Source organism: Culex quinquefasciatus, chromosome 1, assembly GCF_015732765.1.
Source record: "Culex quinquefasciatus strain JHB chromosome 1, VPISU_Cqui_1.0_pri_paternal, whole genome shotgun sequence".
In the NCBI taxonomy this organism is placed as follows: domain Eukaryota; kingdom Metazoa; phylum Arthropoda; class Insecta; order Diptera; family Culicidae; genus Culex; species Culex quinquefasciatus.
Genome location: NC_051861.1, coordinates 355871 through 500049, shown reverse-complemented (window position 1 = coordinate 500049; position 144179 = coordinate 355871). Strand labels below are relative to the sequence as shown.

At 39.3% G+C, this 144179-nt stretch overlaps 1 protein-coding gene across 2 annotated transcripts; it reads left to right on the top strand.

Annotated features, from left to right (window-relative positions):
• Positions 1-28051: 28051 nt before the first annotated feature.
• On the top strand, positions 28052-118850 carry LOC6032015 (homeotic protein ultrabithorax). Of its 2 annotated transcripts, XM_038266651.1 has the most exons (3): positions 28052-29434; positions 54244-54294; positions 116960-118850. In XM_038266651.1, exons 1-3 carry the CDS (start codon positions 28798-28800, stop codon positions 117247-117249), a joined length of 978 nt encoding a protein of 325 aa, XP_038122579.1. In that variant the 5' UTR covers positions 28052-28797; the 3' UTR covers positions 117250-118850. The 2 variants fall into 2 exon arrangements, with proteins under 2 accessions (XP_038122579.1, XP_038122580.1); XM_038266652.1 differs by lacking the exon at positions 54244-54294.
• Positions 118851-144179: the final 25329 nt, after the last annotated feature.

Genomic DNA, 144179 nt, shown 5'->3' with positions numbered 1-144179 from the left:
TGCTGCCGCTTCTGCGGCTCCACCGGTGACTTTAAGTAATTTATGCAACCCCGTTAGTGGCGTTAAATTGAAATGAGGTGCGTTATGATGGAGAAAAGCTTGCGCGACAAATTGCGACCTGGACTATTGTTTTCATTTGGGTGGCCGACCCGTCGACCTACAGCATGTTCGCGAGCAATCGAAGAGCCCTTTAATTAACCATGCTTTAATAAATGGGTTTCTCTGGGGTTGTAATTCGAACGCGGGCCATTTATGAAAACGCATAAATTGTGCTCCGTGTTCCACAGCCAGCGCCATTTTCCCAAAATGGTCCACTGAAATATCTGTGTCAGTATTTCATCCCCGGACAGCAAGACAAATTGCGTCACAACTCTTGTCCGGAAACTGCCCTTCTGCAACCACGGCTCGTTGTAGGAGTAAGGATCACCCTCCCGGACCGATTACTATCAAATTTGGGTTAGTCATACGGCGAGCATAAATTAATATGCAAACATCGTTACTCATATCCATATTGCTTGGAGCAGCAGAAGCAGCAGCTCCGTGCGAAATTCTCGGAACCCCGACCCCCACGAGACGTGCCCGGGGGCAATCCCTCGAAAGACCGAGTTTTGCAGCTCCCTGGTGGAATATGCTTCCGTAACAGGAGGCGACGGCACTTTTGCAGGCGAAAAGTTTGCTGAATTTTAAACAAGTTGGACGTACGTTGAGTTTTGCTGCTTGGAATGTTGTTTTTTCAACTTGTTTTAAAATTTATTTTTGCTCAATGTTTCTTTTTGAACACTTTTTTGATTCATTCAAAATGGAGTCCCAAAATGAAGTCTCCGCACGATGTCGTGTTGATTAATTAATGGCTTGTAACACGTATCGAGCTTATTAAGTTGATGGGTCCCCTGGCGCGTTTTTCGATTGGGCCGCCCAGCCGGTACGATCCACCAACAGAATTTCAATCGAAGTTTAAAATTATCATACATATTGTGAAAAAGTAGCTTCAGCAGCAGCAGCAGCAGCAGCCACCACACTTGGAATACTTGAAACATCGCCATGAATTATTCATCGCAGGGCCCACTTTTGTTCTTGTGAGAATACACTTATGAAAGTGAAACAAGCCACTCTCAAGAGTCCTCCTGCACACTTGAACATCGAGCCCATAAACTGCTTGGGAAGATGGTTTCGACACCACAAAAGTGCGTTTTCAAAAACACTGACATTCGCCGGATGCGCACCAAGTGAGAGGCGTGTTGAATTTTGAAAAATTCCCCTTTCCACTCCTTTGAGGACACTCACATGGCAGCTTGAAACGTGAGAGCAAGGCCATCAATGCGGACAGTTATTGGCAATTATTTGGAGTGAAGTGGCACAAAAGTCAACGCAAACACCTGTCGATTCCAAGCTGATATCCGGCGACCAATTAGAGACCGAGCCCGGCATACTAATCCACAACAACTCAAGTCGTCGTCGTCGTCGTCATTCGTGTCTATAAAAAGCAACTCCAAATTAAGGCGACCCCCTTCAGACGGGACGGATTTTGTTTTCGTTTGATAGAGACATGCCAAGGGGGGTGATGATCATCATCATGACACGACGACCAAGTCGTCGACGACAGTTTGGCCAAGGCCGATGTCAAGGTTTCCATCGATGAGCAAAACCTCAACCGCCACTGCATCAGCCTTCGTCGTCGTCGTGGTTCCGTTTATACACACGGACTGTGTGTTATTTTTACTGTTATATTTATTTTCATTATTATGAAGACGATAATTGTTATTGGGCCCGACTCTCGCTCACTCCCTGCCTTCAAAAGAGTGCAAAGTGCAGACGGCAGACCTCGGCGGTCTTTGCTCCCAGTAGTGTCGGCTGATCTCCCCCCGGATGACCGGTTTCAGTGCGCGGCAGAAGCCAAAATCAATATTGTGTAATCGAACCAAAACTTGTGTAATTGCTCTTGTCCATCACGAGTGGCGGCGGCAATCTGTATTCGGAATCTCCCTTCGCCGAGAGATAAACCAAGCGAATTACAGGGGAAAATCGTGTTTTCCGAACCAAGTGGACCGAACAACCATTTGAACAACTTTGTTGCGCGCTGCACTCACATCTCAATGAAGTAACATTTCATATTTTATGTAGCAACGGCCTCTGACAGACTGGCCCGGAGCACGCCGGTTTATAATTTATCGATCGATATATGAATTCCACTCTAGTGGCAGTGCAATGTGCAGCACGAACCACTCGTAAAGTGCAGCGAAAATATGTGCGTTTCTACGCCAAAAAGTTGGTCTCACCGGGTAGGGCTGCTGCAGTTTGTCCACCAGCGTCCCTTAAATAATGCATGATATCATCCCATAAATAATAACAGAAATGGGCTAAAATTTATTCAAAACACAATGTAGCACAAACATGGCGGCCAAGCGACCCAACGGAAGTCGCGTTTGCAGGAAAACGTGTGTGCGATGCGTGCGTGGACGGACATACAAAGTTGTTTACACGTGTCGGACGTGGACAACTCGTTTGTCGAAAGAGACCAGCGCGAGATTTTTCTGAGTAGATGAGTTTTGATCAACTATAAAAAGAAAAAAAGCTGTTATTTGTGTGCTGATCAAAAATGTAACATTCTCTGAAGAAGCATAAAAAAAATTCAAGCAAATTCAACTCAAATAAAATGTTGACATTTTCAGCACATGTAATGGAAAGTATTACTTTTCATCACTGTTTTGAGCTTAAGCTGAAAAAATACACAACCAATTTTGATGGAAACGTAGGATGATTCTTATTTCAGTTTTTTGGTCGATTGCTTTGATCACGATCTGCTATTTCTGGTTTGAAAACCTATCCAACATCGTCATGATATTTTTTCAATATAGAAAATTTCTCTTTAAAAAACATTTTTAACTCGCATAACTATTGTATGACCAAAATGACTAAAATAACCAAAATGACTAAAATGACCAAAATGACTAAAATGACTAAAATGACCAAAATGACCAAAATGACCAAAATGACCAAAATGACCAAAATGACCAAAATAACCAAAATGAAGAAAATGACCAAAAATACCAAAATGACTAAAATGACCAAAATGACCAAAATGACCAAAATGACCAAAATGACCAAAATGACCAAAATGACCAAAATGACCAAAATGATCAAAATGGCCAAAATAACCAAAATAACCAAAATAACCAAAATAACCAAAATGACCAAAATGACCAAAATGACCAAAATGAAGAAAATGACCAAAAATACCAAAATGACTAAAATGACCAAAATGACCAAAATGACCAAAATCACCAAAATGACCAAAATGACCAAAATGACCAAAATGACCAAAATGACCAAAATGACCAAAATGACCAAAATGACCAAAATGACCAAAATGACCAAAATGACCAAAATGACCAAAATGACCAAAATGACCAAAATGACCAAAATGGCCAAAATGACCAAAATAACCAAAATGACCAAAATGACCAAAATGACCAAAATGACCAAAATAACCAAAATAACCAAAATGAAGAAAATGACCAAAAATACCAAAATGACTAAAATGACCAAAATGACCAAAATGACCAAAATGACCAAAATGACCAAAATGACCAAAATGACCAAAATGACCAAAATGACCAAAATGACCAAAATGACCAAAATGACCAAAATGACCAAAATGGCCAAAATGACCAAAATAACCAAAATGACCAAAATGACCAAAATAACCAAAATAACCAAAATGAAGAAAATGACCAAAAATACCAAAATGACTAAAATGACCAAAATGACCAAAATGACCAAAATGACCAAAATGACCAAAATGACCAAAATGACCAAAATGACCAAAATGACCAAAATGACCAAAATGACCAAATTGACCAAAATGACTAAAATGACCAAAATGACTAAAATGACTAAAATGACCAAAATGACCAAAATGACCAAAATGACCAAAATGACCAAAATGACCAAAATGACCAAAATGACCAAAATGGCCAAAATAACCAAAATAACCAAAATGGCCAAAATAACCAAAATAACCAAAATGACCAAAATGAAGAAAATGACCAAAAATACCAAAATGACTAAAATGACCAAAATGACCAAAATGACCAAAATCACCAAAATGACCAAAATGACCAAAATGACCAAAATGACCAAAATGACCAAAATGACCAAAATGACCAAAATGACCAAAATGACCAAAATGACCAAAATGACCAAAATGACCAAAATGACCAAAATGACCAAAATGACCAAAATGACCAAAATGACCACAATGACCAAAATAACCAAAATGACCAAAATGACCAAAATGACCAAAATGACCAAAATGACCAAAATAATCAAAATAACCAAAATGAAGAAAATGACCAAAAATACCAAAATGACTAAAATGACCAAAATGACCAAAATGACCAAAATGACCAAAATGACCAAAATGACCAAAATGACCAAAATGACCAAAATGACCAAAATGACCAAAATGACCAAAATGACCAAAATGACCAAAATGGCCAAAATAACCAAAATAACCAAAATGGCCAAAATAACCAAAATAACCAAAATGACCAAAATGACCAAAATGAAAAAAATGACCAAAAATACCAAAATGACTAAAATGACCAAAATGACCAAAATGACCAAAATCACCAAAATGACCAAAATGACCAAAATGACCAAAATGACCAAAATGACCAAAATGACCAAAATGATCAAAATGACCAAAATGACCAAAATGACCAAAATGACCAAAATGACCAAAATGAAAATGACCAAAATGACCAAAATGACCAAAATGACCAAAATGACCAAAATGACTAAAATGACCAAAATGACTAAATGACTAAATGATGAAAAAATAAATGACATGAATAAAATGACAAAATGACAAAATGACCAAATGGTAAAATAACCAAAATAACCAAATGGCCAAAATAATAAAATAAAAATGAAAATGACCAAATGAAAAATGACTAAAATGACCAAAATGATCAAAATGACCAAAATCACCAAAATGACCAAAATGACCAAAATGGCCAAAATGACCAAAATAACCAAAATAACCAAAATGACCAAAATGACCAAACTGACCAAAATGACCAAAATGACTAAAATGACTAAAATGACTAAAATGACCAAAATGACTAAAATGACCAAAAATAATTAAAATGACCAAAATGACTAAAATGACCAAAAATACCAAAAATACCAAAATGACCAAAATGACCAAAATGACCAATATGACCAATATGACCAAAAAGGTCAAGTGACCAAAATTACCAAAATGACCAAAATGACCAAAATTACCAAAATTACCAAAATGACCAAAATGACCAAAATGACCAAAAAGACCAAAATAACCAAAATAACCAAAATGACCAAAATGACCAAAAATACCAAAATGACCAAAATGACCAAAATGACCACGAACCAAACGAACCGGTTATTTTGGTCATTTTGGTCATTTTGGTCATTTTGGTCATTTTGGTGATTTTGGTCATTTTGGTCATTTTGGTCATTTTAGTCATTTTGGTATTTTTGGTAATTTTCTTCATTTTGGTCATTTTGGTAATTTTGGTAATTTTGGGTAATTTTGGTAATTTTGGTAATTTTGGTAATTTTGGTAATTTTGGTAATTTTGGTAATTTTGGTAATTTTGGTATTTTTTGGTAATTTTGGTATTTTTGGTAATTTTGGTATTTTTGGTAATTTTGGTAATTTTGGTAATTTTGGTAATTTTGGTAATTTTGGTAATTTTGGTAATTTTGGTAATTTTGGTAATTTTGGTAGTTTTGGTAATTTTGGTAATTTTGGTCTTTTTGGTCTTTTTGGTAATATTTTGGTCATTTTGATCATTTTGGTCATTTTGGCCATTTTGGTCATTTTGGTCATTATGATCATTTTGATCATTTTGGTCATTTTGGTCATTTTCGTTATTTTGGTCATTTTGGTCATTTTGGTCATTTTGGTTATTTTGGTCATTTTGGTCATTTTGATCATTTTGGTCATTTTGGTCATTTTGGTCATTTTGGTCATTTTGGTCATTTTGGTCATTTTGGTCATTTTGGTCATTTTGGTAATTTTGGTCATTTTGGTCATTTTGGTCATTTTGTTCATTTTGGTCATTTTGCTCATTTTGGTCACTTTGGTCATTTTGGTCATGTTGGTCACTTTGGTCATTTTGGTCATGTTGGTCGTTTTAGTCTTTTTAGGTCATTTCGTTTTTTTGAGCATTCGGGTCAATTTGGTCATTTTGATCATTTTGGTAATTTTGGTCACTTGATTTTTTAAGTTATTTTGGGCATTGTGGTCATTTTGACCATTTTAATTATTTTTATTATTTTGATTTTTTGAGCAATTTGGCTATTTTGGTCGTGGTTCGTTTGTCAGATGCAATCAATTGTAATTAAATTTGCATGGCAGTTTTAAAATCATGATTTGAAAACGCTGCAAACTCATGTTGCTGATGTTTTATAATTAACCTAAAAAATTAACAAGATCAGTTAATTAAAATTACTACAAATAACCAACATTAGTTGCGTCTATCGCTAATACTAACACGCAATAATTACTAGCGGTTCAGCAAAATCTCAACAAACTGCCATCAACAGGTCACCTTGAAGATCCGTTACCACCAAAGAGAGGCTGGTCACTTCGCAATTTGATGACAGAAAAAAAAGGTTCATCAACCAGCACAGGGCCATAAATTTAACCCAGGACCAACGATGCAATGAATTGAAAATTGATTTTCCGTTCGAGCATTTTTGCTTCAGATTTTTTCTTCTTCTCAAGCCACTTGCACAAAAACTGGCCTTTTGGTTGACTTTTCTTGTCGCTGTCTGTCCTGTGCCGGATAGGAAGGGGGGGGGGATATAAATTATTTGCCAGCAATTTAAAAGCAATTTGCCGCGAAACGCGCCTCGATGAGGTATTGAAAGTCGTCGACGAGAAGCCCTTGTGAGCGGGAAGTCGCCAATGGACACAGGTTATTACTTTTCCACTTATTAAGTGGCGTTGATTGCTGGTCAGTGCACTTTTTTTTACCAAATCTGGACGTGCTGGCGTTGCAGTTTGTTGGGTTCAACTTGTGTTTTAAATAACCATCAACATCCAAATATTTTTTAAACAACAAAACAATATTTTGACCTAAAACGGTGGCATTTGAGAGGAAAAAACTACCTATTTTGCCATTCTCGAAATGTATCATTAATAAAACATTCCACAGAACATCCCATCCAGGCAAGCAGCAATGCTTCATGGCTGAGAACATGGCCGTCTTTTCGTTTTTGGGGCGGTTGGGCCGTCATGACCGAGCTTTCAATCATCGTGACTCCTGGTGGCAAGAAGAAGCTCACTTTCAAACGCGGCACCGGCTGAAATAACGTCGTAACTCAAGGCAGGGCTTCGCTCACCGCACACCGTCGTTTGACGTCGTCATCGTTCTGTGTGAACATCAACAGAGGGAAGAAAGATCGAAAGCCAAAACAGCTGCAATTTCAAACAATTTTCCTTGGCTGACTTGGCTTACAAGAGGCTGCTCGTTTGGTTTGATTTTTGACTCGAGGCGGTTTTTCAAAGGTGATGATACGGAGTGGAGAAGCAAAAAAAAATCTTAAACGGCATAAATTGTACAGCGCTACTTCTAAATCAAGAGCAGCCAGGAGAGGAATCTTGAGAGTCTGCCAAGAGATTGAGGTGTCTGTTTTATTTTCAAACCATTGGGGAGAACCACGTTATTTATATCAGGCTACTTGAATTAGTTTTTTTGTTCCTTTCCAAAGTTCTTAAAACGATCCATTTCATGTGTCAATAATTACGGTTTTGATTTCCGTTCGTGATCTATGTCTAAGACTTGCACTTTTCTCAAAACCCCCCAAAATTCGTTGACCCCGATTGATCCCAAATGACCAAAACAACTTTCGATTCCAAGCCCCGCCTCAGGGCAAAACGCAAAACCCCTCCGAAAATCCCACTTCTTTCGCGCGCTCTGCTCTTTTAATTAAATCAATAAATAAACGCTAACGAAAATAAGAGTCCCATCGTCAAGATGGTGGCACTGCTCGTCCGACCAACATCACCCAGATGAAAACGAGATTCGAGCTCCGCGCAACTGAAATCGTAGGTCAGAATTTTTATTTCGTCAGAGTGCGAGCGAGATCCCCAAATAAAAGAGCGAAACGCGGAGGTGCCTCGAAGCATAATTTGTAGTGCTATAAAAAGCATAAAATCTCATTAGATTGCAATTTCGATAACGAAACAAAACCCAAGTGCGTACCGAAAAAAAAGCAGCACAACACGTTGATAAACACACAGGACACACTCCGTGCATGTTGTGGCCGTTGGCAAGGCGTTGTTGAGGGTCGGAAAAGCGTGCTTCTTCGGTCGAGTTATAATAAATTCCGCCTCTGAGAAATGAGTTCACGGTTAAGTTTTAAGAGGAATAGGGTTCTTCGATATTTTGTAAAAAAAAACAAATTCCATCTTTTAAGATTCAACATTTGGAAATGGTTTGTTCACGGTCTACACTTTTTTAAAATTTAGGGAAAGGTGGGGCAAGACGACCATATGGGGCAAGAGGAACAATTGCTCGTAAGGCCATAATTTCTACAATTTTGATTATTTCCAGTATGAGGAGTAGTTGCCAGCAATGCAATTAGCTGATTCTACTACCACATAACCGCCAAAATGACGTAAATGCCACGGGCATAAGATTAGATGAAGTTTTCTTCAAAATCTTTGTTTTCTTATAATATTTGGAAAGTACAAAATAAGGCTTGGGGTTCGTTTTAAGGCTCATATTATCAAAATGCTATTTTTCCTAGATCAGTAGTGTCACTACCAATGACTTGCACCTATTACAAAGTATGATTTAACTTTTGGTTATTTTTGTTGAGAGCTTTTAAAAAATCTTTTTCAGGTGGGGCAAGTGTGCCATATGTATTTTTAGTATGGAAAAAATTACGAATTTCTGCAACAAAATATTGGGAAATAAATACATAAAAATATTTAAAAACTGATAAACAATTGTTAAAAAAAAATGTGCATGCAAAATATAGTGATGTTATGAAAATTTATTATTTATCATCTAGGTAATATTTTTTTTTTCTTAAGAACGATGAAATTTTTAGTGAATATTATTTAACCTAAAAATGAAAGAAACTTTCCAAAACATTCTAATCTGATGTATTTAAGAGATAACAGTTTAATTGTTAGCAAATTAACATGTTTTTCATGCATTGTTCCTCTTGCTCCAACGGGTTGTTCGTCTTGTCCTACTAATTGAGTAAAACGCACAGAAAATAAAAAAAATCATTTTTTTTACATTAAAAACAGGATTTTTAAAAAACTTGTTCTATATAAGTCTTAGTTAAGACCTGGAACAAGCTGATTATAATAAAATCCGACAGATTTCTTTAACTTTTTGAATGGGTTATAACGAGCATTTCCTTAGCTTGTTATGCTTGCCCCACTTTCCCCTATATCTCTTGACATGAAAAACGAAAACTAAACCTCTAAAAGAGGGTGCATCAGATCTAAATTATACTTTTAACAATTTTGTTGTTCCTCAACTTAATTGCTAACTTGAATGAACCTCGCTGATTACAAAAAAAAAAACTGTATTTAAAAATCTTTTATCTGTAGAAATAGATTTTCTTATGTGTAAATTCCATATTTTTAAGCTGAAATCTCCAAAAACTATCAAAAATCTAACTGAATTTATGGAAACTTTTGTGTGTTTTCTTAACAACTCAAAATAAGAGTATGGGAGCGAATGAACTATAAGGTTATAGTTCCCCCAATAAATTCAACAACAACAATATCATCCATTAAGAGTGTTCTTACATTTTGCCTTAGTGCCCTGCATGCCTAAATCTTCAGTTTTAATAGAATCTGATAGAAAAAGTTCTTTCCTCAATTAATATTTTCAAATTCATCTGGAATATTCATTTTATATTCTTGTTTATCCAAACCAATCAATTAGTTTTGTTGCAATTAGCAAAAAAACATATTTTCTCCAAATCTCTGGAAAGTTATTTCAATTAAAACGTTCAGAATTTTTCAAATTTCATATAAACAGCTACCCTAATCTCTAAATCTTTGAAACCAAGACTTGAAAGTTGTTTTTTTTCAAGTTGGTTTAAACTAAGTATAGATTTTAATTCATTATTTTCAAAAGCGAAATATTTCATTAAAAATCCTGTGTTTCTTGTTTGTTTAAAATATGCCTATTTTGGTCCCTATACAAAAAATAACGAAAATATAAAAAAATGGATCATGGAAATTCTACACTCAGTAATAAATATTCAGTTAACATAATGGGTAAATTTTAAAGAGTATAACTATTTTTTTCTGAATAGGCCAATCCAATACAAACTAACTAACTGGTTTAAACCAAGTATAGATTTTAATTCATTATTTTCAAAAGCGAAATATTTCATTAAAAAATCCCGTGTTTCTTGTTTATTTAAAATATGCCTATTTTGGTCCCTATACAAAAAATAACGAAAATATAAAAATATGGATCTTGGAAATTCTACACTCAGTAATAAATATTAAACCAAGTATAGATTTTAATTCATTATTTTCAAAAGCGAAATATTTCATTAAAAAATCCCGTGTTTCTTGTTTGTTTAAAATATGCCTATTTTGGTCCCTATACAAAAAATAACGAAAATATAAAAATATGGATCTTGGAAATTCTACACTCAGTAATAAATATTCAGTTAACATAATGGGTAAATTTTAAAGAGTATAACTATTTTTTTCTGAATAGCCCAATCCAATACAAACTAATTTTCCTAAGACACCAAATCGATCAGAAAATTCATCCCAAACTACAGTTTTTTTTTTTGGATATTGACATTTCTGTACAAGGCGATTTCACGTCGAACCTGCAGGGTTCAAACCAAAAGTGCTGTTATTTTGTATGATATTTTAAAATGCTTAACGTAACATACTGAAAACTTGTGAATATCCATTAACGCAGCGATTCTCAACGGGGGTACCGGGCCTACTTGATTTACATGGCAGGGGGTACCAGCGTAGAAGAAGGTTGAGAATGGCTGCATTAACGGGTTTTGAAGAGTTTTTTTTTGTTAAAGAAAAATTATCGAATTTTGTTACAGTATTCGCACATAAAGCACCATGCGTCTCCAGCAAAGTGTACTGGGAACTAATTTCAAAGGAGAAGCATGGTACATTTAGATCAATTTGAATATCAAACAATCTATTATTAAAACTTCAACAAACAACCCTATTCCTCTCTGTCCTACACCAGAAAATCCTCCCCAACTACTCGCAATTGAGCGCTTTAATTTTTGTTTATTTTAATCACTGAAACACGTGCCGCCCCCAGCCCTGCCCTTCCCGGTCCATAGCAACAGCAGCTCTCCTCCGCGTGCGCGCCAAGAAGTGCTCTTTGCTGAGCTGATAACAATCTCGTTACTTACGGCCGGGGACGTAGACTCCTCCCGGACCACGGGGATTGCAAGAAAAGCGAGATCGACCGTAAAGGATCACCGGCGAGCAGCTTTTGGGACCTTGCATAAATAATGTACTTAGCTGCGGCCCTTCGTTGACCGGACCGGGGTGTGGCTGGGATGTTGTTCTTGAGGGTTTTTTTTTTGGTTCGTTGTTGTTTGTGAAATTAAACATTAATGGAAGCTCACACTTCACTTAAGGTTGGGGCGTTCGCAACGATGGGAAGATTGAAAACGACTTTTCTCCAATCCATTTGCACCCGAGCGCGAGAATTTAAACTGCTCTCAGGGGGATTGAAAAGGGGTGCCGGTTGAGGGTGGTGAGCCTTTGTGAGATGCGTAATTTATTAAATTGAATAAATCGAGTTCAAGTGAGCGTGCTTTGGGTTTGGGTTCTGCTCCGTACATGAGTAATGGACGGCGAAGGTTGTGACCATGCTGGGCAATGGCGTCGCGTTTCGCGTAAGAAATTGGAAGAAATAAATGCTTTATCAAGATTTATGGCCTCTCTTTGGCTCTCTCTCTCTCGGTGTGTCGTGGTGACTTCGTAATGGACACTCGTAAATTTGACATTTTGCATGACCCGGTTGGAGGCTGCCTCGTGTTTATGACTTGAATTAAATCATTTCGAGTTTTATTACGTGAGCGGCAGCTTTGTTCTAAACGTTCCAAATTTGTGTGTGGCCGGTAGCAATGGAGCGAAATTAAAAGTCGATGATGAGCCATTGACCTCCTGATGCTTCTATTGACTGCGTTCTCAATCAGCAATAACTCAAAGTTATGGCCGGCGCAAGAAAAACACCACGTCCCTTAATGGCTCTCGCTGGATGCTACACGGACCGAGAGAGTTGGTTCTTTGTCTTGGTCGGAACGACCGTGGGACGGTCCGGTCGACATCGTTTCGCTTATCGGACACACAGCACCGGGATTACACACAAAGACCAGCCAGCAGTAGTTCTGGACTGGTGTAAATCTCCGGCTATCGAAAAGACGATCTTCTTGTGTTCTCGATCGAGCAGGAAACTGTTTCTTCTTAATACACACAGGGTTGAGTCGAAGTCCTCCAAAAAGGACAGCAGGACGTAACGTTTCTAATTTAATGTCTCAATTGTTCGCCGAAAACGAAGAAAGGATGAGCCGGGGACTAAGAGGAGAAGAAAAAAGATCAACACAAAGGTTATCGTTGAACGTTCATTTCTCCTCGCTGTTGTTGCACCACGAGAAAGCAACTTCTCTACCCTCTTCATTTCCAAGGGGTTAATAAATCATGTCCCATGTCTCTCTCTCTTCGGGAGGAAAGCGGGTCAGCCATGTTGGTTTTGGCTTCTTCCCTATCTCCCCTTCATCAGTCTGCAGTGTGGTGTCTCCGGATAAAAGAACAACCATTCCCGGGCTTACCCTACCCTTCAAGCTGCACACGAGATGAAGTCTCAAGAATTTCGGCGAGGGGTGAAAAAAGCCATTCGTTTGATTTATTCGGTATTGCATTACCCCGTGTCCCTCGAACTTTCTTTCCACGTATCCCAAACTTGGGCCCGTCCCAAATCTTAGGCCGAAGGGATCCCGTAAATCTTTTGTCACAAAGGGAATTCTCACACAAAATTGCACAAATAATTACTTCAACTAAATCTAATGGCATTGTTAGTTTTCGTTCCACGCTTGAAAGAAATTATTTATGCTGGTCTCCGGACTCCAGAATCCACTCACGGGACTGGCGGAACGATCCCAACTCGAGGGAAATCGATACAATAATTTGTGAAAATGTGAGTTTAATCCTTCAACCACGAATACCGGCACAGTTGAGGCTTCCAGGCGATTTATTAATCCGCAAAATTTTACCCCGAATCCTGGAGTGACTCAAAAAAACCCATTCTGACACGCACATTTTCGTACTTTTTTCGAATAACTCACCGCGACTTAACGTCGCGCTTCTTCGCCAGTTTGCCACATGTAATAAACAAGGTTGTAAATTAGCATAAAATCGCTCTCGCGTTGCTCTAGCATTGTGTCATATCTTCTCCGTCCAAAAAGGTATTTGTTATTCAAATCAATTTAAATTATGTCATTTCTTCGTGAAGATCGCGCGTCCGCAACATGGCCGGTGGCTGAACTACCTGGGGCTTATTATAGATTCAGAACTTCACAGCTCGTAGCCATTTCGGGGGTTTTGAAAATGGATTCTTATACCGTTTGCTCGAAACGAGGCAATTCAACCGATTAGATAAATTAAATGTGAACAAAAGAGCCCCCTGGAAGATGATGGCACGCCACCAGCGCAGTTTGTTCCGCCGTTTAGACATTGTTGTGGGCTTTCAGCCGGTAGTTTGGAGGAATTAAGCAGATATGAAACGGAGTATAAACTTCCTGGTTTGTAATGCAGTGTTCATCATGGACTTTTAGCTTTAAGTTGACCGTTTCATGTTCTATTTATGTTGGAATGGTAGTTTTATAGTTTTGCTTTGAAAGCAAACAAACACAGTCAAGACTCTATTATCTGAAGTTTCGATTATCCGATGTTCGATTATCCGAAGGTTTATATGGGACTTCAGATAATCGAATCATGTTTTTTTCATTCTTGCTTTTAACACCAAGTTCGAGTTACCTGTTAGCAAACACGGAGATAAAATCGTTTCCAAAACCTTGAACAAGCGTTCATGAAATCGAGAACCTTGAAAAAGTTTTCAAATTTCAGGGTAGGTATCATGAATTACCATGAAATTTGAACACTTTGTTTATGTTCCCAATTTAAAAAGAAACACTTGTTCACAATTTTGGGAATTAATTTTTCTCCGTGTACCAAATGCATTTTTTTCAATAAATCTGGAGTTTTTTTTAAAAGGTCCAATAAACCAACTTTTCAGTTTTTTGCTTTTTGGGTGTTTATGGAACCGCCTTAAGTCAGGGGTATTGAAAAACACCCAAAAAGCAAAAAACTGAAAAATTGGTTTATTGGACCTTTTCAAAAAAAAACTCCAGATATCATCACTTCCATTTTGGCCGCCATCTTGGATTTGAAAATTCTAAATCAGTCAAGTTGATTTTTTCAAGATCTGAAGAAAGATGAGTGAGTCCGAAACAGATTCTGACTGTACAATGGACATTCCGGAAAAATCAATGGCGCTGTATGAAGCTTTCTACAAGAATTTTCAAGATCGGCAAGCCAAGACAAACCACGGACGAAAAGTGCTTGCTTGCATGCATGATTGTTGGTTGGTTGGCTATCGCCCGAAAAAGTCAAAAATCCGAACTAAAGAACAGATTTTCAAGTTCTTGAAGGAAGCCGATAACTGCATTCATTTGGCTACAATGGTAAATTTAATGAGAGTAAAAATGTGTTAAAATAACAGGAAAGCACATAAAACCACATGAATCCAAACAATGCTGAAAATTTCTAATTTTCAGCACTAATTTATTGGTATGCAAAAATTACCCTTAAATTTCTCTCAAATTACAGGAAAAGTTGATAGTTTTACAATGGGACTGCTGAAAATATTGCAAATTGATTCAAACATATTGTTCAAATGACCTTTCGCCATCAAATCTGAATCCGATTTCCGATTTGTGTTCCATAAATTGAATGTTTTTAAAAGCATAAAAGAGACATTTTTTTTTTCAATACAAAATATAAACGTTATAACATGTTTCCAGAATAGTTTATTGTCTATTGTGCACATTTTTCATTGTAAAATTCGATTTTCAGCAATATTCTTTTCCTCAGATTTTTTTGGAAAAAAGACTGAAAAATTTGATTTGCTTTACAAAGAACCATTGTCAATTACAGAATAAACATTTCATTTGTTCTTTTCAACTGAGAAAACTTTGGAACTGTTGTTCATCTGTCAAATTAGAATAACATTTTCTTAGTGGGAGAAGTTATTTGGAGAACGAGTCATCTCTGCTATAAAACCATAACATGACTTCTTCAAAATTATTCACCAGAAAGAACTATGCTGTTGTTAAGCTTCGATAAATGAATGATAACGTTGTAATAGCAAACTAAAATAAATATTCTATATTTAATGTATAAATTGAGCTTCATTTCATTATATTATTTCAAAGTTTTTGCACTCAAAAACATAAAATTACAAACCATTTCCCAACAAGTCCTAACATAAAATTCCACCAAAAAATTCCACCACCCCGCGCACGCTGGTATTGGTGACGCAACAGCACATTATGGAAGCAGCTTCCACCGTTCGAAATGCAGATGTCGTCTCTGTAGCAACGCCCGTCGTTCTTCCCGTTCGTGGTGAGCAACGCAATCCCGGTTAGAACATGCCAGCAGAGCATAAGAACACACCATCCAAAGGCGCAGCATAATAACGTGAAGCAAGGTGTGGTGAGTTTCAGGCTCACACACTGCTCTCTGCTGAAGGCATGGTTAGAGAGCGTGGTTATGTAATGATTTGGTGTGTTCGTGCTCTCTTGTCACAAATGTCATTTGACCAATTTTTTTGTAGCTTTCTTAAGAAATTTCCTTCAGCTTTTCAACTATTATTATTAAATTTGTATTAAAATGGATTTTTGCAAAAAATGTTGCGACGAGCATCCATCACATCGACGAATCCAGTTCAAGTTAGCCAGCAAAGACGACGACAAAGCAGAATCTGCTCTCTCTGGTGGAGGTGAAACGCACACCACGAAACGGCGTATGCGCACTCCCGCGTCGGAGCACGGGGGTTTGTGTCAACACTCAAACTTCTGTTTTATGGTACAATTAAAAAGCCATAAAATGGTCGTAAAAAGTGTGTGAGGTACTTTGGCCGCATTTTTTTTATTTGTCAGCCGTATTCTCTCTAGGAGTACCTCCAACCCGACCCAACTCATCCGTCCACCGTGCTTATGTTTACTGCTTGTTAATTTACAACGCCTCAACCAAAACAAATAATTAAATGAAACGATAATGATGATCGTAAATGCGAGTTGTAAGATATAATTTTACGAGCCCTCCCGTGATTTACGAACTGATCCTAGCGCCTCCTCACGTCACTCATCAGCTAGGGGGAACGGAACCAGATCGCTCCGGTGTGCCCCGAGTTCATTGATCCTAATCCATTCCTAATCACTAATAGGCCACCGAGTAGCGCGCACTTAACCACGCCCGGTACTTCGGTAATTGAGCCAATAATGACCCGATGTGACCGGGTTCCCAGAGTTCGCCCAAAGGGGACTCCGGAGCGCTGGTTCCCACATAAAATTGAGCGCTCGCTAGTCGTAAAACTAAAGTTGCCATAAAAAGTCGTAAAAATGAAATAAAAATCACAGTAAATTGTGTTCACTCGCTCGTTGCTCATATGAATTGGCCGTTCGGATCCTCGGGACGAGAGAGACAGCACACATCGCAAGTGGATTATGATGGATGAAGGCTTGTCGCCACCGTTGACTGACTGGCCAAAAAGAGGTGCCACCCTGAGTGACGGGAGGAGGTGCCTTGATGTTTGATTTATAGCCCAATCCACGCTCCCTGGATGTGTCGACCCGTAAAACGGCATTAAATGAGACAGATTAGGATTCTTGGCGTGGCGCACAAGTGTTAACTGCTGCCATAAAAATGCTATTAAAAGTTAAGGAAGATGCCACTGGCTGGTGACTGGTTGACTTTGTTTGTTTGTTTACACTTTTGTGGTGTGGTTTTAAGCTCAGTAAAATTTTACGACTTTTCAGGCCAACCAGATGGGCCGGCTTTGATGTGTGTTGCGTCTGTCTAGCCGTTTTGGATGGTGATTTCCGTAATTGAATCGAAATCGGAACGAGATTTGCACTTGTGCACGGATTTATGCGAAACTGGGTGGTATTTCGAGTGGTTGCTTTTTTGAGATATCGGGATGCATTTTAAATGCATCTGACTTGCATGCGATTACTGAAGTAGTACATTTGCCATTTTCTTTGAATTAAACTTTGCACTGTAATAAATGCCTTTATTTAATGTGAATTTCATTCTATTTTCAGGTTGCTGTCACGAGGTAAGAAACTGTTATAACCGAAATTGGAATTCAAAGGGCTGGAGTAATTATTTTCTTAGTCAAATCAAACAATACCAAAAGACCACTGATTCCCCAACTATTTTGGCCCTGACCTCACCTTTCTTACTTCAATGCACAGTGGTCCAGAACGCAAAATTAAGTGGAAAATGGATTTTTCCGAAAAATAGTTATGTTTTGAAGCTTTAGTGTCTTCAGAAGAGTTGTTGCAAATGAAAAACTAACTTAATCCACCTATGTGGTTGATGCCTTCCTCAATTTTTACCAAAATAGGTAATATGAGTGGTTTAGACACACATTTCAGCTATTTTTTTAGGTCCCGAAAAATAAGTACACAGATATAACTTAAGTGGTCAGAACACGAGACAGAGTTGTCAGATCATCAATTTTGTGGACTCGTTAGAAAGGATTTTCGATTACCTAACCAACAATGGGTTGGATGATGGATCCGGACATCGTTTACATGCATTTAAGTGAGACCCGGTTTCAAAAAAGTACATAAATATCACTTAAGTGGTCATAACTCGAGACAAGGTTGCCAGATCTTCAATGATGTGGACTCATTAGAAAGGTCTCTCGATTACCTAACCAACGATGGGTCGGATGATGGATCCGGACATCGTTTACATGCATTCAGCTGAGATCCAGCTTCAAAATAGTACATAAATATCACTTAAGTGGTCATAACTCGAGATAGGGTTGCCAGATCTTCAATGTTGTGGACTCGTTGGAAAGGTCTTTCAATTACCTAACCAACGATGGGTTGGACGATGGATCCGGACATCGTTTACATGCATATAAATGAGATCAGGCTTCAAAAAAGTACATAAATATCACTTAAGTGGTCATAACTCGAGACAGGGTTGCCAGATCTTCAATGATGTGGATTCGTTGGAAAGGTCTCTCGATTACCTAACCAATGATTGGTCGGATGATGGATCCGGACATCGTTTACATGCATTTAGGTGAGATCCGGCTTTAAAAAAGTACATAAATATCACTTAAGTGGTCATAACTCGAGACAGGGTTGCCAGATCTTCAATGATGTGGACTCGTTAGAAAGGTCTCTCGATAACCTAACCAACTATGGGTCGGATGATGGATCCGGACATCGTTTACATGCATTTAAGTGAGATCCGGCTTCAAAAAGTACATAAATATCACTTAAGTGGTCATAACTCGAGACAGGGTTGCCAGATCTTCAATGATGTGGACTCGTTAGAAAGGTCTTTCAATTACCTAACCAGCGATGGGTTGGATGATGGATCTGGACATAGTTTAAATGCATTTAAGTGAGATCCGGCATCAAAATTCCAGCACCCGATTCGCAACTATGACACTTTTTTATACGTAACTTTTGAACTACTTATCGGATCTTCAAACAATTCAATAGTGCAGTATGGGGCACCAAACCGGACCGAATGCAACTTGTTTGACTCAAATCGGATCAGCCAGTGCCGAGAAAACTTGGCAAGAATTTTGAGCACCAAGGGGAATACGCACACACATACACACACACACACACACACACAGACATTTGTTCAGTTTTTGATTCTGAGTCGATAGGTATACATGAGTATAGGTCTACGAGCTGTTTTCAAAAGTTACTTTTTCGAGCAGGATTATAGCTTTACCTCAGTGAGGAAGGCAAAAGGGCAACATTTGATTTGGTTGAAAATTAGGGTTGTTCACGATTAGGGTGATTTTAAAAATCTTACTTTTTAGGAATATTTTTGAGATTTTTTTCGTTTTCTAGAAAGTCGTTAAGTTCATCAATTCATGCAACTTTGTAGAAGACACCTAAATTTTATCTCGTAATCTACGGTTTCCATTTAGTTTAATCCCAAAATATGACCAAAAATCGATTTGTTGACAATTTGGCTCAATTCTGAGGGGCAGATTCAGATTCAGTGGGCAAAATTACATGGAAAAACATATATTTGGAAAATTTTCGAATTTCGTTAGGGTGGTCCCATATGGTTTTCCCTTGAAAATTAGACTTTTTCAAATGAAGATATCTCGAGTTTAAAGAAAACACCCCTGAGTTTTTTTCAGCGTTTTTAGTGCTGAATCTCCTCTTTGGAATGCAACCTGGTGCTTAAAATTTGGCTTGCGCCTTTTCGAGATATTTAAGTTTTAAATTTGCATCTTTTTTACCTTAAAATGGCTGTATCTTTTGACCCTTAAGTCCAAATTGACTTGTCAAATAAGAAAAATGTTTTTTTAGAGTCCTAAAATTGCTTCGAACATAACTTTTTTCTAAAACTTAACCCTGAATTGCCACATTAAAAAACTAAGGTTTGTTCAGATGCTTTCTATAAATTGGTCGACAACCCTAAATTCAACCAAATTAAATGTTGCCCTTTTCCATTTGCAACAACTCTTCTGAAGACACTAAAGCTTCAAAACATCACTATTTTTCGAAAAATCCATTTTCCACTTAATTTTGCGTTCTGGACCACTGTGTTATGGTTGGGTCCAGTTCTCACTTTGGGAAATAGTGGTTTAAGCTATCCGAAAAAAATACAATTGTTAAAATTTGACAATCAAATAAAGTTCAAACTGCCCCATTCTCTGCGAAATCGACTTTAATATTTTGCTTAAACTTTGGGACTTTCTCCACTTTTTAGCCCTTTTAGGCCTGATGGACCATATATGACCCAAAAATGAAAATTTTCAAAACCATCCTGAAATTTTCGTACGGTCATAACAATCATTCTCCCAACATTACCTAAAAAATGTGTTGAAATCATCTGGAAATAAAGGGTTAAGGCAATTGCATATTTTATTTCAAATTTTTGTCATTCTTCCTTCAAAAATTCTTCAAAAAATCAGGGAGCAAAAAAAAATTTCATTGAAAATGCTTGTATGATTTTTGGTGAACTCTTCAGAATACATTGTATGACGCTCAATTTTTATCAAACTTTTACACTTTTTACAAATTTTGAATTTTGGTACCACAAATCGGAACAAGACTTCAAGATTTTTTTTGTAAGCATAACAGCACTGACTACACTGAAATAAAAAATAAGTACAACATTTTTATATTCTAGGAATTTTGGCTGCTTTCCTCATATAGTAATCCGAAAAACCCAATTATTAAATAAGAAAATGAGGCAAAATTTCTAGAATTAAAGACTTTTGTAATCTCTTCTTTGATTTTTTGATTTGAAAAAATTGGATGTATTGAAATTTGGATTGTGTTGTGTAATTTTTGTGCAATTTTTGTGATGGTGCACGGAGAAAAATTAGTTCTCAAATTCGAGAAAAAAAGTTCATAAAATTAAGAATTACGAACAAAGGGTTTAAATTTCATGGTACGTTTGAATTACGAACAAAGGGTTTAAATTTCATGGTACGTTTGTTCACGATTATGGGAACTAATTTTCTCCGTGTGGCATTTAAAATTAGAGACCAAAATGCTTATAAAAACCTTTAACGGAGCACATCAACCAGAGCTTGTGCACCAAGATTTTTGTTTTTCAATATTCATTTTAGCATTTTCTAAATTCCTGGTACACAGCAAAAAATGAATTTGAATTTCTGAATGTTGAAAATTTGGTAGGTTGAACATTACCTCTTTTTTGAGTAATATTATCTAAAAAATGTGAAAAAATTAAAATGAATATTCACCAGATACTGATGAAAATTCATAATTTTCTGATGTAATATTACACATTTTTTTGACACAAAATCTGTCACCATTTCCTGATGAATATTACCATCGTTTTTTCTGTGTACTATCAGTATAATTTTTAATTCTTCCCCTAAAGTACAGTATACAAATTAGTTTACAACTAAGTTTGATTATTTATACAATCAGATTGTTGTAGCATAGGTTTGTCAATTTCTGAACATGAAGACAACAACTTCTTTGTTTGCTGTGTACCCTTAAAACAAGTACCAGGGTTTTAAGAACCCTATTTTTAATAAATGTGTTAATATCTTAAATCATTTTTCAATTAATTTCAGAGTTTAGGTATCGAACCATAAGGTATGTATGTCTTTACTGTAGTAATGGAAATGTGGGAAGGTGAATTTTATTTGAAAAATCTAGGAAGTATTAAATATAGGTTTGCTGCAGAATCTAATCATTTGTCTCGTTTTAAATTCAATTCAGTGGATTTGATATCCTCAAGCGTATCTTTCCCAATCCTTCTACAACATTTGTGAGCATTTCGAGTCTAACACCAAAACAACAAACTCAGCCTGCAAAACACAGACATCAGAAGGCGTCACTTTCCAAAAAGAGCACAGGACATATCACTTATCGCCATTGACGAAGAAACATACTGAAAACTGCACTTTATGTTCTGTGCAATAAAACATTCATGTTCTGGTGTGGTTAAGAGCCTCGATGACAATCTTGTTCCTGGGCCGGCTCTTGGGCCTCTTATTTTTGTCCTGTGGCAGAATAAACTTTCTACTCTTGTGTAGCTCTTACGTAACCGGGGACAATCGTCCTTGTGTTGCCGTCAGGCCTACAGGACAACGAAAAAGATTTTTTGATTTATTACCCAAAACAAGCCAAAAACGAAGATGGAAAAAGCACAACTTTCTCCTGTTATCTTGGGTCGCCCCGAAGTAGTCGCTCGATTTTGAGGGAAAATTATTAGGTGAAAAATCGAAACAATCGGCTGCTTATGATTTATGAATTGCTTTCGGTTGAAGTTTTGTGCCTCTTTTTCTTTGGGAGACTGGGCAGATTTAACAGTGGTGGTTTGTTCCTTTTGCGATTGAGTCCAGGGCGAAAGGAGATTTTTGTTTTGGCTGTAGTCCTGATAGGCGTGAAATATTTATTGCTCTTTCAATTTGGGCCAGCGGATTTTTTTTCTCATCATTAGAGCAGGAATTTATGGCTTGTTGAAGTGTCAAAACAAAACTCCGTCCAAAAAGCAAACGTTCCGTAGTGAATCGAGCTCGGCTAAGTTATTCAACTTCCTGCTCGAAAGCTCGCAAGAGACGAAAAAACACCGCGCTCGAGCAAGTCGGGAGCCTCATAAAGTGGTAAATTTATGTACAGAAAATCAAAATAGACAAAAGCTAATGGGCAATAAGCAAGTAGTAAAAATCATTACGAACTCATTTTATATCTGTGGAAGGCTGGAGGGAGTCGGATTGAGAGTGGCTGAGGGCAAAAAAGAGCCAAGACAGCAAACAGAGTGTGGCCAAGGATGCTCCGGCTGTCCGGTTCAAATCTCTTGGGTTTCATCGACATGTGACATCGTTCTAGTGGAAGTCAGAAGCCGGGTCTAAAGGATGTAACACCAGCAGGGGAAAGCCAGCACACTGTAGCCATAGGGGAAAACAAAGAAACAAAACAGTTTTTCTTCGAATCTTACGAGCTGGCCTGCCCGATGGCTATCACAGGATACATCTTTTATATTTTCATATCAGGGTTGCCTCCTACCACGCTGGGGGAAACTCGACAAGTGCTGTGTCGAGACTTGGCTTCCAATCAAGATGATTATTTATGGCGACTGGTGGGCCAACAAAAAAGAGCTGAGAGCGACACTTGTGAAAGCTCTTTGTACGCCCTCTGGAGATTTTTGTCTATTGGCGATCCCAAACTGTGACATGTTCATTCCGTCATTTTTACGAGCTGGTGTCTGTGTCTATATTGCTCAATTTTTTATTCAGTTTGTTTTGTTTGGTATATAAACTGTGGCCTGATTGCCTCACTCGGTTGAAGCATTTGGCAGCGTATAAGTTAGAGTAACTTTTAAGTAAGTAACAATATCTACAGGGGAAGGGAAAAAATCGCCCAAGCATGAACTGGAACTCAATTCGACACTACTATTATTCTAGGCGAATAGGGTTGTCAACCACCTCGTGGCGATCTTCGTGTTTAGGTTTACTATTAGCTGGCAACTCTGTGCTGTACATTCCCAGAACGAACTTTGCTCTATTTCCAGCGACTTCTGGTGATGTGTAGTACATGTTTTAGCAATGGAATGTGTGACCGTTGAAGGCAAAAATGACTTAAACATCATTTTGTTATATTCTTGCTTATAATAAAAAATAGTTTCCCGAGAAACGTCCCAAAATTGACAAAAAAAATATTATGAAAAATGTACTTTTAAGCCACTCTTTCGAACATCACAACTCAATGGCAACATCAGGCACCAAACTGACGACAAAACGCCAAACTCTGACGGTTCTCCTGCCATTGCTGCTGCATCGAATGAGGAGCGAATCGAGCGCAACGAATGTGAATGCACCATGGCCAAGCTGAAAGGAGCCAAGAGAGCTCCGCACCCAGATCCCACCACACCCACGACGTTACAAGCCATTGCCAGAAGCACATGTCAACCCAGGAAAAGGTTTTCCGAATGAGGTAAAAAGGCTTCACACACAGCATGTGTGTGGGGTTGTGTGTGTGAAATTCTACTAAAAGACCGACGAGGGACGCTTGCATACACACACACAACACATAAAATAACTTCAATTTCAAATTGACTTTGCTTAAGTTTTTATGGTGTGATGGTTTGATTGTCGTTTTTATCGTTTTATAGCGATATTGTTTCGTTTGTTTGTGTATTATTCCGTGTGTGTTCATATTTATTTTCACATCGTGGTTTAGTTTATGAATCTTACCTTTTCTCCATGAGTTTCCTGAAAAACGAGTACATGCAAATTAAATTAGACTTAATTTTATCTGCAATAATCGCTTCAGCCAATCAACTTCTTTTTTTTCTCACAATAGCAAAAAAAAAACAACCTCACAGAACCAGTACCTCTCCTGCAAAACAAATAAATAATAATGATGCACGTTGTGATAATAAAGCAATTAACTCCTGGCTCAAGTCTATGACCACTTTTCCCGTCGTCAGAAGGATGGCGGGGCGCGTGTGTGTAACCTCTACGATGGGGTGGGGTTGGTCCAGCCTGGAAAAGCCGAGGGTTAAAATTTTAAACTCACCTCCTGTTCGCTGTTTTCAATGAAGTCCAGTTTGGACCCTTTCGACAAACGTTTCCTCCTCGTGTGGGAATGCTTTATGTAAATAGCGATCGAGAGAGAGAGATAGAGAGAGCAAAAGGAGTGATAATAATTTTATGATTCATAATAATTACAACGGTCGAGGTAATAACAATAATATAACAATTATGAATATCTCGGCTAGGCGCTCCTTGAAATTAGTGGTAAGATGGATAAGGGATAAATGGGGCTGCTGTTTTGGGCAAATTTCACATGTGGAGTAGGGTGCCCAGAAAAAATGACCCCCTGCTCCACAAGCGGAAAACGGTTTTTTGGGTTATTTTAAGCATCTGTTTAAATTTTGAACGAAATTGGATGAAATTAACCCATTGATACCCGAGCCGAAAGTTGGTGTAAAAAAATGTTTTTCATACAAAAATGACTATTTTAAATCGCTAATAACTTTTCGGGATCGAGTTTTACAGCTTTGGTATGTTCTACAAAGTTGTAGAGCATTAAATTTTCATTAAGAATCTCACTTTTGGGAATATTAGGATGGAAGTAGCGCACCGTGCAGACCAAACCGTAAGAAACTTGGAGTTTCCATACATTTTTTTCGATTTTTCCCATACAAACTTCACCTCCGAGTGTCAATGGGTAAATAATGACCGATTTTGCTCATATTTGGTCCAGAGTGCTAGAATAGATCAAGGAACAATATTCAGCTTGTGGAGCGAGGTTTTGAGAAAAAGTCCCATATTCTGGGCACCCTAATGTGGAGTGATAGACAAGGTTTGATTTAATTAAAGTTACATTAGAATGTTAAAGATTGCTGTGTATTTCGTATATTAAACAGGAATATCTAAAGCAGAATCCTTATTTTTTTATTCGAAATGTGATATGATTTGAAAAAAAAACTCTGTGTTGACTCTACTTTTTATTTCTTTTCTTTATAAATTTATCAACACTTACCTGAATTTATATTCATTATCAACACTTACCTGAATTTATATTCATATGATCTATGAAAAATAGAAAAATAATACTTTTCTCAAGCGTGACTTAGACATAAAAACCTGAATCAATTTAGTTATGAATATTTTAACATCTTAAATGATAAAAAAGGCTTTAATCGATTTTTTTAAGCAGCCTTAAAAATATTGCTTGATTTTTGTTGCTTGTTTAAAGTTTTTGATAGCTTGATAATTTGATTCTTGAAAAGTTACAAGGGGGGATATCATTATTTGTAGAACTGTTTTTTCATGGTGAATTTTGTCATTTTTTGCTTCTTTTTAAAAGCAACCACAATTGTTTTAAAAATACTGATTTTTACTAATTCTTAGTCTTAAGCAGATACAAAAAAATAAACATAAAATTCCGTTAATTTTATAAACACCTTTTTTTCCTATGTTATAAACTAATGGAGGCACATGGTCCTTAAATATGCCACTAGAGGGTGACGGGTAGGAACTCCCGGGACAAATTTCTCGAAAAATCAGCCATTTTTGAATCTCTCGATTCTAGGGAAATTTTGTGAGTAAAATTGACCCAATATTCATATTTCTTAGAACAGTCAGGCAACTGTATGTAAACCGGTGTTTAAATCACGACTGAAAGTTCAATTAAAATATTGAATGATTGAATCGCAAAGAAAAATTGAAGATTTATGTTCGAAAAGTTTCAATTAATTTGCAAATCTCTAACTTGCTTTTTTATGAAAACATAAATTTGTTTACGGGTGACACGATATTGCCAATATCAATATCAATCAAGTTGCAATATATCTTTCACGTTTAGTTTAAATTTTATCAAATGTATGTTTTAGACGTGTTTCATTTATGCCTTCTGTATAGTTTTTAAAAACACATTTTGACTCTAAATTGTGGCATTTCATTTTATGCCAGAAACGAGCAACATCAATTCCGGAGAGTCCAATTTGTATAGAGTATTACAAACAATCGTAAATTTTCCAATTTTCCAACGTTCTCACTTGAAAATTTTGCGAAGCGTCTCTTGAAAAACTTTTAAGAAATCCACATTTGTTTCCTCAAACATGGAATCCAAACATTTTATAACAAACCAAATCAATTTTGTTTGGTCCCTTTAGTTTATTTAATCACTTGAGCACATTTTACGTTTCGGTAAAAAATATTTTCATTAGATTATAGATTAAAATTGGCAATAAAAATAAAAAAGAAATGATTAAACTTTTGTTCACTAATTCAACTGTTTAAATTATAGTTTGATTTTGAAGGGTTCTCCTGTAACAAAAACTTATTATTATAAGCAAAATTACTAAATGTGCCTTTATTCCACATTTAAGCAGAAACTCTTGTGGTTTGGTTGAGCGTTTTAGCAGAATGCATTACTGTGAATACAAAGAGACGAGCTGTTCCTTTTAATTCCGCTATATATATATATATATATATATATATATATATATATATATATATATATATATATATATAATATATATAGCGGGAACAACTCGTCTCTTTGTATTCACAGAAACTCTTAGTACACTAACAAATCGTTCATTCGAGGATCATTTTTCGGCTTTTTTGTGGTCAACATAATCTCTTGAAATTTCATAACCGTAACTTATGAAAGCAACGTTCTTATAAAACAATCCTTTATTTTTTTTTCGTTAAAATTATTCACAAAAATGTAACACCTTCAAACAATTTTTACCAAATTCAATCTTCCACAATTTATCCGAACCGAGAACAACGTTATTCCTTCACCTCTCGCACGAAGATCACCCAGAAGCCAGGACCACTTCTTCCGACCTGTACGACGATCCTCGTGTCACATCTCGCGCGTCCGTTCCCCGTGTCCCTCACATGGCGTTCCCGTGTGCAAGTGAAACGGCTTTTTGACCAGCGTAGAGCCTCATAAAAATGAGTTATCTCTGGTGGCTGCTGCTCGAAAAGCCCACCACAAAAGTCGGTGTGTGTGCGTTTTTTGGGTTTTGACTGTATGTGTGGGAAAAGGATGGAAGCAGGACCCCGGGGTGGGAGGGGATGAAAGAGGTGCCAGAGAAAAGATGAGATCGGAGACACAGTAGGCTATTGATGAGGACGATGATGGCACACCATAAAGCCATAAAAACGGAGAATAGCAGCGCGAAACCGAAGCGAATGTGTGTGGGGGAGAGAGCGAGAGAGGGGTTGCTGGAAATGTGCAACACGCTCCGGTAGGGTGAAAGGGATGCAGAGCCCTGCTGATCGCGCTGCGAGCAAAGTCGGGCAGAAGTCGAGCAATCCGTCGGAACGAGAGGCAGCGATCACGTGTACGGAGAGCGAGCGAAACAACGCTATTGCGCGCAAGCTACAACACGAAGAGAGGAGATTATATTTTATTTTAATGTATTTTATATGCTCATAATAATGATGTATTTTGTCGGATTTTATGTGAGCGTGAATGTGTGGTGCGCGCTCAACAGTGTGTGCGAGAGATTCGAGCAGCCTCGCGTGCGCTCTCTCCGGTGGTGACGGATTCGAGCGGTTCACCACCTCACCGCCGCCACCCCTCGGGCAGGCGCGCGACTCGAGTTGAGTTTGAGCACGTTGTGTTTTCGGATGAGTGTGTTGGTGTGGCTGCCCAACACTCACTCACTCACTCATTCAGAAACACGGACCGCGCGCCAGCCAGCCAGAAAGCACTCGGGAATCTGTTGTGTTGCTGAGAATCGGTTCGAGTTCGAGTTCGAGCGGTACACACTTTGGGTTTGCTCCGCGCTCTTGACTCTGCTGCTCTGCTTGCGCGCTCTGGGTCTGGCCGAGATATTGATAGTTTCGGCATTGTCGTATCAAAATAAAGTGAACATTCGTTTGAAGGCAACCGTTTAGACAAGGCGCGTTTTATTTTTATTGTTATTAATATTATTATTGCGCGCTCCTCTCGAATATAGACCAATAACATCTTCAACTTTTATTAGTAATATTTCGGAAGTGTTTGCAAGTGAAAGCACGGAAAAGTCGGAAAATTTTGCACTGGATGCAATTTTTTTTTCGGAAAATTTGGAAAATTTTCGCGAGTGACCGGTGACCAAGTCCCGTCTGAGGAAAAATGAAAATTTGCGGCCAAGTCCACGGTGAACAGTTTGAGGACTAGCACGAGGAAGATTGTGACAAAAGTGACATCGACAATTCCTGTTGAACGTCAGGTTCTGAATTTTGGGAAGGAGATTCAGTTGTACTCCGGATGAAGCTTATGCAATATGTGTTTCGAGTGTGTGGTAGCAGTGATATGAAGTAGTTTGAATCGTGCTAAGCTGTGAATTGTCGTTCAGCAGTAGCAAGTGTAGACTAGAAAACAAAAATCATCACAACATAAAAAAACTCAATCTCGCACGAACGAGGGGCGAGACAGTGAGTGGTGTTAAATCCTTCCAAATAGTTGCGACAAACGTTCCTTCAAAATTTTGGCCAACATGAATTCATACTTTGAGCAGACCGGTTTCTACGGGCACCCGCACCAAGCGGCCGGGATGATGAGTTCGACCGGAACCCATCACGATCAGACCACGGCCGCTGCGGCTGCCGCGTACAGAGGCTTCCCGCTGTCCCTCGGCATGTCCCCCTACACGAACCATCATCTGCACCAGAGCCGATCCTCGCAAGACTCGCCGTACGACGCTAGCTTACAGGCCGCGTGCAAGCAGATCTACGAGGGTTCCTACAGCACCAAGGACTGCGGGAAAACGGGCAGTGGAAACGGAACCACAGACACCACCAACGGCTACAAGGATGTGTGGAACTCGACGAACGCGAGCGCCAACAACAGCAACACCAACACAGTGACTGCCGGAAACGTACCTGCCCAGCAAAACAGCTCAGTTCCTGTCCGACCCTCGGCATGCACACCGGATTCCCGCGTCGGAGGCTACATCGATGCATCGGGCGGTAGTCCGGTCAGTCGGACAGGTTCCACCGCTGCCACCGGCGTCACCGGAACGTGGAACACGAACCAATGCTCAATAACCGGTGCTACGACCGGTGGCCAACCCGCACCCACCACCGGTCTTCACCAGTCGAACCACACGTTCTATCCCTGGATGGCTATAGCAGGTATGTCGGTCACTCTATTAGTGCTAATTAATTGCTAAACAAGCTCGCGAAATTCGCCTGGCGCAGGAATCGAACCCAGGTCCTTGTATGACCTGAAATTCCAATCGCCGAGCCTTTCTCTGTGTGTGCATCTTCACCGTGCACAGTCCATAATTTGAATGAAAATTTATGAGGGTTTGTTGTTCCGTTCGCTGTGTGTCCGCGTCTCTTTTTTTCGGGGGGAACTCAGTGCGTTTGGTCACTTGTCTGAACCCCGAAAAAAAAACTCGTCCACACTCGTACGCCAGAGCTCGCACAAGTGTGAGGGGGAGATTATTAAAAAACGATTTCAGAAATATTCCCGCCGGTGTATTTAGTGTTCAGTGCATCGTTTTTTTTTTTTTGTTCCTCGTGGTTCTACCTGAGCGAGACCGGGGTCTCTTTCCTTCAGATTTTTTAATATATTCACAATGTGGAAGCAGGGCACGGGAGGCTTGCCGTTCCGCGATCCCAAGATCAATACTTTGTTGTATCATTCGCGCTTCCATCCGCGGAGTCCGGTTTTGTTAGTGCCGTCCTTGTCTCCTCTCTGCCTTGTTGTTCCGTGCAGAACCAGATCCAGAAACACGCCAGGGGGTGCACTCGTAAATTTCGTTAAGCATCTTTCAGCCTCTAATTGATTTAAAAGCTGTTTTCTATAATTATATTTGGACATTTTTGCCGATGCTTCCACGTGATTTTGACGTATGTGGGGAGAGCGTCGCGGTGCAGCTGATGCTGATTTTTTTCTCGTTTTTTTTTTTCGTGAAAAAGTTCCAAGACAATGTTTTACACGGTGCGGAGATCGCACAAGGAAAAATATCTCCCCTGACTGGAGCCCTCTGAACTCGGGAACTTTGGCGTTTCCTTCACGTACCGTGTGGCGTATTTTTTTCTCTGTTGCCATTATCAGCATCAAAAGAAAAACAAAAACTGAATTAAAGGAAACGCTCGTATACGTCTTACTCCTCGCGCCATACGGACTTTGTATTTTGCGCAACAAATTCTTCTCCGTGGTGTTCTGGAAGGGTCCTCCGGTCGTCGTGGATTATCTGTTGACGTCACGATAATTTCTGTTGGCATGAATTTGAGAAATTTGTTTCCCTTCCTCCAAGAGTGTTTCTGGGAAAACTATCCACGGAAGAAAATTGAGCTGTTTGCCAGAGTCCGTATAGTCACTCCCCTTGTTTTTATGCTTTATGCTTTCAAGTCGGATTTCGTCCGATCTCCCTAAGTCGGATGCGGTGCGCAGTAATGGTTGACAATGTTATTTTTAAATCTCCTCCGCTCGGTCTCGAAGGGCTGAGCGGTTCGAACATGTGTAACTACACGCACAGATTGATCTCGACAAGGCGGGTGAAATTTGAGCGAAGAAAAAGATCTCCGGCCTAGAATTGAAACGTTCAACGCAGAATTCTAACAAGACGCCATTTATCTGGCTACACGCATCAAATTTGAGAGGCTTTTTCCCCCTCAAGAACGACAGGCCGTGACTCTTGACCAGCGCGGTAATAATCGACCAGAGAACACATGTCCAGTAATTTGTCCCGCGAAATTATGGTCCTCGCGCCTCTTCAGCGGTCACCCCCTCGTAGTACGTCAACCACTACCTCCGTCCGTCCGTCCTTGAGGTCTTGTTCGAAAATATGTCGATTGCGTTCTCGTGATCATCGCGCTTGACGATCGCTTAAAATGCAATAAAAAGCACTTCTCCCGAGCGAGCCTCTTTTCCCTTTCAACTTAATTTCCCCCTCCGCCGCAACGCCGTGGAGTCCGCCGTGGATCGATAGCGGCGCAGGGAAATCGATACTGGCTGCGTACGTGCTCGAGCCCTCGCCTGACTTGCCCCAAGTGCGCTGGCGGTTCTTATAAGAGCCCGCAGATTCTGGTAGCGTTTCGCTCGCTTCGTATAAGAACTCTCCGTGAACTCCCCGGTAGAACGAAGATGAAAGCGAACCTGCCAAAAATTATTAGGTACGAAAAAACCACCCAAAAAATCGTTAAACTTAGTCTCGGGACCCCGGCGAGAAGATGGAAAAAGTTTCTTCGCTGCAAACTTCAGCGACGAGCGGAGCAGAATCTTACTCCGCGAGAAGCTCCGGTCGTTGGACGGCTGAAAAATGAAGTGTCGGATTCAGGGAATCCAAACTGAAGCTGCAAAAAGCTAATTTATGATTTACAAGATGAATTTCGATGTAATTGAAAGACGCACAGATCCTTGGGTGGGTGGGGTGGGGTTGGGGTTTCGGGGGAATGTCCAAGTCAGACGGCCGCAGGGAAAACGGACTGGAAAATAATGATAACGAGCCGAGAAAGAGAAAGAAGGAGGAAAGTTCGCTTTTTCGCTGCTGCTCGTTTTGTCCGTGAAGTTGGAGCCCTCGGAAGGGCCAACGACGTCGACGTGCCTAAAATGCGTGCCACGGTTTCCCGGTTCCCGGCCCAAGGTGGGAAGGGACGCGTCAATTTTTATCATTTATTGAACTTTGTTTTATCTTGATTGGATTTCTCGGGGTGCGAGGCTCGAGTTCTCGCGGTGGTGGTGGCTTTTTAATGAATTTGATGTCTTGTTTTTGCTTTAAATGGTAATTTTTGGCGTTCTCATTGGCAGAAAATTGATTTTGGAGGGGGCCGTGAAGGAAAAATAACTGGGTTAATGGTGTTCTAATATGATTACCCTCTGTGAGGTAAAGTGATTCTTATTAGTAAGCAGGTGAGAAAATAGGAATTAAAGAGGCATTCTTTTTGCATCTTTTATGACAGTTATGAACTTTCTTGTTGGATCTACAGATGTGATTTTTTGACTGATTGGAATTAAATCCTGGAGATGAAATATTTCACACTTCAAGTCTTTTCATTAGTTTCGTGTTGTTGAGTGCATATTTTAATAATAAATAAGAATATTTCACTTCAAAGTTATAAATATAAAAAAATAGAACTTTCTTATAATGTTTTGATGAAAATGTGTTGCAGAAAAAATAAAAATTAAAACTCTAAATTTCATATGTCAAGCCTGATTTACGAAATATTGAAGCAAAAGTATTACAAAATGCTAAGACACTAAATTAACCAGTACGAATTCAAAGTAAAACGTAATGAAAATGTTGATTTTTACAATTATGTTAATTGTCATTCTTTTTAGTTTAAACCTTATAATTTCTTAAGATTGTCGGCATAAAAAAACACCAATTAACATAAAAATGTATGATACTAGTAAATTTTTTTTCAACTTATAAAATGTCAGAAATAAAATGTATTAGATACAATGATCAAAAAACCTATATGATTTTCAATGAGTGGCTTTAATATCAATCAGGATCCATCGGTTATAAACTGATTTTTTTTATTTATACATTATTCAACGTCTCTTTAAAAATATCTCTTTTCTATTTGTGTGCATATTAAATCTATTGAACGTTGCTATGAAATAATTCCAAATTTACATGATTTATCAAATTTTTAACGTTAATACCTTTCCTGGAATAATGTGAAAATCGTTGTTGAAAAAAATACAGATAACGTAAATTTACAATAGTGTTAAACTTTTTGTGAATCATCAGTTTCTGTTAAGTTGGACAAAAAGGTTTTATTTACGATTTTTTGTTAGGATCTGCATGAATATTAGGGTGTTTCATCCAAACATAAAAGTTCTCAGAATCAGCCAAACCGAGGTTCCCCTAGTAGAGGATACCCATAGGGACACTCATGCCAAATATCAGCCCATTTGGTTGAGAATTGGCCTGTCCCCAGCGGTTTAAAGTTTACATGTACAGTATGTAAAAAAAGTATTTACACCCCTTGGGCACTATGCACATATTGTGATGAAACATCTAAACAATTTAATGTTGACAGAAACCTAGTACTACGTTTTGTTCAGAAACTCATGCCAGACATTTTGCTACAAAAAGCTCATGAAAAGATGATTTCTATAAAAGTTATATAACAAATACTATTACGAAACTAAAAAGGTGCAAAAAGTTTGTACACCTTTCGAAAAATTAACATAAATAATGTTATTTGTTGACAAATCACCATAAATCCAGTCTCCCAACTTCAAATAGGCATCCTTGACTGATTTATAAAATAATTTGATTGAATATAAAGTTTACTAACAACTTAGTATAAAAGTTTATATAACTCTGGAAATTCTATATAAAACTTATCTAAACTTAATTTTGCAAACTTTTAATTCAACTAAATGTCAATATATTACCATATAATTGCTTAATAAACATTTTGGAGTGGGTATAACACCGTTTTGGGGGTATTTGTATCGATAGAATAGATTTTTCGTTGGAATTTCGTACCAACCCGGAATTACGTCGTCGGAAAATCCGCCGGCATCCGAACCGGTCCACAATTCTTAAGTCAACCTATGTGGCATCGGAAAGGGCATAAAATTTCCGATCTTTTGATACCCATACATCTAGGTTTTCTATAAAACCCACGATTTTAAATATCTAGGTAAAAACGTTGTTATGGTTTTGTTTGAGCAATCTGCCAAAAATGTATGGAATTTCGTAATTTTTGTTCTCGTGGATCAAACTTACTTTTTGCCCAGGTATTTAAAAACGTGAGTTTTATAGAAAACCTAGATGTATGGGTATCAAAAGATCGGAAATTTTATGCCCTTTTCGATGCCTCATAGGTTGACTTAAGAATTATGGACCGGTTCGAATGCCGGCGGATTTTCCGACGACGTAATTCCGGGTTGGTACGAAATTCAACGAAAATCTATTTTATCGATACAAATACCCCAAAACGGTGTTATACCCACTCCAAAATGTTTATTTAGCAATTCTATGGTAATATATTGACATTTAGTTGAATTAAAAGTTTGCAAAATTAAGTTTAGATAAGTTTTATATAGAATTTCCAGAGTTATATAAACTTTTATACTAAGTAGTTAGTAAACTTTATATTCAATCCAAATCATTTTTAATCAGTCAAGGATGCCTATTTGGAGTTGGGAGACTGGATTTATGGTGATTTGTCAACAAATAACATTATTTATGTTAATTTTTCGAAAGGTGTACAAACTTTTTTGCACCTTTTTATTTTCGTAATAGTATTTGTTATATAACTTTTATAGAAATCATCTTTTCATGAGCTTTTGTAGCAAAATGTTTGGCATGAGTTTCTGAACAAAACGTAGTACTAGGTTCCTGCCAAACTTTAAATTTTTACATGTTTCATCACAAAATGTGCATAGTGCCCAAGGGGTGTAAATACTTTTTTTACATACTGTAAATTACTATGGGATTTTTATGCTTTTCGTTCAATCGTTGCTACAGGTCTGGGGACAACATGGATTCACTCGGAATAAAGACAGGTGTGTAGGGAATGGTCCAATGAACAAATTCCAGAAGGAATAAGGGTTGTCCATTCTGTCCCCAAGGTGCGCATTGGATCGACGTCCGGTGTCTCCAGAATCAACGATTCACCCTTCAAATGTACGCATAGTCCTTAGTATGCTATGACGGCTAGCTGAAAATTACGACGCCCCATGTCAGACGGTGAACACGTGGCAGAGCATTCACTCAAGTTTTGGCTCAGAAACATACTTTAAAGTAATAAAATTATAATTTTTGATATTCCTGTAACGATTTCAACTATTCCAAATAACGAAACATGATGATTTTGTAATAATAATGCAATCGATGCTTCCCCACGTGTTCACCGTCTGACATGGGGCGTCGTAATTTTCAGCTAGCCGTCATAGCATACTAAGGACTATGCGTACATTTGAAGGGTGAATCGTTGATTCTGGTGACACCGGACGTCGATCCAATGCGCACCTTGGGGACAGAATGGACAACCCTAATTCCTTCTGGAATTTGTTCATTGGACCATTCCCTACACACCTGTCTTTATTCCGAGTGAATCCATGTTGTCCCCAGACCTGTAGGAACGATTGAACGAAAAGCATAAAAATCCCATAGTAATTTACATGTAAACTTTATACCGCTGGGGACAGGCCAATTCTCAACCAAATGGGCTGATATTTGGCATGAGAGTCCCTATGGGTATCCTCTACTAGGGGAACCTCGGTTTGGCTGATTCTGAGAACTTTTTTGTTTGGATGAAACACCCTAATGAATATATTTAGTCAATTACATGTCTTTCATGTGACAATTAATAAATAAAAATATTTGTATTTACAAATTATAAAAACATTAAACCAATTTCAGTGTTCTGTCAAATCGTAAAACCTTGCGCATGATTTCAACTTTAAAAAAAAGTTTTCAAAATCTAGAAAAATCAGCAAACAGGGTTTTTGGTTAGGATACGACAAATAGTTTAATAGTAGAGACTGTTTTATTTGATTAAGTTTTATCCAATCGAGATAATATATCTATAACAAAGACTTTCTACTAATCAAAATTGTAACTCAGTTTTGAACAACTTTCACTGAAAAAATTCTCCTTTTCTCCTATTTGATATCACATGGATATACTGATCATGCGATTATCTTAAGAAGTAACATCTTTAAAATGTAACAATATCGATAATTTATGCTCGATAAATCATCTCAAAACATAATCATATTATTTTATTATTGACGATCATTCGCACACACTGAGAAAGTGTCGTTAATCTTAACGATCTCCGATACTGTCCAGCCTCAAACACAAATCAGGGTCAATTTTCCAACCAAGCATCATTACAAACAATTTTCGTACGAAATCGCTCACCAGCGGTGAAGCTCGGCTTTGCCATGTTTCAATTTTCGCTTAATGGCACTTTTAATGGTGATAATTATCAGGTGTATGGGGAAAAAAAAACCAAACCACCAACGTAAGCTACTTTTAATCTCCCCTCATATTTTATTAACGGACACTTTTGAAAAGTACTCCACGGCGGCGGGAGTTTGAGCTCCCATCACTCCCGGGACATGCCGCCAATTACAGGCGAAATTTATGCAGCGTGGAAACTGTAGCAGAGTCAGTTCTGCAGTGGGTCGCCCGATCGCTGCTTCTGGATCGCGCAGAAATCTCGCCGGAACATGGGCGAAAACCAGCACCAGAAGGAGATAGTAGCGAGCGAATGATTTATGTGCGGTATAATTACTTGTTCTCTCTCTGGGGTAATCATAATGATAATTTGCATGCAAATCAATCGGCGCACAGTTGGAGGTTAATCCGGCTTGCGCATCTTCGCCAGTGTTTGTTTCACGATTCTTGCGACCGATCCGTTCTGGGTGCTTGGGCCGGGGTCAGGCAATTGCGCAGATTAGCGCGAGCGCCCCAGAGTTCAGAGGTAGATAAACGAAGCCCACTTTGGAGTGGTTTGATGGAGGGTTCGAGGCGAAACGATGATCACGGAACGGCAGTTTGCGGCCACAATGTTGCACTAAATGGTTTCACACTCTGCCTTTATGGCGAGGACAACAACAGGAAACTACAACTTTGGAAGTAATTAGGCAAGCTGATCGAATCACAAACATCAGGAATGCGATCGACGTAGCAGATTTTTTTAAAGTATTCGTCAATCGATTCGCGAAACTATTAATTCAAAATATAAACATGACATCATAAAGCATCACACATCGTTTTGCACGTCGTAATCCTCAGAACCGAATTGACGAACGTGAGTGGAATTCATGCACGGTGGTGGCCTCACCAACCTTGGCGTTGGCTCTTGCGCCAAGGTGTGATCCAGTGAAGGTGCCAACATCGCCTATTGTGGCTGCACCAAAATAATAACAATATCCAAGTGTGTAGGAAACGCACTTTTTGCTTGTTCTTGAATAAAGTAGCCAATTAATATGCGCAAAAAAAATTGCAACATTTAATTCGCCTCGACAAAACCCAGCGAGCCCCCAACCGCCGAGTTCAGGGCACCACACTTTTTTTTTGTTCCTTTGTCCACCTCCATATGACGACTACCGTATTACGGAACTCCCGGACAACCCCACTCACGTCGGAGGGCTATCCTTTTTGGCTGTTTGTTCTACCTCACACCTCACTCACATCACAACGCCGGGGCGTTTTATTATGTATGACTGACATGAAAATATTCAATTTTTCGAATGAATATTCATTGGAAACTTTAACTTTCGTAATTGTTTTCAATATCAAAATTGTTGCTGCTGCCGCTGTGCTACTCATTTGGGTACAATTTGGCCTCGCATCCAGCACAAGTTGTGTGCCCAATTTGTAGTTGCAGTTCGGTAATGCTTCCCTCGGTGCACATCCGAGCCGAGCCAGGCTGGCAAACAAGTTCCATCTGACCTTCGGCTCTAATGGTCGAAAAATTTGTAACGGTAATTTCGAACAGTTTTTTTTTCGCCTTTCTTCCATGAAGCGTCTTCTAATATAGCAATAAAAAAGCAGTGCCGAGGTGAACAGCCGAGATTTTTAAATTGTACTGTCACGTAAGAAAACCATAAAAATGAGGGATTCTCGTCACTGGGTCACAGCTCCTTCCTCTCTCTCCCGGGTTTGTGTGTCGTAATAAGTATGATTAATTCTGGCCGGGGGTTTTATTACTTTCTTCTCGCCTCTCTCTCTCAGTATCTCTTCCACACTGCTGGCAGGTCAACCGAAAATCAAGGACACCCCGAAAAGAATCGTTTCGTGATCTTTTAAAATCGCATTTCCTGCAAAAGGCACACGCACATACACACACACTCGAGAGCCCCTTTCTCGCACGTAATTACTGTCAAAATAATGTCAGTTTAGGTGAACGGCGAGATGCATTCTGCTGGTGGTGGTTTTGGTCGTCGTGGGTTGACGATGCGGTGGGGATCCATGTTGGTGGGGAGGATTTTTCGTAAGGCATGCAAACATGTTGGGTAGCATACCTGGGTGGGTGTTAGGGTGGATCACATTTTAGTTTAAAAATTTAAATAGATCTGTTTAAAATTTATTTTGAAATTTAAGCTCAAATCATTAGAAAAAAAAAATTGGCTAGGAAAAAATATCAAAAATATGAAACAATATTTTTAAATTGGCAAAATTAGGAATGCCCAAGTCCACATTGCAACTTGAATTTTGTTTCGATTTTGAATAGATTTTCAGTGAACAAGTGATGGAATTGATGATTTTGACATTTTTTGCTCAGCACAAATGTTATTTTTATAAATTATTTATTGCATCAAAACAATTTATGAAAATTTATTGAAATTTTTGTTTTAGTCCTTCAATTTGATACACAAAATCTTCAAATGCATTTTTAACATTTTTAATTCTTGATCTACAACAATAGTTCAAAACCATTTGTTTGCGAAATTTGAAATCAACCCAAAAAAATTTTGAATAAAATAAACATAAATTAAAAAAAAAATCAATTACAACAACAAAAATATTTTTCTTGAATTCGATTCATTCATGTTTTGACCAAAATATGAAATAATTGCAATATACTTATTTTTTTACTAGAAATCTAGTTGGTTTTTATGTTCAATTCAGCATATTAAAAAAGGCATTATAAATATACAAAACATGTATTTTCTGATATAATTTCGATATTTGACCACTTCAATTCAATTCGTTTTTATTAGTGAATAATAAAGATAAAATAGGTTCATTTGAAATACTTTACAGAGCTTTGAGTTGCTTTCTGCTGTTTTCACAAACAATTCTAGAGTTTTTTTTAACACTATAAACATATGAAAGACAAAAGTTTATTGATCCTTTTCAAGGAAACTCTGGAATTGTGTTTTGCGTGTGTTTTTTTTTCTAAATTCATAAATAATTTTGCGGTTTTCCGGATTAGTAGTATCTTCAGAAAAGTTTAAAGCTGCCAAAAATAAATGAATTTACAACTACAGCAACTTTATATTCTGATAGTTATGGACATAATATAAATATCATTTCATATCTAGTACATATTGATCACAAAATTTGATTGTTACTTTTTTTAAAACTAATGGAGACGCATGGTATTTGCTTCTGCAAAAACACGGCTACTAAGTTTTTAAAAATTCAAATACCACGCGTCTCCACTAGTTTAAAAACAGATATTTTCTAAAAACTTCGATTTCCACTGATTATTTTATTTTTATGTTCGGCTTCTCATCCACATTAGTTTTAAGTAAACATTTGCCACGAGGTCCAACAATTCAAAGATTAGTCGATTGTTGTGGTCAGATATTTTTTTTATATTTTGTAAAAATATTTTTTTTTATTTGAGAAGGATTACAAAAGGTTAATTTTTTTAAACCACCTAACTAGTCCACACATGCAATGTGTGAGCCTTCAAGCTCTTCCCTCGGAGCTGGAGCTCGCGCGCGAAAAAGGCACCATAAATTATATTTTTGAAGGAAATCAGCATAACAAATCGTTTCTGAATAATAAATAATAACAATGATAACAACAACAACACTCACACACCAGAACCCTTCACTGCTGCTAAGAAGGAACACCGTGAGCGTGATTATGCCTCCTTGTGTGTGAGTGTTTGCTAAAGTTTGAGGATTTTAACAATAAGAAAAGGTCCCAGAACTAATAATGGGGGCCTGGCTGCTTTCGGGGACGGAAACAGTTTCAATATTAAAAGCCAAATTTATGCGTCATTCATCCATGTGACGAATCGCGGCGCGACAGGGTTGAAGTGCTGCTTTGCGGGCGATGATCTATGCGGGGAAGTGCGCCTATTTTAGAGATCTTCGCGCGGGAGTTAACGATAGGCCCAGGCGACTGTACTCGATCATGTAAAAGATGATTATCCGGTAGGTAATTTGCGAGTGAACAGCAGTTAGTTGAGGATTTATTGCGCGAGATCAGCTTAATCGGTTGAGACAATTGATTTATACGAACGTACACGCATATGGAAGCTGGCAACACTGGGGCTATAATTAGGGTCTCCCCCCTCGAGAACGTTTTGTATCCGAAGCCGGAGAAAATCGGCCAACCAGTCCAAGCCAAGTGCAGTGTGTATGTTTTGCTTATCAATTTTCATTCCGATCCTCGCTGGCCGTGGTCTGACCGCAACCAAAGGCGCGCAAGAAATAAGAAGAATTACCTTGCAAATGGATTTTTCTTGATTTATTTGTTGTGTTTTGGGTGCGGATCTTTTTCTTCGCCGATTCATATTATTATACGCCACATCTTGATGCCCCATTCCTGGCGGCCGTCGTCCGGTTGGCCACCTTCGCGAAACACAACACAACACGAGCGCAACATGAGGAAAAAATTAGTTAAAAATCGATTCGTACAAGGGGAAACGGAGATCCTCTGAGTGTTCAAGAGATCAACTTTTTTGAATTTGTATTCTCGCTCACACACGTGCCAAAATATTCCTCCAAACTCGGTAGATTTCCACTTCCTTATGGGTGCTCTACCTGAAACAAATGGCCAGGGTTGCAAAAATTTACATCAAATTTAGATGAAAACTTTCGTTTTGAAGTGCTTTTGCCACCCCTGGCGACGACCGTCGCGCAAATAAGCCCTGCCAATCCGATCCGGAATCCACGGCCAAGTGTCGTGAAATAAGCGCGCGAAAAATACGCCATGAGTCAGACGCGACGACGATCCAGTGTCGGGTTCCTCGTTCTCATGCAGCAGACTCACCACACCAACTGGAGCAACAGCGCAAACATGGTTGTTTTTTTTTGGGGGTTAAATTTATTGGATCGAAGCTTTATTAATGTGAGAATTTCGCAGTCGATCGATGGCTTCGATGGGCTCTCGTGAATGAGCATAGGAAATTTGAAGTTGCAGGTGTGCTGGTCGCCATGTGACTTTACCGTTTTCTGTCAAGTTTGATCCATCAATCGTGAAAGCTGGAGGACGTCACAAGTGGCATCAAAAATATGTTGTTATAACGTTTTATTGCCCTCCCAGACAATTATGTGCGCCTCCGCAGCAGCGGAGTCACGGGGAAGAGCCATCGGCAGACAAAACATCGCAAAACTGTTGAGCAACAGGTATATTTATGAAAAATGGGAACGAAGGAATACAAGATCGAAACCGATAGATAAACCCTTCCTTCCCGTTTCGGTCTTCGCGCGGGGTTCGCGGTACTTGATCCGCAGGAACTTTTTTTATAATAAACAAAATTATTATTATTTATACATGAAGACAGCGTTTCGTCTGCTGAGGCCTAGACGGCGGCCGGGTTCATCCGAGACCCCAAAACCGCGCACGCGGAAAGCAGCCGAGTCAATCGAAATTATGCTTTCAAGAGATGCACTTAACCTCGCCTATTTTGTGGTTTGATCGATGCAGAAACGAGTACTGGAGTCGGCAAACCCTGGCTTTGGAAGAAGTCCCGGAAGGGAGGTAGAGTGCAATAATAATAGTAAATAATCGGAAAATTGCACAATTCAGGCCCCCTCCTAACCTCAAAACGAATTAAACCATATGTTACCCTTCGGAGGTTTTCGCGACCTGGACTAGACTCGGCTGGCGAGCATCGATGATTATGATAATGACGTTTTTCCTGGCAGAACACTTTTTCCCCCGGTGCAATCATTTCCCTTTTGGAATTGTTTGGCGATGTTGTGCATTTTAAATGAAGATAACCGCTTTTCTTCCCACACTGATTATAGTTTTCAGCAACTCCGGAGGGCGCTCCGTTGAAAAATTTGACACATCTCCGCGCCAAACACGGTGCTCCGATTCTGGGTCAGTGCACCACTTCTTCCGACCATCGGCGACGACGGCATTGGCGGCATTGATTTCTATGATTTATGTGGCACACAATGCCTAATAAAGCATTCCACCGAGCAAGCCACCTCATCGATCCCTTCACTCACCATAAATTACGACGACCAAATCGAACCCGTCACAGCGCGCTCAGCGCCGCCGCCGCACGGGAGGTTACATAATTTCCAAAACGACGCCGCTTAGAGCTCGTGGAAAGGCATAGAGGAAAGTAAAACAAAAAAACCAAAACACCAAATTAAAAATCGAACTTTTCTATTGATCGATTCAGAAAAATTATTAATTTATGGCCGTGCTCGATCTCGCAGTTTCTCGCGTTCTCTCTGTTTCACTATCAGCCATGTTACAGTGACGGCCAAAAGTGTTGGGACACCCCCTTAGAACACACACCACCTCCTCCTCGAAGAAGGTTCTTAGCGTTTTCTCTCGAGAAAGCAGCAGGGGCGAGCACATTAAGGCACCACTTACGCGGACGAGAAAATTTGTACATAATAACATGCAAATATTTAATGAAAACAAACCATAAATCATATCGAGGGATATCACACAAACACCACACTCCCCCCGGTAGAGGAGGTCCTCGCTGTTGCTTTTGGTTTTGGCTTGGATTTTCGTACTTGTGTGTCTGTGCTCGCATGCCGGTTTTCCTTGGCTCGCATTCTGCATAATCACAGGGCACACACAGAGCGCGGTCGTCGGAGTCGGAGTCATGCCATCAAATCGCGTCCAAGAAACGCCGAGCTCGCGCATACTCCGCTGGGGTTTTTTGTTAAGGTGGAAACATAGTGAGGTTGCGAAACTTTGGATTTAAGGAATCGTTTTATTAGTTTGTAAAAAAATAAAAATTATGATAAACGTGTCACAATTTCATAGATTTTTAGGACATTTCAAAAAAAAAAAAATAGATTTGAACTTATGTTAATTTTCTGAACTTTTCCTGTGTTCAGGCGCTCAGGTAGCAGGTTCTAGCTACTATTATTTAACCACTGAAGTCAGACAACGGTTTTAAGAACTGCTGGTCAACTTGTCTGCGAAAACCTTCCCTTATTGTGGGTTTTCTTTATAAAATATTGATATATAGATTGAGATTCATTCGTTTAGTGATAGTACAATGATCAAGACAACTTTTTAAACAACTTTTTAAAGATCTGCTGATCAATACCGGCGCCGGCTACGACCAGTGGTAGTAGTGTTAGTCCGATACTTGAGTGATAGAGACCGCCGCCTAGTAGTAGTACATTGATCAAGACAATGATTCAGTTTTTTTTTTTTTTTTTTCAAAAGGTCATCTTAATACCGTCAATTAAATTTTAGTTTATCTAATCGATTCACAAATTTTGAAATAAAATAAAAAATAAAATAAAATATTGGCATTTGCATTCCGTAACGCATTCCACATTGTAATCCATCCTTAACCTCCACCACGACTTTGCTGCCGGGCCAGAAACACGTGCGTGTGTTGCTACCATCCAGGGACGTACCCAGTGGATCTGCCCATGCTGATCATCCCTCCCAACCTCAGCAGACTTCAACCCTCGCAATCAAGGAATGTTGTTGTCGGTTGCACTTTATGCTGCATCATCGCGCGCCAAGTTTTATGAAGTGTTGTTATCTCTTGTACCAGCACCGCGGCCACCCTCCCCAGGGTGGTGGCGGCCACCCTCCCAGGGTGGTGGCGGCCAGGTTGTCGATTTGACTGTCTCCCCGGTGTTATAGATTCATCATTTGGAACAAGTGGCTCTATTGGCCGACGAATCCTTGCTTGGGATTTTCCGTCCGTTATCTTTTTGTGAAGAGGGGGGGGGCACCCCCCGAGGGGCTCTTTTTCTTCGGTTAAGGACGAATCGCACTCTCACCGGAAGGTAAATGTAGTTCAGTGTGTTGTTTCGCTGCGGTAATGATTTCCTACGGCGCTCTGTGGTATGATTTATGGCCGGACCGGCCGGTTGGAGTTGGGTTGGGTTGGCTGTGTGGCGTGAATTTTGAGTTTTGAGGGCCTCCGGTACGTTTTGTGAGTGTTGGTGTGGTACTTGGATCATAAACTGCGGCATAAAAATTAATCAAGCAGAACTAGCAACTAGCGGTTCTTGCAAAAGTTTCACCAATTAAAGCAACTGATTTTCTTCAGGCAAAGTTACAACACCAAACAAGCGTTATCTACGTTCACCGCGCACTTGTCACTCGTGTTGCCACTGGAATTGGCCCCCGGGGACCTCCCGCCGTGTCCATCAACCAATTTTATAGCCAACTTTACACCGCAATAAACACTTCATTTGTTGTAGTCCAACGGAACGATTTGCACCCGTTTCATTATGGTCAGCCAGCCGGCAGTGTTCGGCTGTTGGGGGGATAAAAAATACCTAAGGTATTTCCCACCAACGACACACACGGAGGAACTGGTCACTGGTCGGTGAGCGCTGCTAATCCGATAAAGCTTATTTATGAATAATTACGTTGACCGTAATGGCAGCGCAAACTCGGAGACGATTGTACCGTCGGCACCTTGCAGCTTAATTCGGGGTTCGAGCAAACGAGCTCGAAACTGTCGGGGAAGAATTTCTGTGAATAAAAAAAAAGAATTTTTAGAAACTTTTGACATTGATTAAGCACTTAATTTTGCTCGCGTTGAGATGTTTTTTTTCCCGAGTTTGCTCAAATATGGTTGGAATCGTGCCAGGAACGCCGGCCAAACTTCAAGTGACGAGCAGACTAAATTCTAACAAAAAAGAACACACATTTTTCGGCAAAGGTGTGTGAATGGCGTGATAAAATGGTTGTTGTACCTTATCGTTCTGTGGTGTGGTGTGGTGTGTTGAGTCCAAACTGCTCACTCTGTTGCATAATCCGCCTCGTGCCAGCCCGCTCGCACTCACACCTCTCACACTCATTCATGTGCCGTGTGTATTTGTTATTCATATTTCTGCTTTATTCACATTTTTGCCCTGGTGTACGTTGTTGGCAAGCCTCAGGTATGCGTCCGCTGCTTTGTTTGTATGCTCTCCTTCCATTGATGTGTTCGAGATATGCTATCGCTCATTTGCACTTGGCCATCCCTTTCCCGCTCAAGACGGTCAGGTTGCGATTTTTTGGAGGTTCCCCGAAGCCCTTAAGACGACAGGTAAGCACGGCGAAGTTTGACTTATGGACCACGGGCCAAGTTATTAATAACCTTTATCAGCGAGTGCCGCTAGGAGCATCTTCACTAGCTCCGCTAGTATCAGAGGCATGTATAATTTAGCAGCTTCGGTAAACATTTGTGGAGACAAAATTATGTTTACTCGCCAGGGAACTCCTCTGGAAGCACCGTCTGGCAGTGATCGCTCATAGCTCCCACACGGCGAGGCGAGATTCTGCAACAAATTTTCAACACTTAATAAGTTAGTGGAAATTTATGAACCACCGCTTACATCGGGAGAAACCTCGCAGATTTCCTTTTCTCAAAGCGAAATTATGACCACTACTTTGCCCACTGTGTGCGCGCGCTGCTCCCGATGACACCGTGGAAGCAGAAAACTGCACAAAAAACTACACCACACCAGCGGAGCCGAAAATTATACACGTGTTCTATCAGGCGATATTAAATCATTCTTCATTTGTTTAATGGTGTTAGCATTTTTAGCTTTTCCCGGTGAAGGCGGAAAAGTTATTGCCCCGCGACGAACCTCGTCTCCCCCCACCACGTGTGCAAACTAATTTTTATCCGGTTGCGAAATTTGAAAGAACCGACCGAAAGGATTCCAGCACAACCCAACCCAAGTTGGCGTAGGTCATGGTTTGGACCCTCGTTCCGAATTTCATCGATGTGTCCCAACCGCATTTTTACCCAGCACATTGAGAGGGAAAATCACACACTCTACTCCAAGTCGTCGTCTCCGAGAGGAGGGAAAAAGAAGGAAAAGTCCTTTTCCACTCTTTTTTTTGTTCGCCACCCAGGACGACGACGTCGCCGACCAGGATGAAAGCGAGTGTCCAACAGATTGCATGTGTGAAATAAATTTTCCCATGTGAAAATATTTACTCTTTATTACTTGCAACACCGAGGTTTTTCCTGGCTGCTGCTGCAGCAGCAGCAGTGAGTCGTGAATCGTGAGACGTGAACCGTCTAGCCGCGTCGACGACGCTCGCTCGCCCGACTTTGGGAAGTGTGAGCAAGAAATTATTTATGGTGTCTGTCTGTGCGAGGAGAAGAAAATAAATTAAACTTTACATGCTGACTGGACGGGACCACGCTGCCGTTGCTGCTGGAACTCTCTTGAACACGCGGGACAGACGGTTGCTGCCGAACCTGATTGACCGATACGGCGCGGAAGCTGGTCACTTTGACCAAGGTGTGCCAATCTGGGGGGGTTTTCGCGCGCGCGTTTTCTCACGTGGTACTGTTTCAAATCAATTACCTAGAAGAAATCACTCCGTTGAGTGGAGGGACTGGAGTTAGATATGGTCAAGACGTGATGACTGGAGCCTTCTGTTTTGTACGCAAATTTGTTTGGAATCACGTTTTAGATGTTGATTGCGTCTATTGTTGTTACAGGTTGATTTTTCCATAATTTGATGCGGAAATTTCATGGTTTTTATTTGCGATCTTGCTTTAATGAAAAAGGTTACAATTTTGAAAAGATTCACAGAAAAAAAATCATTTTAAAGAAAGTTTCTAAAATTTTGGGCTCAATTATTTTTAGAATTTAATAAAACTATATTCTAAACCTTAGAATTGATTTTTCGAAGACGTCTGTGTCAGAGTCAAGTCATTTCAAATTCTGATTTTTTTTCATTCAAATTTCTCGAAAACTTTGAAAAATATTTGGTTTCAATTAAATAAAATGCATTTAAAATTATTTCGTTTTTTTATTAACAAATTAATGTTAAATCGATAAGTAAAATGGACTTATTTGATAAATTCGAGTGAAACACACCAGGAACAATGTTCAAAAATGACAATGTTTTTTGAGTAAACATTTGAACCATTTAACAGATTTAGGGGAAATTCTAATATGTTTGGCAGGTTAATGATTTGATCCTTTTCCATCCTATTGACATTTTCAGAAATGTGTTTGACAAACTCTGGCAAAATTCTTTTACATAACTTTGAAAGAAACTTGCAAAGTTGCTTGCTCATATTCTACTGAGTTATTTATTACTGGATTTAAGCTGAAAACGCTTTTTTAGAATCCCTTATTGATCGCTTAATTGTCCCAATTCCCAATGTAAATATTTGCTTGCCCCTTAATCAATTTTTTACAGTGAGGAATAAAAGTCTTGAATATCTTGAATTTTAATTATATTTATTAATTTTAATAAAGCATATTTATATGTTGGTTAAGTCAACTATTGAATTTTATTTGATCTTTGTTGTTCCAAGGCAAATTGGCTAAAAAACATTTGCATACCGTGTAGTCATTGGAGCAAAAAAATAATTAAAATTAAAGAGGCTCCTCCAAATCGCTCACCTACGTAACAAATAATAAGCAATAATCCTTGGCTCAATATTTACTACATTAGCGCATGCAAAATCGATGGAGCTGCATACGAAAAGGGCCGCCAGTTTGCAAAAAAAAGTGGAGTCCATTATAAATAGCCATAATTATCCCTCATCCGCCCATAGTAAGTAGTAGTGCCAAAGTACAAACCGAGCTAATTTCGTACTGTTTCACCTGAGGAAAACACAGCAACTACAAACTCACGATCACGGGGGCCCACCCGGGCTCTGAGTTGGGTGGCAAAAGTGGGTATGTGCAATAATCGATGTAATTAACAGCACGATACAACTATTTCCCCCCCTCTGCCGGAGAGTCCGGAGTTTGAGTCGGAAAGGTCGTCAACTCTTTTTCTTTTTTTAATGTTTTCCTCGTTTTCCACATCACAAGAAAAGAGCGAGGGGTAGGGGGGGAGGCCTTGCCGTGCGCGCCTTTAAAACAAACACCTCGTTAATCGAAATGAGTTATGAGACGAGAGAACCAACGAACCACCAGACGAAATCGAAACGATTTGCGGTGATGATGAAGCGTCCAGAGTTATTATTTCGCCGGGCAACCACTTCTTGTGAAGTGAAATAATATTTAATAATTTTTACACTCTTTGAGCTCAGGTCGTAGGAACGCGCGCGCTGAAGCGCGGCGCGACTTGGAGGACATCGTCGCCGGGGGGAGCCGGTTGACAGTGCAGTGGCCAACATGTCGAGCTGTCATGTCGCTCAATTCGATCGCGTTGACTTTGTGAATGTGCATCTGATTATGATTAACTTATTACTGCTCTGTACGGCTGAAGCGGCTGACGTTCTGCCAGAGAGTTTGAGCGACTTGTCGTGTGGCATGTGATTGAAGGCGGTGGGCGGCAGAACATTACTGCACTGTTTAGTATTCACGCCCTCTCGTTTATTATTATTACTGTTATTACTCCGTGTGTGCGAACCGAACCGAGTCTCACTCGTTTTCGCGAATCACCTCTATGAACGAGTCTTCTTCACGATGCAACTCCATGACGTAGTAGCAAAAGCAGCTGTTTTGAACTCCGCACACCTGGCTGAGCCAGATCACGAACTCGGCCGGATATGAAACAACTCTTCGACGTCCGCGTCGACGAAGCAGCAGTGGAAGTGGGTCAACCCGGCGATGCTTATGAAACTTCCGAGCCGATCTTCTCGCTGGCGTCGGGACGGAACAGACGTCGGCCCAAACTGGCGGGAAAAACTCGCCGCGCGGCGCCTCCCGATGCAGTGTGTGTAAAACATTAACCAAGCGCGGCGCGCGCGCTAAGTATCTCTTCAGCTCCAGTCCAAGCCGCGTTGAGTAACACCAGTAGTGTGGCGCCGCTCGACGACGACGACATCGTCCAATCAAGCAATATCGGGTATGAAGTGACCACGCGGTGGCCTCGACCGTCGCCGCCGGCGGCGTATGCACACGGCGTGAAATTAATTTGTATTTTGCATAAAATATACAAACACACACTGACCGATGTTGAACGCGATAAACGCGTAAGAACGTTTGAGAGCGCAGTAACTGTGGTGAATTTTATGAAAAATAAAACTCAAAATAAGTATCAATAAAAGCGCCATCAAAATGATAATCTCGCGCACCGCACCGCAGAGAGTCCGATTTCCAAGTCCGTGTTGGCCACGCGACGACCCCGCCGGTGCCAAGCCGTTGAGTGACTGGTCATCTTTATAGCTCCATTCAAGCCATCGATATAATCAGCAGTGTCATAAAATTCTCATATAAATATCACGGCGCTTCTTTCACGACCGACTTCTTCGCCGAACTCCGCGGCAGCGTCGGTAATTCGGAGTCTAGCAGCAGCACCGCGTGCTGCAGTTCTACGTAAACAATGCGCTCACCGGACTGGTTCTCGGACTGGCATGTGCTTGGTCGAGTTCTGCTCGATGGTCTTTTGCATATACACAACCATATCCATAACCGCCGCGCATACCACCGCACAGACCACGTTCCATGTGTAAACATATACATATTTTCTCATATTCCGCTTTATGCTGGACGGAACTCAGCGTTGGGTGGTGGTAACTCAGCCCCGGCTCAGCTGTTCGCCGCTGGTGAGCAACTCCCTCTCAAGCTGAGTGGTCACGTGACGTCACGCGCTCGGTTGTGTTGATGTTACTTGTGCTGCTACCAAAACTTCTTCGGGTCGAAGAAGTTTTGGGCGCTGGAAGTGGAAGTGTGTGCGCACAGGATAAAATGTGCAATTTATGGGACTGGCTGGCTTTTTCGTGTTTTTTTCGTTTCTCGTTTTTCTGCAATCAATTTTTATGGTCTTAATGCAGGTACAGACTTACGATAAGAAGGTTAATTAAGACATCACCGTATGCCGATTGGTCGGGGACGGTCGCGCTTTGCATTTGTGTGTGGAGTCGGTAGTCAAATTAGCTCATTGCATTCGACGGGGATGGATCAGGACCATTGCGAGATCTTAGGTTCGAAGAATATCTTTATCAGCTGTATGAGATAAGAGAGCTACACGGAACTTTACTCTTCGACATTTACGTCCTTCTACGTTTCTATCGTGGATCTGGAACTCTTCCAGAAGCTTTGACAACCAAAGTCAGAAGACGACGTTCTGACTTCCAGTGTACCGCATGTTACGAACACACAAAAATGTATATTTCTATGGAGATTTGAACCTCTTTGTCACTGTTGTCAAACTTAATTTAAGAAAAAAGAGCGATAAGGATTCCACAGAAATTTCTTAACTTTATGATGAATACCCGAATAAAGAACTACCACAAAAATACCATTCAATAAATGGTTAACTAAAAAGTAAATAGTTTACATATGGTAGTTGTCTTTGCGTGTAGTCTCATCAAAACGCTTGAAGTTAGCAGATATTCAGAACACAACTATGGTATTAAATGTCAGTACACGGAGAAAAATGAGTTCTGAAAATCGTCAAAAAGAGTTAATGAAAAAGGGAACCATGAAATTTGAACACTTTGTTCATGGCTTGTTCATTTGAAACGCATTTTCATGATTTTGAGAACTCATTTTTCTCCGTGTACAACTGATATTCAGTGACGACATTGCAGCCCCACTGGAAGACACTTAATTTGGGTGTAACAAAGTTTTAAGAAAATCCTCAACTATTCCAGCAAAATGTGATTTACAACCATCCTCAATTAATTTATGCCCTCAGCTGTCCAATTTATTAACCACCAGGGCAGGCAGAAAATGCAGCGCCGATTGTGCCAAGTTTTTCTTCGCCCAGCCGGACTTGATTCCGGCGTCGCCACAACAGACCTACCGGGTTTGCTCGCAGCAGCAGCAAGAAAAAAAAGAGAAATGCTTCCTTTCGTCCGATTCAAACCGCCTAGGAAAAAGCCCATTGTACGACGACTCCCGTGTGATAAGTGCAACCGCGTGGCACTAGTTTAATTTAATATTTATGACCGCAATCTGACAGCTTGGGTCCCCCTCTCAAGTCTCGGCGGCGTTTGCCGCTGACGGAACAGGTTCATCGAATTTTCGGCCTTTGCGAACGCTCAGAGTACTGAGTAGTACTCACAGGGGTATGCAAATACGCGTTTCCCTCCTCCGACTCCGTCGGTCACCGTTGGCTTTCCCCGAGCAGGCAGGTTGTGAATATATTTGCGATGTTTGCTTTACATGCTAGCTGTCACACATGTCGTTGTCACAGCATAATAAAAACTTGAAATGTGGCGAGCGGTTCCGAAGGGGTCGACTTGCGTTTTGTTCCATCGAATTTGCGTCGAATACGACCTTTTGAGAAGTTGGCTCAGCAAACATGTGCGCGCGTCGAGACGAAACCTTGAATAGAGATGACAGACCACAAGGCGATCGCGCGTAACGTCCAAGAAATGAACTCGATACTCTGGCGGAGCTTTTTTTCGGGACGCGAGATTAAACGAATAAATTATAAGTTTTGTTCGCAACCGGAGCAGCGAAGATCGCGCGAAATAATGCAGCCCGAAGGGAAGATCACACTCTCCCGTGGAGAACTCTCAGGCGTGTGCAGGGAGAGTGGAAAATGACGATCAAATTCAAAAAGTCGTAAATCTTACTTACATGACATATTTCGCGGTAAGGACTCTCGCGAAGAGGTTGGTGGGACAGCTGAAACCCCAACTGAGAGGCTGATTTCTGTGCCAGGTCGAGACTCGCACTAACTAGGGGGACAGGAGGATCAGCATCTCCCGGACATGTGTCATGGGCTCACCTTCTTTTTTTTTGTTGGCCTGCCTGGCTGGAACGCGAGATAAGCTGGAGGTTGTATATTTCATACCGGAATGCCGATTCCGGGGTCTCTCAAACAGAGTTGTTTGCTTGCTTCGAGAAGGTGTCATAACTCATTCCCCGTTGGTCACAATGCCACTTGAGGGTTGGGAGGGTTAGAATCCGAATTCCGCTTTGACTTGCAAGTTGCAACGCAGTTTTGAATGGAAAAGAGAGTGATAAAAACAGTTAATTAATTCTTTTCAATTAAAGTTTAATTCGGAATGGCCACTTGTTCCCCTTCTTTAATTCTAATTGTGACAAACGTGAAGAAAGCTAATTAATTCAGTTCCACAGGGAGATAGTGAACGCCTCGTTACGATTGGCAGTGTCAAGTCCCAAAATGAGGTGCCTAAAAGCGAAATTACCCAACCGATAAGTCCCAAATCCCTATCGCAGCCCAGCAGATAACCTCCCCAGATAAGCGCGACACTATCAATTCCCACCGCGGGTCGCGTTCCATTTCGAATGCCCCGACCACGCCGACTCCGGGTAGTTGTTGTTCTACATTTTGCTCCGTTCTTCAGGGCTTCAAACAACTTCAAATGCCTCCAATGGAACCGGTTATCTTCGCTGTCGAGACTGGAATACAAAAATTAAAACGTATAAATAAAAATTCATTCCTCCTCACTTCACACACATACAACTCAAGGAACCTCTCCCTCCCCCCCTCCCACCTCCCACCACATTCGATTCACATCAACCAAAAATAAAAATTTCGTATTCGTTGTCGTAGGAGCCGCGCGCGACATACTCCGAAAAGAAGTTTCATTTTTTATATATGTAAATTTCGCCTTCCCCTCTCGCGAGAAGGCACTTTCTTCCTCGAGCCCCCTCGGGAGAATCTCGCTCGCTGTCTTTTCAGCGGAAAATTTATGGTTCCACATCCAACCATTTTTATTGCTTCATTTTATCAAACATGATTTAGAGTCACAAGGTCCCACAGGCCCACCACCACACCCTCTCTCCTTCAGCGTTGAGATTACGCGGTGTATTAGCCGGCGATGGCTGCGTCCTGATCGCGCTTAGAAGTTCGGGGGGCTCGCCGATCGCGTTTGAACTGTGAACTTTGCTGCCGAGGGAACGAGGACCATTTTTCATCGTCTTATCCATTAGGAAGCGGGTTTGTGTTGTTTTCGGTTCAAATCTTGAGAGCTACATCGCATCGTGGGACTTGCGAAATTTTGCTAAAAATATTTCCAACCCAGACGTGCGTGAGCAGCATATTGAGATATCACGCTGTCACGACTCGGTTGAAAGCTTGCTGGCACTGTTTTGAAACTTAATTTAAGAAAAACAAGTCGAATGGGGATTCCACAGAAATCTTTTAATTTTATTATGAATACCCGGATAAACAAGTAGCACAAAATACTATTGATTAAATGGTTAACTAAACAGTAAACAGTAAACTCGATTTTATGGATTGGCTGCGTACTTCGTTCAAGGTTTTGAAATGTTTCCTATCAGAAAATCGTTCTTACAAGAACTAGGACCCTAATGGAATCCATTTTCTTTCAAGGACTGTGCTGTTTTTGCCGCCATCCCAAGAGATTAAAAAGATTTATCTGAGAAGGGTTATCCATTGCTTCTCCTTCGTCTCGCTGAGTCACTTCCTCATTTCTTTGTTTCGCTTTAAAAAAAAGTAGCGAGTCGTTCGAATAAATTAATTACAAAAGTAGGGTTGACTATTTTAATTATCTTAGCGGTCAGCCTTCTGGATTAGTGCTCGCACTGTGATTACGCTTTATGCAGATTTGACCGAAACTGATTACCATGCGTCTGAACCGCGGTGGGACGGACTTTTCCTAGTCGAAATATCTTGCAACGGTCCGTAAAATTAATGGTTTTGCTACCCCGAAACTAGCCAGTTTTCAAGGGGTTGAACGTTACAGTTAAGTAGCGTTTTTCGGGGAAAACCCCTCTTGCGGTCGTAAATATGGCCTGCGCAACACGATGAAATACACATTTTGTTTAAAAATTAATATTTCATGTAAATTACCTGCAATTATGTTGGTACACCTGTGCGCACACGTCCAACTCCCCCACCGCAGAGACCTGTCCGGGGCTGAAGCCAAGTCGGAGCCAGCGTCGGGTCTAGGATTTACGGCTTGTTTGAGCATCCGAGGAGATCTTCGAAGACGACGACGACGACGCTTCTCGAAGACGACTTCCTCCGCAAACGTGATTTTTCCGGGTTGTGTGTTTCTCAGCCGGCGAAGGGAAAGGCCTCACGGGAATTTATGAGCGACGTGCCACGGGGCCGAGATTGAAAGTTTTGCTACTGGTTTCTGCTGCTGCTGGCCGGGAAGTTGGCTGGAAAACATGCGCCTGCCATTTTCGGTGGCCGTGAGTCGAGAGAAATGAAGATTAATTGTAATTCATACATGATTATGCGCCGTAAACTAATGGATGGTTTTTTTTTTTCTTTCTTTTTCTTCGTTTACAGGTAAGAGATATTCAGAATCTCTTGCGGGCACACTTCTTCCAGACTGGATAGGTAAGTCGCTTCTCTTTTTTTCTGTTTATTTAAGTTTAAGTTTAGCGTATAAGTTTATTGTCAAAATTATATTATATTTAGTTGCGATTTGACATTTTTGATATTTTCTCTAGTTTCCTAATACATACGACATTAGTTGGTCAAAATTTTACTAATTTGCCTATTTTAGTTGTGTTACGTTGGAATAAATTTAGTTATCTTGGTTTTGATTGAATCTCTTTTGGATTACTTACTTAAACCTTTTGTTAGTTCTTTTGATTTCCTTTATGCTTCCTCGTTTAACCTTACTAATCCACTGCTGCAAAGTGTGTTGCCCGTTGGAGGGAGTGATATCACATAGAACCCAGTACCCCTTAGTCACTACTAAACATTCGGTTGCGTGTAAGTAAGTAACGTATTTTTGTGTAACTTAATAAATAGGTCCATGGAAGTATGTGGAAAGGTAATTCAACTAGACAATAGCACTTAGACCTATTAATTCAAGCTCGATGGGTTGGGATCGGCGTGGTTTTTCAGCGTGCGTGAGCTAATCCGAGAACCTTTGTACATAAAATTGGTGAAGAAGCATGAGAATGGTTTAAAAACTAGTTCTTCCGTTTGCTAACCCAAATTCATGACATTGAACCTACTTGTTGGTTGGTTTATAAATAATTCCCCCCGCCTGGCACAAACACCTCACCACCAAGCCACCAATAATTTGAAAAAAAAGAGAAAACACACATTCCGTGCCCGGCTCCTCAAGCAAAACAATCAACTTCAATCGATTTTCCCAACATTAAAAAAAAAACTTCATCCAAAATCAAAGCGCGCCTTAGCGGCGCGTGGGCCCGGGGAAAATTGTTTATTTAAACTCCAAAAGAACACCAAAACACCCACGGAAAAAAGTGACGTGCTGTTGCACTCGTCGGAGTCGTCGTCGTCGTGGCTGCAAAGCAAGAAGGCGCCACTTAAACACTTTTTCGGAGTAAACAAACACTTGAATGGCCCGCTCGAGGGGGGTTATATAACTGTTTACGTTACACGGTCGTCTTGCTTTTATGCTCGGCTCGGAAGTTGGTCGAGCTGTGATGCTGGAGAGCGGCTCTTTGGAGATTTTTTTTTTACTTTGACCAATTGGTTTTTTATTAGATTTGGAACATGTGTTGGGAGAGACAAGAAATTTATAGATGCTTTTTTATTTTCAATCATCACAATTTACGAAGAGAAAATTATCGAAATTTCGGAGACTGCATTATTTGTACAATTTTCAAAGATATGTCTCAGTACATTTATACATTACACATACATTTTAAAAATCTGTTTCAAAATTTTTCAAGCAAGACGTGTTTCCTAGAATAAATTTGTCAGGAAAATAGTCTTCGCTACTTTAAAAAGGGTCTTAAAGGAAATTTTCCCATCTTTCAAAGAGTGAAATGTTTCAACGAGAATCTATTTTTTTGTTTTTTTACTTTAAATATCTTTATTTTGTTTTGGAAACTTCAGCAAACTGGTCAATTTATGTGTTTGTTTTGTGTCAATAACTCATCAAAGTATTTCAAAATAAGACAAGAAACAACTTTGTTGGACGTTACAAACCACTAAACATTTTGAAAATTTAGTTTTGTTTTTGAATATGTGGTTTTAGTTTAAAATGAATATCATAATACCTTATTAAAACATAATTTCAACAAAAACATCCATTCCAAACTATTTGAACAACAAAATAATCAAGGTAAAAATCAATTTTTTAGATAAGCCTGACTGGGAGAAACTAAAAATATATAATTTCGATCAAATACTGATATTGCATCTAGATCCACGAAAAATGCCTTTCATTTAATGTAAATATCAAAGATTTTTTGTATTGATTTCTGCTAGATTTCGAAAATTTACTCAGAATGTGACTTTTTGCAGTAAATAAAAAGGATGCGCAACAAAAGTATTTTATTATTTTTTCTTGTCCTAAAATTCATTGTTTCTGTCATCATAATCTATCATTTGAGAAGTAATAATGAAGATGAAAAACCCGATAGTAGTATACATTGTCAACGAAAGCAATAAAATCAAAATTTAAAAATAAATATAAATTTTCAATCGTCATATATTTATACTCCAAGCCTTTTTGTAGAAATCTAAAAAAATCAATGAAAATGTAATTTTTTCAACAACTATTTTCTTTTTTGGAAATTTTGAAGTGTCAAAAACAAAAAAAAAGTGCATTGATCTGAGTGCTGTAAACATTTAAACCCATAAAGATGTTTAACTCAAATCTTAAAAATCAGTTCAGTCTTTTTTATTCGAAGTCTTCGCCAAAATTCGACTCTGGAATCGATTTTTTTTTTCTTTTTTTTTTTTGAGTCGTTAACTTCAAAAATGATCTGAAGTGTTCTGGGGTTTTGTAATTCAGTTTGACTGATTTGGCATAGCTGAACTCAATTTTGACTTCGAAAAATTAGTTAATCAAAAGTAAGAAAAAAAAATCTAATTTATTGTTACAGCTCAAATTCCTCACCTCATAACAACACTCCCTGTCGTCAAACGCAGCCATAAACTATCGGGGCACGTTCCACACACCACTAAGTGGACCTGATTATTACTACTGGTTCCCGCCGTTATTTACCAATAATCACAGAGTAGGAAACTGCCGGTCACTGTCGACACCCTTTTCCCGATGGCCGCCATCGTTGCTCTTGCTCCACGCGAAAATCCTTTTTCCTTGCCTCCTCAATCGCGCTCGACGATCGGGAATAGAAGGAGAGCAAGCGCGATGGCGAGGTGTTTGCTTTATCGATGTTTATAAGAATGATTTGTAAACATCGAAAGCACCTCCGGGCAGCTGGTGCGAAAACCCGACGTCCGACGTTGGTTTCGTTAAGGACTTCATCCCCGGTCATAATTGGCGGCTAGGAGAACCCACCCCCTTGCGGGTGGGTGTGAAACATAAAAGAGAATCCATTTCTTGATTTTGATGTGGCCGTTTGATGTTTATTGCTGCGCACGGATTGGAGGGTTTCGATAAATTATCACTGATTTATACGCGCCGTCGGCGCTGCCAGATCAATCACGACCGTGTTTACGTTTCGCATCGCTCAGCGCAAGCGGGTATTAATCTTTTTTCCTCTCAACTGCGTGCCGAGTACATTACCTGGCTGGGATGAACTTCCTCAAACGAATGCCGCGCGCGTTTTTTTTTTGCCTCTTTTTTTCGTGAATGAACCGTTACACAATCGGCCCCGGCGACAGGTTGGAGGGCCCCGAAGTGGCGGCCGTCTGACGATCGATTCGATTTTCTGTTTGTTTGCTTTTCTCGTGGTTGGTTGGTTGGAGCATTCCCATGCTACTGCCGCTGCTGCTGGCGGAGTTTTTGATCTTGGTGAACCCCACGGTGGTACGGAGGAGGAAGTACTTCCTGGCCAGCTTCCACATCTGTGACGAAAAGTGGGAGGGGGAAGGGGGCTTTTATTGATCTACAAACTTTGTCTAGACGATGGCCCTTTTTTCCCTAAGCGTATTATCATGGTGTCGATTTCTGGAAAAGTCAGGGAAAACCTGGAAATGTCAGGGAATTTTATTTGACCTGGAAAAGTCAGGGAAAGTCAGGGAATTTTAAGCTGGGTCATGGAATTTCGATGATCTTAAAAACATTTCTACAAAATTTCATTTCTTTTTGAAAATTCGCCCTTGATGATGTATTTGAATGTCTTCCAGGCCAAACTTTGCAACATTGATACTATTTGAATTTTTATATTGGCAACGGATAGTTGCATTTGGCATTTCTTCGCGCGTTGCTTGTTTGCAATATGTTTAGGTTTAAAAATCAAATAATTTGGATTTGCTTGGGATTTGCGTTTAACTGAAAATTACAAATTTTTAGCGCACACAGGGTGGGACAATATGAGGCAGTTGCCCCAGAGATTTGTTCTAAAATTAGTTGTTTGCTCAGCATATAGGGACCATACATAAAATCATACATTTTTTAGAAATATTGAATAATTAAAAAAATCAAGAGTTAAAAATTCGAATTTTTCACCGATGTGAAACAGGTCGTATCGAGGTGCTCCGATTTGGATGAAACTTTCAGCGTTTGTTTGTCTATGCATGAGATGAACTCATGCCAAATATGAGCCCTCTACGACAAAGGGAAGTGGGGTAAAACGGGCATTGAAGTTTGAGGTCCAAAACACATAAAATTCTTAAAATTGCTCGCATTTCCGTAAAACTTCATCAATTCCAACTCTCTTAGATGCATTCGAAAGGTCTTTTGAAGCCCTTCAAAATGTGCTATAGACATCCAGGATTGGTTTGACTTTTTCTCATAGCTTTTGCAAATTACTGTTAAAAATTGATTTTTTCAAAACCTTAATAACTTTTGGCAACAGCCTCCAACACCCATACTCCCGTAGGTCAAAAGTTAGGGAATTTCATGGATTATAAGCCTTCGGTATTAACTTTTTGGCCAATCGCAGTTTTTCTCATAGTTTTTCGATTTTTCTAGAACAAACATTTTACAACGTTAGTTTTTGCTCTGTAGGCCTCCATAGCGGCACTTTTTGGTCTCAATTTTGACATATTCGGAATCCTCAGAAAATTTTACATTAGATTGAGGTGTTGGAATTTTGAATTTGATTGGAAAAATGCCATTTAGAATTAATTAAAATATTATTTAGAATTTTGTCGGATTAGGGGTAAACAAGTTTTCGCCTACTTGATACAGCATTTGACGTATTGATCATAGGGTAAATAAGATCTATTTCTTTTTCAAAAACATTTTGAAGTGCTTCAAAAGACCTTGCGAATGCATCTAAGAGAGTTGGAATTGAAGAAGTTTTACGGAAATGCGAGCAATTTTAAGATTTTTAATGTTTTTCGACCTCAAACTTCAAAGCTCGTTTTACCCCACTTCCCTTTGTCGTAGAGGGCTCATATTTGGCATGAGCTCATCTCATGCATAGACAAACAAACGCTGAAAGTTTCATCCAAATCGGAGCAACTCGATACGACCTCTAGAACAAACCGAGCAGAATCTACAAATACTGCCTCTTAAAGATTCTAAATTTTGAAAATTCTAAAATTCTGATATTTTGGAATTGTTGATTTCTTAATTTTTAAATTCTTATTCTAAAATTCAAAAAACGTAAGGTTAGAAAATTTTCCAAAATTTCACTTTAGTATTCGTTATCAAAATTTTTATTTTCTCAAAATTAAACTGAACTATGATTTAAAAATGATCCAAAGTAATCTAATTTTGTGTAATCTAAAATGTAAACAAAATAGTCATGGTGAAATTAAATTAAAAATTAAAGAATTATTTTCAAGAATTATAGAAATAAAACAAAAAATTATGAAATAAACAGGGTTGTTACGGACGGCGTGAATTTGGCTCGGATTTCGCACGGTAGCAATTTTGATTAGAACATTATTGAGAGAGATAAAATTACTTTCAAATTATTAAGAAAAATATCATCAAGAATCAGGATAATTTGTTATTTTTTTCGTTGAGTGCAAAAACTTCGATTTCTTGTCAATAGAATTTTCTTCCGAAATTTTTGTTTGTTTTTTCTCAATAAGAAACGTCGAAAGATGAAGATGAAGCAATATTTGTTTTTAAATGTTGTTGAAGATTTCCTAAATAAATGTATTACTACACTCAAATCATTTTGAAACATACTGACTCTGAATATTTAATTTCTTTTAAGTTTTAAGTAATGTTTTTACCCTTATTTGGTGTTCTTTTATACTGGAAACATTCCATTTTAATCTTGTGAATCTTAATCATATTTTAAACTTTTCCTGAAGATACAGACATTAGGATGTAACAATCCATTTCACCAAATTATTGTTGGGGCATGTTCCAGTGGGTGTACTGTGCTTATATCCCAATTCCCAAATGATTGGACGCAACAGAAGCTGGCCTCCGCCTTTGAATTTTAGATGGGAATCAACCAGTAGAAATATTTTTTTTATATTTAAACATTCTTGAAGAAAAATTAAAAAAAAGTCAAAACATTAAAAAATTACAGCTCCACCATTCAAAATTGAATTATTCAGAAATTAGGAAATAAAATTAGGAAAAAAGTATCAAAAACCCCAAAAAAAAACCATATTAAAAAATTAAAAGATCTGAAATTTTTAAATTTAAAATTAAAAAAAAACTAAAAGAAATTTAAAAAATATCAATATTCAAAAATAAAAAAAAATAATCAAGAGAACAAAAATTTTTTTCTTAAATTCCTCAATTCTTAAATTCTTAAATACTTAAATTCCTCAATTCTTAAATTCTTATTTTTTTAAATTCTTAAATTCTTAAACTCTTAAATACTTAAATTCCTCAATTCTTAAATTCTTAATTTTTTAAATTCTTAAATTCTTAAATTTTTAAATTCTTAAATTCTTCAATTCTTCAATTCTTAAATTCTTAAATTCTTAAATTCTTAAATTCTTAAATTCCTAGGTTCTTGATGGCCATTTTTGTTACCATTTTAGATTACAGAAAACCTGATAAAATTTAAAGTATTTTTGAAGTTATTTTTTTCGGTTAGAGAAATTTTGAAAAGAAGATGTAGGAAACTTTGCTTCGATTTTTTTAAAGTGACGCTTTGGTAGGATCATCGAGAATGAACTGTATCTTAAATTTAAAATCTCTAGATCGAGAATTTATTACAATTTTTAAATTTTATTATTTTTCTTTATTTAGATTTGATTCAGTTTCTAGATCTAAATTTCTAAATGTTGAAATTTTTTATTTTTTTGCCGAAATGTAGGTTTTGGCTTTTCCCTCTAGTTTACCTAAATCCGAGCAAAAATACATTATTATAAGAATGTAACAGAAAAATCAGGCATTGGGTCCAGACTGTCAAGATCCAGCATCCCAGATTTCTTAGGGACTGTACAACTGCATTTTATATATTTCTTGAACAACATTCAAGGGCTTACAAGGAGGAGTTCCCGTGGTCAGATCGAGCTTAAATTTGAAATCTATTCCAAAACACCCAAATATCTAAGTTTGATAAATAATGACTTTTGAAAAGCTACAACCTGCTCTGTATTTTGTTTTTATTTTTATAATATGTATTGATCGTTTGAATGACCGTCTGTAGGCTCTGGTCAAGGTACATTTTTTTAAATTTTATAGCAAGAATATTTTTTGTAAAATTATTTAATAAGATGTTTTCTTCAAATATCCAGAAAACCGTTAACATTAAATACAAACATTGTTGAAAAAGATTTCGAAATTTTTAAAGCAGTAAACATGTACTTGAAAAATTCTCATTTAATTGTATATTTTTCTGAGTTTTTCAGTTTTTTTAACTTTCTTAAGGTTCTTATTTTTCAAGTTTTTGTCTTCAAAACCTTTAGTTTTTTCTATAAAAACACAATCAAAAATTGCATCTGCCTAATTCGTTTGAAAATTCGGCAAAAGAAAACAATTTTAAAATGAAACATGACTTTTTACTTTAATTCAATTTTTCAATTGCTTTTGTTTTGGAAAACTTTTAATTTTAAATTTTCTTTAGGAAATGAAGTGAAATTAACTAATCGCAATTTGAAATTTGCAACAATTTAATTATTAATTATTATTGGATGTTCGATAAGAAAAAAAGATTGACAAAATAAGAAAAAGTTTTTAAGTTTTTGCAGAATCCATCGTTACAAAATCAAATAAAAAAGTCATTGAAGTTTTTTAATAACCATAAAAACGCTCCCTACAATATGTTAGTAAAAATAGAAAATACAATAAAATTGGTGGTCTGGAGAGGTCAGGGAAAAGTCAGGGAATTTTATTTTGGGATTTGGATCGACACCATCATTATGTAACAATTTGTAGGACCACACTCGACGCTTGATCTCGTTGTGACGCCACGGCCTGAGAACATCTGTAATCTGGAAATGTATTTTTCATATTTAATAATTTTATTCAGCTACTTAAACATTCAGTGCGCTCGCGGCAGTAGCGGGACGCGTCAAGAGGGCAAGCTTTCGCGCCACGAATTATGATGGCTGACGGCGATTCATAAAATACAAAACATCCATTTCATTACGGTTTGTTTAACTTTTGGCCACTGCCGGGGCTGAATGTTGTAGCGATTTGAGATTAAGACCCGTGATAGCACCTTTTTATGGCTTGTTTTCACAAAATCAACGGGCTCACCAGCTCGGCTCTGTCTCTCTCTCGCTCGTTTGGAATTATGATTAATCGGAACAAGCCCGGAGGGAACAACACGCGCGATTCGAGATAAATTGTGAAGTGTGTTGAATATCATTGAAATTCGTCACACACAAAGTGTGCATGCCAAACCAAGTGGCCGGTGTAAGGGCCTCCGAGATGATAATTGCCGGTCATAAATCGCCCGCTGGAAAAACGAAGGAACGATAGGGTGCACAGTAATTAAAACAACTACCGAAGCACATTGGAAGCGATTACCGCAAAGGGCTAAAACAAACAATAAAACACTTTTAAACAACCAGCAATAATCGTTAAAGTTCGACTTCTGTTCAACTTGCGAGTCGGGCACTTGCAACTCCTTTTCACCTTTAATTACCCTACATTTTGCCGCCCTGCCTGCATGGGAATCTGCAGCGGAACCTTCCGGCCGTCGTCGCACCACCACCAACCGGTTCGGGGCCAGGAAAGTCGTAAAACACATAAACACATCGAAGCATAAGCGAATTCATGCTGCTTCGAGAGCAACTCCTCGAAATCGAACTGCTTGACTCCACTACTCTCACGCACACGTCGCCGCCACCGACCATAATAAAGCAGAAAATCAGCAAGTGAATAATGGTATCGCCAACAACAACAACAATAAAAATAATGACTTTAACCACGCCCTAATGTATTTTATTTTTATACCTCTCTCATTTATGCTCGACTTTTTTTTTCTTCTGCCTTCTTCTTCTGCTCCCTCTCGTACGGGTTTTCCTTTCGAGCAGTCCGTCGTCGTCGTCGTCGAGCCACCAATACATCAACATAATGTGCTCAGAGCTCTACCATCTTCAGCAGAACCAAACTGACTTTACGGGCTGCGAAAATCCCATCCGCACCGGCCCTGATCAGAAGCCGTTCGCACCCCACATAAACCATCGAATCGGTGTGTCTGTGTGTGTTCGTTTGCGTTTGTGCAAAATTCCGATAGATTTCGAGCTGAGTCGGAAATTTTCATACATCAAAGGTTTTTCCCCGTGGGCCCCGGCCGCGGCCAAATCGAGCTTAGAGCCGATTTTTCGACGGTAAATCTGTTTGTGTGCGGCCACGCGGTGAAAATGGAAAATCACTTATCCACATACACACACATACATGTACGTGTGTGTGTGTGTGCGGTGGCGGCCATGAGTTAGAATCGGGGTGCGCGCTCCAAACAAACCGGAGTAGAGCAGTGCAGATCAAAGCCGCCATCCCCCTCGACTTCCGAGGGACCTACTTTCGTTCTGTGTGCCATCCACATATCTGTGCACCGGCAGGCAGTGGTTTCGGTCCTACCGCGGCAAGTACCTCTACGACTAGTGCTAGGCGGGGAGCCCATACCCCAAGCAAGAAGTTGGATGATTTATGTGTTGACATAGTTTAATTCTTTTTCGTTTCCCCGCACCAAACCTTCCCGGTTCTCCCCCGGCTGTTCATTGTTGGGCCATTGTCGACGACACGATTGTCCTCCCCTTCTAGCATCCCCGTCCGAGGTTGGGTCCATGGACGGAGCGCGGAGATAAGCGGCGCGAAGCGACGCATGGACCGAAAAATCCATACACATAGGGCAAAAACTGTGTCGCCAGAGGGATTGCGGTTTGCTCTCTGTGCAGCATCAGCCGGAATTAAAGGTGACCGATTGGTGTGCGATGTGGAAATGAATAATGGGTGGAAATTTAGGCGATTTATAAAATTTGAAGCACTTTTTTCTTAAAATCTCGTTATTTTCAATTTAAAACAAACATTCTGACTACAATCCAATTCAAACAACAATAAAAACGATTGCAAACAACTTCATGTTTAATTGAGTGATACATTAGAGATAACCTGTAGCACGAGGGGGGCTAGGTTGAGTCGAGACTCACCTACCTGCTGAAATGATAAAACGTACGTCAGGTGGGCGTTTCAATCAGATAAGCGTAATGACTATGTACCGGTCCTAATCATAAAATCACCCGTAGTCGAGTGAATGAAAACGCACTCCGGTTCATCTTTATTGGAAAAGCAAACATTTCAATTTTAAGTTTCAATTTATTAACAAAACAAAACTTAATTCACCTACGTGGTTGGTGCCTTCCTCACTCCATAAATCGTTTACACAAAAGATCTGCAAAATTATATTTGATATCAAACTTGATATTGGTATAGAATCAACTAAATGCAATAGATCCGGCTCTCAAAAATGCATCAAAATCACGGAAATGACCGTAATTTGAAACAGCGTTGTCAAATCTCAGACTTGTTCGGAAGGTCTTCCAATTACCTATCCAGCGATATGTTGGGAGATGAATCTAGGCATAGTTTTCATAAAAATATGAAAAATCCGGCTTCAAAAAAGTATAGGAATATAACCTAAGTTATCATAACTTGATATAGGGTTGCCAGATCATCAATTTTTCAGAATCGTTTGGTAGGTCTCTCGATAAATTAACCAACGATATGTCGAAATATAGATCCAGACATAATTTTGCCTACAAATATGATCCGTCCTAAAAAATACATAAATTTCACTTAAGTGGTCGTAACGTGAGACAGAGTTCACTTTATTTTTATTATTGACTATCTAATGTTCAAATTCATGATCACATTCAGATTTAGAGTTAACCACTTTTTATACATTTTAGACACCTATTAATAGGCGGAACCAAATCAATAGTATTCAAAACAGCACCGAAATCCGAGTCAAATCATATCTTGAGCTCCCAAGTTGAACCAATAAGGGGGCGGAAAACTAAATCAACATTTTGGACACAAAAAGAATAGAAAATTGTTCAGTTTTCATTTTCAAATCTGCATTTTTTTCAATAATTCAGCACCGTCATTTTGGCCGCCATCTTGGATTTAAAAATTCTTAATCATTTTAGAGCTGTTTATGGGCTCGACAATTAAAAATTGGAAAACGATTTTTTCTGGATTCGATTATCCGAAGGTTCGATTATCCGAAGTGAAATTTTTTCGAGGCCTTCGGAAAGTCGAGTCGAGTCGAGGACTATATAAAGTTTTGAATATTTTTATCATCAACATGCTAGCAAATTTTAATAAAGCACTTGTTTCTTGTTTAACCGACACATTTTCCCAAACATTCTTTACAAATTTATCTGATTTTTGTTTTAAGTCATTAGAATTTTTTGTCAATTTGTTGAATTCTTGAAGAGTGAAGATGATTAGATTTTTCCCAAAAGATAGACCCTCTAAAATCTGCTTAGTTAAAATAAGATTCAAATATATTAAAAAAGAACGATATTCTGAAGAATTCAAATTACCTGTTCAAAAAAAATTAAAATAGAAAACGCCATCGAATCGATCAGCGTCTCTGCCGTCGGGAAATTGAACAACACAACACACGCTAAAATCGACGTCAAACCAACCCGCTTTCAATCAACTTCCAATCAGTGCACCGCAGTACATTGCGTGTCAAATGAAACACGAATAAAGTCACAATTGTCAGCGCATTGTTGACAATAATCGGATTGCATTTGTTCAAACACGGTTGGTTGAAAAGAAGAGAAAAAAGAATCAAATCCAGCACGCAAATGGCCCATTACGAGGTTCTGACTAGTAGTTCCCTATTTGGGCGTTGTTTGATGAACTGCAAGTTTTTTGCAAACTTTCGGTTTGATTTATTTCGTCTAAACCATTCCGATGCATGCCGAAAAGGCGTTTTTGATCCGCGACCGCGGCAGCATTTTAATGGCCGAAAATAAATTTCCTCCATTTATTGATTCGTTCTCTCCCATCTTCGACCAACACCACACGAAACGATGACGTCACAAACATCGGGTGTCACAAGTTAAGAAGCACAGGTCCGCGCTGTATTGGTGCGCTCTGGTTCCACGCGCGCGGGTATTGGTGAACTCGCACCGCGCAACCCCGCACCAAAAGTTATGGCGTCGTTTGGGGCTTCATCGCGCGAATAAATCTCCGGGGCCGGTCACTTTGCACCCACAACACTGCATCCATCACACTGCACTCGCTCTCTCCGGGAGATGATTTGTGACTTTTCTGACATTGTGGCCATTAAACGAAGCCATAAAATCACACACAAAAAGACACCGATAACCGCGCGAAGCGAACGAACGACGAACGCAACATATGCCGCCAGCATCAACAAACCATAAAAAGCGGCGCGTCGCGATAATAACAAAACATAAAACCTCTTGTGCCAAGAAGTGGTCGCTCTCTCTCTCAGTTCTGGGTGGTAAACACCGCTCTCCGAGAGAGCGAATGCAATATGGCTGGCTTCGTCAAGTTTGCGCTCTCTCTCTCGCTCTGGCCCGAGCCCGAGCTGCTCTCGCGACGTCTCACTCCACCAACACCATCAAAGCAGGCGGCCCGCGAGCATAAAAGACTTTCGTCAAGTTGCGCTCTCTGGAGAGCGTTTAGCGCGATGGGAAGCATGGCTGCCATAATTCAAGCTCTGGCGGGAGGAAAAATAAATGAAGTTCCGAGGAATAAATCGGCGAACGAGCAAAAACGCGTGCGCACTCCTCCGTTGAGAGGACGTCGTAATCTATTGCAATTGCCTTGACGGTAATAAAGCAATGGAATCCTGGACGGGCGGTGGATGTTGTTGGGTGGAAAAGCGCGTTGCCAAAGCTATCATTACGGTCGTCGGCAATCATGGAAAATTGCGCGATTATAGGCAAATATCAATTTGTGATTTCATGGTGCATTTGGCGGGCAGATTTTTCGCTGTTAAACGAAACGACTTCATTGAATGGTTACGATCGTGTTGATTGTGGGTAAATCTTCACCGCTTTCAGGAAGATGATGATCTTTTCAGCATTTTTCATAGTTTTTATCGGTAATTATGGGTGCGCTCCGCTCAGGGTTGTCCCAACATTCCGTAATACCTGGGAACACATTTTTCGGCTGTCGAACCCTTTCTCGCTGGAAAATTATGTTGCTGACCAAATTAAGATCCCGATCGGAACCCGATGATGGTGATCGACTTGACCGCTTCGGCCTCTTCGAGGCTTTGAATAAATTCATAATGCCCCGCTCGAAGGGGTCCGCTGAGGAAATTTATGTTTATATGCAATTTTGAATTCCTTTTGTGTTCTCGCTGGGTGCTGTTTCGAATTTTCCTTCGCATCTCCTAAGCATCGCGCACCGGCTTTAGCTTTAGTTTTTTTTCGTTGAATGGAACCGGTGATTTAGGGTACCGATTTCTCGGAGTTTTGTGTTAGCCGGGGTAGCAAAACAGGACTTAGGATCGACCTGGTAATCTCCAAAGTCGTCGTTTAGTTTTTGCTGAAATTCGGAAAGGTACAGTTCGGTTTCGTCTCGCCAGAAACAATGTGCAAAATACGCAAAATTCAAGCTGTTTTGCACTTTTTACCGTTTGGAAAGTGTACCGAAAATAACGCATCGGGGGTCATAAAAAATATGACACACACCGGCTGAAATATGATTTTATGGTGTGTCCGGAGTCCGGAGTCTCTAAAAGTGATACAATAAAAAGCAGCAAAACTGTAAACAGAGCAAAACAAACCACCTAATTGCTTAGGCTTGACTTGGGACGGCAGGTAGCACCTTTTTCCTTCTTCTGGTGGTGCGTTATCATAAAAATATAGTTGTGTCACCTGCAGTGATGTGCGGAACGAGTTCCCGGAACGAATCCCGTCGCCTGTGGCGGACTTGGCAGTGTTTATGTTGCGAAATTCGAGCCAGCTACCGGTGGAGTGGAACAGCTGAAATTACTCCAAGAAAGCTCAAAGTGGAAGAAAACGTGAGTTCAAAAAAACATTGGGATGCAAGCATTTGAACTAGTAATAAATCTCCCAAAAATGAAAATATATTAAGGTGGATAGAGAAAAAGAACAATTTATTATGCATGTAGGCGTCGGTTCGAGTGTGCCACCTCAGCACACCATTTCCAACCATTCCAAGAAAGTCCAACTGGGGAGGGGGTGGAACGAACGTGAAATCCTTTGGGAAATCTTCCAAGCTGGGAGAACACGATTCGTCCCTGGGCGCAGTGCGCCCGGCGACGGGTGCAAACGAAAATCCCAGTGAATTTACTGCCAGTTTATGCTTTATTTCTACGTGAATCGAACTTGAGCAAAATCTCACCATACCGGCTGGCTGAAGGAAACTCTACTCCTAGGAAAATGACTGAGATTTTCCTTCCGTTTTTTCCTCGCATTCTCTCGGTGGAGCTCACATCCCAGTGAACAATATAAAGTTTTTGTTATTTATAACTTAACTCCGGGCTCCTCCAGCAGCGTCCTGAGACAAGGAGAGTGCGAACTGGCCAAACTTCAGGCGTGGCGGACCGGAAGGACTTTTTTGCTGTAGCCACTGCCGAGAATAGGAAAAGATGCTTCAGCAGCAGATTTCTCTGCAGAGGAGCGAAAAAATGAAGTACGAGCCAAAGGGATGTAATAAATATATGATTTGAATAATAATTTTCCCGTTTTCTGTGCATACATTTTCCGGGGGTTCGAGAGCACACGCACATTAAATATTCGCTGAGCATAATCGAAATCGTAACTCAGCTGGAAAACTATCTTAATTTGGTGTAAAATTTGGCCCCCCACCACCATCTTGAAGGAACGTCGTCGTGAAAACGTGGGGGCGTTTGCAAACCACAAGTAGTCCCACCCCTCGCCGGCAAGACAAAAGCAATTATCTTCAACGCTAAGAAATTGTTTTTCCACCACTCGCCTTCGATTGGAACGCGCCAACCAATTACCGGATAGATTCACTGGCTGTGTATCGAAGAATGGCACTGAATCTTCTTTGGAAGAAGAAGGAAAAAAAAAACCGCCGCCGTCGCTGCCGCCTGCTGGAAAACTCCAGACGGATTCGAGGAGGGAAATTAAATTACGATAATTCGAATTTAAAGTAACACTGGCAGGGAGATAATTTTAACTTTATTCTTTATTTATGCATCGATTTTCCCGCTTTCCAGCGGCGAGCAGGTGAATGGGATGGGATGGGAAAACTCTCTCGAGACGAACCTTAAAAGCGAAAGAGAAGAGCAGCAGATTTAAACGAATCGAGATAATCACACTCGTAGACCGGGACTGGGAAATTCTCTTTTTCTACCATTTTAAAGAAGCTTGGTTTCGGTAACACCTACTCTGTTTGATCGCTTCGCGGTTCCACCCACACCGGATTTTCAATTTCACCTTGTGTGGTGAAACCGGTGAAACCATTCAAGTCACCGGCAGAAGCGGCTCAATTCCGAAATGTCCTGTTAGCACAAATTGCTAACAACACTCGGAACATGTTAGTTTTCTATTTTTCCAACTCTCTCTCTCACCCACCCCAAAAGCAACCAGCAAAACAAACAAACCGGTGCAAAACCAATTTATCTAGGTTTGTCGTTTCAAATAAAACAATAATCATTACAATTACTCCAACTACGGGCGAATTTACTCACCCGGCCCCGCAGGGGGTGGGTGGCGCGCCATAATTTCCTATATCAGAAAAAGGACACACAAACGCGCACACACGGGAAAATGGCAAAAATAACTCCACACAAAAACGGGGGCTGCAATATTTGCCCCCCCGAAAGCACCACAACCCCGCGAGGGATGAGTAATGTACCATATAGTGTTTATTATCTCTCTATTATAAATTTTCAGTGTTGCGAGCAGGACCCACTGTGTGTGGCTGTGGGAAAATGGTACTGAAAATGGGAAATCATGCATGAGTGTGTGTGTGCCATTTCTACTACCCGTTTTTGCTGCAGTTGTGTCGCTATAAAAGCATTAAAATATAAAATTTCACACAATTTCGGGGTGGCGGGCTGCAATCAGGAGTCAGCCCACTTTTCGGCCTGGGCGAAGTTCGAACCGCGAGGAACGGGATAAAACACAGAAATATTTCTGTGTATGAATAAATAAAGTCTATAAATTTATGCAGAGGAATAATTTTTAAAGCACCCCGAAATATTCCCGGGGTCGCGAACGAGGAAATGATAGTGCGACACTACAATAAAGCAATAAAAGCGGGATGAAATAGAGCTGATTTTCCTATAAATAAAGCGCGCAATGAAATTAATACAAAACTAACTATTGTTTGTCGCCATGCCGGAATGGAGTCCTCGGAGTGGGGAGGCGGTTTTATGGCCGCCCGCAAATGTGATATTTATGCACATCCTTCGGCCCCAAAATTTGAATGCGACCGCGCCCGGGGACCAGAACTCAGGAAGAAACTGTGTGTGCGCGCTCAGGGACGAACAACGTACAAATTTTATAATTAGCATTGTTCGCGCCCGTTGTACCCCTAACGCCGATCGGAAATGATAAAATTCATTTGATTATACCGGGGGAGTTCGGGTTTTGCGCTCGCCACCGTCGTCGTAGCCCAATGGAGCTCGAAGCTCTGTAATCAAATATCATTACGAGACCCCGTAATGGCAAGGCAGGAGAGCAATAATCGGTACACTCCCACTGCAGCAGCAGAGTGCCGATATTCGGCCGCCAGTAATAGAGCGATAAATCATGCCACCTAATTGGAGCTGCACTCTAGCCCTGGAGGCGACCTGGTGTTGGATCACGCCAGGTGCCGGCCAAGATTGACATTTGGAACACTTTGATTCGTTTGGAAAATTGGCTATAAATTATGCAGATTGCTTCGATTCTCTGTTTTAATACAGTTTTTATGTCAAATTGATCGTCAATAGCCATGCGTCTCCATTAAAAGCGCGCGGTTGCTTTTAGTTGCAAACTTTTAATCCCCAGTATAAATTTGAACTGTGGCCAACCGGCCCAAAAAGTACAGCCTACAGCGCTGGCTTGATGATTTACATCCCCGAAGCCACCCAGTACCTCGAAACTGGCGCGAGTCCTTGCTCGCGAACGTTCACATATTTGTTTAATCGTCGCATTGCCTGCGGGCAAAAAATCCCGCGCACATTTACGTGCTGTGTTGTAGGGTGGAGGACCCTGTTTTTGCTCACTTTTTGGATCCAAATTACGACAATTTATCGTTGAGTAAGTTAGTCAACACAAATTTTAGTATTTATTGAACTCTACTTTAATTTTAATGATTTTTAATCCTACTGAAATGAATTAATTGATAATTTTCGTAAAAAGCTAAGTTTTCGATGTTTGAGTACTTTATTGTACTAACTTGATAGAAAAATCAGGAAGCTTAGAACAATAAAGCAAACTTCAGAAACCAGGCGCCTCCTTAGATCCATTCTAAGAAAAAGCGATTCAATGGAGACACTTGGTTTCTAAAGATACTCGATATTTTGAAGTTGATGTCAGTTAACGCTTCAGTTTCGTCAAGGTATTATAGATTTGGGCTCCCTGAACATGCTCCAATTAATATAATTCAATGTTGGTGAATTTCCTGCTAATGAATAAAGTTGTAAATTTCGGGTGTAGCTGGTATGAAGTCAACTTAAGGGGTTACATACATGTATATCGGCAAAAAAGTCAGAGGTTAGTATGAACACTGAGCACACACTTCAACTTTTTTTTAAATTCTTTTTCCAGGGCATTAAAATATATATTTTCACCTACTAACAAAACAAATCTGAAAATATTTGGTTGCATCATTGCCGAGATATAGCAATTTCAAGTTATCAGTTTCAAAAAACGGTTGCCACGATATCTCAACACTGCCTTGGCCAAATCGGCTCAAAATTTTGGTGAAGACTCACTAAGTGGGTCCCGTGTGCATGACGAAGCCCGATTTTCAAAATGTTTTTAAAAAATATAAAAATATTTTTGTGTTTTTCATATTAAAAACCGTTAGTTTTTGATTTTTGTATTTTTTTAAAAGCAAATTTTAAAAGTTGACAAAAAGTTAACAAATATTCTGTAACATAAAAAAATATATTTTCTACATGTATGTAACCCCTTAAGCATTCATGCTCACCCCTCTATTATGCTACGAAAAGACGAATGTGTGCTAATCTCACAGATTAACGTGGGTGCGCATGGTTGCTTAAGATGATTCAATTACATTTATACTCGAACTAAAAATTTGATTAATTGGCAAGGAATTCATCAAAAAATATTTATGTCGATTGTAGCGTGTTAAGGAAACCCAAATCTATCATACCTGTCGAAACTGAAGCGTTTACAAACATTAACTTCTATCGATTGAAGTATCTTTAGGAAGCCAAAATCTTACAGAACGTAACTAGAAAAATTACTTTATGAATGTAGAGTTGATTTTTTGTCAAATTTCCACGATTCCTAACTGTGGCCGACTTCCGGGTGCTCCACCCTAGTCCTCACCAGGGCGGCGCGGCCGCACAGTTTATGACAAATTCACCGTCCACGGTGAATCTCGCCGTTTTTATCAGCTCATCCCAGGGCGCGTCCTTCGCTGGGCTCGAAGCGTTTATTTCTCGATTTGTGTAGCTTCCCACCCCACTCTTTAACTGATAATAAACCAATTATTTTTTCTGCTGGCTCCACACCACTGCCTTGACTTGGTTGCGATTTCGTGTGCAACGTGCACTTCCAAAGTGACTCCGGACGGGCCACGTGAGAGGTGCGAAATGTGAAGCTGCGCGCGCGGAGGTGGTGGAGGAAGGAAAGAACAACAATTGGAAAATAATTGGGAAAATGAATTATTGATTCGATTTAAATTACAATTGAAGCGTAATTTTTAATTATTAAAGCGACGTGATTTACAATCGGCTCTGGACGCTTCAAAGTTCTGGGGTTGTAAATCAAGCTGTGAATTGCGATGACAGCTTCGAGAGTCAGGAAGCAGGTCGTTCTGGTCTAATTATTTATGAAGATAAGAGCAGAAGCAGGGCCTGAGTGAATGTCTGATTACTCGCTGATTTGTGGCCTTCTGGCCAAGTTGAGATGTTTCGCTGATTGCCCCTCTCTCAGGAGGGAATGGGCTTGAAAATGAAAATGTTAAAAATCGGTCACGGGAGATATCTGTGGAATGAGCCATCTTTCCATATTTGAGAGCTTCTGGCTGGCGGTCCGAGGGGCCAGCGTATGAATAATTTATTAATTTCAACTGAAAACTGTTGTCACTCGGGTGCTACCTGGTCTCCCCGCGCTCGACATGGTTGAAGGCCTGAGATGACCATATCGGGAGCGGAATCGGCATAACTTGGAGCGAGTCGTCGACCATTTTGTGTGCCATTTCCCGATTAAAGCAAAATTAAAATACATAAATTATTCATAAAGATGCCAAACGAATAACGTATCGATATAAATCAATTTGAAGAAAAAGAAACGAATAAAGGCACGTTGAAAGCTTAACAAGCGACGGACTCGACCAGTTTTCGCGGCAGTCACCAATCAAATATGGTCGACGATGGCTGACTTACGATACATACATTTTCATCTCATTGCTCGATGCTGCAGCGCGGCTACTGCAACTCTGCAGCAACCCCCAAGAGACACATCGTGTGTCTAATGGCTCCGCGCAGATAACCTCCTTTCTCGCGCGCAGCCTTAAACGGGACACACATGATTTTGAACTATTTCGGACCCAGGACCGGTTCGTGACCTGTCGGTTCCGCAAATGGCACCCGAGCTTGGCTAAATTGAATATGTATTTTTTGCTGTTGCTGTTGCTGCAACGCAGCGCAGCGATTGTTATGCAGCTTCCCGCTTCTAGCTCTCGAACAACAAAGAGGTGATTATCTAAGCATTATTCATGCTGCCACCACGACTAGCTAGGTACTTGCGCGAGTGCTGACATGTCGCAGGGGGGGCAGAAACCCTTATTTAAAGTGATTGCAAAATCCCAATCGAGCAGGAAAGAATCCGAGTTGACTCACCAACCAACGGAATTCGAAAACGGGTGGTGGTATTTCGGTTGGTCCAGCCTAACAGGTAACAGTGTCCAGTTTTTCCGCGCCCGCGAAAACCAAAGGAGCGTTGCGGACCTTTTTCTCCCCCGTTGCACACACAAGTAGTCGTGGTATTTCGGAAGCATCCACGAAGTTCGCGCTGGGAATAGTGGTTTCGCTACGGGAGCGGATAATTTAAGCTTCAACCAAGGGATGCTGCGGAAAACGTTGCCTGCGAATAGTTTTCTTGTCCCGGCCGGGTTTATAGTTCTAGAGCCAGCAGTGATAGAGAGGAAGATAATGAGAGTCATGGAGCGAGGCCAAAGGCTAATGCTTGTCGAAGTGGTTTACCGAAGGGGGCTGGGTGGGAGGCCAAGGTGGGGTTGTATTCAATCTATTTTGCATGTAGCCACGCTCTGCACTGTTTGTATGTGTGTGTGTTGGTTAAATCTCTCATGACGCTCGGATGCTGCTGTGTTGGTCGGTCTGTTTGCGAGCTGCCTGGGAGATGTTTTGTAATTACTGCATTAATTAAGTGGAAGTCTTAAGAGCGATAATTCTAATAAAAGGTCGAATGTGTTGTAGAGGGACGAGCAGGCATTCCTCATTCCGTGGCAGGAGGAGCCGCACTCGGCTCTCTGATGGAGAATAGTGCGGAGATGCGGTTGCTGCAACAACAAACATGATAATTAAATTTTTGAAATAATTCCCTTGCCGGCCAGAGCAAATATTCCATCCGCATCGGGCTCGATAGCTGCAAACCGCAAGCTCTCGTTGCATAAACTTTTAGTTAATTTCCACACCTCGGAACTTGTGCGCAGAGTTGGACGCAGGACGCGGAGGAGCTGTTTGTCATTCAATGTTCATCTGTTTCCGCTAGCATAATCAATGCTCGACATTCGCTGAAATCTCCCCGGCCATGAATCTCTCCGGGATCGATCGATACGCGGTGGCATTTCGAGAAATTCCTACGGAAACAGAACATTTACACAAAAAAGTCATTCATCCACTATCAGACCTTAACCGATCTCTGGTGCGGAATACATTACCGGAATCGAGTGCTGCTTCCGAGCAGGAGGAAACACGCCGCGCGTACAACATTCTCATGAATAATGGATCGGCAGACTCAGCGCAAAAGGAGGAAGCTAGATTCCCTATCATAAATCTCTGATATGAATTTCTTTCCTCCATGACGCATGACTCCCGAGAAGCAGCGAACCGCGCGACAGGCCAAATCTCACGAGGCAAATGGCTTCACGAACTTCCTTCCCTCGGCAAAAATTCCTGCAGCCTTACTAATTTGACACGTAATTCCAGGGCCCCTTGAAAACAACCCATTTTCTTATCTCCCTACTCCCAACTCACCAAATGGGACCCTTTTCCCGTCATAGAATCACGTGCCATCTCTCCACCCCCGTAATCAAACCCAACTAAGTTTCCGTAAAATTTGATCTGCAAAAACAATAATTCAATTTAAGAAAGATTTATGCTCAGGAGAAAGCCAATTCCTCAGGATTCGGACTCCGGGGGAAAAATTTGCTCAGCATAAATTCAGCAAAACTCGTATAATCTCACGTTTGCCAAGCAATTGGTCGAAACTTTCGTCCGAGGTCGTCGGTCCTCGGTCGCCAAACTCCCGAGCGGATTAAAATATGAGCCAAAATTTATTGCAGTCATGGCGCCCTCAAACCGAATACACATGGTCGCTCGAAAGTTGTCCGGATTTCGTTCCGGCGCTACTTCTGCCCGACGCTGCCCAGGATTTATTGTCTAATATTGCTTCCCTTATTTATACAATCGATGGTCATTGATAATGAACTCTCTTTGCTCGTTGCTCGTTGCGACGACGACGAGGACGACACTCGGTTTGGCCAGAAGGTCCTCTGCTTCTGCTGCTATGTGCCAAAAGTCCGGGCCCCGAAGTGCGAGACTTCGATACAGATAATTTTGGTGTCTCTTCGGTTTTAGAATCTAAATTGCACGCATATGGTCAATAAATTTTTGAAACGAAATTGAGAACGCTGCTGCTGCTGCTGCACTGTAGACCAGCTCTTGGCAGCTTCCTAGACGCACAGGGGGAAAAAATCGAACGGGAATAAATTTGCAATTGGCCAAAAGTCCGGAGCAAATTTCATTTATTACACTTCCTCTGGCGAAAGGGTTCGACTACAGCTGCGCTGAACCCTTTTGGCTGCTAGGGTTGGGAAGCTTGTTCATTACCATTTTCACTCCAATTAACTGTTCGGATCTTGATTTGTGTGGTTTTTTTTCTGATATTCTAGAATTTAATTCAACTAAAAAGATTAAATTTGTAACTTCTCAAACTTGATCCAATTTTTCAAAGGCCAATTTTCAACCCCACATCGTCATCATCACGTTCGCAGATTCTAATTTATATGCGAAAATCCGTAGAGTGACCTCCACATTTTAGAGACAAAAGGCAGCCCACAAAAAAAAGTTTCGCGCTACCGACGTGAAACCGGAGAACAGGAATCAATAAAATTACTCTTTCTGTAATTTAAATTGTGCCCAGCATCCACAAACTCGTCCAAACTCGCGCGCGGACGAGGAAGAGTTAATGTGCGACCATATTTTTGATCTTCCATCTCCATCCGCGCGCGGGTATGCTCCCTCTCCCTCACTCTTCCAGTGTCGTCCAAACATAACCCCGGACTTCGGGGACGCTGCTGCATCGTTTCCCAATTCGCTGAATCGCCCGGTCGCGATCGGTGCATGTTTTCTCCTTCTCTTCCTTCGCTCGCTCCTCGTGGTGGCTCTTGTTATGGAAGATCAGAAACATGGCCTGATGGCGATGCGCAAAAAGGGAACGAAGAAAAAAAGTTGTCGTTGTAGGTTTCCCCTGTCCTCCGCGCACCTCGTCTTCCCCCCGTAACCGGTCTCCTTTTGCAATGCTTCTTTTTTTGATTTAAAAGTTTATAATAAAAATGGATCTCGGCACATCATTAAGAAATACGATTTCTTAAATTTATTGCCTTCCCGCATTTCCAGGCTCGGGTTTTCTGCGCAATGCAACGCGGATTGTTTTTGTCCGCTGGTCCTGGTTCTGCACTTCTCGGATCGATCGTGGATCAGCGGCGCAGGAATCTCCCGGAGGTTTTCGTCATGCACTCAATCGCTCTGTGTCGCGCGGGGAAATAGCGGGAGACATAGTTCCATTTAAATTCCTACTTTGGTATCCCTCCGCGCTGGGGAGTTCAATGGGAGGGGGGGGGACTCGGGAGATGAATTTCTGCACCGTCGTCGTCGTCGGCGGCAATGTTTGTCGACGAGCATAAGAAAAACTTTTTCTGTGTCGGATGCTGGTGCTCGGAGTAGGGTGGTCCTACCGATGAGCTTCTTCCAGCTTGATAAGAAGTCGTTCATCCTAAATTTTCCGATCACTTGCACATCCCTAACGTCGTCGTCGGAGTGGAGCACACTCGAAAAAAAAACTGTAGCGATTTTATAAATTATGGAGTAAAACGTGACAAGAATGAAACCGATAAAAATGTACCAGAAATTGTATTAAACCTTTTTTATTGTAAAATATTTCAACATGTTTTCAAAAATGAGATACATGTTTCGCGTCGCTTTTCCTCGCGCTCTTCACTCCGTGAAGTTGCATTTCGCCTCGCCGAAAAACGCGATTGGACGTTGTTTGGGCCGAGTCTGGAGCTCTTCGCTGTCGTGCTCTTATTTGGTCGATGTGCATGTGCAACGTTATGTATGATATGCATGTGCATAAAATAACGACGACGACGACGTCGACGTTGGCCAAAACGGGGCAAGAAACCTGCTGAGGGTAGAGAGAGAGCATCGCGTAACGGAAAACACCAGCCCAAGAAGAAGCAGAAAAGGGCATGCAATCTTTCTCGGTGCAATCGCGGAGTTCCTTCCCACAAGAATTTGCACGGCTGGCCTGCACTCTGCACTTTGGAAGACAACCTCACATATGCTGTGCGATCTCTCCTACTCGCAGACTTGCAGACTTGCTGCTGCTGCTGCCGTTGTACATATGCTACGGGATTGCGCGAGTTTTCTCCATAGGTCTAGGAAGTCCGCGTTCGCGAGGGGGTTTCAAACCTGAAACAATTGTTTGTCAACGAAAGGCCATAAATTTCAATTGTATCCGCTGCCATTGCCCTCTCGTCCAACCGAGTCGACTTACGGCGTACAGTTTTTCCCCGTTCCACGTTCGCTTCACTGCATCAATTCTTCGAAGAAACGGCAAACTGGCGTGACTTTATGGCCAAACTTCGATCAAACGTTGCCAGCAGCCTTTGCAAAGCAATCACTTTTCGTCAGCTTGTGTGGCACCACCATAAATCATAACTACCCGTATTCATAAGACCTTGAAAACACTCGAGTCATTTTTTGTTCAAAACTCAAAGGATAACGATCAACCTTGAAGTTTCGTAAAAAACCGAAGCCCAATATGTTCAACGATTATTACTGACCCCGTCCTTGCGAAAAAAAACCCTCCCGCCGATGAGGTCCTTCTGGCCTCAACTTACAAGCCATTGTGTTGTTTCTCCCGAAACCCAAAGCCAAACACCACTTCTATGCGCTACGATTGCTGTGCGCCGAGAGAGCTAGGCTACGGCGACCATAATTTAGCATTTAAAAAGGATATACGACTAAACTGCAATGCATATAAATTTTATGGTGTTTTTTACGCTCCCTTCCCCACGTGTGTGTGTGTGTGTTTTTTGGTTGCTTCTCCGGTGTGAGTGTGGGTTTAAACCCCGAGGCCAGGGAGCCGTTTTTTGCGAACGGGAATTGGCAAACAAAAAAAAATCTGCAGACAAAAACACCAAAGTAATTCCACACACAGTGTTTTTCCTTGCCGGCAGTCCTTCTTCCTCAATAAACGGCTTTCGAGACTTTCAGCCTGTTACGTAAGACCGAACCCCGGTCCCAGCGAAGAAAGGAGAGACAAACTTTCTAATTTGGCCAATAAATCATATTTTCGGCTTTTGACCTCAAACTTTCTCTTTGAAACGTATCCTTGCGCGCTCCTCGAGGGGTCCTTCGGCAAAAGGTAACTTTCACCTAGTTTAGTCTCAACTCGACGTGATTGCTGAAATCAGTTGGCAACAAGCTGGACCACAACCAACACATCAATTTAAACGTTGCGCAGAGTCATTAGTAAAGTAAACTGCCCAAGATAAATACTGTCCCCAATGCAGTGATTGTTTATGTTGTTGAAAAATATTTGCAATCGCATTAACGAAACAAAAAAAAAGCCAGTGCAATCCGTTCAACCAAAATCGAATAAATAGTGCACAATGTTTAGTTTATTATCGCGAGCCAGCCAGCGCGGCTGTGAAAAGCCATTTCCGCGAACCCCTTCCCAGCAACAATCTGGCCTGACGCCAGCCTCGACCGAGTTGCTCCACCCCACCACGTGAGTAAAAGTGCCCGTGCGAAGCATAATATTTTAATAATATAATTTATAACTCAATATGGGCTAATGTGATAACAAACGCATTAAAACAGTTTTATTAATTGCGCTCATTTTTCGGATGCTGCCGATTTTCCACCCGGGTCCGGGTGGGCGGGAGGGATGCCTGCGGTTGGGGGAAGCGACTCACACACGACCACCTCAGACTACGGTGGACGAGCAGTGTTGCCAGCTTATTGAAGTTCATAAATGTTTTAAATTAATTTGAAATCAAAACATTTTTTTTTATTTTAGTATGTTCAAACAAAAATTGAAAAATTATATCTTTTAAAATTGTTTTAAAATTTGAGACTTTTCAGCAATAATTTTCAAAATTTATGTCAAGCAAACAGCATTTAACATTAATCGTGTAAAGTTTCCATTAAAGTGAAAATTTGACCATTTTCCGGGCAAATTTCACCTGATTTTATTCTGTTGGGTTGGGTGACCTGATTTTTTTCTGTTGGGTTAAATAAATTTAAAAAATTAAAATAAATTAAAATGAAATCTTTAAATTGTTTTGAAATTTGAGACTTTTTAGCACTCATTTAACTATTGACAAAAGTGAAAATTTGACCATTGTACTATGTTCAAACAATAAATTAAAATTATATTATTAAATTTTAAATAGTTTTGAAATTTGAGACTTTTCAGCACTACTTTTCAAAACTTTTGACAAGCAAACAGGATTTAACATAAATCGTGAAAAGCTTCCAGAATTGTGAAAATTGGACCATTTTCCGGCAAAGTTTCTGAGTGTAAAGATAGTAAAATGTTGTTGTAAATAATTGTGTGTGAAGTACTTTAAGGGATTAATTCAAAATTTTATTGATAATTTCCGTAGTTTTCAAACTACTGAAATGTGTGTAACAAAAATGTCGGTGTGAAAAGCTCTGATTGATGTGCCCCGGTAAAGACAAGTTTTATTCTTTGAGAAAAATTTGTTGGTTTTCAAATCGTTTTTCTATCCAAATTAACATACTGAACAACCCTACAGAATAAAATCCGGTCAATAACATTTTTTGACAGCTGGAAAACACACCTTACCTTATCCAATCTACCTTGGTGCAGACTCCGGGCCGGGTCCGGTGATTCAGTGGTTAGCGTGGTAGTCTCTAAACCCCAGTATGGCCTGGGTTCAATCCCAGACGGACCCGGTGGCATTTTTCGAGACGAGATTTGCCTGACCACGCCTTCTATCGGATGAGGAAGTAAAACGTCGGTCCATTTGCGTAAAAGAGGTTTTGAGTGACTCACCACACATAACCACCGGGGGTCGTTAAAGTGGATTACTTTGCTTTTTTTGGTGCAGACTCGTTTATCCGAAGGTTTGTGTGGTCTTCGGATTATTGAATCATGAACAACAATATAAGTTTTTCATATTTCTTTATTTTTATCATTTTTAACACCATTTTCCATTCCACCATTTTCTCAATATTTCATTATCGCCATTTTGGTCGCCATCTTGAATTTGAAAATTTTAAATCACTTTAGAGTAGTTCTTCAGGGGTCATACTTAAACTCGATAATTCAAAATAGTCGACAAAAAAAAGTTTTTTCGCGATTAGATTATATGATCACGCAGAAAAATGTTTTGTAAAATCAGCCTGTTGTTGAATATAATCAACAAAAAAATTGCGTTGAAATAAACCCTGATTTTCTCAATTCCACAAAAGTCTTTTGTTGTTTTGAAAAGGCTGCTTTGACGTTTAGCGTTGATTCAACAAAAATCTTGATTTTCAAATCAACAAAACGTTTCGTTGATTCAAATATGCCTTATATTTCTGCATGATTATCCGAAGTGAAATTTTTGCAAGGCCTGATAATCAAGTTTGGACTGTACCAAAAAAAATGTTGCAAAAACTATTATTTAAGCCATTACTCCTATGACTGTTTTTTTTTATTTATTAATTTTCATAAAAAGACTTTTGAGCTCACTTGGCTAAACTTGTTTAAATAATTCACCAAAATTGGTAGATTTTTGAAGACATAATTCGGAATCTTATTCTAATATATTTAAAACCTTTCGTTATAAATCCAGAAAATATAATTTAAACATATTTTTTTCAAGTTCTTAAAATGAGCATGTAAGACAAACCCTAAAAAGTTTTAGCTTTCCAATTCATGTTTTTTGCATTCGCAAAATACTTATTTTTAAGTGACCTTTTTTTGAAATTATTCTGGAAAAAAAAACTTTCCCTTAAGCTGGCATCACTGCACGACTCGCCCGTTGGAAAACCCTCTTTTTTCCCGTGCTAGAACCATGTGACGGTGCGGTGGTGGCGGCGGCATCCGCTCGATGTATCCGATGCTCCCGAGGGTTCAATATATTTCGGATGCCCTCTGACACGGCACTTGCAACTTTTCAACCTTTTGTGAGTGTGCCCTCGTGCGGGTGTGTGGGAAACGTGTGTTGGCGTACCTGGGAGGGAGTGTGGGGGAGGGCGTGATAAATTTTCGTGACTCCCTCAACCCCGCGGGCGATACACACACATACACGCTGGCCATGGAGTCCAAAGTTTGAAGCCTGCCGCGCGAAGAACGCAACATCAAGAGCCTCCACACACGCGGTGGGTGGTAAACAATGCCGTCGTCCTCCCACTTGGATGCTGCTGCTGCCGTTGATACATAAATACAAACACTGATAAACTCGAAATGGTTTCATAAATTATACGGCCTCGGGTTTTTCATTCAGCAGAACCAGCGTTTCGCAGGATATTCAAGCCTTGGGAGAAATGTGATGCCCCCCCCCCCCCCCTCCCCGTCACACACACACAAACAGGACTGCGAGATAACCAACAAGAGCGAGAGAGAGAGGAGAGAAAGTGAGGAGAAAGCCCAGGACGACGACTGAGCATCAGGAGATAAACGCACGTGTGAGTGTGCACACACACACATTCTCACGTCGTCCTGAGGACCAGGGTTGGTGGGTGAGGCGAGTCGAGAAGGGAGATTTATCTCTCCAACAAAATCAAAGGACATAAATTGGGACAGTATCTAATTTTAAATAAATCGCCATCGACGTGACCCGGCAGGCCGGCGCTCGACTCTCTCGCCCTGCCCGGTGGGAATTGGACGCAATTTTTCTAGACTAACGCACAATAAATTGATCATTTTGAGAGCGGGCTCAGGCAAATGCGATAAATGATGCTAAATGGGGTGGGTGAGGGTGGTTGTAGAAATTTGGTAGTGGGGAGGCATGGTGTAGATTTGAATAACTTAAATAATTCTATTGGAACTAGAAACATTGATTGCTCATGGAGCAGCATGGTTTTAACTTAGAAAATCTTATAGATAGAAAAACCAAGAAACATATTTTTAGTTAAGAAAACCCTTTTCCGTTTTATTATTTTATTACCATCAATCGTTTCTTTCTCTTCCAGGTGAGTAATTGTTCTGTTCACAAATCGTAAGTAAACAAATAATGCTAATCCGCCCCGCACAACGCCATTATCTAAACCGGTTTCACCACATACGCCAAGGCTCTTATAAATAATTCATTCGCCACCGGAGTTTTGCCCCGAATGCACCCGAAAGAAGCCCAGAAAGAAGTGTTTCATAAATTGAATTGCATGCAAATCAAGCCCGAGCCAGAGAATAAACAGAAGCTTTTTTCGTCGGAGTTTTTTTCTCTCGTTTTGTGTGCCTGTGCCAATTGTGTTCCGCTGATTGCAGATAATAATGAAAATGGAACTAGCGTAAAACGGTGACTGGCGGAACTTCCTTCACCCCACCACCCCATCGCCACCGTCGTTAGACTGTTTGTTTTGGATAAGTAAATGAAGAGGAAAAAAAAAGTTGGGTGGGGAGGGAAATTCTTCAGGAGGCAAACAAGCAAAATAAGTTTTTCTCTGGTGCTTTTATTTTTATTAAAAAAGCAAACAGAAGAAGTGCGTCGCTTTTTTTCTCTCTCTGCTGGCACTGCAGTGTGGAAGGTAAAATTCCCATATATTTCCTTATTTTAACAATCCGTTGATTTTATATAGCAGTACGTTTTTTTCCACCCTGCCTTTTGCTCTTTCGGAAGACAAACAAATAAAGTAAAATGCTAAGGGAACTGAGAAGGAAGCGGAGAAAAAAATCGCTCCACTTATGTTGCAAAAATAGGAAACTCTTCCCACCTACCTTGACGCCCTAGTCACGACAGTTGGGAGTGGGAGTACGAGTGTGTGCCCATATGCTGGTGGTGGCGAACATGGAAAGTAAATATTTTTATGCTAATATTATGATTTTATGTTCCGTACACATTCATCGGGAAGGATTTTTCCACTCCCATGCAACGGGAGATGGGATTTGAGTTCGAGACTGTGAGCTCAAAAGTTGGCGACTTAATGCAGCGTCGCCCAAGTTGGTGCTGCGATTTGACCCGAGCAGGGAGAGATGATAATATCCCCTGATGTATGCACCGAATGCCAAAGCGGAATAAAGTACAATTGCGTGGAATCTATTTTGTATTTATTTAAATTTTCCCAGATAAAACTTTTTCATGGTGGAGGGAAAACCTCCCGTTTGGAGTTCGACAGTGTGGAGTCCAACTGTTTTTCGAACTGTGTCTGAATCTGGCTGGATTTTCGCTGAATTTGAATGAATGCATCAGTCTCCCCGTTCCTTACAAACGACTGTGGTCGTATGTGAACTGCGCCATCAACCAGTCGGCCAGCCAGCCAGACGAATATGTTGAGCATGTACGTATATAGACAGATCGGCAAACGGCATCGACGCGATGTCATCGTTGCTCATTAAAATTTATGATCTGCAAAGATGGCTTATGCTTCGCGATTGGATCTTACTTCGTTCACTACGCGCAGATGGCTCCAAGTTTTTCCCGCTCACAAAGCGAACCATGAATCATCGCCGGATTTCGACTTTTACTACTCTGACTCTACAAAAGGAGATAAGATAATCTGGCCGAAAAACCACACGCGAGAGACTTTCAGTTTGTTTCGTCAGATAGAAAATTCGTCGTTTCCTGTGTGTGCCCTTCGAGGCAGAAAGACCCCCGACAAAACCCGTTTTTCGTTCTTTCTTCAGATTCCTTTTTTTTGTCTGATTTATCGGTTGACCTCAATCTTTGCGTTCAATTTGGAACACACCAAAAAGCCACCACCACCATGCATAAAGCCAGTGGTTTGCTTTTTCTGAGCTGAGCTTTTTGTGTGTGTCCTGAAACAAAAGAAGCTCGGAATTGTTTCATTCCGACCGAGTGTGAGAGATAATTCATGCACTTTTTTCTCCCCGTTGGGGAGCCTTTCACGTTGTTTCTCGTTTCTAAAAAAAAAATCTTATTTTATCAAACTATAAGAAAAGCTTGACTATTTCAGTTGATTTAATCGCATTTTTTGCTGTTTTGAATTATTCCGATAACGAAACCACAAAAAATACGATTTTTTCGTCACAACCAAGGTTGTCAGGTCCAAATTGAAAAAATCTGGCAAAATTCAGAAAAAAAATCTGGCAATACCTGGCAAACGAAAATCATACAATTTTCAATAAGGAAGAGGAGGGATGGTACATGAATGTATTTTAAAGTTCGTAGAATTCATATGGTTAACGAATTATTTGGCCTCAAAAAGGTTTAATAGACACTTTCAATAAAATAAATATTTACTAAATTTTGCGATGTTTGGTTAAAATCGTTTATTTTAATCAAAAAGTTGTTCAAAATTAGCCCAAAATGAAAAATCTGGCAAAATCTGTCAAAATCTGGCACAGATCATGATTAAACTTTATTCTGGCTGAAACTTGAAAAATTCCCAGATTTATCTGGCAACCTGGCAACCCTGGTCACAACTCAGTGTGCAATTTAAGGCCACACCAAACCCCCCAAAAGAAGAGCGAAAAGCGAGAGATGAATCTCATTTCGATTGTTTTCCGGGACGACCCGCGCTAGTGTGACTATAACGATTGACCTTTTTGCGATATCGAGCTTTGTTATTGATTTTTTTTTGTCTTCCGCTGCAGCGACGATGAAAAATGAGTGCAAAGAGGAAAAATGAAAAATTAAGCGCAAATTCATTTAAGGGTTTGCCTTTTGGTTGGAAGATTCTCGCCCGAGATGAAGATGGAAAAAACGGGCCGTTTTCTGAAACACCATCACCGCGGTAGCCATCGGTGGCCATAACAATAACATTACCATAAAATTTATCTCCCGAGTGGAAACAACATTTCAAAAATGTATTTTTAATTGAAATTTTATACCATTTTTAACAAACATGCGCGCGCGCGCCTTTGCGAGATTTTTTCTTCTTCTGGAAAGGAATTAAATCTGCGCCCGGAAAAGGACACAGAAGACGCGCCAAGAAAAAGATTGTGGAGAACGAAAAAAAGCATATTTATTATTTTCGCTCCTTTCGTGCCAGCATTCAAGGGTTCCAGAAATGGCATTAGTGGGCACACGGCTGCCGTTATCAGGGTTTCTGCCTTTGTGGAGTCGGTTTTCGCCTTCAACAGGTTCTTCACAGCGAGAAGTGAAGTGGTTCTTCTTTGGAGTGGACCACTCACTTTGTAGGGTGACTTCTTCTGAGTTGGAATGATTTAAGTGAATTATTTGTATTTTTATTCAACGGCAAAACTATTAAAATCACATTTGCGAATTGTTTTATGAGTTTTGCTAAATTAGACATGCTCCATTAAAGCTCGAATGCGTTACATTGAGTAATTCAGTCGAGCTCTATTTTGTATCAAGTGACTCGGATTGACCAAATTTAACCCATAAATCATTTTTATGTCCAATTTTCGGGCCAACCCCCATCAAAGTTGGGTTGACTGTGAGAAAACCGCTTTACAGTTGGCTGATCAGACTTTTATGATGTCTTCATCGAGTCTCAGTTCCAAATCCCTAAATGGCCGCCGAAATGTGGTCGGCAGTGATTTGTTGTCGTCCAAGAGGTTGCTCCAAATTGAGCCGCTCGATCCGGAAATCGACTTTTCTCTGCTATTTTCTTTCGACCCTTCCCGTCCCAGTAATTTCGACGTCGATGGATGGTAAAATCGAAGCAAATGGCTCCCCATAATTAAGGTTATCATTAAATGGCTAGAGTGCCGAAGTATTTTGACGCTTCAAGGCCTCAACTCGGCATGATTGCAATGGGCAGAATAATTCGCCTGCATTACCCGTCGCCAATTTTGGGCTACGATTGGAAAGCTCGTGAAAATAACACGTTAACGAAAAAAAGCAGGGAGAGAGAGGGGGGTCCATAATAACATCCACGTAGCTGCTGATCATGTCGACGATGATGAGCTTGTGCGCCATTTTCCTCCCTTTTCTTGGGACGTGGCGGGGGGACCCCCGGGGCGAAATTGGTCTTTTTCGGTCAAAACGATACACGTTCACTTGGCGCTGCTCAATAATCACACAATATTAAGGTGTACTCACGTACCAATCAACTTCTGCGCCCCCTCCCTGCTCAGTCTGGACCCCGCCCCGTGTTGGTTGAATCAGGTCAAAATTGTGGCCACTTTTCCACAGAAGTGCACGGGAGATCCTCCAGCAATAATCATTCCCTCATCTTTTTTATCAGAATTTAAATTATTTAAATCAACCCTTCCAAGACGGCCAGGGTCTCGCCGCGTCCTTACGTGCAAAGGAGAAGATGAAAAATGTGGTTCAGGAAAAAAAATAAAATCATTGTTTCTGGTCATTATTTTTTATTCGACCCCCCTCGCCAACCCCTCCCAAGGTAGTCCTGAAGTCGCTCAGGACCCCCTTAAAGTGTTTCGCCGGAGCATGAGTCGGTGCGCAAGCATAATTTAGAGCTCACATCATCGTTCACGTACAGAGTGGTGTGGTTAAGTGCGGACCCCGTTGTCGATCACCTTTCCTTACCGGGCGAGCGAGCTCGCAGCGAAAAAGGATTTCGTTTTAATTTCAAGTCTTGTCTTTGCTTTTTTTTCGCTCTGCGAGCAAAACCGGACGAAATTCTTGTTTTTTTGTTCGCGCTTGTCCTTTTCTGCCGGGTTGTTGTTTGCTGCAAGTGCAGCGAACGCGAGTCTGCAATTCAAGCTTTTGCAGTCAAGTTTAATTTTCTTTTAAAGTTGAATTAAATTAAATGTAATTACAGACCCCACTCGAGAGAGTGTGTTTTCTCCCCCTGCGGCGCGAGCAAATCGTTTTCATCGATTTTCCTTCACTTGGAGCGAGTTCAGCGCGTTTACACGGTTCGGGTTCAATTAATTTTAATTTCGCTCCCATAAAACTGGTTCCAGCAGTGGCAGCAATCTCTTGAGATGCGTGTTTGATGGATGTCTCGTCCCGCCATCTTGACGTCGGCTGCCTTTTTAATGATGTGACAATGGCACTTGGTAGCCCCCCACCGGAACGATCTTAGACAGTCCGGTTGCAATAAATATCTCGAAATTTGAAAGTTTATGCTTTATCTGCATGTAAGTCGCTCCTTGGGGCATTGTTGTGCCGGACCCGACGTCCACTCTCGTATGGTGGCCGTTTTCCACTTGGTGCCATCAATTTTCCGCGCTTTCCTGAGCTCGTCGTTGGCCCGACCGGCCAACCGGTGTGTGCCGACCGACCGAGAAAGGACAAGCGTTTTTGCGCCACCACCCCGAAGTCTGGATTTCACGTGTCGTGCGGCCCCACAATGGCCGTTCCGGCCGCTACAATTGCACGCCGTACGACGACCTCCACCCCACCGGAAAAACGTGTCTTCTCTCCGTGTACACGATATATCCTTTTAATTTAAAGGGTGTCATCCCATTATTATTTAACAAAAACGTCATATAACATTGCTCCAAGAGAGAGGGAGTGCTGAAGAACAAGGACACCGGGATCACCTCCCAGACCCCAGTCTGTATGTTTAGTCAAATGTTGCGACGTGTTAAACTCACACGAAACCAGCTCCCCACGTTTGTTTCCCACGTGGACGACGACGACGTGGTCAGTAGAGCCGCATAGTGCGACAATGGAGGCCATTATGACGACGACGACGACCGGGCTCCGGGAGATGCAATTTTCCGTCCAAACGACCAAAAATAGACTGCAGGACAACCCGACGTAGTAGCGCAGCAGTGGCAGGGCACAGCAAAAAAATGTTGTCGTACCAATTCGGGGACGGGAAGAACACAGTTTATTACGTTGCTCTACCCCCGAAAAACTAATGCCGGTACGAGCAGAACACGTGCACACGTACACACACACACACACTCACACAGACACTTTACACTTGCTTTAATTCCTTTCTTTATGTAGTGTGCACCTTCCGTCCCCGCGCACCCTCCCTCTCGGGAAATTTATTTATTTTGAATAGATATAGAAAATGTCTAAAATTTTATGTGATGTAATTTATTTTAAAGTGACAAATGTTATTCCAAATCAAACCATTTGCGTCCGGCGTCCGCGCCGGTGGCACCGAAAAAGGACCCGCAAAACAACCCGTTGCCACGTTGCCAGCCAACCAAGCCAACGGTAGCGACGGAGCAGATTTATGACTCCGGTTCAAGATTTATGGTTTATTTTCCAAAAACGACACAACGCGACAGAAAATGGGAAATGCACCACCAAACGCTGCACACAGAGTCACACACACAGGGGTTGGAAAAATAAACAAGCAAGTGTTTTTTCGATGTGGCTTCGTCCACCCCTTGGTTCCGACTTGAACTTTTGTGAACCTCCCCGCGTGGAAACCCCGTTCTGACCAAGGGGGTGAAGTAATAAGAAACATTTCATGCTGAATAAATTTCGGTTCCGAAATACGCACCACCACCACCAACCTTGCAGTCTTATCTGGACAGGAGCAGATTTTCCACGTCCCAATCGTCGTCGAGCTGGTGGTGGTCGGGGAAAACTTAATCTACCAAACAGATGTGACTCGCTCCGTGGAATTGTAGAAAACGGACGCCGGATTTATTAGTTCTGAATTAGGTGTGGCGATGCGGCGCGCGATGGGGAAAACTTCGTCCCACTTTACATCCGTTTTTCATCGTCAGATTTATCTAGTTTCACCTTGGGCTAAAAGCGCTAAATTTCCACCATCAACAATGAGTTTGAGATTGCGGGGACTGGGAGAGGGGATCTTTTGGACGGCGCTCACACAAAAAAAAAACCAACCTTCGATGGGTCGCTTTTCCGACTATCGCACTCGCCCCGGGGCGAGGATTCTATTCAGAGTTGGGTTCGGGATTGAGTCATCTACTGGAATGTAGAAGTTTTCTGATATCTTCCCAAACTAGTCAAATAGATACCGTGGAGATTTTCCCTTGTCCCCTTAAAAAAAGTGGAGCATCAGCATTTCCCACCTTCCTAATCCTTTCAAGGTGTTGAGAATTTGGTTCAGGAATTGGTTTTATTCCCAATTATCAATTCTTAGGCAACCTTTTCTGAAAATCATCGTATATACATGGCGTAGTCCAGTTTGCAATCCGCTAAAATCACCGCTTCCAAGCAGAGTGAAGCGACTAGAGATTTGGAGTTTTCTTACTCTCAAATTGTCCTCAATAATGGCTTTAAGGGGTTACATACATGTAGAAATTCAAAAAAATCGTAATACAGAAATTTATTAAATCCACTAAAAACATGATTTTCAATAACTCCTAAAAGTTTCATGAAGATATTTCATAATTAAACTGAGTAAGAATTGATTTAAGCTCAAATTTTTGCCATGCGCAAAGCGAACTGTTCGTTTTTCTTTAAACACCGTGTTAATTCACGGGTGCCACGATATCTCGAGATGGGGTGAACCAAATTGGCTGAAATTTGGGGTGAAGACTCTCAAGACATATCCCGTGTGCATGACGAAGCCCGATTTTTTAATTTTGCTTTTTTGAAAAATACAAAAATCAAAAACTGACGATTTGTTATTTGAAAAACACAAAAATATTTTTATCTTTTTTTTATAATAAACTTTCTGAAAATCGGCCTTCGTCTTGCACACAGGACTGATTTAACGAGTCTTAACCAAAATTTTGAGACGATTTGGTCAAGGCAGTGTTGAGATGTCGTGGCACCCGTTTTTTGAAACTGCTAACATTAAATAGCTTTATCTCGGCAATGATACAACCAAATGTCTTCAAATTTGTTTTGTTAACAGATGAAAATGTAGATCTCAATGCCCTGAAAACAGATTTTAAATAAAATTAAGTGTGTGCTCTGACTTTTTTGCCGATATACATGTTTGTAACCCTTTAACGGATTTCTTTATTGTCGCTTTATTCGCTGAAAAAATAATTCATAGACCATGCGATGAACCACAAATGTGTAAAATATGGCAACCCTGCCTCAAAATATACTCGTATGAGATATATAAATATGTAATAAGACGATTTCTGAAACCATCTTGTGGCCAGAAGTTCGACAGGTTACGGATAGTGTTTTCGATATTCCAGAATTTTTAAAATCTTTTTCGATATTCCAGAATTTTGAAAATCTGGCAACACTGTCTCAAAATATAGTAATTTAAGTTTTTGGTGTAGGCCAAACCTTAGTAATTTGGATGGAAATGATGTCCATAATTAAGACAATATAGTTTTTTTTTTGTCAAAAATCTTGAAGATTTGGCAACGCTGCTTCAAATACACCGACATCAGAGACATTTACATGCTTCTTAAAGGATGTCGGAAATTATCTTGCAATCAAAAGTTCGACAATTTATTGCTATTCCTTTCCGATGTTCCGGAATTTTGAAAATCTGGCAACACTGTCTAGAAATATAGTCACTTAAGCCAAAGCTTAGTGATTCCAATAAAAATAAATTACTAGTCAGTCCGATGAAAATGTTGTCTAGGCTTAGTGATTTTTCACGCTCGAAAATTGCAAATTTCACGGGGACCTCAATTTCAAAACACCAAATTTCACGCAATTTTCGCGGAACTTGAAAAATGTTAAAATAACTCTGAAAATCCTTTGTTTAAATCACATAAACTACGTTTTATGCTTCACTATATATTATTATTCAATAAACTAAAACAATCTTCACTCAATTTGAATACAACACAAAAAAAATCCTCCTGGTTTATGAATGGGCTCTATATTTATATATTTTGAAACACAATGTAGGGCACGCATATTCTCATTTACTGAACTGCTCTTATAATATTCGACTAAAAAAGCTAAAATGTTTTCTGTTATATAATTTTACATTTTATTGAATTTCATATCAAAGCAAGATTTAACAATCTTGTCCAGTCAGAATGAGTAAAATAAATTGAATTTTCTGCGACGTTTAGCCCATTAAACATATTTTTTTTAAACTAAATTCAAAATCAATTTGCAAAAATAATATAATTTTTGACAAAATCGAAATATTTATTCTAAATGAAAATGATAACAAAAAAAGTAGTATTTTTTTACTTTTTAACTTTAAACACATATAGTTAAAATTAAACAGGCCCAAAAAAAATTGATATGTTTTTAAAATGTGATTCTAAAGATAAACAATACTCTTCATTTTATTTTGAATTAATTTCTTTTAATTTCTTTCAAAACTATACCTTTCAAATGAAATAGCAGTGAAATTTTTAATACAGCGAATGAAAATATTATTAAATTTAGTTGGATTCTAATCAAATTCAAAACTCTGAACATTTCTTCAAATGGTTCATATAAACTTGACATACATATATATTCAAGCTTTTTAATTGAAAACTAATAAAATTTAATTAAATAGTCTTTTTGGATGAAATAATTATTAAGTTGTCATTTAAAAAAAAATATTTGAAAAAAATGATAAATTTCACGAATTTCACGCCGTCCACGAAATCGTCAAAAATCACTAACCCTATATTAGTAAATAATCCAGGGTATTCACTCGCTTAATTCTACAGTAGTTCATAAGATTATTTTTATTCCTTTTTGAGTTTGATAAATTATTTTGAGAAAAATCGTTACATTTTCACACAAACATAAAATTTCACGGGATTTCGCGGAAAAAGCCAAATTTCGCGGATTTTACGCTGTCCGCGAAATCGTGAAATTTCACTAACCCTAATGATGTCCTAAGTCAAGATAATTGATAGATCATTCAGATGAGTCAATTCTGAAAATCTGGCAACCCTGCCTTGCGATTTTGCCAACTGAGTGCTTTTTTCATGCGTCTTTCAAGCCAATTCTCAGTAAATTTAAAGAAAATGATGTCCGAAACCTTTCTGTAAACCAATATTGTAGAAGATTTGAAAACTCTGTCTTTCGGAATATTTTTCATGGACAAATTTCTGTAATGATGATGAAAATGAATTGAATGTAATAAAAATGATAAGACTTCCGGGGCATATCGGGTCAGATTTTGAAGCAAACACATCACTTTCCCTCTTCCAAAAACCCACCTAAACGATCTGAATCGTCCACAACTTCACCGAAGGTATCACCCAGCGCCGCCAAGAATATACATTTTATTATTCCCGATACGATTTTTCCGTTGACTCTGCGACTCCAAAGAATAGCTCGCTGCCGCGCGACACAGGATGCTTTATCGGAGCGCGCCCTTTGTGCTTGCCCTCGCTCCGCCGGATGAACTCTGCCATATCCCGGCTGGAAAAGCTCCCCTTTGAATGGGGAGCAGTTTTATCGCATCTCGCCAAGATTTGCAACTTTTTTTTTCGGCGCTCCGCGCCGCCGCGCGACATCCATTCTCCGTAAATCCTTAAATTCATCCAATTTCCATTCATAAACATCGCTGGTATTTTCGCCACAGGCTTGTTTATGGCGCGCCGAAATGCGTCACCGGAAGGAAAGGAAAAGGCTTTTTTTTTGTGTGTAGGTGGGTGGTGGGATCGGATTTTTCAAACGCGCGAACCACCCGCCCTGCATCGCTCCAGGGAGTCCATAAGAACTCTGTAACCTCGGCTCCCCCGGATGACTAATGTCGCCATCAACAATAAGTAGTAAAATTGTGTGGAGCGGAACTGGCGCTGCTGCTGTGGCTCCAAGCTTGGTGGAAAATCTCGCAATTTATTAGGACTTTTCCACACTTTATTTATAACGACATGAGCGTGCACGAAAAAAAAAAGTTGCGGAAAAGCCCTCTATCCGATTCTATGGTTAGAATCCCAGAAGTGACTTTCCTTCTCTGTCTGACCGGACACACAATCACACACGTTCAGAGGATGTGAGCTTTTCCGAATACTCTCGCCAGACAGCCGAGCGCCACTCGGGCAGGATCTATTGAATTAGGAAAATTTATTCCCACATAGATTTTTCCCGGCCAGGATTTATGCTGACAATTGGTTTAAATTATGAAAAGTATACAATGAAGCGAACACTCTTCAGTAATTTCATTGTGTGTTGTATAATTCACATCCTTTTGTGTTGTGTGACTGTGTGTGTGTGTGTTTGGGGTGTCGACCGCATTTTTTCTCCGTTTTGCTCAGCTTTTTTGGTCTAGCTGCAGCACTATACTAGCACTAGCACTAGCGTGCAGCGAGCCACATTTGTAGCATTGTCAGTATAATTTATCTTAAAAATTTCGCTCCGACTTTTCTGTGTGTGTGCTCTCTGCAGCAGTGCATGCCACACGCCAGGGACCGCAGCCACTGGTCCGTGTCGCTATCGAACAAATTCCTGGCTGCTCCTCCGAATGTTTAGCAAAACTTAATTATGTTTCACAGGAGAGGAACGACGGGAACAACTGCGAAAACAATGGCACAGGTTTATCTCCACTATATCTTTGTGTCCTACCCCGAGAGTCAGTGCTTTGTCAAGGATGTATAGAGCGCCATTTTTCCTCGCTAAATCAACACAAACACACACGCTCTCGTATCGCAGGATGTTTTCCCCAAGTGGCCTGAGGAACAGCATATATCTCCGCAAAAACAAAGAAACACAGCAAGATTTACAACTTTTGGTTTTCTTCACTGCTTTTCCCTTCCCAATCTAGCTCATCTCCGAGCCGAAGCCGGAGAGGAAAAAGATTTCTGTATCGTAATTATTTATAAAATTCCCCCCCTTTCCCAACCCCAAAAAAAAGCCATCCGTCTTCCACTCCCTGCGTCTCCAAAAAGGAAAAGTGGGGGAACGAATTTGAACTTTTACCAAAATTTTCCTAAAGCCAAATCCCCTTTTAATACCAAGGACAAGCTTTTTCGGCATTTCCTCGAACCCTCTCCCCGAACCGGAATCACCGGAACAAAAACCAGGAGCTCGGAGCAAAGTTTCCTCCAAAGGATTTAACCTCTCCGTACACGAGAGCAAGAAGGATTTTCGGAGCGATTTACGATCGATGCCGGGTCTCTCTCGTTGTGGGGTTGAGGTTTGGGGGTAAAGCTTCCGAAACTTGTTTTTCTCGGAACAGAGGAGGGCTTAGATTCCGCACGAGTTTTAAAGCTCTCAACCTCAAAGTTTAACTTTTGTCCCTGTTTTTCGGTCCTGGCTGGTGGACATGGCCACAAATCAAAAGTCATTATGGGACTTGAGAATACTTGGCTCGTGTTTATCTTTTCACTTCTCACCTCGCAAGCTCGGTCGGCTCGGTGCAGGTCGAGGGACTACTAAATGACTCTCCTGGGAGTAGTGGCGTAAAGTCTGGGGCTTCATTATTTACTCTCTCTGTCTTGATTTATGTCGATATTAAAGTATGCTAGGTATTTCACTTTGCGAGATGCACTAGCTGGTATGTAACCGGAGTTAATTTGCGACAGTGGAAATTGCTACCCCCCTCTCTCTGTGTGCAAATAAATTGAAAATTCATGACTGTTTGAAGACACTGTCTGACTAAACAAAACGCAAACCTACTTCCTACTCACTTTTACTTAACGATTTCTGAAATATAAAAAAAAACGCATGAACTATTTTGTAATCAAATAAAGTAAGAAATGTGATAAATCTTGGAGAAATTCCAGAAATAATAACACCATAAATTTCCTTCCGCCGAGGCAATCCCTTTTATGTGACCCTCCAACAAGTTCAGCACGGCACAAACCGTACACAGTAGTAGAAGAAAGCAAGATATCCTACATTTACACGGGCTATACTTCTCTCGGGATGATATTATTTATCTCGACCTCCCTCTCTCGTTCACACACCCCATCTTGCAGCATAACTCGAAAATTCTGCATAGTTCCCTTCTGTTTCAAAAAAGTAGAAAGCTGCTGCTTTCTTCCATTCTATTTCGGTTGAGAAACGCAATCTAGTCAAAACACACACAAGCAAAAAAAAACGCGATAAGCAGAAAAGAGTTTTAAAAATGTCATCAACGAATAGCTGCGCGCGCGAGCGTGACTTAACTTCCACCACCCACTTTCGGAAATGACATTTGGGCATTCTTGAGCGTTTCCCAAGAACCGCGACCCCACTCTGAAGACAACACACATGACAAATGACGCGGCGTGAGTGAATAAGACTTGGGCCATTAGTCTTCCTTTTTGTTTTAAAATAAAGTAGGAACCCATTTGTTGAAACTATTTCCCCCGCCTGCGGCGGGTTTCCTCTGAAGTTCGGAAAATCCTCACCCTCGAAAGAGTTTATAAACAAACAATCAATTTGGTGGAAATATTCTTTTTGAGAACTCGAGCGCAGCTCGAAAAAAAAACGATCCGACCTCGTCCTAAGAACACGCAATTTTTCCTCTGTCTTCTCGGAGAGTTGTGTGTGCTTTTCATGTACGACGCGAGTTGGGGGGTTCCTCGCCGACGACGACGACGCCACGCCATGTTTCACCATTGGAGATCCCGCGCGTACGTAGTAAATTTCGCCGGGAAGCAGACGGGGAGGGGGGAAATTGAGCCAAGATTTACTAGCTCGATTAATCGAGTAAGCGGTTAACTTTTTTGATCTTTTGCTCTGGTTGTTGTTGCGGCGTAGGAACGCCCGATGTTCGGCGAAGGATTCATAAATTTTTGCCTGTTTTAATTCACTGCCTTCACGGTGGCTGGCTGCTTAGAGATTCCCCAGTCTCTCCCAGGGTAACTGGATATTTGATGTGTGTCCGGAGTGAGTAACCATCTTTTGTGAAGTTTTAAGATTCTGTCAAACATATGAGGAGAGGGGCTTACCAAAACATGAACACCACTCGTTATCTTCCATCCATTGCCCACAACATGCACTACCTAACCACTTGGGTTCGCCCCCTCTTGCTCGTTGGGCTTATGCTATATTAGGTGTTAAATCAGATAACATTTTCTGTATTATAACTCTTTTGTAACCGCATAAATTGGTCATATTTTATGCAGAGCAAACAAGCTCTCTCGCCTCGGCCAGACTCTCTGCATAAAGGGGTAAATGCCAGCCAGCAGATCCCTCTTTATGGTGGAAATTGCTTCCTGTGTCCCACCCCGGTCCAGACCCCGAGACGTCTTGGTCACCCACCGACCAGAGGAGCGCTCTCGCCGGATAAATCCAGCCTTTTATCAGCTGCACATGATCACCTCTCCTTATGGTTATATTATTTATTTGTGCCAACTTCTCCATTGTGTCTTAGAGGACACATTCCTGCTGGTCGGAATCAATCACGATTTTCGCTGCATGCAAACTCGGTGAGCGCTCGCTCGCTCGTGAAAAGGAGTTCACTAGGTTATCAGCGGATCTCCCACCTATTTCCTCCATACTTTTTTTTTTCGCTAGTTCGTGCTTACGAAATTCAAAGAAATCGTAAATCCTACCTACGGGGGCTACCTTTTGAGCAGCAGCAGCAACTATTGAACGCCGATCACTAATACTCGTTTATTACTGACACACGGTGTGCCCCCCTCATGGCTTTGCGCGCGCTTAAATCAGTGCTCGTTAATCTGTGCGGTTCGAGGTTCGAGCAGCGAGAGGGATCGTTTTTCCGCGTTGACGTCTCACGGTGGCTGGTTGTTTTGTTAGGGTGGTCCCCTTTACACAGAAAAAAAAATCATGGTAATATTACATCTGGGAATGGGTACATCTTTTATGTCAGAAAAAAAGGTGTAATTTTACCTCTGGAAATGTGTATTTTTTCCACTTTTCTTGTGTAATGTCACTTTTTCAGTCTAAATTGAGGTAAAATTACATCATAAAAGAGGTAATATTAAACCTTCCAAAAATAAAGCTTCCAAATTTTCATTATTTTTTTCTGTGTAGTAAATCTTAAATTTGTGGTCTACACCCAAAAGATTGAAATGCTGTAGAAGTCGTCATGCTGGTTTTACTACATAGACTGATGACTTTTCTGTCAAAATATGCATAAAACTAATCAATTTTCTCGTGTTGCAAGTTGTTTTGGACTAATTTCAGTCACACAGTCACATAATCCAAGATGGCGTCCAATATGGCGGTAAAGGAAATATTTGCCAAACTTATAACATTTGATGTTTGTAAACGCTCCAGTTTCGTCAAGGTATGATAGATTTGGGCTCCCTAAACACACTCCAACACAGCAAAAAATCCGATGGTAAAATCTTATGCAAAAGCTTGCACATCACCTTCGTCACAATAGACACTTAATATTACACACTGCATGTACAATTTTTGCAAACACAAAAAAAAAGTTGCTACCGATGGGATTCAAACCGAGCACTAAGACTGGCGTCTTAGCCCACTCGGCCATCAGACCAATGAAAAGCTGATAGAATAAACGCATATATGGGCTTGACCCATACTGCACAGAAAAAAATAATGTAAATTTGGAAGCTGTAATTTCGGAAGGTTGAATATTACCTCTTTTATGATGTAATTTTACCTCAATTTAGACTGAAAAAGTGACATTACACCAGAGAAGTGTTAAAATTACACATTTCCAGAGGTAAAATTACACCTTTTTTCTGACTTAAAAGATGTACCCCTTCCCAGATGTAATATTACCATGATTTGTTTTCTGTGTGATGGGCTACATATTTCAACGTTTAAAATTACATAAAATTGCATAAAATAATACAATATTAATTTTACACCCAGGCCTTTTACACGCAGCTGGATTAATACATTTTTAGCGTAAATTTATTTGGCAAATATTTTAAACTTCACATGACAAAAGTACAGTGAACCACCCTAATTGCCATACAAACGCTCAAGAAACCCACCAGGATCGCCACCCCAACGAGGTGGGGTTTGGGAAAAACAAACAAAGCCGGGTGTGCCAACGACGCGACGACAGCCAATGATTATAATAACACCTTTCCTCGCCTTTCATCTAATGGAGTTTGTTAGCGCGAACGAGTTAATGCTGGTTTCATGTAACGCCAGCAACCGGAGCCCGAACCCGAGATGAAAGTTGGCGAAAGATAATATTTTTGCCCGGGCGCGCTAACAACGTGGTCCAAGTGCGAAGATTGAAACCAGATGAAAAGTACAAAATGAAATTAATTAAAGAAACATAATAGTCATATTAATAACAGCTGTGTGTGTGTCTGTGTGAGAAAGAGGAAACCCGGGGCTTGAGTCAAACGCCTTGGAGATAATCTTGACTGCGTCGAGACCGAAAAAGGAACTAGTCCTGAGCGACGCTTCCGAGAAGACTAGAGAATACGATTTGCGCAAGATGGCTATCGTTGCTGTGAATTATAAATTCTGATAGTTTTCATTTATGTTTATTATTTATGAACTGTCGGTCGGTCGGATCACTTGCGGGCACAAATTTCTTCATCTTCGAGCCTGGTGTTGCAGCCTCCTCCATGAATGGAGCGGAATCGATGCTACTGCCTCGGTCTCTCTGACGAACCAAGAAGATGGAGAGACCGACTGGAAGATCGTTCGAGATTGAATTAAGATCATGGCATTCGATTACGGCGATTATAATGAAAGCTCTCTTCGGCAAAATTATAGACTAAATTTCGCCACACAGTTCGTCTAGTTCGTCTCGGAGAGACGGAGCTCCAGTGGGAGTTCGATAACAGCTTGGATTTATGATTGTTTGGATAATACCTATGAGTGCATTCCCGGTCGATCCAGAGGAAGATTTACAGTTTCGATTAAAAAACACACCCCGCCCTTGGCGGTGGCGGCCGCCCTCTGTGTATTTTCCACAAACTCGTCCGTCATGGGAGGGGACACCGCTGTGGGGGATCATTTATCTATCCGCAACCATTATAAACACTTCATTATGGATAATGTAATAACGTTTTGCGTATTTATGCACCGTGACTGGTTGCACTTTTTTCTGCCCTCCCATTCCACACGGTGCAGCTTTGGCGGCGACTCGGACTCGACCAAGTCGACGGTTGGGTTGTTTTGCATCACGTTTTGAGTTTTCCCCCGCCTCACAGGTCGTCATCGTCGTTGATGGATTTCTATTATCACGTCGCTCTCTCTGGTGGTGATATCGCGCGCAAGTGTAGACGGAGATTGATTTAAATGATAATTCACCTCCTGCGGCCAATTCGCGCCATTTTCCTGCGTGCGTACTTTGGCATGTCCTGCAGGAGAAACTACCGCCGCCACGTTGATCATGAGTTATTGGGAACGCATTTTGATTTACGATGTTTGATGGTTTATTAATTGACCAGAGGTTATGTGAGTTATGCAGCCCGGGATCAATACCTGGTGGCGCGTGTGGGATGCGTGCTAATTTATACTGCGTGCGGTGGCCAACGGAGCGTCGTTCTCGTGGGATGTCTCACTCATTCCCGGCCCCGGCTACGGACGCCCCAGAGTATATAAATATTCCCAGCGTCGATTATTTATGCATTTTATTCAGGATATTATGTAATAGATGCATATTTTATTATATCGGATTAAATTAAACAATGTTCGATCGATAATGAACGGTCCGGGGATAGACGACCATTACAGTGCACATGCACAAAGCGGTCCCGAGCCGGGGCTTCTTGGCATGCCCGGCCGATGCTGTATCTAAAACAGAGCGACTGGGCCACAGAGAGTGTTTTGCTATAAACAATCCTGTCCCCACCCCCTCGCAAGCCACCTCGCATCCAAAATTCTCACAACCACTAGATGCACTTCAATAGAAACCACTTCTCCCATTGGTCTCTCTCTCTCGCTCTGCTATCTATGCATCGAGATCTCGTTAAATTATACATGATGCAGTGTTTTTGCTACCACGTTTTAACGTACATAATTGGATATATTTTATGCTACCTCGGGCATTCCGCCAGCCTCGCCGGTGGCCGATCGTGTAGAGAGCCGTTGTAACGTAGTTAATTGGAATCCCGTACGACAAGCGAGCACCGATTTCTTTCAATTATCGGAAAATTCGCTAGCCAATCCCCTCAAGGTGTGGCCCCCTCGCTGATGGAGTGCCCTAAATCAACAGCCAATTGGTTGAGATCGTTAGTCACTTGGGCAGCAATTTTTTTCAGCAACGACCAAATTGTACAATCCGTAAATAACCCACTTTACGACTCTAAACATGCCGAATCGACAGATAATAACTTCCCTGGCAGTTTTTTAGTTGTTTTGTGTATCGTTCCCAAAGAACCATTGGCACTTGGCAGAATTCTGGACACCGGGATGCTGCATCCCGTCCCCGCTACCGGTGCCGTCCAACGGTCCAAAATACGCATCGTTGGACACATCCGATAGTATCTCTCGCAGGAAGCTCGCTCGGTGAACGGAACCAGCACACTCGCAAAACTTTATTAGTCTGACGGGAATTCGCCAGCGTTGCGTTGCGTTGCGTCCTGTATCCTCTCTTACGGACGGTGCTGCTGCTGCCTGCCTGCTACATGTTCGACCTTTGAGGCTGGCTTTTTGCAACAATACCCCCACTGACTGGGGAGGCAATGTTGGTCAAGAATACATCGTAGAACACGCACACACACTCGTACACAGGATGCGTTTCATTAAAATTGACTGCATTTCGTTTATCGGGCTGAGCTCAAAGCCCACCAGGAATAAGTTCTTTGTGCTACAGCTAGAAATTTACTTCTGGGCACACTCGACGGAAAAGGGGAATTTATTCCACCAAAATAAATATTTGTGTGTATTTATGCAATAATTTATGCCGGATTGTATGTACCTTACTCCGGTGGAATTCTTGCACGTTGATTTCGTTGCGAGCAGGTAACAAACGCCTACGCACGGGCTTAGAACGAATTGCAAATTTTAATAATATTAAGCCCAGTCTGACATTTTCCTCCTTTTGCGGCCATGTCTTAGAACACGGAACACGTGGAAGCAAACAAGAACAAACGACCGCACGCTTTAATCGCACCCCAAGAATAATTCAAAACGAGAAAAATTACCACCACTCTCCTGCATAATGCCACTCGGGCCAGGTCCAAAAAAGTGCCACATTATTTATAGGACATTTTTCGCCTCCAAATTTATTTTTCGCAGGGCATTATAAACACCTTGGAAGGGCCGCCTGCGCGCACTTCTCTCGCTCCCTCCTCTTAAGGGGACATAAATCTGCTCGAAAAAAAAAATGTGGAAGGCTTTCCCCTCTCTCCCTTCCCAAGCTTGTTCTGTTTTTCTACACCTTGGAAAGCCTCTAAATTTCCTCGACCCCGGAACCACGTGGCTGTCGGCTGAGTTATCGCACCCCGAATTTCCCGCTGTAATGGATTCCCCCATCGAATTTTCCAAACAAAATTTCTCAAAACGATACAAAAGGATCTCAAATTACAGCAACGCTGTTGCTTTTTCGCCAAAAAGCCCTTGATGAAATCTCATCAAAATTAGCTTCCCGCTCCCCGCGGAAAGCTTCCCCCAGAGGTCAAGTTGCAGCCGCGCGGCGGCGCTCGGAAAAACGCCAATAATTCAGTTTTAATGAGCTCGTTTGCGGCGGAATCCACCCCCACAAACGGAACAAAAAAAAAAGAAGGCCCCGGGAGAAAGTGAATCCTTGCCCGAAAAAGGGAGCTTCAAGTATCAATTTATCTACTTTTATGGCTGCCATATGTTACAAATGGGCATACAATTATTTGTATTCGTTGTTTTCTTGCGTGTTTTTCCAAGCGGCAATTTATCATTCCCGGGCCAGAAGCTGGAAGGATCTGTCCGTTTATCCTTTTCGGTGGAAAAACTAAATTAATAATGGTTGTTATTTCTGGGATTTATCTGCCGAAAAAGGCAGCTTCGCTGCGTCTCTTCGTAAGGTTTGAAACAAGATGGCATTCAATTAGGGAAAAGCGTCTTGCGAGAGATAACAAGCAACCGCGCACACATATGGTAAGAGGCGGAAAAAGGCACCCACTTTCTCCGAAAACCCACCAGCCAAAAACGTGGGAGTGAGATGAGCTACAGATGACAGCCTTTCGAAGCCCATAAATCATAACTAGAACAAGACATTAAATTATTTCCTTTCGGACGAATACGATCCTCTTTTCGGGTCCATCCTTTTCCTTGTGCAGCGTTGCTGCTGCACCAGTCCCGTTAGCTTCGCAACCAGAAGAAAACTGGAACGAAACTCTGTTCTCGATGTTTTCACGACGATGGCCAGCTGTTATCGCAACCAAGGCCCCCCAGATAATCGATCCAAAGACACACACTGATGAGGGATGGCTCCCCGGAGGGGGCGGTCATCAGTATCGGTCCAAATGTCGTAAACAGTTGGGTTCCAATTAATCTCCCCCAACTGGGTTGGAAGAGGAAGAAGATGTGGAAAAAAGAAGGCCCTTTTGCAACGATGGAGATGAAGATGGAATCGAAGACCACTTTTTTTGCTGACAGGGCGCGATAGCGCGCTGGAAGGGAGTAGAAGGAGAAAAGCTGCCTGGTGGAGGAAAAATGATTCTCTCTCTGTGTGACAGGGTGATATATCATTGCGAATGTATCCCATGTGGACCGTAAAATTAGAAATTTACTGGCTGTGGAACATTTTTTGGGGGAGGTGACACGAGACGGGAGATTTGCGGTACCGTAAACTGGGGTGATTTTGATAGCCCGGGGTGACATTGATAGAAATTTGATTTGACCACTAATTTTGATACATCCATTGTAACAGTCACATTATTGCATATATGTTCGATAATAAGCTATCCCTTAATGCTTACCAAGGGGCTGGAAACTCTAATATTACTTAAGAATACTGAGTATACTAACGATATTCCAGTATACTTATTAGTATACTAACCGAAAAGCAATAAACTGTCAGTATAATAAGATACTCTCAGTATATTGGTAAGTATACTGGCGATATGTGAAGGAAATAATAAGTATACTAACATATATTTTGATATACTGGTTAACATAATAATTATAGCTCTAAGAGTTTCCAGCCCCTTGATGCTTACATACTCAAAATTCTCAAAAATGTTTAGGTATTAATTTGACGGGCATTTGAAAAACCTATCAAAGTCACCCCGGGCTATCAAAGTCACCCCAGTTTACGGTACGTTGAATCATTTTATTTTAATAATTTACAAAAAAAGATTTTTTTAGATTGCTTAGAGAAGACCAAACCAAACTTGTACATTTTTGAAAATAAATTTACTAAATTCACCTACCTGACTTAGGTGTTAGGAGGCCCTCTTTAATTTGGGCTTAGTGATTTTTCACGCTCAAAAATTGCTTTTTTCACGGGAACCATAATTCCAAAACACCAAATTTCACGGCCGCGTCAACCGACTTCAGAACTGCATTAGACGTCGTCATCCAACTGCTGAGCTATAGGCACTCAAATGAGATCTTCTTTTTTCACTTTTAAGCAGTTTTACTTTAATTTTCACATATTCAATAAGCATTAAGATTCATAAATTGGCAGAGTTTATCGTTCACCAATGTGTTCGATCAAATTTCAACAAAAAACAAAAACAAGGTCAAAGCTAATGTCACGTCCATTCATTTGACAATTCAGCCCTCAAGAAACGTAGCACTCGCGTACCGCTGTCATCAATATATGGCTCTGCGTACCGCTATGAACAAGCAATAAATGTTTCAGTGGAAACTTTAAATAAACATAAAGAGCCATAAAGTTAAAAACTGGTTGAAACTGAAATTTAGTTTGGTAGAAGAAATCCTCCAATCATCCTACCCTTTGCAATTTTTGATAACTTGATGATTCCGAAAATATGTTAAATAAATCTTGTTATAAATTTTTCAGAATAGTTAATATAACGCTGTTCAACTGAAATAAAATTCAATTTACATAAAAAAACGTTACTTAATCCACCCTTAGGTGGTTGGTGCCTTCCTCACATTCGTCTGAAAGGTCATTTAATCACCTATCCAAAGATAGGTCACATGATATATTTGGACAACGTTTTCATCAAAATATCTGAGATCTGGCCTCCAAAAAGTGTATAAATAACACTTAAGTGCTTATAACTTTTGATAGGGTTGTCAGATTTTCAATGTTTTGAACGCGTTGGAAAGGTCTTTTGATTACCTATCCAACGACAGGTCGCATAATAGATCCGGGCATAGTTTTCATCAAAATATCTGCGATCCGGCCTCCAAAAAGTGCATAAATAACACTTAAGTGCTATTAATTTTTGATAGGGTTTTCAGATCTTCAATGTATTGGTCGCGTTGGAAAGGTCTTTTAAATACCTTTCTAAAAATGTATAACATGCCAGGTTTTCTTACAAAACCACCCTTTTTACAATCTTCCGGACTTTTGTTAATATCGTTTTTTTAGCATAACTTTTGAAGTACTTAACTAAACCGCATAATTTTTAATAGCGACTTATGGGACCCCAAGACGGATCGAATGACGCCAAAACGGACAAAATCGGTTCAGCCAATGTCAAGATAATCGAGTGACAATTTTTTTATCAAAATCCCACCACACACACAGACATTTGCTCAGAATTTGATTCTGAGTCGATAGTATACATGAAGGTGGGTCTAGGAGGTAGGGGAAATTCTCGTATGTTTGGCAGGTTAAGCACTCGCTCCTAACTCCATCCAATTTGCTGATATTCACGATTTAAACAACTAATTTTGCAAAACTTTTGATAGAAACTTGCTTGCTCACTTTCTATTGAGCTATTTATCACTCGATTTCAGTTGAAAACGCTTTCAATTAGCTTTAATTGAATGTCAAAGTTCTGACCTGCCAACATTAGAGGCACGCTGGAATTAGATGCTGTTCCCCTATAATTGAGAAGTTCAGTTTCGAGTGATTTTATAGCCTTTCCTCAGTAAGGTGAGGAAGGCAAAAAGCTTTGTAAATAACATATTTCATGAACGTTGTTATGGTTAAGCGCTGTTTAAGAAAATTGGTAAATTTCATGGAAATTTCAAAATTTCATCAATTTCTAGCTGTCTAAGAAATCGTGATCTCAAAATTCTGAAATAAAAATACTTAAGGTTTTCTAACAAAAATCGAGTGCCTTATAATAAGTCCTGCTGACGCAGCGAACCATTTCAAATGAGCCAACACTTTGGCATCCAATTAAAGGAAGACCATAAATAACTCCTCGGTGCGTTTGTGTGCGGTGTTGGTTTCCAGTCCAAGACGTCGACCGACAAGAAAAAAAACCAAAATAATGAGGAAAAAATCATCTCCTTCCTATTTGTTTTTCCCAGTCCCCCAAGGGAGCAACACTTTTCCCTCCCGTTTTTCCTATCGCTAATAAAAGGGAAAATCATTCACCCTAACCGGTGTGCAGCGTGGAAACCCCGGCATGCTTTAAACATATGCGGCGTTGAACGCCGTGTTTGGGATTTGTCTTGTTTGGCAAAACCGGGCGCGATTTCCCGACCGCCGAGATTTTCCGCGACGAGTTCAGGTGGCGCGCGTTAAGCCTTTTCTTCCTGTGCGTTAGAGTGAGAGCTCGTAAACATGGATTCTCAGGAGTGTGTTTCCCTTTTTCTCATTTTCCTCCTGCACTTGTGTGCTCGACCTGGTCGTCGTCTTGGCGAAGAGAAGCGAACGAACGAAGGAATGAGAGGGTATTAGGAATAAATATGGTTGAAAATGAGTAACGAACGGAGGAGGGACGACGTAAAAGAGAGAGAGGGAGAGAGCGGTCGAAAAGAAATAAAACATGGTGTGAGTTGGTGATTTATTACCATGCTATATCAGTCATGAAATTTTCTAACAACTTTTCGGGTGCAGAGTGAGAGAGATGGCAGAGGGGGACAAAGAATTAAGTGGCGCGAGAGATGGAGAGAGAGGGAAGAGTTATGGCTCAGGACGGAGTGTGCCGGCATACGTGCGTGAAAGGGACCGATGATCCCTTGTAGGAAGTCGGTGTGAGGGTGGGCACTAAATTGAGAGCATCCCTTATTATAATGGCATTTTTATGAGGTGCCGTGCTACTTTCACTGGCTGCGTACTTTTTTTTCAGTGTGTGTCCTTGCCGGTCTTCCGGTTGATCCTTAAAGTGACGAATTCTCCGGGAATCGTCGGGAAGGCGAATGTAAATTTAAACCTCGATACATATTTTATCGCCGTGAGGTAGCTCCTTCGAAGCTGTTACAGGTTACAACGCAAGCCAGCGAGGGTCCTCACGGCTATTAATTTCATATGTGAAAGATTAATGTGCTGTAGAAAAGTAATTATAATCATTTGCTGCCACCCGGATGACTCCCGGGCATCTTCTAGCCTGGAGGAGGGGGGATGGCAAAATATATACTCCGCGGCGAGGGTTGCACATCCCTCGCTATTTTCGTGGGGAGGCGGCAAACGCACGGAACCGAGGGACTCAATTAGGCTTTACAAGATTGATGGCGAAATGAGCGCAATAAGGTGCGCCCCACCACCACCATCGTCCATCGCCAGCTTAGCTTACTGGAATGGGCCCGCGGTGGGGATGCTAAATCACACTTTGAACTATGGTTGAGTGGACGCATGGCTTTAATGTAAGCCGATGGTAATTTTCTGGAGCTTTAACAATTATGGAATTTGAGAGGGGAAAAATGCACAAATTTTACCATTTCTAGGTAGAAACCTGAACCTGGAAACACGAATCTCTTCCATTTTGTCTCGAAAGAAGTCTCGATTTGTTTACCTTCAGAAATTTAAAATTTGTTAGTCCTCCCAGGAACTTGGAATAAAATCATACTGTTCTTGGCCACAAACAACTTATGATTGCAAGGTTGTTAGAGTTGGAATTCTAATAATGATCAAAAGGTTAAAATAAACCGTTTTGAAGTATCGTCAAATCTCAATCATATAATAACTTAAAATTATAAGTCAACTAACAGAGATGGTCAAGCGGTAGTGACTTTTTCTCGTACAAGTAAATTAATTAAAAAAAAAAACAGTGTGAAAGGAAAACCAGTTTTTAGTGGATTTTACTAGAATTTAACCCTCTACAATCCAACCCCGCCTTGAGATGACCTACAGTCTAAAAAATCGCCAAATCGCCTCTTGAACTTTTTTTAAAATGGTGATAATTTTGAAATGTAAATGTAAGTGTACAATGGTCACTACAGCAAAATTGTTGCAAATGGAAAGGGGTACATTATGGTGGATTTTCTGCTGAAAATTAGTTTTCCATGCCAATCCAAGCAACTTTGTATAACACACCAACATTTTGTTTCGTAATCTACGCCTTCTCCGATCGTTATTTTACCAATAGAATCAGATCTAAGGATAGAATAATTTCCAAAAAAATGGTGAAACACGCAAACAAATATCACTCCTGAACTTTTTGAAGAAAACCATTCAGTGGAAGATTTTTTGTGAATCTCATTTATTAAGAGCAAACCTCCAAAAATCAGATTTTTAACGTAACGTTTGACAGAGTTATGTATAAGAGGAAGTCTGAGTAAAAACTGATGTTCTGCACCCAAAACTGGCAGCGCTAGTCCGAGAGAATGATGGTCTCGAGTCGAGAGAATAGTGGTACCATTCACGGACGCAGAGAACACAGCTCGAGATGGGCGATAGACCTATTCTCTCGAGGTTCATTTGCAAAAAATGTTCATCCGTCAAACAAAAAACCAAAAGTGTCGACAACGGGAATCGAACCAGAGACCTTTGACAAACCAATCCAATGACTTAGCTGCCTCGGCCACCACAGCTTGGTGACCATGGAGAAGTCAGAAGTCGATGTATGATACTTGTTGGAGATTTATTGATTCAACTAACGAATGAACTCATTTGTTATGATGGTGTGAGTTGGTACCATTATTCTATCGATTTTGGCACTGAGCCCTCAATAAATTTTGAGAGAACGATTATCTCGAGTCTGAATTTTGGGTGTGAGCACTTTTTTATCTTGTTTTTGAAGAATAATTATGAACTTCAGTTACAGCCATTTTAAGGTAAAAAAGATGCAATTTCAAAACTCAAAAAAAAAGCGCAAGCCAAATTTACGGTGTCAGGTTGCGTTCGAAAGGGTAGATCTAGCACAACCAACGCTGATTTTCCTTCTTTAAACTTTAGATATCTGCTTCTGAAAATATCTGATTTAAAAAAAGTGTATCGGACTACCATAACGAACTATAAATTGTTTAGAGTAATTTTTCCTGCTGAAAAATCTAAGAATTTAGTCAAAATATCAAAATAATGATCATGTCATATTGTGGATTGTTGATGTAAAATAAACATATTGCCCATTACAATTTGCAACATCTTTTCTAAAGACACCAAATTTTTAAATATTTTTACTATCGGAAAATCCATTTTCCACTTCATTTGCATTGTTTTTTTTCTGAAGTTGACTTTGGCTTTGTTTTCGACGAATTTAATGAATTTAGGTCAAAATAACTATAAGTTTTAAATATTTTTTTATCGGAAAAACAATTTTCCACTTAATTTGCATTGTTTTTCTTCTGAGGTTGACTTTGGCTTTGTTTTCAATGAATTGAATGAATTTAAGTTAACATAAGTATTCATAAAACACGGCCATATATAAAACGTGAAAAACACTCAAGAAATCGAAAAAGATTTCGATTGGAGTTTTTAAGAAAGGCCCAGAATTACCAACGAAAAACAACAACTAATTAAGATAAATGCCATAAAATATTAAAAACGAGACAAGAAAAACATAAAAACGTAAAGTAAAGTTTATCCCAGAACATAATATTGATAGGATTTTTGTATAGACATCTGCCAAAATTTACAAAAAAAAAATATGAATGATCAAGTTACGCAAATGTAAACTGTGTATGACTTTACAAAATAATAAATATTGAAATTGATAAATATTAAATTGGAAAGCTTAAACAAATCGGAAATCGTTATCTGAATATACTTTGTGTTCTTAACAACCTTTAGAAGAAATTTTATCAAAACATTGTCAGTGAAACAAAATTTATATCATTGATTAAAAATTAATTAAAAATCATAACAATGATGGAATTTGTTACTTTTGAATGAGTTTGAAGATTTTGAGGATGTTTTTTTTTTTCAAAGTTTTATGTTTTTGAAATTTGTCAAGTGGAGTTTGGTGCAAATCTTTCCCATTTGACCAGAAGCCGTCCATCACAACAGCACCTTTCCAGCAATCAATTAACAGCCGCGTGTCGCGCTCGGATGCCCGATATGACTTTCGCATTCGTCGATAAATCAGATATCGTTCTCGAACCTCCCCCCCTTTCGCAAATATATGGCCCCCAATAAAGTGCACTAAAATGACGTTTAATTTTCCATTCAGCTTCATTTGTTTTCCGCGCGGCGATTCATCGCCGCTGCCCGTCGTCGACGACGACGACGATTTATGACCTATGGGTCATTGATGGGGTCATCGTTAAAAGCTCGGCGCGTTTCTTCCGCTTCTTTCGCAAAAAGATTTTTTTCACTCTCTCTTCTTCTAATAAACCTCTCGCTGAAGGTGTTCATAGTTTTCGCTCGATTTATGCCGGGCGCGCGCGTTTTCATCACGTGTCCGACGACCGGGCCAACGAGGATAATCGATTTGAGTCGATTCTCCGGTGTGCGCGCCCAGGAAGGTGTTTATGATTGAAGACCACTCGGTACCGCGCGCCGCAAATGAACCTCTCGGAGGCTGCCGGGCTAAACGCAAGATAAATCATCGATTCCTTCCCGCCACCGCTGGGAACCTCTCCGGCACGACGACGACGAAGCCAAAGTTATAGAGTACGGCCAATGATTTAAAATTGTTTAGCGCGGTCTGGGGGGAGACCCCTGCGCGAGTCGGTCGTGACAACTGAAAGAGGCCAAGAAATGCTGGCCGCGGACCTACGGGAGGTATTATTCTGCTGCTCCGTGTGGGTACTTGTACGCCTCACTTATCGCAAAATTGAAAAATCCCGCCAAAGACTACGTGAAAACGACGACGACGACGACGACCACGACCAAGATCACGGCAACATGGCCCGCATGTGGGCTCCGAAAACTGGATTGGAACATTGTAGAGGTTATTGGGAAGGGACTGCTGCTTCGCTTCGCGAAGAGTTGGAAAAGGTATTTTGATAACGAAAATAAATATGGCCGAACATGACTCGTTCGTTATTTTCAGATTGTCATTTTTCTTCTGGTCGAAGAAGTTCTTGTGTGCTGATGATCTTCTTCCTCGACTGATTTTTCTTTCGTTGCAGTCATGTTTTTGATTCATTTGTTGCGATTCTTTCCGTTTTCTGAAATGTGTTTTTTTGGGTTGCTCCAGAAATGACAAGTCTCGAACCAGCGTCGATGTCGTCGTGAGAAGGGAACCACATGTCGTTTTTTTTTTATTCTTACTTCGTTAAGCTTACCAGTCCTTCCATATATGTCCCCCAGACAACACCATGTCTGATGGCTTTGAGTGTGTGTGTGTGTGTGTGTGTGTGTGTGCATCCAGCATTGAACCATGGCTTTATTATTGTAATTTTCTCAATTGCAGGTTCGAGCCACTCTAAAACACGCCATTGACGGGGAGAAATCAATCTAGTCAGGGCTTAATTGGTCTCGCTTGTCTCTTACTCACACAATCAAGTCGATTGCGATTGATTTGCATCGCTTCGGGGTCGAATCTGAGCAAAGATGGCGCAACTCGACGCTAATTGCTCCTCCAACCGCCAAGGGATGTTTTTGAACTTCACTCAAAAAAAAAAACAAGCGGCAACTTATCCTGAAGGCAACCTTTGAGAAGGAGATAATTTATTTCTCAATTTCAGTGCAGCAGCAGCTAATGTGTAGTTGCTGACAGACAGGATACACCTTACCCCAGCTGCAGCTGCCGAACAAATTGCTCAAACGCCTGTCTAATTTTCCAGTGCCGGTCGTGTTGCAACCGCTACTGCATGCCGTACAGCGTTATCTGATCCATCCGAAAGTGACTGACTGGTAACGTCCTCCGCTTGTTTCGCTTCAATTTCAAGTGCCGTGACGACGACGTCGTCGTCGTCGTCTCGTTTGATTAGTTTCCGTTTTTCGGGAAGAAACATTCTTAATTAGTCATTGCAGCCGTCTCGTCGTAAATCTGTCTCGTAATTATACGCGGCGTATCAGTTCAGGCTCGCTGATAACATGATCAAAAATTGGGCGCCGATTGGCTTGAGGGAGGAGTTTGCTTCTAAATTGGTGTCCAAGTCGAAAAACTATCTGACCAGCGAAAACATTTCTCTAACCTTGTCCCGGGCCATGATTGGTTGACTCCGGGAACATTTCCGCCATCGAGAGCAATTAAAAACGGTGGGGGAGGTAGGGAAATGCCTGCTGCTCCTAATGAAAATTGTCACACGAAGACGTTAATTTTCCGGCCCGTTGTGTTCCAAATTGTTTATCGGTTCTCGCAAAAGAAGGGGAAAGTTGATTTACTGGCCAAATTCCTTGGGGAGTTTTATCCCCCGAAAGTGCACCATCTTTCTCCTGTTGCGGATAATGTTTGCATTGGATAGGGTGAATGTATTAAAGTTCGGTGACTTCTTGGATATCACTGAAACAAGACTGTAGTAATCGTATTTAAGAAGTATAACAAGATTAAAATGACTATTTTTCAGTCATGCTTTAACTGGTAAAAAGTTTATTTTGATTGAATTTTTATGTGACTTTAAAAATGTTTTAAATGCTTCCTTGCATTTTCTAAAATTTAAATGATAAAAATATCGTTCAAAAGCACAACATGCCAAAAAAACAAAAAAATGAAAAAGTAAATTCATAAAAAAAAAACAAAAAAAAGGCAAAAGAAAATGATTTGAAGTGCTACAACAAACCAATGCTATCAGAATCAAAGATAAAATAAACAAAATAAATACAATATAAAAAACTAAAAAATGAAACAAGAAAAAAATAAAACAAGAGAAGTCAAGTTTTTCGTTTGACAAAAGTTGCCCAAAATGATCTCCTATACACGGGAAAAAATTGGCATTAGAGGGTTAAGTAAAAGGGAACTTTCCGTAGAAATAGTAAAAATTATAGAAACAGTAAAACAACAACAAATGTACATTAAGGAATTATGTATACTGAAAGGTTAAGTTGACTAAACACATGAACATTTGATTTAAAATTTCATTCAAAGGTTGTTTTATGCATTAACATAACTACATTTGAACTGAGCAAATAAGTCTTTTTCAACAAATATAAAAAAAAGTTGTTTGTAAGGTGAAAATCTGCAAATTTGATGGAAAAGTATCGAATCGTTAACCTATCAAATATACCAAAATAACCAATAATAATAAGATGACCACAACTCTTTCAATGATTATTTTTGAGAATTGCAAAAACTGTTGTATGGAACTCGTTGCAAAAATCGATTTTACAGAACTCGTTGTATTTATCCAACTCAGCAGAGTCTCGAGCTGAAAAAAAAACTTCATTTTGCAACTTACATAAACTACAGTCATGCCTCGGTTTAGCACCGCTTATGGGGGATGCAAAACCGAGGCGTCCATAACTGAAGCACAGAGCTTATGGGATTTTGGCTATATGGGAGACGTTGGCTATAATCATACACACATACATACATTTCGAATGTTATATTTTTTATGAAAAAACTTAAATAAATTCACAAAACTACGTATTTATGAAAAAAGTACTCAAAATTTCAGTTTTTTACAATATTGGTATCATATGATCGGGATTTTTTCATACATTTCATTTTTCATATTTTTGGAAGTACTCAAAATTATCACAAAACCACGTATTTTCGAAAAAATACTCAAAATTTTAGTTTTAACAATATGGGTATCAAATTATCAGAATTCAATTTTTTTTTAAATATTCAAAATTTTCATAAAATAACGTATTTTTGAAAAAATACTAAAATTTTCAGTTTGTTACAATATGGGTATCAAATGATCGGGATTTTTTCATACATTTCAAAAGTAATAGAAGCATTTTTTCAAAGTACTCAAAATTTTCACAAAACTACGTATTTTTAAAAAAATACTCAAAATTTCAGTTTTTTGCAATATTGGTATTAAATGATCGGGAATTATCATACATTTGGAATGTTATAACGGGACCATCCATAAACCACGTGGACACTTTTTTGGGAATCTTTTACCCCCCCCCCCTCCCTTCGTGGACAATTGTCCATACAAAAAAATCTTTTTTGTATGGATCGTGGACAATCGCCATACCCCCTAAAGTGTCCACGTGGTTTATGGATGGTCCCAACATATTTTTGAGTTTGCTCAAAATTTTCACAAAACCACGTATTTTCGAAAAAATACCAAAATTTTTTTTTTGAAAGAATTGTGGAAATTTAAAGAATTAAAGAAAATCTATGGTCACTATCAAACCGTATACAAAATTCCCGATCGTGTGATATTAATATTGCAATAACTGAAAATTGTGACTATTTTTTCGAAAATTCGGGGTTTTATGAAAATTTGGAGTATTTTCAAAATATGTTGTTATTACATTTGAAATGTCTGAAAAAATCCCAAACATTTGATACCCATATTGCAGCAAACTAAAATTTTGAGTACTTTTTCGAAAATACGTAGTTTTGCCTCGGTTAAGCACTGGGCTGTGCTTAATCGAGGCAACTGAACGGTGCAAAACCGGGGCAGTGCAAAACCGAGGCGTGCAAAACCGGGGCATGACTGTACTTTTAAATAATTTTTTACAACTTTTAACCCTCTTACTCCCCAGCTAGCCTTATTTTTATTTTTAAATATCTCAATTTTTTCTGGGCGGTACGGGGCTAAAATTTATATTTTCAAATATCAGGTAAATTTATTTATGTTACAGCTTTATTTACACAAATTTAACTTCAATTGGTTACGAATAGAGGATGACGAACAGTTTCCTAGGGTTTTAAGAGCTCTGAAAATATTGCAATAAACCAATATCTCAGACTCTGTTAAATCTTGCCAAGAATTCCTTTGTTATTTTTTCAGGAAAAAGTATCAGTCTGCTACATTGGATTTCTAGCGCATTACGTGAAGAAAAAATATTTTAGACAAATAAAAAAATGCTCGCAAATCTTGATAAAACTTAGTTTTGAATATTGGATTAAATAATTTAAATTTAATTGTTTTTATAATTAGTTCCTATTTTTGAAATTTAAAATAGAAGGAAAACGATAAAAATAAATTCAGCTTGTCACAATTCCAGAAATGCTTTTTAAAAGTCATGCAAATTGCATATTAAAAATCAATAAGGTTCTCAATAGCTTTCATACTTTTTTTCTGGAATAAATTATTGAAATAATCGAATAATCATGCTCTGCTAAATCGTGTTCATTCAACGAGTCTGCATTTTTTATAAGGAAGAGAAAAGTCACAGTTTGTTAAATAGAATTTTTAGAGCACTTTTCCTTAGGGGTTTATCTGCAAAGTCAGATAGGATATAATAAATTATTAATTTATTTTATTGCAAAAAAATGTTGTAATGCGTGATTTTCGGATTGTCAAAGTTTCTGTTATAATTCTTGAAACAAAAATCTCCATGGTTCTAAGTTCATTTTCCTCAATTTATAGACTAAATTAAGCCATATCGAAAGTAAATCAGCCATATTTCTGGGTTTATTCATTTTTAATAGTGAGTCAATAAATCACAAAACCAAGATTTATTAACAAATATAAAACTTTTTTTTTCGTTATCGACTCCACTATCTACGTTTGAGCTCATGTGTTTGTGCGTGCTTCCACAGGGGGACCAGCCAAGCTTACCCACATATTCTGGCGTGTGCGTTTATAAATATATTTATTAGTATTTCTTCATCATCACAAGTTTTTTTTTTGGTTCAGTTCGGGAAACGCGCGCGGTCTCGTTTGAGCGCGCGTCATTCTGCGCGCAACCCAGCAGATTTGTGTTCAACTTCCATTCTCTCCCAGTGTCTGAGTCGTCTCTGTGTGTAGAAGTCAGTAATCCGAAAAAGCGAACCAAAATATTCATTAAGTTGGTATGTTTTTACCCCGCGGAACTCCCCCCGCTCTCGGACTCCGGAAGATAACTTCTTGAGAGGTTCGCCCGAACCGCAGGACTTTTTTTTCCATTTAAAAGCGACTTCTTTTTTGCTCTCTCCCTCCGAGTCGGTTAATTTAGTGAAACGAATCTTGATTTATGTCTCTATTTCTCACACATGTCTCCATTTTTTACCCCACCGCAGGTGGGGGGGTGCCCCCCCCCCCCCCGCTCAAGCTTTTTTGGAGCAAGGTGGATCACAAACAGAATAGACTCATCTATGGGAAACTGATAATTATAACTCGAAACTCGTTGGTTTTGCTGTGCCACCGCGCGCGGTGGGGTCGAACCTCAAAAAAAGAGATTCCACCGCGTATTTTTTTTTTCGTGTCTTAATTTCGTGATTTCTCATGGCGGCGCGCAGATTGAGGTTTTTTTTTCGTTTTTTTGCGTGTCCCTTTGCCGCAGCAAATAACAGGAAAATAGTCGAATTTTCGATTGAGTTGAGAGGGGGGGGCACCTCCCAAAATTATAGCCCTCAAAAAACCACTCACGAGAGAGTGGCAGATTGGGCGAGTTTTCGTCAGGTATTTTCGCTTTCCCAGCCCGTGGTAATTATAGTGCACACGCAGCCCTCGAACCAAACGAACAGAAAAAAAAACTCGAACCTTCCAAATTCCGGCCCTGGCTTCGCCCTCGGAAGACATTTCCAATTGTCGGTCGAAAAAAGAAACGAAAGATGATAAAAGTGCCGCGCCGATCAACTCGGGCCGTTGAACTTGTTTTTCTCCCCTCGCGGAAGGGAATTCTGGGCACAAAAACGTCGTCGACGACGACGACGACGACGACGACGAAGTCGGAGAGTGCAGAGGAAAAACGCTTTTTGAAAAATGCTTTCATGGCTGTTTCAGCAGCGCAGCAAAAAAGGGGAGAAATTTCCAAAGAACCGAGCGAGATCCTTGGGATTCCTTACGCAACTTGGCTGCCTCCGGCAGCGCGGGAGAATTGCTCAACAATTGAGCCAATTTCAGGTCGCTGTGTGTTTGTTCATGCATTTTTTAATATAATTACATTATAATTGATCAAATAATTCGAGCCGACTCGGGTCGAACTCATTGTTCTGTGGGCAGCCCCCCCGAGGGCAGCAGGTTGGCCATTTTTGAGCAACAGCAAAACAACAGAGGAATAATTTGAATAATTTCGGGGAGGCCGACCAAAATAATAATGGCGTGATTACAAGCTTCGTGCGCCCTTCGCTTTTGTAATGAGGGTTTGGTGGTCTGGTCGTGATAAGGCAAAAACAAAACCGCAACAAAAACAACCTCAATCTAGAATCTCAGCCCAAATCATCTTGTATTGATTTTTTCGTTTGCAATTTTTCTCGGTTACAGGTGCCAACGGGCTGCGAAGACGAGGCCGGCAGACGTACACGCGATACCAAACGTTAGAGCTGGAGAAGGAGTTCCACACCAACCACTACCTGACCCGCCGGCGCCGGATCGAGATGGCCCATGCGCTGTGTCTGACGGAGCGGCAGATCAAGATCTGGTTCCAGAACCGCCGGATGAAGCTCAAGAAGGAAATCCAAGCCATCAAGGAGCTGAACGAGCAGGAGAAGCAGGCCCAGGCCCAGAAGGCAGCGGCGGCGGCGGCGCAGGCAGCGTTGCACGAGCAAAACTAGGGGTTAGACCATACCAATCACAGTAGTTCTAGTAATTATTTATACTAACTTTAGTGACTTTTGTTTTTACACGTCGTCAACCGGAAGTTGTTTTAGTTTTTTTTTCTTTTTTTTTAAGTTGTATTTTACCTACGCGTTATGTTTCAAACCCTATTTTTAAACAGTTTCGTTTTCCCATCAACGGCGGAAAGAGGTTTCGTTTTTAAGTAAATTAAATTTGTATAAAGAAATGTTGCTAAAGAGATTAATTTGAACTACGACTAAAACGCTAGTGAATGGTATAAGGACAAACGAACAACAAAACACACAAAAAAGAAGCTCCCCCCGCTGACGCGGGGAGCACTGTAAAAAGATTTGCTATTAAGATAATTAAAACTACACACGATGAAAAAATGTGGGAAAATTTTGTACAAAAAACAAGCTGGTGAAACTATTTTTGATTCTCAACCGTAACTCAGTTTATCAAATAACCTTTGTGATGTGGTAATTGCAATACGTAGAAATATCCACGATTGGAAACAGATATGGCTATCGATCGATATTATTTTGCAGTTTTCGCCTTTGCAGAATGCCAGATTTCTTTTCACTGTTCTCTAAATAAGATTCAGGTGGTGCGAGTCCTTGGTTTGTTATCAGTTCCCAATTCGCAACCCCCTTGTTTTGTACATATATTTTAACGAAAACACGATCGACAAAAAAAGGAAGCTTTTCCTCATTTCCAAACTTACACTCACACAAAGTAGCGCAACAAACGTTGAACAATGGCTATAGGTTCAAGGAACGTACTTTTAATTTCTAAGATGTGAACTCAACTCGTTCAACCAACTGAATATTTTCCTCCTGTCCAGAAGACTAAAGAGCAACAAAAATACGTAATATTTATGAACCAACAGCGGCAACAACAAGCAAACAAACAAACACATGTTCGTACACTACCCTATAATTAGTGTTGGTTGATCCAATTTCCAAGCAATCGATTGCAGTAGTAATATATTGTTCATGTACTTATTTATTGCGGGAAAAATCTTGTAAATAGCCAACTTTCCCCAATCAAAATTTTCTTTAGTGCAATAATTTTTAACACAATTGTCTCTGAAAAAAAAACAAAATGAAAAACAAAAACATCAGGTAATATCAGTCCAGCATTCAGTGAATGATGGTGGAGCGAGCAACAACAACAACACAACACAAAACACTAAATTAAACAAAATCTATCTGTCACACGAGTTAAGCAAAGCTGCATGTGTAGTGAACAACCGCCGTAGTGTAGTGTAATCTTCACTCTTAGACCCACCCCAAAACAAAACATTCTTTTCACTCCCCCCTCCCTCAACCCCTTTTTTAAAACTATGTGAACGATATCTAAGAAAAGCCAAAATATTGTAAATTTAAACGGTGGAAAGTGTTTCTAATGTCCAGACGCCACCAAAAACACCCACAGATATCTCATAGCGAACCTAAAAAAACAAAACCATCTAATATTTATTTTGATCGTCCTACTCTATCAAGGATATCTCCTACCTTACGCTCTAAAAAACTCACCCTTCACCTACAACAAAAACCCAGTGAGGGACGCTCCTTAATGTGTAAAGGTAAACAAACAAAAACTAGGTCGAAAATACGTAACTAGACGAAACTAAGAAAATAATTCAAACACACAAATGGAAAACAAATGTATACGTAACTAGCCGTTAAGGAGTAAAGTATATTTAATATAATTAAAACAATTGCAAAAAGAAGTGGAAAATGTGGAAACCAGAAATGTGGAAAAGTTACAAAAAAAGCAGAAAAACAGAAGAAAAAAAATAATTCAAAAGTAATGGAATGATAAACTAAGTAAATAAGATTTTTATAGTTGATAAGTAACTTAATTGGAATGCAACATTGAAAAACACACCCACACAACTACACAAACACACATTCACACACACAAACAGACCCAGAATGAAAAACAAAAAAACAGTAATATATTCCAGTGAATAGCGGTTAGACGAAAACGCGCGCGCGCGCCGCCGCCGAAAGAATGGCTCCGCGGCGAGGGCTGTCAATATTTGACGACAACAAATAAGCAAGAAGGCAGTTCCTAGATGTGAGAAAATAAAAGCAGAGAAAAAAAAAATAAACAATGAAGCAAGAGGAATCAATCCTAGCAAATTCGATGTGTGTCGACTTGTGCGCGCATGGAATGTCTCATTGATTATGATGGAAAAAAAGAAACCCTATGACAAAATAAATGACTATAAAAAATTTAAGCGTGGTGTTTTTAATTTGTGCGGTAACGATAAAGTGAAAGAAAGTCCTTGGAAGGGAGTCTAAATTTCCACTAAGAAAAAAACATAGTTGCCTCCTCCTCCCCCAGGGACGTCCACGTCGTTTATGGATGGCCCCATAAAGAATTGATGCAGGGATAGAAAACAACTACAACAAAATCGAAACAAATGTTGACGATTTTGGAAACTTTTCTATATTTTCAAATTTGACAACATATAGTTACCAGATTAGCTTACTGAATGTCTATTCGAGATGTTTGAAATTGACGGTGTGTTATTACCTCTTGTACTGTAATTTTAACTCAATGTATGTGAGAAGAGTGTAGTTACACAGAAAAGGAGGGAAATTTACATATTTTTCATGTAATATTTTATTCTGACACAAAATCTGTGTACATTCCCTATTGTAACATAATTATGATTATTAAGATAATTTGCAGTGTAAATATTGGATGCAATATCTGAGTTGCAAACAAAAACAACGAACACATCTTTTGATCCATAAAATAATATGTTGACAGTCACGAATAAAAAAAAAATCAAAAAGAACTTGGCTTTTTTCTCTCATGCACGAAATTTTGGTAATAAGACACTTAAAAATTAATTTTGATTTTATCGCACGGTATTTCAATTTTCAATACTGAGCAACTCTTCTTGAACCAAACTTTTTTGGGATTTTATTTTAAGTATTTTCTGATTTGTCAAATATTAACCCAAAACTAACTTTCAGAAAGGGCCCAATTTTACTTCTTTAATGCCATTCAAATGTAAGTCTTTAATTTAAAGTTCTGATAATATTTTTATCAGGTAGATCATAAAATTTTAAGTACGTTTAATTTTTTTACATTTTAAATTGATATTACTGAGATATCAGCATTTGAATGTTGTGTACAATTAAGAAAAAAAAATCATGACATCAGAAATGAACTTTTTTCCTCCATTTGAGTGATACAAAAAAAAACATTTTTTTTCTGTTTATATTTCTTTTTGTAGCTCTATTTAAGAAGAAGAAGTTTAATCTTAACATTTGTTTCGACAATTTTTTTGAAAATATTTTCAAATCTGAGCAACTTTTGAAAAAAACCCTTATTGGAAAATTTTACTAAAATCATACTTTTGGTGGATTTAACCGAGACAATTTTTTTGTTGACCAATTGTTTTTTTTCCAAAAATCGTGTTTTTTTTCAAAAATTGGCAAGACTACCAAATGTTTTTTGTCCTTGCTGTGATGCTTCAAAGAAATTAACGACAATTTTTGACAATGATTGATATCCTCTCTCTTCTCTCTTTTCTGATATCTCTCCTCTCTTTTCCGTGGAAGAAAAGTTTTCTTCTGAAAAAAATATATGTTTGACTTTACCTAAAACGTTAAAAAAAGAGTTTCCATGATCTGCAGACGGTTTAGTTTATGCTTCCCAATAAATTGAGAATGTGGAGCAAATCTGTTGCTTGAAACAAGTGTAAAAATAAGTTATTTATGAAATTATGAAGGCTTGACTTCTTGAGACGCAACAGCTTAAATTTATGGTCGTAATTGTATTTTTTTCAGTAAAACATGGAGAAAATGGGATTTTATTAAAACTTGACAAGCTGTGCATTAGAGCACAGTTTAGAGAGTGTGCAGTAGATAAGAATTTAGAGACTTGATCCCTGATTCATGATCATATTTTATATTAATTCCAATCTATTGTGTAATATTTATGGATTTTGAATAAAATCAAATGATCCCTTGTCGCAGTTATTTTGACATCTTTCATTTGAAATTAATATGGTAACTTTTTTGTCAAAAGATGACTTCTACTAAATGTTTAAGATTTTATTATGTATTTGACAACCAATTTTTCACCGAATTGTTGAAAGCATGACATATTATTGAATTATATTTTATTTTTTATTTATTTTTTTATTCGATATGGAATATTGAACAGTCAAATCATGTTAAGATATATCTTGTTTTCGAATTTATTTTTATTTTCAAAAGCAAATTTTAAGCCTAAGACAACACATTAGTCAAAATCGAGTGATTGATTGCATGTTTGATAATCAAATGAATATTAAGTAACTCCGTTGTAATCAACTTACTTTAGCTGTTCTTCTTAAATTACGAAATTGCCTGCTTTTTATTGCCCAATCATACGAGTGCTGAAAAGTTTATAAAAGCACCAGTTTGAGTATAGAAAAGTTCAACTTTTCACACCATCGTCAAGTGCAAAAAAACAATGCTGAAAAGTCGATTTTTTTTTTTGCAGTGTCAAGAACCTTGACTGCCTTTGATCGTTTAAATGTTGAATTGAATTTACATTAATTTAATGTTTATTTTCTATATCCTCTTCTTGGCAAAAAACAATTCCAGGGTTTTTTTTTTAAAGGTCCTATAAACTATTGTCTTTCATATGTTTATAGGACCTATTCAAAAAAAACTCTACAACTGCTAAATTTGTTAGAAAGATTTACCAATGAAATAGTCTTAAAATAGCCCACACTCCCCTAATTCCAGTGTGCTTTCTGTGCGCATGTGCTGTCACCACCACCAGCACCAGGGTGGGGAAACCACCAACAAAAAGTGCCTGCCCTGACGGATTTATGTGCCAAAGGAAGCTTCCAACAACCGCACGCAGGATACCATCAGGTTCGTTGCCACGTGGCACCCGGCACAAGGGGAAAAAAGGCAGCGCCTAGTTCATCGAGTCTACAACAGATGACGACACCGGAAAATTCTCTCCGCTCTCTGGTGTTTTCGTGTGTTTGCCTGGAGGGGGCCAAGGGAAAAGCACCAGCACCAGCACCAGCAGCATAAAAGGAGCAAATAAAATATCCTTGAATGCTTTACGAGCTTCTGAAGGAATGATCGTAAATCGCTTGCCGGTGGCGCAAGAAAAGGGGATTTTCCTCCCTGCTTCTTTGGGTGATGGGAAATGAGAGAAAAAAAAACTAATTTAAAAGCTGCTTTGCATAGATAAACAGGTCAAGCGGTGTAATTACGGGTGAATTAGCCGCGCGTACTTAAGTCTGATTGCTCGTCAAGATCCGGCTAAGAATGCGTATCAAAATCACACCTCAATTGCGTGGTTCGCACACGCCGTTGTTGTTTGATTTTTGCCAGCTAATTATTATCATCATTAAACGCTGGAAATCAATTACCGACAAGCGGTGCAGCGGCTTCACCATTGTTTAGTGAAGGTAGGGTCGAGTGAGGGACAAGCGTAGAAGAAGAGTAACGAAAAAATATGTAATTGAATTCATGTTCTAGCTCCCTTTGCTGCGGTCGAGTAGTGCAAAACGATTCCGTGCCCAGCTGAAATTAGGCTCTCATCTCTCTCTCTCTCTCTCACTAGCTGTCATGAGGTGGAAATTGGTGATGATAAGAGGTGTGGTGTGGAAAAACCTGTTGGACCGGTGGAAAATTATGTCTCATTTTTTCGTCCACTGGAGCGACGCTCGTGCTGGACCTCGGTCCAAGAGCTGTGAACAATTTTCGTTTGGGCCATTCGTTCAAACGGCTATAGCAGTAAATTCAATTAAATTTTTAAAATGAAGCATGTTTTCTTAAAACGCGCGATCGTGAAATTTCCTTCCTCGTTTTTTCTTTCCTTCCTTTGTCTAGGACTTTGGCCACTGCCGCCGATAAACCCGCGCAGAACTTGGAGGCAGGTCATACCCAAGCTGACAACGGGTGAAGGTGGTGGGGCGTCGAGGAAAAACACAGAAAACGTGATTCACTCAATTAATCTAAATCGCCACACGGTTTTCTCCGGCTGCTGCTGGATCTCTCACACAGTGAGCTCGTGGAACGATGCCGAAACGGTTTAACGGAGAACGAACATGAAAAGCATGTTTTCCCTTTGCTTCTATTGCTTGACAACACGAAAAGACAACGCCAGAACGGTTTGCCAAGAAACAACGCGAGAGAGGAAAATTATTGATTGCCTGGACCAAAACCGCGCACGAGGGGGGAGAGGCGAACGTTGTCACATGTTTGGTTAATTAAATTCATGAGATTTTTTCCTCCGCCAATCTCGAGACAAGAATTCGCCCAAAAAGAGACGAGAGAAAATTATTTCTCGTTAATAATCAGCGACGTCAAAAAGTTTACATAAATAATTTATAAGCGCTTCTCCTTTATTGTGTGTTTCTTTTACGAGTCCTTGTACAGGGCTGACAAAAATGGAAAATAAAATTTAAATTAAATCAAAAAGTCCAAACACGTTCCACCACAAGAGACAATCACCACCAAAAAAACAAAACCCTTCCACCTTATAATTACCATCAGCGAACCAGTTTGGCCCTGCCAATAATGTCGAAAATTACCTCCAAACATTAGCACATGTTTGAAGCCTCCGCAATTTTCAACCCAACATAAGAGAGAGAGCCAACATAAGATGACACGAAAAAGTATGGCGAAACATGGCGCGCAAAACAAAGCACACAAAAAACTTGATCAACAAGTTTGTGCGCTTGGAAAAGCTACGACGAAAGAAAAGCACTGAGAATCAGAGAGAAAGAGTGAGAGAGAGCGAGAGATGCATACGTGATGTAGGCTCAGCAGCGTAGCCATCTGTTGGACAATAGCATAAGCTGAATGAATTAATGCACACGACTACCGATAGGCAGTTTATGCTTTTTGCATGCTAACAGGGATGAAGTGATGGGGTCATGCTTCGGGCGCTAGGGTAAAAGTTTTCTGCAATACATATGGTTTTAAAAATGAGACTTAATTTAGAAAACAACAAAATGCATAAATGTATATAATGTTTTTTTTTCATCGCGAAAAAGCTAATTTTGTTGTCCCATCATACAAAACAATAAATTTCTTTGAATACCCCTGACTCAAGGCGGTTTCAAAAGCACCCAAAAATCAAAAGAATAAATAATTTGTCTATTGAAACTTTGGTCCGTTTAAATTGATATGCATCAATTCTCATTTGCTGATCTCACCTCGACCTTTTTGCTGAAAATTCAATTTCGCTAAACGCACCTCTCAAAACGATCCTCAAGCGGTAGCGAAGCAAGCCCGTAAAAGCAGAACGCGTGTGCAAGAGCGAGACCGAAAAACACCTTCGAGCGAAACAAAATGAGTTTCTCACCGCGCGAGCAAATGGCCGAAAAGCTTTCGCCGGCGAGTAAACTTTCAGAGCAGCACACCACTATGGGGTTTCAGGCGGCCATAAATCGAAAAACCGACATACTCTAATTATTTTTTTGGTATTTTTTTCGAAAATAAACATTCTAACTAAGAAAAATCCGGAGTTTGAAAGTTGTAGGTTCAAAATTCACTGAATTGCAGACCTTCAAAGGCGAAAATGGTAAGAAAAAACATGTTTTTTTGACAAAAAAATGATTATTTTTCATAGTTGTACTGTGTAGCTGTTTATGTATTTTTTCCTGCATCATTATATATATTCAGAAAGGTAATTGATTCAACTTTTCAATAATATTTTACAAAACACACTTTTACAGGCTAAAAAAATAATAAAAATCAAAAAAGATGGATTTTTATTCAAAATTTAGTTTTTTTCAACTTTGTTAATGGAGTACTTTTTTTGTGTGCATTTGTGCGATCTGAAAATTTTGCAGCTTGAAATTTGAACCATGTCCTAACTTGTCTCCAAATTTCAAAATGCACTTATGTGCATTCTGGTTGGTTTCTTCAAAGAGAGGTGGATTTTAACTCAAGAAAAAGGGGAGGGAGATCGAACGTAAATCAGAAACTTTAACATAGCATAAACCGCCATTCCGTGCATCAAATAGACAGAGCAAGAATATTAAAATTCACCACTTTAATGCATGTGGCCTCAAATATACGAAAAAATCGAAAATTAAACTTTTTTTTGGAAAAATATCAAATTTTATTTGTTTTCACTATACTAAGTACAAACAACACAAAAAAGTCACAAAAAAGCAAAAAAATATTTTTGGCCGCTCGCTTATATGGAAATACCCCATAGTGCACACCCTGGTGGCCGGATAAAGAATGATCACTCGTGCGTTTGTGTGTTGGAGGTCAAACAAAATGGAGTCTTCGCCGGGTGCGGTTCGCGTCGTACGCTTGCTTTGTTTTGAAAGATTTTTCGCGATTTCTACGAAGTGTTTTATTTTTTGTTTGGTCCGATGTTCCGCAGAAAATCAAAATGTGATCGTGGAATATTGATACGCGCGGAATATTGTGAAAAATATGATTTAAAATGTTGTGTCTTTGTGCCGCGGGTGCGGTAGATTTTGAGCAGTCTGCAAATCGAAAAGAGAAAGCGAAAGAAGTGCTTGAGTCTCGTCGGTCGCAGGCTCATTTCACTCATACAAGTGTGTTGCTGTTTTGGTTGATGTGCGGTGATTGCATTAAAAAGAAGAAGAAGCATTTTGGTGGCGACGTCATCAGTGGCATTTATTAAACGGTAAACAAAATCGGCTTAGTAGTGTGGGGGATGGTGAAAAGAAGAGTTACCAAGTACTACCGGCGAGAGGTGAAGCTTCTCTAGCAGCGCAACTCAGCTGTGCGAGTGTGATATTGATTTCGGTGTGTTCAAGCGTTCGTTGTATTACCGATTCTGTTTTGAAGAAGTGAAATGTCTGGTATGCTCTGATTACATTGGCCGTAGGTCATCAAACAAACCCCTTCGAGCAGATCGACCCGGTAAGTTCTTCATGTTTGCCGTTCGTTACTAAACATTCAACATTTCGTCTGCTTTGACAACGACCATTTTGGTCGACAATGAGTTAATGGTGACGTATTGTTACACCCCCACGAGATATACTTCAACCCGCTTTTGGAAATTCGCTTCCGTTTCCCGGTTATCGTAAAACACACATGTGATATAGACCAATTTCACGACCAGACTCGATTATCCGAAGTTCGATTATCCGAAGGTTTGTATGGGACTTCGGATAATCGAATCAAGAACACATAAATTTAGATTTCGTATTTTTTTTTCATTTTCTTGTTTTAGTCAAATTTGAGTAGTTGATTGCCTATTAAAAACTAAAATGTATTTTTTTCTAAGCTCGACAATAAAAAATTATAAAACGAAAAAAAAATCGTGATTCGATTATCCGGGGTTTGAGTGTATTCAGGGTGGCCACTCGAGTCGGGAAATCGGGAATGTCGGGAAAAAGTCGGGAATTCGCTAAAATCCGCAAAAAATCGGGAAAAAGTCGGGAATTTATGTTTTTTTTTGTTAAAAAGTCCGGAAAAGTCGGGTATTCCAAGGATACTTGTTTGAAATTTTAACTCTTGAATAATTTTGTAATATTTTGTACAATTTCAAATAAAATTCACTCAATTCTGCTTTTGTAAATTACTTTAAATTTAAGGATCTTTTCAAAATTTCAATATACTTGAGTATGGAAAAGCTGTTTAAGACATTCAAAATCTTAATAAATATTAGATGCAGTTGACACAGATTTTCATAATTTTTTAGATGAATCAAATGATTTCTATTCAGTTTTGTTTGAGATAAACTTAATGAAAAACTAATATAAAAATAGAGCCTGATGACCAGCTTAGATTAATGATTCTATTTCATTTTGTCACATAGATTGAATATTTCCAGGGTTTTTGTCTTCCTCACCTTACTGTGGAAAGGCTATAAAATCACTCGGAAAATGAACTTTTTAATTAGACCTCCTAGACCTACCTTCATTTGTACATATCGACTCAGAATCACCAGCTGAGCAAATGTCTGTGTGTTTGGCTGTATGTAGACATGTGTACCAAATCAATGTCACTGGAATATCTCGTCACAGGCTCAACCGATTTTGGCCGGAATGGTTTTAATCGATCCGTCTTAACGTCCCCTTAGTTGCTATTTAAATTCATGCAGTTTTATCATGTATTTAAAAAGTTATGTTAAAAAAACTGTTTCATATTAAATAAAAATTGGGTGGTTTTTTCATGAAACCCTCACATGTTATATATTTTTAGAAAGCATATGAGAAGACCTTTTAGGTGGAGTAAGAATTTTCAAGATCTGACTTACCTATCTTAAATTACAAGCAGTTTAAAAAATGGTCTGAATTCACATAACCTCAACTAGTCGGGTCTGATCGCCACGAAAAAGCCTTGTAGAGGGATGCCATTTCCTCAAACGCCGTGTCTGTATAATCTTGACAAAAAGTCTGTAAGTAGTCTGTGTTTTAACTCATCACTTATTTTTATAGGGGAGATCCATAAACATGTGGACACTTTAGGGGGATTGGAATCACTATAAATAAGAGGAAGGCACCAACCACCTAAAGCTGGATTAAGCAACGTTTTTTTTTTGAAAATGTCCTAATCCTATTGTCTTTCATATGTTTATAAGACCTAATAAAAAAAGTCAAGATTTGAAAACTGATTCCAACCTGAGTTTGGCAATGGTATTTTTTGTAAATATTTTTAATTGTTTAACTTATTTCAAATATATTTTTTTCCAAATGTTGCCCTTGAACTTTTTTTGTTAGTTTAAGTAAATTATCTTTTATAAATAAAACTAGATTTTCAGTTTTCGAAAAACTTAAATATCGAATAAAATCCAAAATTGAAAAACTCTTTTACTTTTTGAAAACATGAGGTATGTATTGAAATTGCAAAAAAAAAAACAAGTAATTTTGAGTTATTGTTTAAATATTTTTTCTCTTCAATCATTCTGCTTAAAATAAGTGGGAGAAATAGGAATAAAATTTTAAATTTTATTAGTTAGAATTAGTATTAAGCTTTAGCTTTTTGCCATTTCCAGTTGAAACGAAGTATCAAAAACTATACGTTTGTCAATTTATAAAATAACATGAAAGTAATAAGATTTTTTTTGAGGACTAATTGTTTTTGTTTCTACTCTTAATCATAATAATGAATTTCCATTTTTTTAGTATTTTTTTTATTTTTTGTTCAGTTTCTGTTTTTTACAAAAAATGACAATAGTTGGATGTTTTTAAATTAATTTAGATTTTTTTTTCGGTGGTTGATATTGACTTTTCTTATAGAGAGTTTTTGTTTGAAATAATTTTTTAGATAAGAAATGCCTATTATTTGAGCTTTCTGGAAAAGTCGGGAATTTGAAAATGGGATTTGAGTGGTCACCCTGTAGTATTAAACTATGCCACAGAGTATCCCAGAGTGACCAGTCCCAAGAAAATTCATTTCATTTATTGGCTCCATAAGGTTCGCTGGTGGCAGGTGTGCGATGTACCACAAAGTTGAAATAAAAATCAAGAGGCAGTAGTATTTTGTGTTACTCTGTGATTATACTATCCCTCGAACAAGTTTTTTCATTAGTTGTCGATTTGCCTATTAGTCACAAAATATTCTTTTTGCAAGTCCGTCGTGAAACTACTTACTTTTCCTGTCATTCTTGAACGACGAAAATGCTGAAAAGTTCTACTTTTCAGCACTGAAATAGGTGCTGAAAAGTTGAACTTTTTAGCACTTGTTTCGAAAAGTAACACTTTTCAACATTTTTTTGATTCAAACGATTTATTGACAAACTACATGTAAAATTGACTTAAAATTTCATTCAATGGTTGTTTTTCGAAATTGCAAAAAATGTTGTATGGAACTCGTTGCAAAACTTGATTTTTTCAGCACTCGTCATATTTATCCAACTCGGTGAACCTCGTTGGATAAATGTACGACTCGAGCTGAAAAATCCTCTTTTTGCAACTTGTTGCATAAACTACTATTTTGCAACTTGTTGCATAAACTAATATTTTCGTTGTATGTTTCCGCGCTACATTATAAGTTAATGAATAAATTGGCGAATCAGGCAATAAAGATGGTGAAACAAAAAACTACCCAGTGAAGCGCATTCTGAGAAAAAAAAACTTGAATGCAATAAAGTAGTACTGGTTGCATAACCTATGGGCGTTTTTGTTTTACCTGTTCTGTTCTTTGAAATTGTCGATTATAGATTACGTAAAAGTGAATATGCGAAATAAAAAAGAAAAAAATATCAGTAGTATAAAATCAAACATTTAGAGAAATAATACATATTTTTAAAAAAATATTAAAGTCGTTAAAAAATTAGTTTACATTCCCTCGACACACCCAGAAAGAGATTCCAATTAGAATCGAGCAAACTCTTGAGCTCGACACAATCTTACTAAATGATTGGCATGGGATTTGTGGTTGTTGTGTTTGGTGTAATTCGTCTTGAGCGTGGTCCAAGAAGTGCAAACTGCGAAAAATAAAATATACAGCGGCAGAGAAGGATTAAATTAGCGTAAAAGTCCCCTTCAGAAAGAAATAAAAGTAATTTCCTTCGAAAACAAAGAAACCAGGAAGTCGAGAGAATCTTAAACAAATAAAACAGCAATAAAAAGAATCGTAAATAAGCGAGAATGTTTGGGTTGTAGAGTACCGTCGAGGAGCACTTTGTCATAATTTGCTCTGCTGTTTGCTATGCAGCGTTTATTGAAACAAGTATTATTTTTTTCCGAAATCGGATTAAATGATGCGCGAATAATTTTCAACATATTGTTATGGGGTTTCTCGAGACAGTGTATAGTAACGAATCGCCCAACGGGTATGCAAACAAATTTATCTCTTTTATTGTATGCAAGAGGAAACGATAAAATGACAATTTCAGGGTACCTCAAGGGATCTCTCATGGAACACTTTGGATGATCGTTTTTCTTGAGCATTTCTTTTAAGAACCACAAAAAATATGTTTCGTTGCCTTATTTTGGGCCTAAGTACCATTATACGACGATAAAATGATTATGAAATTTTAACTCTAAGATGGCGGCCAAAATAGCGGTGATGAAACATTGAAAAATGTATTTAGTAATTTAAAAGGCAAGCAACTATTCATACTTGACTAAAACGGGGAAAATAAAAAAAAATATGAAAAAAATTGTTGATTTGATTATCCGAAGTCCCATGAAAACCTTCAATAATTGAACTTCGGATAATCGAGTCTGGACTTTATCAAAATTATCTTAACATTTAAGAAAATTAGTTGAACAAATTAAATTTATGGATTTTTGGATAATTCAAGCTTGCCTGCTTGGTTAATGATGGGAATATGATTGTTATGACTAAACGAAAATTATAGACCTGAAAGGGTTAAAAAAAATCATATTCAATTATTTTAATAGAATACTAGTTAATTGAATTGAATTTCAAGGTAATTTTACCAGTCTAGACATAATGCTTGGATTTAAATTTATTTTTGCAAATAAAGGTTTTTAGAATCAGACTAATGCAAAGTCGTTCCAATCCTTTAAGACCCTTCGTTTCAGTTTGAGTCACGTTTGATTAATAGATTCGTATTATGAAATTTCGTTAATCCACTGGCTTCAAAGGGAACAGCAAAAAAGTGCCACTGAAAAATCTCCAAATGGTACCATGTAGGAGATTACGTTGAAATCTCCTGGAGGACTTCACACAGCCCACCACACACACGCAGCCAAGTGATATACGACAACCAGTTGGACAGTAGGAATGAACAGCCGGCCATAACTAGAATGAATTCAGTGCTCTTGCTACAACGATGGATGAAATATTATGCAAAAATGGATTAATGTATATTTAATAAACATGCTCGAACCCGACTTTATTATTTTAAATATATGAAGGTAGCAGCACCCACATGTATGGTATGTACCCTGTAAGCTGGTCTTTGTTTCGAAGGGACACAGCCATGTGTGGAATTTCTCGTAGTTCGGCAGAACGTTCATCAGCCCCACATTCCAACCCCGGGATGTTTCCACTTTGAACCATGGACCATGGCACGATCCAGGCTGGGAAAGCCTGGAAAAAGGAGTGAGGTGCTAAATGAACGAATTTTCACGGGCCCACTGAGAACTGAGGACCGGCCGACTGGACAACAGCCGACTCCATGGCATTTAAATTTATCTCCTTTGGTGCAGAATGTGTGTATGGGGCCACGTTGCATAATTTTAGGCGTTCTACAGTTTACGGTCCGCTGCGCCTACACGCACGCACTTTTGTACGGACACTGGCTGCTGCTGCATGTGGTGCACTCGGACGATAAATGAATTTAGGGACGTACAGTGTGTCCAACGGCCAACGGTTCCTGCTGCTGCTGCTGGCAGAAAGGCCCTTTTCGACGGCGTGGTCCATCGTCAGCGTGCGTGCTACATCCGATCGCCGAGGGAGGCACGAGATTTAAAACATTTTATAATGCATTTTCACTTACTTGCAGTCTGTGATCGATTCCGAAAATTGCACGGCACAGAATCCGATAATAATTGGAAATCCGACGGGCCGGGCACGGACCACGACCTGCAACGAAACCAAAAGCTGGGACAAAAAATAACATTCGGTAGATTTATGATTTTATTATGACAGTTGCCCGTACCCAGATATGCTATTTCAATTAGCCTATGCTCACCTTCTGTGCCCTATAGCGTGGGCTTCCTAGTTTTGGGTCGTCTTCACAGAATATTGGTTTTATTTTTTTTTCTCTCCAGTTGTTTCGCAACTTTGTGACGAAAATGGGACCGGTCCACAAATTAGCACATGCAATTGCTCGTAGCGGAGTGAAGAGAAAGAGAAGTGGGACCGGTAGTAGCGGACGGAAAACAGAAACGATGTGGCATATGTTAATTTATGTAGTTCAAATAGTGATCAAATATGTAAAATATGATTTACAGCCGACCATCCCGGGAGAGACAGAGCGTGTCGAATCGAGCTTCTGGCTGTGAAGTGACGGCAGTTGAAGCGGCAGCAGCCGGAAGGTTGTGCTTGCGGGTGTTTGGGCAAACAATCACTGTCGGATGTCCGTCAATTTTGTGGACAGGACACTTCTAGGTAGCACTGATGGAATGAAGGATGGTCGGTAAAAAAAAACTGTGTTGCGTGGATGTAATAAAAATGGGATATTTACAACTCAGGACATAGATTTTCACCGCTGTACAGATTTGAATTGTTTATGATTGCATTTTAAAGTGGCATGAATTTGTATTGTGTTGCAAAAATGCTTATTTTGATTTCTTGAATAAATATCAAACATTTTGTTATAATGACAATTGAAATTGATTGCCAATTTTCATATTTTTTTGCATTCAAAGCGTTGCGGAAAAGTTGAATATCCAATTTGATAAAAACTTCTTAGTTTCAAAAATAATGCGGCCAAAAAAAATTTATCCAATTCTGTAGTATTGCTACAAATATATAATCAATTCTGCCGCCGGCGATCTGTAACGTTTCACCAATACACATGTCTGCTAAGTTGTCGGTTCAATGAAAATTCATTCCTTTGATCATTTTAGTCATTTAGGTCATTTTGGTCATTTGGTTATTTGGTCATTTGGTCATTTTGGTTATTTTGGCCATTTTGGTCATTTGTTCATTTTGATTATTATATTCATTTTTTCATTTTGGCCATTTTGGTCCATTTGGTCCATTTGGTCATTTTGGTCATTCTGGTAATTTTAATCATTTTGGTCATTTTGGTCATTTTGATCATTTTGATCATTTTGGTCATTTTGGTCAGTTTGGTCAGTTTGGTCATTTTGGTCATTTTGATCATTTTGGTCATTTTGGTCATTTTTTTCATTTTGGTAATTTTGGTAATATTGGTCATTTTGCTCAATTTGATCATTTTGGTCATTTTGGTCATTTTGGTCATTTTGGTCATTTTGCTCAATTTGATCATTCTGGTCATTTTGGTGATTTTTATAATTTTGGTCATTTTGGCTATTTTGGTCATTTTGGCTATTTTGGTTATTTTGACCATTTTGGTAATTTTGATCATTTTGGTCATTTTGCGCAATTTGATCATTTTGGTAATTTTGGTAATTTTGGTCATTTGAGTCATTTTGATAATTTTGGTCATTTTGGTATATTTGGTCATTTTGATCATTTTGGTAATTTTGGTAATTTTGGTCATTTTGCTCAATTTGATCATTTTGGTCATTTTGGTGATTTTGATCATTTTGGTGATTTTGATCATTTTGGTCATTTTGGCTATGTGGTTATTTTGACCATTTTGGTAATTTTGATCATTTTGGTCATTTTGCTCAATTTAATCATTTTTCTCATTTGGTCATTTTAATCATTTTGGTCATTTTGGTCATTTTGGTCATTTTGGTATATTTGGTCATTTTGATCATTTTGGTAATTTTGGTCATTTTGGTCATTTTGCTCAATTTGATCATTTTGGTCATTTTGGTCATTTTGGTCATTTTGCTCAATTTGATCATTTTGGTCATTTTGGTGATTTTGATCATTTTGGTCATTTTGGCTATTTTGGTCATTTTGGCTATTTTGGTCATTTTGGCTATTTTGGTTATTTTGACCATTTTGGTAATTTTGATCATTTTGGTCATTTTGCGCAATTTGATCATTTTGGTAATTTTGGTAATTTTGGTCATTTGAGTCATTTTGATAATTTTGGTCATTTTGGTATATTTGGTCATTTTGATCATTTTGGTAATTTTGGTAATTTTGGTCATTTTGCTCAATTTGATCATTTTGGTCATTTTGGTGATTTTGATCATTTTGGTGATTTTGATCATTTTGGTCATTTTGGCTATGTGGTTATTTTGACCATTTTGGTAATTTTGATCATTTTGGTCATTTTGCGCAATTTGATCATTTTGGTAATTTTGGTAATTTTGGTCATTTTGGTCATTTTGCTCAATTTGATCATTTTGGTCATTTTGGTGATTTTGATCATTTTGGTCATTTTGGCTATTTTGGTCATTTTGGCTATGTGGTTATTTTGACCATTTTGGTAATTTGATCATTTTGGTCATTTTGCTCAATTTAATCATTTTTCTCATTTGAGTCATTTTGATAATTTTGGTCATTTTGGTATATTTGGTCATTTTGATCATTTTGGTCATTTTGGTAATTTTGGTAATTTTGGTAATTTTGGTCATTTTGGTCATTTTGGTCATTTTGCTTATTTTTATCATTTTGGTCATTTTGGTGATTTTGATCATTTTGGTCATTTTGGCTTTTTTGGTCATTTTGGCTATTTTGGTTATTTTGACCATTTTGGTAATTTTGATCATTTTGGTCATTTTGCTCAATTTAATCCTTTTGGTCATTTTTGTCATTTTGATCATTTTGTTCATTTTGGTAATTTTGATCATTTTGTTCATTTTGGTCATTTTGGTCATTTTGGTCATTTTGGTCATTTTGGTCATTTTGGTCATTTTGCTCAATTTGATCATTTTGGTCATTTTGGTGATTTTGATCATTTTGGTCATTTTGGCTATTTTGGTCATTTTGGCTATTTTGGTTATTTTGACAATTTTGGTAATTTTGATCATTTTGATCATTTTAGTAATTTTGGTCATTTTTTTCATTTTGGTCATTTTGGTGATTTTGATCATTTTGGTGATTTTGATCATTTTGGTCATTTTGGCTATGTGGTTATTTTGACCATTTTGGTAATTTTGATCATTTTGGTCATTTTGCTCAATTTAATCATTTTTCTCATTTGGTCATTTTAATCATTTTGGTCATTTTGGTCATTTTGGTCATTTTGGTATATTTGGTCATTTTGATCATTTTGGTAATTTTGGTCATTTTGGTCATTTTGCTCAATTTGATCATTTTGGTCATTTTGGTGATTTTGATCATTTTGGTCATTTTGGCTATTTTGGTCATTTTGGCTATGTGGTTATTTTGACCATTTTGGTAATTTTGATCATTTTGGTCATTTTGCTCAATTTAATCATTTTTCTCATTTGAGTCATTTTGATAATTTTGGTCATTTTGGTATATTTGGTCATTTTGATCATTTTGGTCATTTTGGTAATTTTGGTAATTTTGGTCATTTTGGTCATTTTGGTCATTTTGCTTATTTTTATCATTTTGGTCATTTTGGTGATTTTGATCATTTTGGTCATTTTGGCTTTTTTGGTCATTTTGGCTATTTTGGTTATTTTGACCATTTTGGTAATTTTGATCATTTTGGTCATTTTGCTCAATTTAATCCTTTTGGTCATTTTTGTCATTTTGATCATTTTGTTCATTTTGGTAATTTTGATCATTTTGTTCATTTTGGTCATTTTGGTCATTTTGGTCATTTTGGTCATTTTGGTCATTTTGCTCAATTTGATCATTTTGGTCATTTTGGTGATTTTGATCATTTTGGTCATTTTGGCTATTTTGGTCATTTTGGCTATGTGGTTATTTTGACCATTTTGGTAATTTTGATCATTTTGGTCATTTTGCTCAATTTAATCATTTTTCTCATTTGAGTCATTTTGATAATTTTGGTCATTTTGGTATATTTGGTCATTTTGATCATTTTGGTCATTTTGGTCATTTTGGTCATTTTGGTCATTTTGGTCATTTTGGTCATTTTGGTATATTTGGTCATTTTGGTCATTTTGGTAATTTTGGTCATTTTGGTATATTTGGTCATTTTGATCATTTTGGTAATTTTGGTCATTTTGGTCATTTTGCTCAATTTGATCATTTTGGTCATTTTGGTGATTTTGATCATTTTGGTCATTTTGGCTATTTTGGTCATTTTGGCTATGTGGTTATTTTGACCATTTTGGTAATTTTGATCATTTTGGTCATTTTGCTCAATTTAATCATTTTTCTCATTTGAGTCATTTTGATAATTTTGGTCATTTTGGTATATTTGGTCATTTTGATCATTTTTCTCATTTGGTCATTTTAATCATTTTGGTCATTTTGGTCATTTTGGTCATTTTGGTATATTTGGTCATTTTGATCATTTTGGTAATTTTGGTCATTTTGGTCATTTTGCTCAATTTGATAATTTTGGTCATTTTGGTGATTTTGATCATTTTGGTCATTTTGGCTATTTTGGTCATTTTGGCTATGTGGTTATTTTGACCATTTTGGTAATTTTGATCATTTTGGTCATTTTGCTCAATTTAATCATTTTTCTCATTTGAGTCATTTTGATAATTTTGGTCATTTTGGTATATTTGGTCATTTTGATCATTTTGGTCATTTTGGTCATTTTGATCATTTTGTTCATTTTGGTAATTTTGATCATTTTGTTCATTTTGGTCATTTTGGTCATTTTGGTCATTTTGGTCATTTTGGTCATTTTGGTCATTTTGCTCAATTTGATCATTTTGGTCATTTTGGTGATTTTGATCATTTTGGTCATTTTGGCTATTTTGGTCATTTTGGCTATTTGGTTATTTTGACCATTTTGGTAATTTTGATCATTTTGATCATTTTGCTCAATTTAATCATTTTTCTCATTTGAGTCATTTTGATAATTTTGGTCATTTTGGTATATTTGGTCATTTTGGCTATTTGGTCATTTTGGTCATTTTGGTCATTTTGGTCGTTTTGGTCATTTTGGTCATTTTGGTCATTTTGGTCATTTTTGTCATTTTGGTCATTTTGGTCATTTTGGTCATTTTGATAATTTTGGTCATTTTGGTCATTTTGGTATTTTTGATAATTTTGATAATTTTGACCATTTTGGTAATTGTAATTTTGATCATTTTGGGTCATTTTGGCGATTTTGATAATTTTGGTCATTTTAATCATTTTGTTCATTTTCGTTCTTTGAGTCATTTTGATAATTTTGGTAATTTTGGTAATTTTGACCATTTTGATAAGTTAGACTATTTTGGTAATTTTGATCATTTTGGTCATTTTGGTCATTTTGGTCAATCTGGTCATTTTGGTAATTTTAGTCGTTTTTGTCATTTTGTTCATTTTGATCATTTTGGCCATTTTAGTCATTTTGGTCATTTTGGTCATTTTGGTAATTTTGGTTATTTTGATCATTTTGATCATTTTGATCATTTTGATCATTTTGATCATTTTGATCATTTTGATTATTTTGATCATTTTGATTATTTTGATCATTTTGATCATTTTGATCATTTTGGTAATTTTGGTCATCTTGGTAATTTTGTTCATGTTGGTCATTTTGGTCCTTTTGGTTAGTTGGGTTATTTTGGTCATTTTGATCATTTTGGTCATTTTGGGTAGTTTTGATCATTTGGGGAATTTTGATAATTTTGATAATTTCCTTCATTGTGGTCATTTTTTGCATTTAAGGTATTTTAGCATTTTTTTTTATTTTTGAGGTGATTTTTGGAATTGTTGTAATTTTTGGAATTACAGTTTTTTTGTTTGTAATTTTGACTGTTTCGTTTATTTTGTTTATTTTGTACGCGTGGTTAATGGATGGCCCCTAATTTTTTTTTAATTCCATGCATGATTAAGGTCACACACGGCGTAAAGCTCGATGAATACGTTTTTGAAGATTTTGCCAAATTTTAATGAATTTTTTGAATGTTTTTTTTTGTAAAAGGCAGCAAGAAGTCGGTTTTTCATTCCTAGACAACCAAATGGCGAATGAAAAATTGTTCTTTTTTAACGAACGAAAAAGGCTATAAATTTTGTTTGTTTTTATCATTCTTCGATGTGTTTTCTTCCTCTTCTTCCTTTCTCTCCTACATTGTGAGCAAGAAGAAAAATGAAGAAACTTATTGGCAGCGCGTCAAGAAAGCTGCTACACAGACACGATAGTTTGCTGGTTTTCAACTCGGCACTGTTTGACCAACCCAATAAGAGAGACCACACATGTTTGTCCTGTCGAAATCCGCGCCAGGGTTAGAGGCCATGTTTGCTCAGATTATTTCCGTACGACAAGCGCCAACCTCGCGCAAGGATGAATCCCTCTAGCAGTCGGGTGGAGGGAACTTTTTCACTATGGATTGTGTTTTTTTATGGGTATTTGCAGATTTTCTCTCCAAGAAGGATGCTCGCTTGAGACGTTGGGGTACCCCCAATTCACTGCATGATTTATGCAGTTTTGTATCATTGGCGAGTTCTTCTTTGGCAGTCAACTGCGCGTTTGTTCGTCTGGGGATGCCAAATCTCGAACGGGGAGACGACACATCCTTGCTTGCTCTATTCATCCAGTTTAAATAGTGGTTCGCTGAGCTCTAGCAATCGTCATGAATAAACACACATTTTTGGCGGCAGATATAAAAACTCGCAATAGTTGCGATCGAGAGAGAGAGAGAGAGAGAGAGAGAAAGAAAAAAACTTTTCTTCTCCAACTTTATTTACGATTATTTTTCCAAATGTATACTCATTTTTATTCTGGCAGTGCGGCGACCACACAAAAGAGCCCGGGCAGCCAACAAAAGTGCCTCAAGGAAAAACAGCAAGAGGAAAACAGCCACAGATTTTGCCTTTTCCCCCACCCGAATCTCTGCTAGCTTTTCAATGCGATTTGAATGGCGGAAAGGAAAATCTTTTCCCTCATCCTGTTGAGGAAAATGTAGCACAGGAAGGGGGTGAAGGAGGGGGGGGGGGAGCAAGATCCGGGCCAGTAGTTTCCTCGCTGAATAGTTGCAGATTTTTGCGTAACGGAAGGCACTCCTGGCCCTGGGGTTGGAATACGAAACGATACACCAAGTCAAATGGGGTAATTCATGGGACTTTTTAATAAACCAGAACTAATTTTTGCTCATTACGGCGAAATATAGTCGGTCGGGAGTGGCTGCTGGACCGCAGCTCTTACCACACTCAGACATTTGCGTGCCGTTGCCAAGAAGATTGTGTCCTCCCTCCCCAGTCAAACAGAAAAAATAACCCTGCGCCACCATCTATGAAGCCAACCAGCGCCAAAAGCAATAAAACATCAATAGAGAAAATGTACTCAACATTTTCCTTTACACCATTAATGTCTGCACGAGTGTTTTTCCCCCCGTAGCTGTTGTAATGGAGAAACTTGGCTGTCGCCATTTCTCTGCTCAATGATCTTTCCTGGTGCTACTGCCGTGGTTTGTGTGCACACAGAGTTCCTAGAGTTGGTTGGTCCTTCGAGCGGAACGCAGCAGCAGCCAGCCGTCCAACAGGTGGCCAAATTTCGAGGAGTTAATTTTTCATTTTCTCCTTTGGTCCCACATTCTCCCATCGCTTCCTTATTACTGCCGTCCAACTAGCAACGTGTCCTGGAGCTGAGCAGTTTGAGTTGGTTGCAACCGTTCCACAAAAGGATAAAGAAAGTGGGCGACCCCTCGCTCTCTGCGGAGGTTGGCGCTGTTGGTGCGCTGGTAGAACAATTTGTAATTTAATTTCCTATTCTCGTGACTATGCGGTGCTGCTGTCCGGATGCACGCGGAGATCCTTTTTAATTTCTGGCTCAATATAGCGTGTGATTCGCCCATACTGTCGTTGCTCCGTGCGCGCTCTACGTGCGATTATTTATTACCTGCTATGGGGGAGTGGGGGTGCAGGAAGAATCTAGAGCTCACCCTCGCAATGAAGTGGTGAAAGTTTTCCATAGGGTTTGCTGAGTTACGTACTGCGATAATATTTTACAAGGTACCTTACAATATTTTTTGGTTATTATCTAAGTTTTCAACCAAAATTTTAAATTATGACCATAAATCACTCAACCCAATTTTTTTACACTTGTAAGTTATTTGCAATTTCATTGTGATATTTTTTAAGTGCTGAAAAGTTTTTCTGTAATTAATTCATTCTGTATGCATTTTATTGCTGGTACACAATAGCAACGACAACCCTAACTTTGGACAACATGGATTAAAAAACTGAACATGAGAATGTAAAAAGAGTGTTAAAATATATTTTAAAGTAGTTCAGTTGGTTTTGCAATCATAAGTTTATAAAAAATGTAAGATTTGACGAAAACAAAAATTTTAGCGAAAAAAAACTTTTTACGATATCAATATTTAAAATTTTTAAATCAAACCAAACATGCTAAAAATGATTCTAAATGCGGGGGAATGCATTTTAAATTGGTTTCAGCTGATTGCAGTTACAATTCCATTGAAATTTTGATGTTTTGTGAAAAAATTGACCCCTGATTTTTCGAGCCAACTTTGAAGGTGGCGGTGACAAAAACTTTAATTAAAATACTAAAATACTAAAATACTAAAAGACTAAAATACTAAAATACTAAAATACTAAAATACTAAAATACTAAAATACTAAAATACTAAAATACTAAAATACTAAAATACTAAAATACTAAAATACTAAAATACTAAAATACTTAAATACTTAAATACTAAAATACTAAAATACTAAAATACTAAAATACTAAAATACTAAAATACTAAAATACTAAAATACTAAAATACTAAAGTACTAAAATACTAAAATACTAAAATACTAAAATACTAAAATACTAAAATACTAAAATACTAAAATACTAAAATACTAAAATACTAAAATACTAAAATACTAAAATACTAAAATACTAAAATACTAAAATACTAAAGTACTAAAATACTAAAATACTAAAATACTAAAATACTAAAATACTAAAATACTAAAATACTAAAATACTAAAATACTAAAATACTAAAATACTAAAATACTGAAATATTAAAATACTAAAAACCTAAAATACTAAAATACTTAAATACTTAAATACTAAAAAAAAGAAAATGAAATTACAAGCCATGATATAAACATTTAAATGAAAAAAAATGTTTTAAGATGCATTTCACACCGGCCCAGTTGTTTTGCATTTGTTTTTTAAATGTTCAAGTACGAAAGAAATTTTTTTCGTCGAAAAAATGTTTTGCAGTGCTGTACATTGGGATTCCACAAAAATTGAAAATATTTTTTATCGATCCCAAACATGCTAATTGTGATTTTAAACGCAGGAAAAATCATTTCAAGTTGTTTTCAGTTGGTTAAACTTAAATTTCCTTTGAAATTTTGAAGTTTTTTGACATTTTTTTTGCCCTTTGATTTTTCGAACCGTTTTGAAAGAGGGGGGACATATTTTTTGAAAAATATGGCCTAATTTGATTGATAAATTGATAAATTGATAATTTGAAAACTTGATGAAAATGATGAATTAATAAATTGATGAATTAATATTTTGATAGACTATTGGAACTATTCAAAGATCAATTGATTTATTGATGTTTTTTTTAAATTTATTTGTTGATTAATTGATAAATTAATAAATTAATATTATAATCATCTTTTTTCATTTTTATTTGATAAATTGAATAATGATGAAATTAAAAAAAACAAGAATTCCGCGATCAATTTGCAAATTGCGATACAAGTTTTTTTTTTTCAAAAGCACCAAAAGCTTCTTTAGTTTCGCACATGTCCTTCTATGCACGTGCCACGTGCCACGAATCAAATCCGAACACCGACACTACCCGGTTCGGTTTTATTTGGCCCATAAATTTGCGCCAATTTTGGGCCGCTCGTCAAGGTTGGAAAGTCGCGGCTCGGGACGAACTCTTCGCTGGACCTCACACTGCCACGTTTGTGGCAGTGCGACGTTTTGTGTCAACGGGCGGACTTGTTTATTACGGCCGCCGCCTGTGAATGTTGAATAACAAAACTGCATTTTTCGAGCTGCTGCCCCCTCTACACCTAAAACATGGAATATTAATTAGGCAGGGGCCACGCGCCATCGCGCGCGATTTCCTTATTTCTTTCGCACCGGATTAATTAGTTTCTTACCTTTTGCGGGATTGGCCGGTGCTCTACCACCCGGGTTGTCAATGAGAAATGTGCGCATCGCTCTTTCCTTCGAATTTGACGAGACGGTGGACGGTTGATTGATTTTGCTAATTTTTTGAAACAAATTTGTTTTTGTTTAACTTTGCATCTGATCAGATTGGGTCTTAAGCAGGTGATGATTTGTTTAGATATTATTTGTAAAATTATTCGTAAGTTGACCCACCGTTCACAGAACAATTGAAGCTCGAATGGATCATAAAAATTTTACGAGTGTTTCTGTACGCAGCCCTGGCAGCTTGAAAACAATAACATTTGGGCGCCGTGGAATCGCCACCACATACACACAATAGCAAAACAATCCGAAAATAGATATGGTTTTTTGTTATGGTTGCCAAAATAAACAATCGCCCAGCACAGCATTGGGCTGATTTTTGATTCGGGTTTGATGCGCTGCAAAATTTTCAACTTGGAACCGCCAAAACAGCGCCATTCAAACCGATTATTAAGAACCGCTCCCGGTTTGGGCACGTCGAGGAAGGAAACTCCGGCCAGAGTACCCAGACATGTGTCGGAGGGGTTCAACAGAATATTGATTACGCAAGCTGATGGCCGGCTGTCACTGGAGGAAGTTCTAGGCCCCCAAGACCTACTGGAAGTGACTGAACTCCGCGTTACGGTACTCTATGATTGACCCGAATGATAGTTTCGGCGTCGGAAGCCGAAAAACGTGCCACTAGTCACGTAGGGGAACAGCATCTAATTCCAGCGTGCCTCTAATGTTGGCAGGTCAGAAGTTTGACATTCAATTAAAGCTAATTAAAAGCATTTTCAACTGAAATCGAGTGATTAATAGCTCAATAAGAAGTGAGCAAGCAAGTTTCTATCAAAAGTTTAGCAAAATTAGTTGTTTAAATAGTGAAAATCAGCAAATTGGATGGAGTTAGGAGCGAGTGATTAACCTGCCAAACATATGAGAATTTCCCCTATCACCCGCGGAGTCCGCGCGGAGACGGTTTTTGATGCAACGCGGAATGTTCTGTAAAGAAAGTGAAAAACAACACTTTTTTCCAAGCCCTGCCGCCGCCGTCGTGACGCGTCATTCTAGAGCGTCGCGCACGCAAGATTAATGGTCCATTTCTCCGCCCTGGGAAGATGATGCACGTTAGGGTGGTTCAAATTTGACTTAACCGCCTTCCATTGCAGGGTTGAATTGTGAGGGTGAGCTGATCTGATACCCCGAATATGACCGTGATTAGACTAAATAGAAGAATTTAAAATGAACCACCCTAATGCACATTCTTCAGACGCGGCACGGGCATCGCTTCGGACGTTTCCGCCCAGAATCCCTCCGTTGGACGTCGTCGTCGTCGTCAGCGCTTGACGATCCGGCGCGTGTGTGTTTTCGTTTTCACTGCTATAGTTGAGAGACTCATAAATAATACCGAAAAAACGGAGAAAACTCTTTCGCGCTTGCTGGGCGCGTAGAAAAGAATGATGAGCTTTCTTCTTTCTTCGCCAGATCGCGCTCCACCACCGACTCCGATCCAGAACTTTCAAGGAGGAAATTCAGCGCTGGGACAAGAATAATAGCTTTTTTATTCATGTTGAGCTGTTTTTTTTCTGTCCAGTGCCGGGTTTTCTTAAACTCTGCGGGTCCTGCGTGGTCCTGCGAAATCTCCAGCCCGAGGAAAATTATGGTGCACAGTCAGCATCGTGAAAGCTTTTCACTGGAAGCCTGGCAGCAAAGATATATTTATTTTCTTTCTATTTTTTTAAGGGAAAAACGGAGTAAATGAGGAAAACCCCCTTCTTCAAAACGAGGCAAACGAAAACAAGGGTGGTAATGTCAAAGATAAAGCTTGAGCTTGATTTATTATATTTACTGCATTCTGTTGAAAGATTTGGCCTGATTTAAAACATTCGTATGTTGGTTTTTGGGTGTTATGTATCTTTTGATTTCTTCATATTAGGATTATGGCCTTCCCTATAACTTATAGGAAAGATGTGACAAAGTTCAAACTTACTTTGCAATTGTGAAACAATTTGTTTAGCCCATTTAATTTTATAAAATGCATTTTTATGGTCAAATAAATATAAAAAAGTTGTGTACAAAATAATATTAATTTCACTTATTGTTAGAGAAAAAAAGGTCTCAGTACAGTCCAGACTCAATTATCCAAAGCCTCGATTATCCGAAGTTTCGATCATCCGATGTTCAAAATTTGAACATGCATGTTTCTGTATGGGACTTCGGATAATCAAATCATGAACAAAACATTTTTTCGTAT

Coding starts and splice junctions, on each gene's coding strand:
- LOC6032015 (XM_038266651.1), top strand. CDS start 28,798: ATGAATTCATACTTTGAGCAGACCGGTTTCTACGGGCACCCGCACCAA. Junction 29,435..54,243: donor TCCCTGGATGGCTATAGCAG/GTATGTCGGTCA, acceptor CTTCGTTTACAG/GTAAGAGATATTCAGAATCT. Junction 54,295..116,959: donor ACTTCTTCCAGACTGGATAG/GTAAGTCGCTTC, acceptor TCTCGGTTACAG/GTGCCAACGGGCTGCGAAGA.